Source organism: Erythranthe guttata, chromosome 5, assembly GCF_056151865.1.
Source record: "Erythranthe guttata isolate IM_541 chromosome 5, IM_541, whole genome shotgun sequence".
Lineage (NCBI taxonomy): Eukaryota > Viridiplantae > Streptophyta > Magnoliopsida > Lamiales > Phrymaceae > Erythranthe > Erythranthe guttata.
The window spans coordinates 595,767-733,629 of NC_142537.1; the positions used below are offsets into that span (position 1 = coordinate 595,767).

The following is a 137,863-nucleotide window of genomic DNA, read 5'->3' on the forward strand; positions in this document are numbered from 1 at the left end:
TAATAAACAAATCAATCAAGCTAGCTAAATAAAAGAATTTTGCGTAAAACTAACATTTTTTTATGTTGGAAAAAAAATAAGATTCTGCTCTTTTCTCAAATTAATTAAAATAATAAAATCAACTTTTAATAATTATTTATTTGCTTGAACTTTTCTTACTTCGCTTTTTTTTTTGTTTGGATAAAAATAAATTGTAAGAAGTTATTATGTTTATAATTAGAAAATTGTTACTCATTTAAGCTGACTTTATTAATTGGTAGAATTAGTTAGCTAAAACCCTAATCTTGATATTATATACTATTTATACAGCAAAATAACAAATACTTTATTGAATTCTTGTTGTAGCTGTCACAGTTATTATAACTAAATTCACCAACTGAACAATTAATAAAAAAACTAAAAAAAAAATGAAAAAAAATTAAATAAAAAATCCTAATAATATTAATTTCTACGTACTCTCCATCATCACTTTGCTCTGAAGATTTTCTTTAATATAATTCATCTTCAATTTTCTCTCTCTAAAAAACTTGCTCCGATCTTTGAAAATGGCATATCCCGTAAACACCTGCAACAAATCATTGATCATGCTTATGCGCGAGACAAAAACAATCCCACGCGCCGCCACCTCCTCGCCGCCGTCGTCCCCCCATGTTTTCACCGTCAACATCAGACTCACATTCGAATGCGTTCGCAGCGATTGGATTGCACGCCCCAATACCTCCGTGCAAGAGTTTGTCCAGCAAGTCGAGAGTGAACTGAAGCGTTACTCAATCTCCTTCGATTACCTCCAATTCTTGAGGCCAGAAAGATTACGTCACACCATCGCCGGCGGAATCGCAGATTGGCCACTGAGTCCCCCGGAGATTCACGAGTTGGTCGGAATCGCTGTTTCTAGAGCAGCGGTTGTCGTCGGATCCATCTCCCCACGCGATACTGACCGCGTTTGCGTCAACTTCCGTGTGGTCGAGAACCACATGCACTCTTCCGGCGAAGCCCCGCCGCCGGAGAATTTTCCTTGTCCCCGCTCTGCTGTTAGGTTCTACGATGTCAGTCAATATTGACCGGTGTCGGCGAGTTTGATTTCTTGTCTTCCAAGATTCATTCTCGATTTACTTTGATTTTCTCTCTCTTAAGTTTTTTTTTTTCTTTAATGATTTTTTGATTAGATATATTTGATTCCAAATTAGTTCTTAATGAATTTTCTTGGATTTCATTGGAACCAATTATTAGGTATTGTGATTGATCAATTGAATTTCAATATATATACATGCAAGTTTATGGTGATGTTTATTAATTTCTTCAATTTGCGTTCATGCATGTATAAATTTGATCACGTTAAATTAATACGAACTTGTCCGTTACTAAATCGTTATTGTTGAAATTGTATTGACAAATCGTTTTAATTTGATCGAGCCAATTTCGTCGATTTAAGGAGTTTAATTTACAACTCAATTAAAAAAAATACATATTCCTATGTTCATCAACTTCATCTTCTTCTTGAAATCTTTCGACATGAAATACTATGTTTCATGTGACGAATAATCGTAATTAGTTAGTTATGGACGGTCCCGACAAAAACCCACACACGTTCGTGATGAGAAACCTCGGCTGCCGCCACCTCAGCTCGCAGCCTAGCTCCTCACCATCGTAAATCCTCGCCGTCAACTTGTAATAATTCTAGGGTACTTCGTATGCACAGTACTTTCTCCGAAATTAACAGCAATAAGAATCTAACATCCCTTATATTCCACAGAATATTCCTCGTGGCTCCATTGATGACCGGGAGGCCGCCGATTTGTTTGTCTTTCATTTTCGCGAATGCATGCTTCTAGAATCAATCTCCCCAAATTAATTAAAAATAAGATCCTGCTCTTTTCTCAAATTAATTAAAATTAAAATCAACTTTTAATAATTATTTGCTTGAACTTGTCTTTTAACTTCACTTCTTTTTTTTGGATAAAAATAAATTGTAAGAAATTGTTATACTAACTATTTATAATTAGAAAATTGTTATACTCATTTAAGTTGACTTTATTAATTGGTTGAATTAGTTAGCTAAAACCCTAATCTTGATATATACTATACACTATACAGCAAAATCACTAATACATTCTTGAATTGTTGTTGCAGCTTTATCAGTTATTATAACTAAATTCACCAACTGAACAATTAATAAAACAATTAAAAAAATAAAAAGTTAAAAAAAAAAAATTAAAAAAAAAATATATATATATATATATATATATATATATATATATATATATATATATATATATATATATATATATATATATATATATATATATATATATATATATTAATTTCTACGTACTCTCCTATATCATCACTTTGCTCTGAAAATTTTCTTTAATTCATCTCCAATTCTCTCTCTCTAAAAATTCCTCCAATCTTTGAAAATGGCATATCCCTTTACTACCTGCAGCAAATCATTGATCTTAGTTATGGGGGAGACCCATAAAACCCCACGCGCCGCCTCCTTCTGGCCGCCGTGGTCCAATGCTCTCACCGTCAACATCAAACTCACTTTCAAAGCCGTTTACTGCGACTGGGTTTTGTACCCCCCTTACCCCGACCCCCAGTTTGTCGGGCGATTCGACGGTGAACTGAAGCAGAACTCAATCTCCTTCGATCACCTCCAATTCGTGAGCCCAGAAAGAATACGCGACACCATCACCGGCGAAATCGCAGATTGGCCACTGAGTCCCGAGGAGCGTCACGAGTTGGCCGGAATCGCAGTTTCTAAAGCAGCGGTTGTCGTCGGACCCATCTCCTCAACCGATACTGAGCATGTTTACGTCAGCTTCCGTGTGGTCGAGAAACACAGGCACTCTTCCGGCAATGTACCGCCGCCGGCGACGGTGCTGGTGGGTGCCGCTGAGACTCGTATTATTTCCCAGAATGTTCCTTGTCCCCGCTCTTCAGTTACGGTCTTAGATATCGATGTTTGACCGGCGCCGGCGCCGGCGAGTTTGATTTCTTGTATTACAAGATTCTTGCAGATTTCTGATATGATCGATATAAAGTAGTCTAATTGTTTTTTACTTTTTTTTCGATGTTCTATTGTACATGCAAGTTTATGGTGATGTTTATAATTTCTTCAACTTGGGTTCATGCACGTACAAATCCGTTTTCCACGCGCTAGGGTACTTCGTTTCCACAGTTTCTCCGAAAGATCGACCATCCCCCGAAAGAGAAGTCTATCTCCGTCGATTGCCGGCAATTATTCTGCCCCGAAAAGGCGTAATATGAAGAAAAAAAAATAGTAAACATAATAGTTAGGAATAAGTCTCATTCAGATTTTCTAAATTAAAATTTTCCAAAAAATAATTTCATTAACATAATAATAAATAATTTATTTAAAATTTAGATATTTTCCAAAATATATACAGTTAAACCTTTATAAATTAATACAGTTGGGACTAGGGAAATTTCATTAATTTAGTCGAGTTAATAATTTAACATGTTTTATCAAGGTTATTAATTTATTGAGTATTAATAAATCAAGGTTCTACTATATGTATTTATAATGTAAAAATTATTATACATCTATGTAATTTTTGTTGTATTAAAAATTATTAAAAGTTTTCCTAGATGACACGAGGTGAACTAGTTAAGAAAAGGAAGAATTAAATAAAACCCTAAATTAATTAATAAATTAATCCTCCTAGTCCTAGATGAAGAAGGATTAATTAATTAATCTTATAAATACTACTCTCCCCTACCTTCGTCTCTTCATCCTACTACTTTCAGTTTCTCTCTCTCTAAATCTTTGGACATGGAGGAATATTCCAGTTCTTGTTCCTGTAGCAAATCATTGTACGTATTAGACGTGGACCGCTTGTACGAGACAAACCCAAGGCGGAGCAGCAGCTTCTCCTCCTCCTCGCCGCCGCCGTCACAAATCGGCCAGCTGGCCGTCAACTTCAAATTCACTCTCGAATCTTCTTTCCACGATTGGATTTTCCGACCCCCTTGCATATTTCAGAAGTTTCTCCGTCACGTCGGTCTTCCTAAGGAGAAGAAATCCATCTCCGTCGACTGCCGCCAATTATTCAACGACCCTGGAAAGGTGCGTGACGTCATCGCCGGCGAGTTCAAAGACTGGCCCCTGACCAGCAACGAGCGCCGACACTTGGCCGAAATCGTGCTTTCTATAGCGTGGGAAACCGTTGAGCCCATGTACCCGAGCTGTATTAACGGCGTTGACTTTAACTTCCGTGTCGTGGAGATTCACAGGCGCGCTTACGGCGAACCGCCGGAGAAGACGTCGGCGTTACTGGAGTCCGGCGACTACAGCCCTGTTCGCCCGGTGTTATTGCCTTGTTGGCTTCGTGCCTAGCTATTATCCGCGTACAACGTCGTTCCTTATTACTATTTTTAGCTTGTGTTTGAAAAAAGAAAAACAATAAATATTGTTTTATTTTATTGATCTATATTGGATTAGATTGGATTAATTCCCTCTTGGCTAATTAATTATTTAGTTAGTACTTAGTAGCATGTTCGGTTTTTCAAATTAGATCTTCTATTAAATTTATTAAATTTAGTTATTATATACGAATTGTCTATAAAAGCACTTAGTTTAAAATAATATGATATGATTTTAAGGATAAAATTGTCTTTTTCCTTTTTAATCATCCCTTATTAAATTAATCTCTAGGGGATGGTTGCTACTAATTTAATGCAATAATAGCATTTAATAGCGGATTTGATTTTAGCAGCGGGTTTGAAAAAATGTAGATCTTGTCAACCGGACATGTTATTAGCCCCTATTATTTAGTCAGTAGCACCTTATAGCAGTGATCGAACTAGCCTCTAATCTAATATTATTTTATTTTAGCATAAATTACAATCACCCTGAAGTATGTTAAATGACAAAAAAACATAATATTACAATTACCCATCAACTATGAATCTTTTTACACGTCCATTATGCTGTCAAATTTCAATATAATCTTCAAATTTCCATGAAATGTTCTATAAATTTGTACTTGTGTTGTGGAAAAATCACAGTTTCTAATGCGCTACAATTTGATATATACAAGCAAAAAAACATCCACACAAAAAAATCACAATTTGAATCTAGTTATTAGAAGTCAACTTCAAAACGAGAAAATAGAACATATTCGAATATGACTACTGTCGTATTCAACAATAGTTATATTCGAATATGACTACAATCATATTCAAACAATACATAAATATGACTATAGTCATATTCGAATATGACAATAGTCATGTTACTGCTACTGTTCAGATCTGAAAATACAATTTTCAGATCTAAAAAAAAAGAAAAAATAAGGAGAAATCGAAAAATACATAAATATGATATAGTCATATTCGAATATGACAATATTAATGTTACTACTGCTGTTCAGATCTGGGAAAAAAAATCGAAAAATACATAAATAAAGATAGAAAAATAACGAGAGAGGGGGATGGGAGTTGACGAGGTCTTCATACACAAAATCACCCTGGCATATCTTCACCCCAAACGACCCTCCATACTTCAACAGAATCATCAAGGTTGACGACATGATGTGCAGCACTACAAAAAAACATGAGAATGTGACTACTATGTGAATAATTCTGCTGAATGAATCTGCACTATTCTTTAAATGCAATTCATATAATATTATGTGTATTCAATTCAGCCACAACAAACACATTGAAACTTACACTAACATATCAATAACGCAAAAAAAAAATTACAATGCAATAAGATCACAATTTGAATCATGTTATTACAAGTCAACATGAAACGATAAAATGAAACATATTCGAATATGACTACAATCATATTCAACAATAGTCATATTCGAATATGACTATAGTCATATTACTGCTGCTGTTCAAATATGAAACTGTAATACATATCTGAAAAATAAAAATAAAAAAATACATAAATAAAACACACACACACAAAACAATATTTCACACATACACATATACAAAACACACACATACATATATATTTCACACACACACTGAGACCCACATACAAAGTTAAGAAGAAACAGTTTCACACATCACTACAACAAAATAGTGATATTAGGACACTTTGTTTGGGACATTTTAGTAAAAACGTCTGAAAAACAACATAATAGGACATTATCTAATTTATATCCCAATAGCAAAACTTATTGGGACATTTAAAACAAACAATATTATTTATTAATTAATAAAAATAAAAAGTTGAAATTTTGCCTCTTGACGTTCGACTTTCTTCCTAATTTTCATTTTGCCCACTCCCAATACTTCACTCTCCATCTTTTCCCCATATTTCTCCCGATTCTTCTTCCCTCGCGTACTCTTCTCTTTCGTTTTAGAATCAACATCTTTCTCCCCATCAATATCAAAGGTATGAATTTTTTCCCCCATTTTGCCTCTTTTATTCTTTCACTTTTCCAATTTTTTATTTTATTTTCGAAGCCCTAATTTGTGTTTCCGGTTCATTGGCCTGAAAAGGGTCACATTTAATCATATGCGCTATTAGCGAGCGTCGGTCTTCGGCTCATGGACGGGCGTTTTCGAGTCCGGATGGTGCCATCACTTGCTCGGACGCCAACACACTTTCTCGAATCAGGTATTTAGGATTGTAAAAAAATTGATAAACGGAAATATTATCTGGTATTTCAGAGTGTTCCTGATTTCAGGGAATTGAAGTTTGGGAATGGGAATGAAAATTAGAAACAGAGGGCTTGAATAAGAATCTTATAAATTTTTGAGTCGCTTGTGCTCACAAGTTATCTGGATTTACTATTAACTTTGTCTTCTGCTATTTTGAATTGTGCATTGATTGTTTAATTTGTATGAGAAATTATTGTAATGTTCACTACATGATGACGATGTTGGAAACTCCCTGAAGGAAGTTTTCGTATCGTTTGGTACAAGGAGTGATTTGTTACAGGTCCCCTGTTATTGTATGAAATATCCTCTAGAGATGAATCCCCTTATGGTTCTCTATGTTTCCTTTCTCTTTATCTTCTCTAGGAAATCGTATATATGAATGCTACATGTGCGTTGTCGCATGTGAAATTGGAGTCCTTTACTTGCGCACTAAACTAAGCCAGAGCTTCCTAGTTTGATATAAGCCTTCCTCGAGCTACATTCAACAACTTTGATCTTTTTTTTTTCGTCTCATAAATCACAGTACTGATATAAGAATCGGAATCTTGAACGTGGAGAATTAACCTTCCATAAGCTTTCAGTGAAAAATCTTAAGAGAGGTGAAATCCTTTTATTGTGTTTAGAATAGTTCTTCTTTAATCCTTTTTCTTATGATAATATTATTGTGTTTAGGATATTCATAAGGGAGAATTACCAGCAGAACATTGGAACATAACACAGCAAATAGATGCCTTTCTAATACTTGCAACTAGTATGTAATAATAAGTACTTGCAAATTTAGCATTTAAGAATTTGGTTAAATAGTTTAAAATTTAGTTTTTACATCGTAATATCATTCTTTTTCAGCTTTCAGTGAAGAGTGTACTTAATTGAAGGAGTCAAATGAAGGGAAGAAACAAAGAGTGTTGATTCATTTGTCTGGGAAAAAGACAGAAACTGTGGTATTGTTCTTTTCTCTTCAAATGTTTTTCTGCATTGTTTTTTTAATCATAGTGTATATTTTATTCTCTATATATTGTGTGTATGGTTGTATGCAGGTACTGGAATTAACTATCGTATAAACAATCTACAAATGTCTTTTTACTGAGTTTCCTTATTTCCCATCTTTTATGCATTGAATTATTCTTCCTATATGTAGAGATCAAATCTTTTCCTGCTCCTGAAGATTTTTAATTAGTGTTGGCATCATATTATGGACATGATTGAGAAATATGATATTGAAGGCATGTCATACTCATAACAAGAAAAATATTGTCGGGCGGCAAAATATGCAAGGTAATTAATCACATGTTCTATTAAGTCAATTTCTTTCGAAATATTTCAGTCTTTTAGGTTTTTTAGTACAGTTTTATGCTCTAGTTAAAGATTTGTGTGATGTTCTAACATGTGTTCAAAGATGGATATGGAGAAAAGCTAAACTCACAGGGGAAAGAGCAAAACCTCAAAGAATGAAACAAGTTATCCTAGGACTCTTGTATAAGTTGTGGGTTACATAGCTCAGGTATGTGTTTGCCATTGAAATCTAGCTTACGTATTGTTTTACGTTATTTACTTTGTTGGTTAAGTTTTCATTTCAAATATTGTTTATTGTACACAGAGAAAGCAGGTGAGTATCAAGTCATGAAGCCATGAGAATGAAACCAACTGATTCAGGAAAATACGAAGTCATAAAGCAAGTTACAGATTGGTTGGGCACATATTGGTTCATTATTCCAATTGCTAGAAAAGGACATTGTGTTAGTAGTATCCAAATACTATGGATATTAGATGACATTTCTTTTTTAAATCGCATGGAACTACCGTTGTTGGCTTAATTTGTTCAATTAAATTTGGATTTTACTTGATTTATTCAAGAATTTTTTGTAATTTATTTATTTTATTAAATTGTATGCCTTGTCATTGTATGATTATTTTGATATCAATACTTACTAATATTTATCTACAAGAGCTTAAAACAATTTAATTGTCGTAATTTTCAATTTTTTGGAATACTATTAACTGCATTGGATAAAATTTGTGATACATATAAGTGTCTCTAAAATGTTTATATTACTATTTTCAAGTCTCCTACAGTAATTTAATTTTCCTGTTTGGTTTAAAGGTAAAATACTGTGTAAAGTAATTGGGAGTAAAAGAGGAAAACTTTTTTAGCTAAAAATCAGGAAAAACCATTTTCCCCCAAAAAAATGAGGAAAGCTGGGGAAAAGAAACAATCGGACCTCATCTTATTTTCTACATTACTTTTTGTTCAACTCTTCGCCATCGTTTACGCGCCGCCACTTCTACCACCATCACCACCACCGTCGATTTTCCAACATCGTCAACAGCTCAGCCTTCCACCACCTCCTCGCCGGAGATCCGGCGACCATCTCCAACACCACACATCCCAGCACCCAAATATCTACCAGAAGACCATGTTTGCTGCCGCCTCCACCACCATCAATCTTCCGCCGCCGACCTCCGTTGCCACTCCGAATTCCGCCGCCGCCGCCTCTCCACGCTGACCTTCACCGCCGACTCAACAGCACTGACCTCCACCGCCGACTCAACTCCGACCTTCGCCGCCACAACACCTGCAATCACTACAGCCGACTCAACGCCGACCTCCGCCGACACAACACCTGCAGTCACTGCCGCCGGCGACCTCTCCACCACCGCCAACCAACCTCTTTTCATCGCTTGAGCATTTCCGATCGGCCATGTTTATTGAGCTCTCTTCTCTCCCTTTTCTCCCCTCTCTCCTCCCTCTCTTCTCCTTCCTTCTCTCTCCTCTCTCTCTCTCTGAAGTCTTCTCTCTCCCCCCTCTCTCTCTGAAGTCTTCTCTCTCCCCCCTCTCTCTCTCTCCTTCCTAATGTCTTCTCTCTCTCCTCCTGTCAAATCTTCTCTCTCTACCCTCTCTTCTCTCTCCAATTTGATAGAAGATAATTTGATTAGGTGGTAGGGTGGTGTGAGGTGATCTGCATATTGGAGATTATTTTCATTTTTTATTATTTAATTTAGTTTTGAATAATAATTTAATGTCATTTTAAAGCTTACTCATTCTTTTTCTGGAAACAAACAAAACAAAGGAAAGTAATTTTCTACATATTCATTTTCATCGCTATTTTTCTTAGGAACCAATCATAATAAGAATTTCAAAAGTTCTTGATTTCATTTTCCTTTGCATTTTCATTTTCTTTATTTTGAAATCCATGAACCAATCAGAACCTTAGTTTTGTCCCAATTTATGTAGTGATAGTTCTAGATGTCCCAATATTTTCTTTACAGGACACTTAGTTGTGTCCAAAATCCTATATTGATACTTCTAAATGTCCCAATATATTCTTTATAGGACACTTATAATTGTCTTCAAATCATGTCACGACGTTTTTCAGTGTCCCGATAAACCACTATATCGAGACACTTTAAGTGTCCCAAACTTTATGCGACACACATACATGCGACACTTGAAGTAAGTGTCTCTTTAATTCCAAATGTCCCAATATGTACGTTCTTGGGACACTTAACCGTGTCCTAATAGGGACTTTTTATTGTAGTGCATACACATACAAAACACACACACACAGATACAAAACACACACAGACACAGATACATTTCACACACACATAGAGACCCACATAGGGGTGAGCAAGTCGGACCCATCAACCCGCTACACCCGTCAAACCCGTGAAAAACCGCCCCGTTGGGACTGGACGGATAGATCCATCCATAGGATTGGGTCCTAAAATGGTGAAGAACCGTGGGTTCGGGTCTTAGACGGGTTCCATTTTTTTTAATACCCGTGAAACCCGTCCCGCCCCGCCATACAAAACGACGTCGTTTTGTTTACATTATATAGTATAATAAATTAATAATATTAATGAATAAATAAAGTATCTCTAGTGTATCAAATACATAAATCAACTAAACTATAATTGTGGAAGTAATAGCTATAAATATTATGAAAATCTCTAAGAAAATGTAGGAAAAAAAGCATATATATACAACGGTCAACACACGGCAAAAAAAAAAGGGAAGAAAATGGTGTTGAATGGAGCTGAATAGCGTTGGTTATGCTTGAAAAAACTATATTTATTTTATTTAAATTTTGTCTTTTAAGTTATGAATTAGTTATTTTTAGTTTTATATTAATTTTTATTTACTCTTGACATTTACATTATTTATGTTTGGTTTCAATTTAAAATTTTAGGTTATTCATTTTAGTTTCTAATTATTCTCCCGTAAAACTTATAAATTATATATAAAAAAAAATAGTTTAGACGATAACGGGTTTCGACCCGTAAAGGTTGGGTCCTACTACAAACCCGCCATGGACCCGTCTATCGTAAACCCGTTAAAAACCCACAAGTTTGGTTCTTCAAAATCAAGAACCGTTGTTTGACGGGACGAGGGCGGGTTTTGATAGAACCCGCGGGTTTATGGCCCGCGCACACCCCTAGACCCACATACAAAGTTAAGAAGAAACAGTTTCACACATACACATATACAAAACACACACACACACACACAAATACAAAACACACACACAGATACAAAACACACACACAGAGATACATTTCACACATACTCTTTAGTCGCAATATTTCACACACACATACAAAACACACCCACAGACCCACATATCCATACATATACGACAACATGAGTTTTTGGGGAGGTTTGACGGCAGAACCCTAGGCGGCGGCTGTGATCGGTGGTTGGGTGAGTGGATAATGGCGATGGTATGAAAAGAAGGGAGGAGGGCGACGATGCTGGTGGAAATCTCAAAGGAGAACGACGACACTGGTATAAATCTCGATGGATAGAGGCGGCGGTTGTGCTCTGCAAAGAAAAAAAAAAGAAGAAGAAGAAAGAGAACAGAGAGAGTAAACGTGAGAGAGAGTGTGTGTGAACGTGAGAGTGATACATACAAAGAATGAGGAATAAAATTAAAACCCTAACACATATGGGTATTTTAGTCTTATCATATCTGATAAGGAGAGTCTCACTAATTTAAATTGAGATTTGGGTTATGAAAAAAGTTTTTAAAGTCAATTAGGTTTAAATCAAAATATTTTCCAAATGAGGGGTATTGCATACTTCCCCATAATATTAATTTCTACGTACTCTCCATCATCACTTTGCTCTGAAGATTTTCTTTAATATAATTCATCTTCAATTTTCTCTCTCTAAAAAACTTGCTCCGATCTTTGAAAATGGCATATCCCGTAAACACCTGCAACAAATCATTGATCATGCTTATGCGCGAGACAAAAACAACCCTACGCGCCGCCACCTCCTCGCCGCCATCGTCCCCCCATGTTCTCACCGTCAACATCAGACTCACTTTCGAATGCGTTCGCAGCGATTGGATTGCACGCCCCAATACCTCCGTGCAAGAGTTTGTCCAGCAAGTCGAGAGTGAACTGAAGCGTTACTCAATCTCCTTCGATTACCTCCAATTCTTGAGGCCAGAAAGATTACGTCACACCATCGCCGGCGGAATCGCAGATTGGCCACTGAGTCCCCCGGAGATTCACGAGTTGGTCGGAATCGCTGTTTCTAGAGCAGCGGTTGTCGTCGGATCCATCTCCCCACGCGATACTGACCGCGTTTGCGTCAACTTCCGTGTGGTCGAGAACCACATGCACTCTTCCGGCGAAGCCCCGCCGCCGGAGAATTTTCCTTGTCCCCGCTCTGCTGTTAGGTTCTACGATGTCAGTCAATATTGACCGGTGTCGGCGAGTTTGATTTCTTGTCTTCCAAGATTCATTCTCGATTTACTTTGATTTTCTCTCTCTTAAGTTTTTTTTTTCTTTAATGATTTTTTGATTAGATATATTTGATTCCAAATTAGTTCTTAATGAATTTTCTTGGATTTCATTGGAACCAATTATTAGGTATTGTGATTGATCAATTGAATTTCAATATATATACATGCAAGTTTATGGTGATGTTTATTAATTTCTTCAATTTGCGTTCATGCATGTATAAATTTGATCACGTTAAATTAATACGAACTTGTCCATTACTAAATCGTTATTGTTGAAATTGTATTGACAAATCGTTTTAATTTGATCGAGCCAATTTCGTCGAATTAAGAAGTTCAATTTACAACTCAATTAAAAAAAATTACGTATTCCTATGTTCATCAACTTCATCTTCTTCTTGAAATCTTTCGATTTGAAATACTATGTTTCATGCGACAAATCATCGTACTTAGTTAGTTATGGACGGTCCCGACAAAAACCCACACACGTTCACGATGAGAAACCTCGGCTGCCGCCACCTCAGCTCGCCTCCTCATCGTCGCAAATCCTCGCAGCCAACTTGTAATTCTCTTTCAAATCCATTTTTCACGACTCCATTACGCGCTAGCTAGGGTACTTCGTATATATGCACAGTTTCTCCGAAACAATAACAGCAATAAGAATCTAACATCCCTTATGCTTATATTCCCCAGAATATATTCCTCGTCGCTCCATCGATATAACCGAGAGGCCACCGATTTGTTTGTCTTTCATTTTCGCGAATGCACGCTTCTAGAATCAATCTTCCCAAATTAATTAAAAATAAGATCCTACTCTTTTCTCAAATTAATTAAAATTAAAATCAACTTTTAATAATTATTTGCTTGAACTTGTCTTTTTACTTCACTTCTTTTTTATTTTTTTGGATAAAATAAATAAATTGTAAGAAATTATTATATTAACTATTTATAATTAGAAATTTGTTACTCATTTAAATTGAGTTAAAAAAATTGTAAGTAAATATTCTATTAACTATTTATGATTAGAAATTTGTTATGCTCATTTAAGTTGACTTTATTAACTGGTAGAAAAACCTTAATCTTGATATTATATACTATACAGCAAAATCACAAATACTTTCTTGAATTCTTGTTGCAGCTTTATCAGTTATTATAACTAAATTCACCAACTGAACAATTAATAAAAAAAAAATAATAATAAAAAAAAATCGTATATATATATATATATATATATATATATATATATATATATATTAATTTCTACGTATAAAAAAAAAAAAAAAAATTTCTACGTACTCTCCTATATCATCACTTTGCTCTGAAAATTTTCTTTAATTCATTTCTCTTTCTCTCTCTAGAACTTCCTCCAACCTTTGAAAATGGCATATCCCTCCTGCAGCAAATCATTGATCTTAGTTATGGTGGAGACCCATAAAACCCCACGCGCCGCCTCCTTCTCAATCTCGCGGCCGTGGTCCCATGTTCTCACCGTCAACATCAAACTCACTTTCAAAGCCATTTACTGCGACTGGGTTATGTACCCCGACCCCCAGTTTGTCCGGCGATTCGACGGTGAACCGAAGCAGAACTCAATCTCCTTCGATCACCGCCAATTCTTGACTACAGAAAGACTACGCGACACCATCGCCGGCGAAATCGCAGATTGGCCACTGAGTCCCGAGGAGCGGCACGAGTTGGCCGGAATCGCAGTTTCCAAAGCAGCAGTTGTCGTCCGACCCATCTCCCCAATCGATACTGAGCATGTTTACGTCAGCTTCCGTGTGATCGAGAAACACAGGCACTCTTCCGGCAATGTACCGCCGCCGGCGACGGTGCTGCTGGGTGCCGCTGAGACCCAGAATGTTCCTTGTCCCCGCTCTTCAGTTAAGTTCTTAGATATCAATGTTTGACCGGCGCCGGCGAGTTTGATCGATATATAGTAGTCTAATTGTTTTTTAATTTTTTTTTTCTTCTTCTCAAACATTAAAATGTAGATTGTCGTATTCCTGGAAATTAATATACAAATTTCAGCTTTTTTCCATTTTGTTTTCTTTCTTTAATGATTTTTGGATTAGATATATTCGACTCCAAATTAATTGTTACTATAATATTTTAAATATTTAGGATTTCATTGGAACTAATTATTTAGGTATTGTGATCAATTAAATTTCAATATTTACGCAAGTTTATATTCCACGCGCTAGGGTACTTCGTTTCCACAGTTTCTCCGTCGATTGCCGGCAATTATTCTGTCCGGAAAAGGCATCATATGAAGCAAAAAAATAATATACATAATAATAGTTAGGAACAATTTTTTTCTCATTCAGATTTTCTAAATTCGGATTCAAAAAGATCAATTAATACACATATACAATTTGCAATTTTTTTTTAACATAATAATGTATTTCAAATTTGATTTTCCAAAATATGTATTTATATTATTATATATATATATATATCAATTTAGTTTTTGTTGTATTAAAAGTTAGGGTAAATTACAACCATCCCTGAGGTACGGTCAATTTACGAAAAAAATTATCTTGTTTGGATAATTACATCTATCCCCTCAACTATGATTTTTTTTCTTACACCTCCTCCTTTATGGTGTCAAATTCAACATAATCATCTAGATTTCGTGGAATGTGCTCTAGTTTGTACCCATTTTGTGTAAAAATACAGTTTCTGATGTATCACAATCTGATATATATACAAGCCAAAAAACACATATTATGATCATCTTGCTTCAAAATGTGGAGTTCGAATAGGATAAAACGGGTACAAAAGTGATAATATTTCATATAATCTAGAAGATTCCACTAAATTTTATAGCTGAGGGGTGATTGTAATTACCAAAACAAGAGGTAGATTTTCGTAATTTAACCATACCTTAGGGGTTGGTTGTAATTTACCCCAAAAATTATTATACATTTTCCTAAATTACACGCGGTGAACTAGTTAAAAAAAAAAAAGGAAGAATTGAATAAAACCCTAAATTAATTAATAAATTAATCCTCCTAGTCCTAGATGAAGAAGTATTATGATTCTACTAAACTAAGGATTAATTAATTAATTAACAAGTAACCACAATCTTATAAATAGTTAAATACTACTCTCCCCTACCTTCCTCTCTTCACTACTTTCTCTCTCTTGATCTCTCTCTCTCTCTATAAATCTTTGGACATGGAGGAATATTCCAGTTCTTGTTCCTGCAGCAAATCATTGTACTTATTAGACGTGGACCGCTTGTACGAGAAAAAGCCAAGGCGGAGCAGCAGCTTCTCCTCCTCCTCCTACTCCTCGCCGCCGTCGTCACAAATCGGCCAGCTGGCCGTCAACTTCAAATTCACTCTCGAATCTTCTTTCCACGATTGGATTTTCCGACCGCCTTGCATATTTCAGAAGTTTCTCCGTCACGTCGGTCTTCCTAAGGAGAAGAAATCCATCTCCGTCGACTGCCGCCAATTATTCAACGACCCTGGAAAGGCGCGTGACGTCATCGCCGGCGAATTCAAAGACTGGCCCCTGACCAGCAACGAGCGCCGCCACTTGGCCGAAATCGTGCTTTCTATAGCGTGGGAAACCGTTGAGCCCATGTACCCGAGCTGTATTAACGGCGTTGAATTTAACTTCCGTGTCGTGGAGATTCACAGCCGCGCTTACGGCGAACCGCCGGAGAAGACGTCGGCGTTACTGGAGTCCGGCGACTACAGCCCTGTTCGCCCGGAGTTATTGCCTTGTTGGCTTCGTACCTAGCTATTATGGTCGTGCGACGTCGTTCCTGATTACTATTTTTATTTTATTGATCTATATTAGATTATATTAGATTAGATGAGACTGAATTAATTCTCTATTGGCTAATTAATTATTTAGTTAGTAGCATATTCGGTTTTTTAATTAGATCTTCTATTAAATTTATTAAATTTAGTTATTATATATAAATTTTCTATAAAAGCACTTAGTTTAAAATAATATGATATAATTTTAAGGATAAAATTGTTTTTTTCCTTTTTAATCAATCCTATTAAATTAACCTCTAACGGGTGGGTGCTACTAATTTAATACAATAGTAGCATTTAATAGCGAAATAATCTTCAAAATCCCATGAAATGTTCTTTAATTTTGTACTTATTTTATAAAAGAAAATGCAGTTTCTGATGGACTACAATCTGATATATGCAAGCAAAAAAATACATCTAATGATCATTTTACTTCAAAATGTGAAGCTCGAATAGAATAAAATGGATACAAATTAAAAAATATTATATATAATCTAGAAGATTCCACTAAATTTAACATCACAGGGATAGATGTATAAAAAAAATTATAATTGAGGAAGATAAATATTGTAACTATCCAAACAAAAAAGAATTCCATGGTTGTACCTTTTATTTTATTCCGTATATATTTCTACTCCCATGGCTTTTATTGCAACACAATTTATTACAGGCAAAATCCTAATCACTTAAAAGAGGAAAAATATACTACAATAAAAATTCAAAACCTTATTTATAATACATAAATCACTGATTTAATAGTTCTTGAGCAGCAAACCCAAAGTAATTATCGAAGAACTTCGGCGGCTCGTGTATAAAACACGAGATCACATCCCTAAGCGTAATCACACCAATCACAGCCTTGCTATTCTCACCCGAAGAAACAACGTAGATCCTGTGCACCGATCTCGAAGCCAGTGTGTCTATAATGCTGCCAAGTGTCGCATCTTGTTTGCACGTTATTGGTGCCACGGTCCTCCAAATGTCGTTCGTCTCTGCAGAAACCGTCGCGATAAAATCCTTCACTGTGAGCTCCCTGCATTCCAACATTCGATATGAACCTTCTAGAACCTTCTAAAATGCATGCAAGTCACAATGCACTAGAGTATATATTTAGAAATTTATTTATATATATATACCTGAAATTTGAGAAGAGTTCAGGCTTGAGCAATAAGAATCTAACATCCCTTATACTTATATTCCCAAGAATATTCCTCGTCGCTCCATCGATAACCGGGAGGCCACCGATTTGTTTGTCTTTCATTTTCGCAAATGCTTCTAGAATCAATTCATTGTCTTGAACACATACAACCTAATTAATTCGGACAAACTTAATTCAAAAAAAAAAAAAGGCAAAAACCTTAAATTTGAAAAATACGGTAAATTACAACCACCTCCCGGAGATAAAATCAATTTACTAAAAAACCCTTACATTTTGAGAAATTACATTGAGCCCCCTGAAGTTATGAATAATTACCTGATCCGAAGACATGAAAGGAAGTCCAAGATCGGTTAAAGGATGGGCGGAGATAGTGTCGAACCAGTCCCTTCCTTTGCATCTTTGAAGACCTTGTATGACCGCCGACTGCGTTATGAAGTTTTTCATTGACGGATTTCCGGTTTCGATTACCGGAACATTCCGGAGCCTGTACTTTGATAGTAGTAGCATCACACTAAGCATTGAACTATCCGGAGCCACCGGTACAAATGGGGCCCACCGGTATGACTTCACTATCGACCCCACCTTTTAGTCAAACAAAAAATACGAATTAAAGCTCAAACATACAACTTAATTCCCACCAATCGAGAAAAAAAATCATGAGCTATCTAGGGGTGGAAATTGGAACGGAATTTTTAGATTCGGCTGATTTTGGTATACCCGGATTATCATTTTCACTCCAATTTCCTAAATTCCTAACCAATTTTCCGATTTTTTTTTTGGACGGAAGCGAAATTAGCTTTTCACCTCCAAAAAAAATTGGATTTTTTTCGAGTGCTAATTAATTCCAAACATGTCCGTCCGATTTCCACCCCTAAGTTGCCAGTGTCACGAGTTGTTGAACAAACGAAAAATAGTCGAATTTACCGTGGTTGACTTAAAAGGCTCCTCGTGAAGGATAACCTTGTAAAAGTCTTCGCCTAGCTTATCCGCCGCAGTCGGGGCATCTTTCCCCATTCCCCTATCAATAACCACACCACCGGCCACCGCCGCCCCAACGGCGGCGGCAGCGAGTCCGGCAACCGCAAGTGGGCCCGTGGCACCGAGCGCTAGTGCACCGAGCGCACCAGCGGCACCCGTGGTAACCCCGGCAGCAGCTGCTGACGTGGCGGATAAAGCAGCTGCCGCCATTTCTGCATTCTGCAGCACCCAAAGTATAATAGCGGAATAATCTAAGATTCCTAGGTATCTTTTTCGCCAGTCCAATGTATCTTTGGAATCCGGGTTGATCACCGGAGCAGACAGAATATTCGATTCTGATAAGATTCTCACTGCATCACCCACCGGCGTACTTGCCAGAATCTCGATAACTGCATATATATTTTATTTTATATATTATTATTATTATTTATATTACGATGAGAGAGAGAGAGAGAGAGAGAGAGAGAGAGAGAGAGAGAGAGAGAGAGAGAGAGAGAGAGAGAGAGAGAGAGAGAGAGATTACCTTTGCCACCGGGGACTTGTGGGAAGGAAGAAACCTGGATTTTTGCAAAAGAAGAAGTAAGAGAATCCTGTAATGAAGGAGGTAGCTTCTTTCTTGATTGAACCATCTCAAAATATGAATCAAAGCTTTCGTTTTTTTCCATTCTCGATTCTTGCGCCGTCGCCATTTTCTTCTGCAATTACTACTGTAAATTAAACGCGACCAGAAAAAAAAAAAGGTAATTAATTACTTTTTTTTGTTAGGTCTTGAGATTGAAGATCTGAATTTGAGGGTTCCTTCTTCTTCTGCAGCTGTGGTGGATCTGGTGGTGATCAGTTTTTTTTTTTTTTGTTAGGTCTTGAGATTGAAGATCTGAATTTGAGGGTTCCTCTTTTTTCGGGTTGAATCTGCATGAAGAAATATGGGATTGCCATTTGTAAGAAATATCTACACGTGTCAGGTTGTCATTACCTCGTACCTCATGCCTTCTCTCTATAGTTGGTATGTAGAAATCAAAATTGAATTTTTGCACTTTTCATAAAATTTTGACTTTTTCTAGAAATCGATAACCTAATTTTAATTTTGTTCCAACAAATTTCATAAAATCGAGAATAATTGTAATAAAAATTGGAAATTGGAATATTTAACCGTAATAAGTGGATCCAATTTTCTTTTTTATTTTATATTCATATATAATATAAAATTCATGATAATATTGATAGTATTAAAATTATTTTAATTAAAATTTGGCCAGGATTCGAAATTTCATATATATTCTAATTTTAATTAAAAAAGGGAAAATTCGAATTCAGAATGAAAATATTATTTTCAAAAAAGAGAATTGATCGAAGTCAGCAAAAATCATAAATTTCATTAATTTCTACCTAATATAATTTTGAATTAAATATTATTAGTTAGCTCATGCAGATATTCGTAGTGTAGTTTTAAGTTCTACTGAGTAAATAATAAGTACATAGCATGAGCTACTAAAATGTTCGTGTGACAAACTTTGTACTTAACGAACCCCAGCAAAATAAATTGAAGTCCACAATTAAATGTGATTATATATTAGACCCTCTCCCTAAATAAAAATACAAAGAAAATAATTGCAATTTATAAATAGTTTGAGTGTAATTTTATATAATAATTAACTTTTTTTTAAGCTTGATTAATTTAATTATGGGAATATTTGTGGCCCGATAAATAAATAAGGAAATTGTCGGACAAATTAAATAAGAAACAGTAATTAATAAGAACAAGAAGCATAGTTGAATTCAGAATTATTTTAATTTAATGAATACTAAAAGAACTCTCTCAAACAAAACAATTTACAGCTTACATGAATTAAGAAACAAAAATTGGCTTCTTATTATAAAAAAATAAAATATAAATAATTAATTTCGTAGGAGGATCCTTTCTTCATTCTTTACACTTTCTTCTCTTCATATTCCCCTCCATATTAATTTAATGAAACCAAATGGTTTAAAAAGAATTTATTCAAGTTACGAAAAAGCAAAAAAAAAAAAAACAATTTTCTAGAATTTAAAAAAGAAAAAAGAAAAATGGATTAAATTAACAGAGTTTGCCAGGACGGCACTTGATGGCACCAGCAGAGCGCGTGAGCCTACCGACGAATGAACCATGCTTGAACTTGATCATATTCCGGCCGTTCAACGGACTTCTGACGTGTTTGATCGCCGGCCCCGATTCCGTAAAGAATGCTCCGTTCATGAACAAATCTCCTTCCGATCTCCATTGCCACTTCATCCACTCGTCTTTTGTCGCGTAATCCCTCTTCGTCACCTATATATATATAAACGATAGTTGAAGGAATTCGGAAACTATTTTTTTAAGAAAATTGAAATCGGATCGGAAATCAGAATCTAATATTACCTCCTTGGTGTATTGGTAATCGGCGGCCCTGAAACGGTTGCCCTGGCTGATGATGGTGGGGTGGGCGCTTCCTCCGATGGCGTACAATTCCCAATGTTGGTAATCGTTGTTGACGACGTGAAAGAAACCCCATCGGCACCTCGGCATTCTCTGGATCAACCCGATCCCGAACCTATTGAATGCGACCGTCACTTGCATGATCGCGTCTCTTGATTGTGCGTCGTGCGCACCCAAGAGCATAACCTGCGCCGTTACGTCGTCATGCATGAACGAAAATAAAAATAGTAGAATAAATAAAATGATGTAATGAAAATAAGTAATTTACGTCGTTGTGGTGGTTCAATTTGCAGTTGGAGATGGTGATGGCGGTGGACCCCTCGATGATGTCAATGAGCCCGTCGGTGGCACGCGACAGCGACACGTGGTCGATCCAAATCCTGTTCGAGCTGTAGATACTGATTGCATCACCGTCGCTCTGCGTGCGGAACCCGAGGTGGTTGATTGCGTCCCTAATCAAACCGCCGTTTCTTGGTATGATGTTGTGGATCCATATGTTGTGGATGATGACATTGTGGACGAATTGTAGCGTGAGGCCGGCTCCGTAGGCGATGTGGACTTGCACTCCTCTTCCGTCGACGGTCTTGTCGCTTGTGAAGATGAGCTCTTGCTTGAGCCTAATGACCATGCTATGGGCGAAGATGATCCACAACGGCTCGGTTTGGATGACAGCGTGGCGGAGGGTTCCGGGCTTGGGGTGGTCCATGTCGTTGTCTGACGGGTCGGTGACTAGGTAGTATCTACCCTTCTTGCCTCCGGTGGTTTGGTGGCCGAAGCCGCGGGCGCAGTCGGCCAGCTTCTTGCGGTTCTTGGCCCAATTGCGGTCGCACCTCCAGCACCGGTCGATGGGGTTGGTCGCCATGCATTCGCCGGTTTGTTTGAGTTGCCTCCTTGTGGCGTTCTGGCCTATCAGGGTCCTGCATTTTTTGTTACATCAGGTGAAATATATCAGATACAGTGTATATCTGTCTGACTGCAGATCAACATGTAATCACACACGCATACATATGGATGTGTGCTGCAACCAAGAAAAGGATATATAGTGTAAATTGACTTACTCGCCAACGAGTTCGTTGAATTCCTCGGTCAATTCCTCGGGGTGGGGATTGTATGCCTGAAGGGACTCCTGGTACGCTTCCTCGGCCTTTTTCTGCAAATACTCGTCCATTGTAGCGTTTTGTGCATGCGCTCTAGGCAGTGTCACCGCGAGTGCTAGCGCGATGCAGAAGAAGAGCAACGATAGCTTGTTATTAGTGAGCGCCATATCGAACTCACTAAGTCGAAATTTTTCGATTTTTATTTTTTTTTATAATTTTTTTTCTCCTTTTTTATTTCGTTGTGTGCAGCGAATCACTGGAAAGCGCAGACCAGTGATTCGCCTCTTATTTGTATTTGTTTTTATTTAGGTTGTGAGGAGAAAGCACAATGTTTTAATGAGAGATTGGTGAAAGGTATTTATAATAAAATGGGGGAGTTAAAAATAGTAGGTTTAGAACACTTGAAAAAGTTTGTGTTGCGAAATATATGGCGGGAAGGATGTTGAACCATAAACACATTCAAATAGCATATACCTGGCCTTTAGCATTTTGCTTACAAATAGCAATTGGCTTATGGCCACTAATTTTCATTTGAGGCTAATTAACAAAAAATTAAATTAAATAAAATACTTTTATTCTTTTATTTTTTCTCAAGTGTTTTGCCGGTGATCCAAGTCTGCCAATGATTAAGGTGATGTGGCTAATGATTTGTTCATATTTAATTATTTTAAGAAATATATATATATATATATTTATTTTAAAAAAATATTATAAGATAATGTGTAATTTGATTTACAAAATAATTTCATAAATATATTTACGAAATATTTGTCGGTGCTACATCCACGTGGTCGTCTAGTTCGACTCTCCTGTATTGATTTTTTTCACCAAATTCTTTAATGTGGTAGCTAAATGATACTCAAAAATTTCGATTATTTTTTCAAGAATATACAAAATGAATAATTTTCGACTTATTTGGATCATCGAGAGTTTGGAATTTAACAAATTTAACCTTTAGACATTAAATTTATATGATTTTCTAGAGTTCAGAGAGGGAACCGAGTTTATGAGATGCTATGCTCCGTAAATATTCATAATTCACTACATCTCACGCAGTCACGCATACTCAGTGGCGGATCCAGGAATTTAGCCAAGGGTGTGCGAAAATTTACGGGGGTTTGGGGGCAGCGCCCCCAATTTTATTTTAATAATAACAATACCAACATAAAATAATATTAATATGTAGGAAAATCGAAATTTTAAGATTGCGGCTGGAACCTATGACATTTCATACAAAATTGAAGCTACTTACCAGGTGAACTACCAATTACTTTTGTTTAATTATCACATATAATATAATATAAGATATATATATTTGGAATATTTTTTTTTTTTTAATTTCAAGGGTGTGCAGCTGCACACCCTAGATCTATAGTAGATCCGCCCATGCCGCCATGCGCATACTTATATACTATGTATTTTGTTATATCCTTGTCGAATCTACAGTGAAATCTCGTTTTTTTAGAGAATCTACGGTGAAATGTTATTCAATGTATATATATTTTATATAGTACGATGATTCAATGTGTTATTTTGTTTGAAATTATGTAACTGCATCTTAATCCTTAAACATAATACGAAATTCGTGTCCTGGTATTACGTACTAAATCGACATTGATCAACAATTAGCATCAAAGCTAGTTTATTTTCATGACATTTCTCATAAAATATTACTTAAACATCTGAAAAAATATACAGGAGTCTGGTTCTTGAAGGTACATTTAGCAGCTTATACAGCACTTATTACAACTCTCACTTACAAAATGATACATACAAGTTGCTTACAGGCTAATCCCATCCAGTGATTACAACTCTCGTAGATTGGGATAAATATGTAGGAGCCTGAGGATAGATAACGAAGCAACAAAATCGAGGATCGGACATCCAATAAATTTGCGAGAAATGATTTTTTCGTCTCTCGATGGAGTAATTCTTCGATAAAATGTCTATTTTTGTGTTAACTCCCAGACCTTATAATCTCTGCCTTCAACCGCTACAGACCAATTTTCCGCACCCGTTGTGGGCTCATAGTGACCGGGTCCAATTTTCATAATCAATTTTTCGTCAACAATTGCTGCATACACATCTCTCTCCGCCTTGATTATCGTAACCTATATCAAAAAATAAAATATATATAACTGATTTCTATAACTATTATGCAAAAAAAACAAAACAAAAAAAAATCAAATCTTACTCTGCTGCGGCAGTTGATTGTGTTCCGTTTTCTGACAGAGATGAGTGCTGATATTTCGTTTTGATAATCGGAAAAGATGTGATCGTAAAAAACTGATGGTGTTCCAGGGTGAGTTAGAATATAGGCATAGCCTTGCATTTCTTTTCCAGATGGGAATCTCCAATGACCCTTCAAATCAGAAGGAAAATGGAAAAAATAAATTAAAATAAAAAAATACAAGAATGGTATACCGTATATGTACTCGAATCAGTTTCGTAGTGTAAACCAGCTCAGAGAAAATTCAATTATTTCAAAACAGACGAGGTCCGTACCTGAGTCGAACCAGTATCGTGATTCTCGATAAAAGTAACAGCTCTCGAAGGCCACCATCCCATTACACCCGGAGGTTTTCCTTCCCCATCCGATAATCGCCAATATTCGCATCTTTCGAGTGTCTATACATTAGGCAAGAACATTATTTATTTTTTATTTTATTTTATTTTTGTTCAAAAAAGAAAAAAAATCGGCCTTGAAAACGAGAGAAAGGAATGATGCTTACAGAGTGAAGAATTCCTTTGGTGGTGACATCAAATGCACCTGCAGTTCCATTGGTAGCATTAATCCAATCGACAATTCTCTGCCTGTGTGCATCTTGGTTGTGATCCATTTCACCGTATGTGTAGCTTAGAGAATCCCAATACTCGCCCACAGCAAAGTAAGGCTCGGTTGATTCCATGTAGTCTTTTACGTATCCACCCCAAAACCCTCGTACAAAATCGAGCCTCCATCCATCATAACCAATCTCTTCCCTAGTAGTAAAGCACATAATATAATAATTATATGCAAATTAAATAAAGTGAAAAAAATAATTGGCTGTGAAATACCAAGATGCAGCTTTCGCTATTAATAAAATGCGAATTTCAACACTACTCGACTAACCTCAGCCAGTTCATCCATTCTCTGATATCCTTTCTCACGAATTCTTGAGAGTGATCAATATTTGGAGCTGCATGGAAGTTATCTCCGCTGCTCTTATTTCCCCTTCCCTGTAAGTAAACTATCAGAAATAGCTTCCAATGGTTGCAGCATAATTAAGTCGATAGACTTCATTTAAAAAAAAAAATTAAAAAAAAAAATTAACAAAATTTGGCATCTGCAACTGAAGAGATCACACTTCAAACAACTTTCGAAGAGTTCAAGGAGATTCCCTATCTATATATGGTCAGAAATTGAATTTAAAAAGTGTCGCCTTTTGATGATATTTAATACAATATTTTGAAATTTTTTATCTAAGATGACTTTCAAGTGAAGGATTTTCCGAACCTGGAAATGCGGATCGTCTGCAACAATTGCACGGTCATCCCAGTTCAAACGACCACCGAAGATGTTCCACACACCATTTTGATTCTGAAACTGCGCGCATCGGTGATTTAAGACAGCATCTCCAAGAACCATTATACCTACTTCATGCAGTTTCTTCACAAGCACCTTTAACTGATCAATGCTTCCATACCTAACCAGCATTCATGAACAGAAACAACTCAAGCTTTATCGATGAATTACCCATTACACAGAATTAAGATAACTTATAGATAGAATACCTTGAGTTTAAGTTATACAAATCGCTCGGCATGTAACCTTCGGGCGACACGGAGTCAGTTGGTGGAGGTAACCAGATCACAGTGAAACCGAGTTCAGATAATTTTGATGCTTTCTCTTGGAGCTCTATATACCAATTTCCCGATTTATGAGACTCCCAATTAAACCCCTGACATACGATTTCATTTCCTGAACCAGTTCCTGAACATACTTTTACAGGGGGTTCCAAAACCTCATCTTCCGCTAGATCAATTTTCGGAACTGTTGGTATAGAACTTCTAAAAATACTGTATGCTTCTGCTGCGAGCTTCTCGATTTCTTGGAGAATGCTCTCACGTACTTTTTTGTTTTTTGTCTGTCGAGTCTTTTCGGAGGAAATATCAGTCACTAAACTCCTTATCTCGCTTATGATTCCGTCTGTGTATGTGGAAGATGTTTGATTTGATTCGGGAGCATTTTCGGAAATCAATGGGGAGACAGAAAGCTTGTCTGGGACCACTGTTCTTGGTAAGGGTATGTAAAAATCGCTTCCTTTGCAGTTTAACCATGCATTCTCGTTCAGCTTCAGCACAAAAACAAATCCCAAAAGCCCTTCACCCAACGTAAATGACCCACCAGATCCATCTCCGTCATTTTTTCGCTGCAAATAAATCATCGAGATTTACAAAAAAAAAAAAAAAAAAAAAAAAAAAAAGAACTTTTAATATGCATACCTGTAGCAGAGTCCTCAATGCCTTGTTCTTGAACACGATTGTTCCAGGTGGATAAGGTTCGACCGGGATTTCCCATTTTTTACTTTCATCTCTGCAAACACCCCAGTGAACAACTACATCTCCTGGTAAATCAGTTTCTATATACAAAACACATTTGTCTTTCTCCTCAGTGTGCTTAACAGACACAGATATTGAGTTAGAGTTAACAGTTTCTTTAACAACCGAGAATTCTTCATAAAAACTTTGAAGAGGTCCCCTTTGCAAACGAACCCCCCCAATATCATCCCCTTTAGATTCAGCTGCTTCGGGCTTAACAAGTACGGTGGTTAGCTGTGCCACATCACCTGCCATAAGAGACAAGTTACTCAACTGTCGAGCAAAAAAAAATCAAGATTCGAAATATATTAGGCGTGGTATCTAAAAAAGAGAGAACTCTTTTAACATTTACATAATAATCAAGCCGTTTTTACCTTCTCCGGCTTTGACATCGATTTGGGGGTGTTCAATAAGAGGCACTTTGAAATCTCTTCCTCTGTGCTGATACCAACGCCCGGTTTCCTCGTCCTAAACAGTTAAGAAAGAAAGCATGTAAGAAACAAGGATGAACTAAAATGAACGAAGAAACTTAATCATCAATAGCCACACAACAGAAAATACCTTTAATACAAAATTTATAGATGCAATTGAACTCTTTGTATCGAATACGATCGCAACTTCAGAAAATGCTTCCCCTTCTGGCAATTCAGATTTGCTTTCTAAGGGAGTCTCAATTGCATAATCCTGTAAGGTAATCAATACCAACCATATGTAAGAATATTGGATGGATAGAAAAACGACAATAACAAATTCACACGCATCAATCATGAGAATCAATATTTTCGATTATTTACCTTAACGGGAATAGAACCTGGAGGCCTCATATCCAGAGGAGGTTGATCCCATTCACTACAATAATTAGATTACAAAAAATTATTTACGAAGGCTTCGTGAACTATCTCAGGGAAATTATTGTAAATAACAACGCAATCAACAAACAATGGCGTCTAAGAAAATTCATCTCTGGATACAAAATCTTGAAATTGTGAATTAATGCCACAAAGATAAAAAAAGTTACCTGCCGACATCGGTAACGTAATTAACTCCCCAGTGAAGAATCCACTTTCCAGGTATACTACATCCCACAATTAGCTGCCAACACTCTTCAGTTTCCCCCTTGTCCAATTTGATTGTTATTTTTCCTTCCACCTGTCATTCCAAAAACCAACGGAATTCATACTAGTAATATTCACTCGAAGCATACATATACTTTGTTAGATGCCTAAATCAACGAATAGCAGGAATAAGAAATAATCATCACAGTAATCAAGTTAAGTACTTGAAATTACGAAAGTGATTTAACTCAGCAGTACTCAACAGGTTGAGCCATTGGGGTTTTTTTACTCACATTGCGACGGTATTTTAGTTTCGACATGCTTCAGAAGACCGCGAGTAACATAAAAAATTAAAAATTAAAAATTATTTTTTTCTTTTACAAATACTCAATTTCACCATTTCACATTTACTTCCCAATTGATCTCATCAAGGAACACGCTTAGGCATATAAGTTTTACCAAACACATTACAGAATGCACAAAATGCAGATACAATCAGCAGATAAATCCACAAACTTACAAATACACCATGCGTGTATCAACAAAAAAAGATAAAAATGCACCTTCTCCACTCGTTCCAATTGGAAAGTTTCGCTGAATGTGATGGTCGAAGACTCCGATGTTTCAAGCACGGCAGCGCCGGCGGAGCTGACAGCCTTGACAGGCTTATAGTAGCGGGAGCAGAGGCCAGCGCCGACGAAGCGGCGGTCGGTGGTGGTGGTATCGCAGATAAGGTTAAACGTCGGAGACTTTCTCGAAATCAAGTGGAATTTGGGGATTAATTTGGGAGAAATCCGGTGGACGCGGTGGTGGAAGAGTAGCTCCGTAGCAACTGCAGACATTTTTCTTCAACACCTTGTCAGAGGCTTTCCGGTGGCCGGTGGTGGTGGTGGTGGTAGGTATATAATTATCATAAAATTCCCCAATTTCTTCTTCCCCTATATATATATAATACATAAATAAATAAATAAATAAAAAATGAAGGAATTTTTTGTGATCAATAATTAAGGAGAGAATAAACAGGAGAAATATCTGGAGGGTGATTCCCGAAAATATCAAGCAAAGTAAAAAGGCGATAAATTCATTTCGCGGCAAAGTGATTTAATATTATTTTAACTTCTACGTTCGTCAAAAGGGATCCAGCTTTCACAATCCGTACATGTCACTGTCATTCTGAAAAAACTTTTTCCCCTTTCTCTTGCTCATCTTTTCAAGATCTACTATTGTGTAGTCATCAATTCAGGCTTTTTTTTTTTTCTTTTTATCTCTTGCATGTACGAATTACAAATTTAACCGTAGTAATATTCATGTAAGAAATGATATATGGTAATTAAATATATATATTTATTTTAATCATTCTTATTTAATACTTATGGTTGGAACAAATTAAGTATTAAATAAACTTCATTTTTAGCTTGTTTTTGTCTAAACACTTTAAAATTATCCTAATAATTGAAATTTGGACAGCGCAAATAATGGTGAAACTGTCACCGACCTCATACTATAAATTAATTTGATTTCTTTGTCAATACGATTAATTTAAACGAAGACACTTGGAGAATTAACTTGATTCGGATTGAGAAGCAACCCTACATTATTGATCAGATTACAAGTTAACACACTCACATTAAAAATCTACATAAAAAGCTTCAAACCTTTAATAATGGCAGTTAGAACTTCTCTTTTTCTCGTTACTCTCTCTAAGTTTTCGGTTACAGACTAGTGTACGTATCTCTTTGTTTTTATAAAAAGATGTCTTTTATACTCTCTTCCATCAGCCAACTTGCACGTACGAATGAGTCAATAATCCACTGTCGTTACCTAATATATTATAGCGCCTTAACAAATTTGCCGGCCAGCTTAACGAGATTCTCTCGTGCATGGCGTTATGCAAGCTTTCCTCTCGATTCATCTCCAACACGAACTAATCCGTTGGATCAACTATTCCGATTATCTTTCATTAATGGCTACAAATTAAGAAAAAAAATGAAGATACTAATTAAAATATTTATTGGTGAAAGTGAGACTTCGAAAATGAAAAACAAAAAACAAAAAAATGGTCCAATTTTTTGATAGGAACACTTGTCCCACGAGGCGACTACTAGGTTAGGTTAGGTATAGCTGCCTAGGTTCCATTGTAGCAGCATAACGTGGCATTTTCTAAATGGTCTTATCCGAGTTTTTACTTTTCTTCTATTTTAAGCATTTGCTTTTTATTAAATTATCAGTCTTTATATAGTAACAACAATATGGGCCAAGCTATTATAAAAGAAAAACAAAAACTTGGGCCATTTTATTGTATTTGTGACTGACTGTGTTGTGAGAATATGACCCATCCTATGACAAGCCCAATTATCTAAATTATAATTATAATAATAATAATAATAATAATAATAATAATAATAATAATAATAATAATAATAATAATAATAATAATAATAATAATAATAATAATAATAATAATAATTATTATTATTATTATTATTATTATTATTATTTGATGATGCTAGAAATTAGATCATTAAGTAATTGAAGTATGATGAGTTGGGAGAGAAAAGTGGATCACTGGCTCACGAGCTAGATGGTCATGAGATACCTGCGAACAGATAACACGTGAACTAGACCAGACTTGATCCGGCAGAAACCCCTCCGACGCTCAAGTCAGACGTGCGGATAGTAGAAGTAATTGAGAGAATACAAATTGTAGCTTGCTCAGATAATAGGAAGTCCCTTTAATAAACAAATTAAATCGTTATTTATACCTTGTCGATTGGGCTGAGGTTAATTTGTTGGGCTCAAACCTTATTTGAAGGTAATTAGGCTTTCGTAGTAATGGTCTTCTAAATCGGGTTCATGGCCCAATAAGTAGATAAATTGTAGGATTATTGAGCTGACCCAATTAGACATATTATTATTATTATTATTATTATTATTATTATTATTATTATTGTTTTTTTTTTTTTTTACAATTTCCAAATCCAATTTTTTTACTTTTTAAAGTTTTTTTTCGTAGTGTAATTATAGTTAGTTTTTTCAACTCGATCGGTTCGATTTTCGACCCGAAAATAAAAATTTACAGACAGCCTTAGAAAGTTCAAATTGTTTAAAAACAAAATTAGAAAAATAATTTCAGCTGTTTTATATAATACTTATAAGAAACAATTATAGAGAAAGTTCAACGCAATAAATTAGGATCAGAAGAGTAAAAGGCCCTAGCTGACAAAAGCCAACACCACCATCTCCTTCTTCTCTCTCTCTCTCTAGAAAATTTTCACTTTCTCTCTCTAGTTTCTTCTCCAAGGAAGAAATGGTTTTCGTGAAAGGTCCAGGCTTATACCCTGACATTGGCAAGCGAGCCAGAGGCAAGTTTTCTTAATTTCTTCATTATTTTTTTTTTAAATTAAAAAAATTGTGTTGATTCGTGTGATTTGATCGGAATAACATTGATCCGTTTCCGCGTTTCCAGATCTTCTCTACAAGGATTATCAGGGCGACCACAAATTCACTCTCACTACTTACAGTTCAAATGGATTGGTTAGTATTAAATTACTCTGTTATTTTATTTTATTTTATTTTATTTTTTAGAAATTGTTTTCGTGGTAATCATTAGAATGTTGGATCGGCCATTGTTTTATTTTATGCAAGATAAATTTTCAGGGTCTCGATTTAATTTGATTGATGAAACAAATGTTACTGAGTGAGTTGTGCTTGTGACGAATCATTAGTAGATAGTCCCTCCATTTAGTTATAATTGATAAATAGCCTTGATTAAGTCGTTGTTTGACAAAATAACCCATTTGTGACTTTCAATTTTCGCTTTCTCACTTTGTTAATCTGTCGTTACACTAATTTAGAAGGTTTTTTTTTTAGTTTAATTCAGTATTTTAGTGGAAAGAGATCAGATATGTGTGTTTATCCAAGATATATTGAAATTTTATTCATGTGATCTTTCGATTCAGACAAAAAAAAACGTCCAGCTTTCGTAAAGAAATGTAAAAGGAAAATGTGGTCTCGGATGAGGCAATGTTTATGTATGCAGTTGCAGAAATGATCGATTTTCAGTGTAGTTAGTTCGTCACTCGTATTTTTGTTAAATACCTAATCTTCTTGTTCTCGGTTTTCGACTATTTAGAACGGTATGAAAGTGTGCTGTTCTTTTAAGATACTGGATTTTATTACAGACTTTAATGAACAGATTCATTGTCGTTTAGATCGTTGTTGCGGTCATAACATAATCTATTCGTGTAAATTGTAATATGAAGATATCTGATTAGTCTATCGGTTTTGAATATACAGGCTATTACATCCACGGGGACTAAGAAAGGCGAATTAATTTTAGGCGATGTCAATACACAGCTCAAGAACAAAAACATCACAACTGATTTGAAAGTGGATACTAACTCCAATGTGAGTCCTTTTTTTTTTTCCTCAATCGTGCTTCTTACTTTTATTTTGAACCATTTTGTAGTTTTTCCATAAGTAATTAATAACTCATTCATTAAAAAGTTGTTTCGCTATATTTTTAACAACTCGAGCAAAATGACGAAAAATTGTATACTATAGCACACTTTTTTGCTAAAAATCGTTGAAATTTGAAAATATTTTTTTAGCCGTTATTAACACTCAAATACATAGTATAAAAGCTGTTTATCCATAAGTAATCAAGAAATTGTTCATCTAAAAATTGTTTCACTAATTTTCTAACATTCGAGCAAAAACCACAAAAAATTGTAGCACACTTTTTTGCTTAAAATCGTTGAAATTTGAATTTCTTTTAGCCGTTATTAACACTCAAATACATAGTATAAAAGACGTTTATCCATAAGTAATCAAGAAATTGTTCATCTAAAAGTTGTTTCACTAGTTTTCTAACATTAAAGCAAAAATCACAAAAAATCGTATACTATATAGCACACGTTTTTTGCTTAAAATCGTTGAAATTTGAAAATATTATTTTAGCCGTTATTAACACTTAAATACATAGTATAAGACGTTTATCCATAAGTAATCAAGAAATTGTTCATCTAAAAATTGTTTCACTAATTTTCTAGCATTCGAGCAAAAATCACAAAAAATCGTATACGCACACGTTTTTTGCTTAAAATCGTTGAAATTTGAAAATATTTTTTTAGTTGTTATTAACACTCAAATACATAGTATAAAAGATGTTTATCCATAAGTAATCTAGAAATTGTTCATCTAAAAATTGTTTCACTAATTTTCTAGCATTCGAGCAAAAATCACAAAAAATCGTATACTATGCACACGTTTTTTGCTTAAAATCGTTGAAATTTGAAAATATTTTTTTAGTTGTTATTAACACTCAAATACATAGTATAAAAGACGTTTATCCATAAGTAATCAATAAATTGTTCATCTAAAAATTGTTTCACTAATTTTCTAACATTCGAGCAAAAATCACAAAAAATCGTATACTTGCACACGTTTTTTGCTTAAAATCGTTGAAATTTGAAAATATTTTTTTAGTTGTTATTAACACTCAAATACATAGTATAAAAGACGTTTATCCATAAGTAATCAATAAATTGTTCATCTAAAAATTGTTTCACTAATTTTCTAACATTCGAGCAAAAATCACAAAAAATCGTATACTATGCACACGTTTTTTGCTTAAAATCGTTGAAATTTGAAAATATTTTTTTAGTTGTTATTAACACTCAAATACATAGTATAAAAGACGTTTATCCATAAGTAATCAATAAATTGTTCATCTAAAAATTGTTTCACTAATTTTCTAACATTCGAGCAAAAATCACAAAAAATCGTGTACTATATAGCTCACGCTTTTTGCTTAAATTCTTTGAAATTTGAAAATATTTTTTTTAACTGTTATTAACACTCAAATACATAGTATAAAAGATTGTTTATCCATAAGTAATCAAGAAATTGTTCATCTAAAATTGTTTCACTAATTTTTTAACATTCGAGCAAAAATCACAAAAAATCGTATACTATATAGCACACACTTTTTTGTAAAATTTGGCTGAAATGTAGAAATATTTTTAAGATTTTTTTAACACTCAAATGTATAGTAGAAGATGTTTTATCCATAATTAGTCAAAAAATAGTTCATCTAGGAATTGTTTCCCTAATTTTTTAACATCACAAAAAAAAAAATCGTAATATGTATACTTTAATTTTAATTTTTTTTTCAGTAATTATTTTATGCTTCTCTTAATTTTTGTTAATGTACGAAAGTTAGCTAGTTCTTTTGTAATTAGTCCAATCTTCGCTATTAATTATTTTATTTTATTTTTCTTGATTTTTTACAAATTTATGTAGATCGGTTAATTACATGGCCATTTAACAATCAGTTGTATGGTAATATAGGTTTGCACAACCATCACTGTGGACGAGCCTGCTCCCGGAGTGAAGGCTATCATTAGCTTTGCTGCTCCCGACCAGAAATCTGGCAAGGTTATTCGTTTTTAATATTTCGTGAATTTATAGCCTTTTTCTATGATTATTTTGCATTATGCCGAATGAATTATTGTATTACTGTAGTCGGTGTACTTTACGGTATTTAGTTTTGCTTACAGGTGGAACTTCAATATTTTCACGAATACGCTGCAATTAGTACTAGCCTTGGGTTGACTGCAAAACCAATAGTCAACTTCTCCGGTGTAGCTGGGAGTCACAAGGTTGCGTTTGGGACCGATGTTTCGTTCGACACTGCTACTGGAAATTTTACTAAATACAATGCCGGAGTTAGTTTTACCACTACCGACCTAATTGCTTCCTTCATTCTGTAAGTAACTTCCATTTTATAACTTCGAAAATCCTAGAAAACGAGGCTTTTTTTTTTTTGATAAGAAAACGAGGCTTAATTGCTAGCTGAAAGGGAGAAATAGCGTGAATTTTCATATTCTTGATGATTGCCCTTTTATTTATTTATTTGTTTTTTTTACAGGAACGATAAAGGTCAAAGCTTGACAGCATCATACTTCCACACAGTCAGCCCGTTGACCAATACTGCAGTAGGAGCAGAGTTGACCCACAGTTTTACGAGCAACGAAAACACACTCACAATTGGAACACAGCACTCGCTCGATCATCTGACATCCGTCAAAGCTCGTCTAAACAACTACGGAAAGGCGAGCGCTCTAATACAGCATCAATGGCGTCCAAAATCTCTCGTCACTATTTCAGGTGAAGTTGACACCAGAGCTATAGACAAGACCGCTAAAATCGGACTTGCTGTTGCTCTCAAGCCGTGAAAAAACCCGAAATTTTTTCTTGGTAAAAAAATGTTGTCAGCAATAAACGTAGATTCGTATCAATGCGATTGGTTTCGTTTTTACCAAATTTTGAGCCCTTAATGCGACGAGGCCTTTGTTTTTTTTTAACGAAAAATAATGCTGTGAATTGCTAATTCAGCATGTAACGAGAGTCGAAAACTCCTTTTTGAAAATGATTTGTGAGATCAACACTTGAACCACATCGGTATTGTTTGGTTCAGCTAAGAATTCAATAAAGATTTATCGTTTATTTACGATGGGTGTGTGTAATTTCCGTGTGAATATATATATATATATATATATATATATATATATATATATATATATATATATATATATATATATATATATAACATGGAATAAATCGAAAGTTGTTCGTGTCAATCAAGATTTGACCGTTGTATTATTCTCGATTATACTAACCTTTCTCCTGATTCGGAAGGTATATGCCGACAAATCTATTACACACATTTCACACATGTCATCTAAAAACTCGAAAACACCCTATTTTCATCAAAAGACTAAAAACTTTAAAACCACGCTTCTAAAATCGTAAAAATCGTGTCATGTTTATCTTACAACAAAAACAGCGGTAAGAAAGAGAACAACACGGGACCCACCCGAATCCTCTACGGTTTACCTTTCGTTTTCGGCGAATCACGAGCCGCCACCTCATGATGATACGGTGACGCGGCGTGGGACCCACCTCCGTTGGGTATAGATAGGCTCCTCGGATGATGATGGTTTCTCGAAAACGACCCGTTTGTTCGGATCCCGTTTTTCCCATTCGGGCCGGACCCGGCCCGGTCCGTTTGCAAGGTTTGGAAATAGTAAGACGAGCTAGCCATGTCCTTGAGGTTCGGTAGAGGCTTCAAAGTTTCGACGACCTGGCTCATGAGAGGCCTAACTTTTGGGTCCCGACTAAGGCACCGGGCCGCCAGCTGGGCGGCCTTTTGGGCACCTTTGATGGAGAAATGGCCCTCTAGGCGAGGGTCTATGATACGGTAGAAACGCCTCCTCTCCCCGAGCTGGGGCCGGGCCCACTCTACGAGGTTGTGCTCTCCCTGGGCCCGGTTCTTGTCCATCGATCTTCGGCCCGTGAGCATTTCGAGGAGTACGACTCCGAAGCTATATACGTCGCTTTTGGATGTCAGATGTCCTGTGAAGAAACAAATACACCAAAAAAAAAAATCGAATCAGAGATTTTGGGTTAATTGCATTCCACATCCCGTGTTTACTCTAACTGTTAAAAAACTTCCCATGTTATAAATATTAGCAAATTACCCCACAAAAATGCTTCACTTAGGGGGTTGTGTGCTAAAAAAATGCATGATGGGGAATTTTTGCTAATAATTGTAATACAGTGGTGCTGAATGCAATAAATTCAAAATATTTTCTTGTGAAATTTGGAGTCACTAATCTTTAGTTAGAGATAATTTTGAGAACATTTTTAAAATCAAGAAGGTGAAATTGGATTTTTTTAAAAATTGGAAATATTTTTTTTTTTACCTGTCATAACATACTCTGGGGCCGCATAACCGTAAGTCCCCATCACGCGCGTAGATACATGAGTTTTGCCTTCATCGGGTGCGTCTTTAGCAAGTCCAAAATCGGAAAGTTTGGCATTGTATTCCTAGAAATTAGGCAGCCAAATTTGAAAAAAAAAAAAACATTACATATAATCCAATAAAATAAATAAATACATACGTAGGGACAAAGTGTTTGAGTATACTTACCGCATCTAACAAGATGTTCGATGTCTTAAAATCACGATATATAACCGGTCTTTCCGCTTCCTCGTGTAGAAAAGCGAGCCCCTTTGCAGCACCTAGTGCTATTTTCATCCTTATCGACCACGGAAGTGGCAACGATCCTACAATTTATTAATAATAATAATTAAAAAAAATTATATATATAAAAAAAAGAGTCGAATATATTTCATATTTACGTACTTCTGAAAAGATGGTTCTCCAAGCTTCCTCTAGGCATGAATTCGTAGACGAGCAATCTCTGATCGTCTTCAATACAGTAGCCGACTAATTTAACCAAATTAGGATGAACCAGGTCACCCAAAAAATTCACTTCAGCCTGTCAATTTTAAATATAATAATTCAAGAATTATTAAAAAAAATCAAAATACTAAAAAAAATAAAAAATCGAACCAGCCATTCTTTGTGACCCTGAAGACCATCGTGATTGAGGGTTTTGACGGCAACTGTAAGACCAGTACCAGGTTTAACGGGTGCTGTCCCGTTTTCTTCGATCCATCCTTTAAAGACACAACCGAATCCACCTTCGCCTAAAAGAGATTCCGGTCTGAAATTTCTTGTTGCCAATTTAAGATCGTTGAACGTAAACTTCCTAAGACGAGAAGATACTTTGAGTTCTTCTTCGAATTTCGAGCTCGAAGAATTGCTCTCTGCATTGCTTGTGGTGGTGGAGGGTATTACGGGTACAATCGGTTGATCTTTGCTCGTATCGTTCGTAAGTTTACTTTCTGTAAAATAAAAAATAAAAATGCAATAATAGAAAGTGGGCTCAAACATTATCATAGTATACCTGAAAAATCGAGACAAATATCTTAACATAACGCAGCAAATAAACTAGGGTACATTTTCGAACCAACGAGCTCGTTTTATGCATTGTTTTTCAAATAAATTAGAAACCAACATAAAAAAATATAAGCCATAAAGCCTCGTTTATTTCTTAGTCTTTGTTCGTAAGTCGTCACACGCAATTTTTTCTACTAACGGAACGAAGAAGATAGTGATATAAATCTAAATTGACACAAAAAATGTATTTAATTTTTTTTGTCTATACATTATATAACTTAGCTACACTTCAACAAATACTTTAAAAGCCAAAAGAAACTCAATGCCTCCACCTACATTGCTGCTAATAGAATCCCAACTCTCAAAATATATATTTTTTTTACGACGAAATTAATTTCTACCTATTAAAATTTCCATATTGATTCGATAAACAAAACGGCATACAAAAGCAAATAACTTCGATCGAACACACCATACCATTAACAAAAGCGGGGAAAAGATTAATTACCATGATTAGTGATGCCACTAATAGAGTTATCCACTTTAGATCTTGATGAAATACAGCTCCCAATAAACCTTAATTTAATCCAACAACCTGTTGTTTCTTCCTCCACAGCATCTTTTTTCTTGCTCATCATCCCCTTTGGGTTTTTTTGTACACCAAAAGAATCTTCTACTTTTAATCCATCATCATCAACAACTAATCCCATATTTATTAGTAATTTCTCAGACAACAAATCATCCAAAGCCTAATTTTCCTCGTACCTTAAAAAAAAAAAAAAAAAAACTAGGGTCCTAATTTCACTCAAATTAAAATCCCAACAGAATCACCTGAAATAACCCAAACCCATTTCAGAAAATAAGTCAAATACAACTATAAAAATCGTTTCTTTCCCTTCAAGAACCGATTTTTATTTTTGAAAAATCAAGAAAGAAGAAGAAATTGGGGGTAGAATTCTTGAAAGATCACCACAACCCAGATAGCAGAAATGATTGCAGAATATTTCTTCAACTCCAAGAACAAATTTTTATTATTTTTTTTTTTAAATCTTAAAAATCAGAAATAAAAATATGATAATATGAAAACCTAGTTGAAAAAGATGAGCTGAGAATTACAGTGAGAGATGATTTATGAAGGAGGAGCAGATCACATGCTTGACCTTCAAAGAAGAAAACTTTGCCCCTTGCCACTGTGCGCAACAAGCAAAGGTGGGAAACCAAATAATAATTATTATTATTATTTTATTATATATGTAAATTAAATAAATAAATAAATTAATAATGCTGATAAAAGAAAATCCCAGTTCAAAACTTATGTATACATCAGCAGAAGACACAAATTATGCTGACCAGTTCAATGCTCAAGAAAAAAAAGAATTCGCACATTATTTATTGAATCATCCACAATTTATATATATATATATATATATATATATATATATATATATATATATATATTGTGTGTCTCTGTGTAATTTATATATATGTAGAAGAAAAAGTATTTTTAAAATGTATGAATTATCAGTTCTTACTTTTTTTTTTATATATATAGAATCTAAGACTAATAAAGCAAATGAGGGTCTGCCCGAAGAACACGGGCAGGAAGATTTGATTTCCCAAAAATAACCTTCAGCTGTAACCCACATGCAAAAGGGAAAAGGGGGCCCTGACCCCCACAAAACAAAAGGAAAAATGTTTTTTTACTTGAAGCAAGTTTTAGATTTTTTTTATTTTTTTTCATATTTATCTTTATTACTCATAAATTATATCAAATATTAATTTCTCACAAGTGGAAAAAAATAATTAAAGAATTAGTTGGAATATGCTCCTAAAAAAATTGGCATTTATTAAGAAAATTTAATACCAGTGCCGCAATGTTAAACGACAGTTATTTTGAAAACGAAAGTATCAATGAGGAGTTGATGAATTTTGTGGTTTAAGATTTTACTAATTTAAAATAAGATGTAAATAAAAAATGAAACTAGATAAAAATAATTTCGCCACAAATATTCAATGACACACTGCTTCAAAAGTTTTTTTTTTATTTTTAGATTGTCAAGTTTCAAAATAATAGTTTTAAGAGAAATAAGTAAAAATTATTTATTTACAAATTATAAGAAAATAAAAATTTATGGCATATTTTCTAAAGCTTTTTTGCACGACTACCTAATATATCCTCTATAAAAAAAACAATTGGGACCAAAACGAGATCCGGAAAAAGAAGAGGGACCAACGTGGAAAGAGTTATACTTCTGAGGGAGGATAGCGTCAATTTTCAAGGAGTGGGAAAGTGGAAAATGTGGGCAGCTCGGGCAAGAGAGAGAATAAGAGGCGGGACCAATCAGTGAAATGACGTGTCATATCTTTGGTGTATTGATCCCCACACGCGCGTGAGTGCGTCTGGATATTTTTATTGGCCTTTGTTCATGCATCTTCATCTTTGTTTTCTTTTTTCTTTTTCTTATTTTTATGTGTGTAGAAAATAAATACATATTCTTTAATACGATTAAATTCTTTTTTTATATACCAATTATTATAGTTTGATACGTTCCAACATTTTTTTAAATTGTTTGATATCAACTATAAAGATATCTATATATTTATAATAATATTAAGATTATTAATGCTAATTAATTATTGTAAGCCAATAAAAAACTAGTAGAATATGATTGCATATACATGCATCTTGTAATTAATAAATGGTTAATGATTGTCTGGCTGATGCGTTACGAGTTGAATTTTGTAATTTATTTTATTTAAAAATAAATTAAGACAATTATATCATCTAATATTTAATCGATTAATAAAAAAATCAATATTTAAGCTAAAAATGTGAAAAGAAAAACAAAGACCCTTTTAACTTTTAAGTTTATAATGTTTAAATTATATATCCTCCTCATTAATTTGATTTCTCAATTATTATTATTATTAATATTGTCATTTTTGTCTTATTAACAATTTTGAATAATATGTTTTGTTTTGTGCAAAATATATAAAAGAAGATAAAAAGAATGGGTAAAGTGCACGTGTAACGTAGCTCATTGGTTGAAAACATAGTGAAAAGGGACAATGATGATTCATAAATAACACATAAGTATACCATATTTAGATGTTTATTATGTTTTGTGAGTAACATTGCCATATATAGCAAGTAGTTATCACATTTATTCTTTTCCACGTTCATTTCATGGATTGATTAATAAATTACTAATTTAACTTATTACCTGAAAAACTCACTAAAGGCGTTTATTTTTCAAGATATTCAGTAAAAACTACATTTAAAAAAAAAAATTACAATCGATGAAATATATCCGTGAGAGGTCAGTTCGGCAAGTTTAGACCGAACCGGTAGATCTCGAATTGAACTCTTAGATTTAGACTTCAGATTAACGAAAGTAAGTCTGATGAGCAGAAGCGTTGGGCTCAGAGACCCAAGAAATATTAAATATGGGCTTAGAGGTTGTCTCAATGTGTACATATACATTATCGAGAGGTATGGTAGGTGGCGAACTGATGATCACAAGCGACAATCATACAATCAAGATTAAATCTCCGACAAATTAGAGAATTGTACGTACGATAGAAAATGTCCATGTAAATATGTAAACAAATGTAATCACACAATTGAAAAACATTTTAAGATTGAATATAGACCAACTACACATTTTATACTATGGTTCCAAATCGTTTTTATTCTCTCTTTATTCATATTATAATTAATTCAATCATCGTTGTCGGTCAAAAACTCCGACATAGAGTCATCTTTTCGACGTTCGAAGGAGACACATTTGGGTGGAGGTCTAGTTGCTCATTTACCAAACGAAATTAGGTTGGAGTGAGAAAGAAGCAAGGTGTCCCTTCCCATATGGCTCCGAATTAATTAATATTCTAAACCTAGTTAGCATCTTTCGAAAGTGATTCCAGTTATATTTAATTAAGACATGTCACAAAATTAATATCTAATTAAAATCAAGTCTTCCTAAATGTTTAGGTGCAATGAATAATTGCATGACGTGAGAAAAATGTGTGGCCCAAGTATTAATAATTGGACTACCAACTTACATGGGCTTTAATTTATATATAACAAACTTCGTGGGCCAAAATTAGAGGTGAAAACCGTAGGGATCAAATCTTAATTGACATTTTAATAAATAAAAAAACAATTTTTGTAAGTAGTGAAATACTAATTTCAATTATGTTACCCAAAAAAAATTACAAATAACGAAACTTTGGAAATCCAAATAATTTTTTTTGTATCAAAAATTGAAAATAAAATTTTAGAAATAGTTTCGAAAATTAAAATCCGATTGGAAAATCAGAATCTCGTGTACATTTCAATTTCAATCATCAAAATATTGGCAAAATCATAACTTTCACAACCGGAGTAACAAATATTGTTCGAAAATGGGAAAACAATTAGATCAAAATGCGCAAAAATTGAAAATTTTATTTCCAATTTTAACCCCATCCATAATTCATAATTACACATATTTTTTTTAGTAAGCACAATGAAATGGTTGAAACTTGCAACCTCATATTACAACACAGGCAATGCTGGAAGAGTGCATTAATCTTCGCTCAATCAGTGCCTCAACTTTCTGTTTTGGATTAATTAATTAATTAATTAGTGGTGCCATTCTTTTTTAATTTCTTCCTTATTAATCTTTCTTCTTCATCATCACTTTGGTAAATTTAAATTTAATATAAAAAATGTATATATATAATTTTGTATATATATTAGGTAATAGTTATATTTTTGGCGGTTTGATCTGAATTGATCCCAACTTTTCAAAATATAAAAACTCTCCCTGAAAAATATTATTTTCTGTAAGAAATTAAAATTAATTTCAAGAAACCCTACCTTCTTCAATGGCGTTGATCAAGAAACAATCTTTCCTCTTCTTTCTGGTAATCACCTTCTCTCTCTTCTCCACTCCGAACTCAGAGCCCGGCCGGCACAACCAGCACCACCCACACTACAGCCACGCGCCGCCGCCGGATCGATCAATAATTATCAAACCGAAATTCTCGTCGGAGCTCCTCCTCTCATCAACAATCTCCCTACCGACAACCCCACGGTACTCCGCCGCCACACCCGGAGTCGGAGAGTGGTCCCTCCTCCAGGAATCCGTCGGCGTCTCCGCCATGCACATGCAGCTCCTCCACAACAACAAGATCGTAATATTCGACCGCGCCGATTTCGGATCCTCGAACCTATCCCTACCCGCCGGAAAATGCCGGTTCGACCCGAGAGCCGCCAAGCACGACTGCACGGCGCACTCCCTCCTGTACGACGTCGATTCAAACACCTACCGCCCGCTCATGGTCCAGACCGACGTCTGGTGCTCCTCCGGCGCCGTCAACTCCCTCGGAACCCTAGTCCAAACCGGCGGATACCACGACGGGTACAAGAAGATCCGAACCTTCACGCCGTGTAACGACGACACCTGCGATTGGGTCGAGCTGCCGTTAAATCTAACGGTGCAGAGATGGTACGGCTCCGACCACATCCTCCCCGACGACCGAGTCATCGTCGTCGGCGGAAGAAGGGCTTACAGCTACGAATTCTTCCCCAACAACGACAACCGCGTTTTTCCATTCCCTCTGTTGAAAGAAACAACCGACCCGAAAGAAGAAAACAATCTCTACCCGTTCTTGCATTTATTACCCGACGGAAACCTATTCGTCTTCGCCAACCGCCGCTCTCTCTTACTAGATTACAAGAACGACAGGATCGTTAGAGAATATCCCGAGATTCCCGGCGAGAAGAGAAACTACCCGGCGACGGGATCCTCCGTCATGCTCCCGTTGAAGCTGGGGAATTCTTCCTACCCCACCGTGGAGATCCTGATATGCGGCGGCGCTCGCGGCGGCGCGTACCTGAAAGCTCTGAGGGGTAGGTTCATGGCAGCTTCGAAATCATGCGGGAGAATCCGGGTCACGGATCCGGAGCCGGTTTGGGTTATGGAAGACATGCCGCTTCGTCGGGTCATGCCCGATATGCTGCTCCTACCCACGGGTGACGTCATCATAGTCAACGGGGCGGCGAGAGGGTCAGCCGGGTGGGAATGCGGGGACGAACCGGTACTGAGTCCGGTTATGTACTACCCGGACGAACCGGACCCGGCTAAAAGATTCAGCGCGCTGAGCCCCTCAACAAAGCCGAGGATGTACCACTCAGCCGCCATACTATTGCCAGATGGCAGGATATTAGTGGGCGGGAGCAACCCGCACGTGAAGTACAACTTCACAGCGGAGAAGTACCCCACGGACCTGAGCCTCGAGGCGTACTCGCCCCCCTACCTGGGGACGGAGTACGCCCATCTCCGGCCGTCGATCCTGTCGATCGACGGGACGGAGGACAACGCGGTGGCGTACGGGCAGCAATTCACAATCAGTTTCAGCTTGGGTGGGTTCCAGCTTGTTCCAGGGGAGTACCTCGTGACGATGGTGGCGCCGTCTTTTACGACGCACTCGTTCGCGATGAACCAGAGGCTATTGGTGTTGTACGTTAGTGCGGAGCAGCAGATTGCTCCCTTTGCGTATAAGGTTACGGTTAATGCGCCGCCGACGGCTAATATTGCGCCGCCGGGTTATTATATGCTGTTCGTGGTGCACCAGGGTGTACCGTGTCATTCCGTTTGGATAAAGCTGCATATATAGTAATTTAGTATTAGTAGGGAAATTGTGAATAGAATGTGATTGATTATGTATATCATTTTCTACAAAAAAGAAAAGCATAGAGTAATTAGTGATTCTTTTGTTTGCTCTTTTTAATACTTTCATATTTAGTATATTCCCTTTTTTTTTTTGAAAATATTAATTAATATTTTTCTCAATTTTGTATCTGTATATTACACGACTGAATTATTTAAAAAAACATAACGTTTTGCTTTAAAAAAACATAACGTTTTGCTATTACATTTTTTGCTACAAGATGATTAAGTGGAGTGTGTAGAAAAGAAAAACGCTTTTACATTTTTATGAACTGTTGTAAAATTCATACAGATAATCTCGCGTTTCTGGGCATAAGTCGTGATTGAAAATCGCAAAAAAATGGAGATGCGGGGTATCGATCCCCGTACCTCTCGCATGCTAAGCGAGCGCTCTACCATCTGAGCTACATCCCCTTGTTGAAAATTCATTGATTAAATAATTAATTCACGTACACTCAAGTGAAATGTTTGCTCTAGCCTCTTAACCAAGAATATTTGTTAATTTAATAGATTGTTCATCTACGTGCAATCACAAAACAAAAATAAAATCTCAACAGTACTAACCAGATTATAACTCGTATATCAGAACTTAAATCATGAAACACGATCTTACAAAACAAGAACCCTAATCTTAAAAAAACTAGCATCATTAACTAATTAAGCCGAAAAAAAGAAAAGAAAAGAAAAACACTACTAATTAATTAGTCGCCGTGGATCTGTACTTGTACTTTCTAGCCCAGAAAAGATAATGCAAGAAGTTCAATCCACTCAACAAGCACATCAGCCAATAGAATCTCTCCAAGTGGTAATCATTCAAGTTGCTTCCCGAAAGCCACGCCTTGTGCTTCGAAACACCCGTAACACCGTTAACCACCGACACGATAACCGTGCTCAAATAGTACCCCATAGCCAACGAGGCCCACGATAGCGAAGTAGCCAACGACCTCATGCTAAACGGAGCCTCCGTGAAGAAAAACTCTAGCAAACCGGCTAGGCTAAAAAGATCCGCCGACCCGAGAAACAAGTATTGAAACCCGATCCACAAAAACGAAATGGGCAACGGGCCCTCCGACCCGACCCGGCCCGTTTCGGTCGCCACCCTCTTCCGCTTGATTTCGACCAATGCAGCTACCGCCATTGCTAATATGGACAAAACCAACCCTACTCCGATTCTTTGGAGATGAGTCACTCCCGTTTCGGATTTCGTTGCCCTACGGGCAAACGGGATTATCACGTGGTCGTACAACGGGGCGATGATCATGATGAAAACGACCGGGAAAACGGGGAGTGAAGCTGGCGGGACTTTTAGGGCTCCGAGTTTAGTGTCCATTGTGGCGGCTTGTTGGACCGAGAAAGTCGAGAGTTGAGCTAGACAAGCGTTGAGGATTATGGTGCACGCAAAAATTGGGAGGATTTTTATGACGATTTTCACTTCCTCCAATTGTTGGACCGAGCATTTGAGTACGTCGAATGCGGGCTTGTTTATCACCGATCGGTTGAGAAATTTAAGGCTTTGCGATGGCGATTCGGATGATATTGTCGTATCTTGTAATTCTTGATTTTCTGATGTCGATGGTGTGTTGTTTTTGGGTGTGTTTCGCGTAGTGATTTCGTCTTCGTTTGGTGTAGGGCTCGTCGACATGCTTGCAATTGCGTTGCTCGAGCTCCTTGCCATGCATGTGTTTAGTAATGAAGCTATCAAAACCTATGCGTTCATCAACACAGATTAGTATACACAAAAAATAGTAAGAGTTTATTGCATTCAGTACCCCTGTGTTATATGAAATTGCTAATCAAAACTTCTTCGTGTTTTTATTTGCAAAAACACCCTTATAATACATATTTTTAACACAAAACCCCCTAAACAGTGAGTTTTTGCTAAAAAAAATTGAATCATAGGGACATTTTTAAGAATTAGAAAAAACAGGGGTGCTGAATGCAATAAACCCAATCTTTCATCTTAATTAACTTACTTAAAAAAAGAACATAAATTATACCTTAGATATGGTTGTAAGTGGACTTCCAAGAGGAATCTTGTTCTTGTAAAATCTAGAACCTCCTAGAAAGATCGGAATCGACAACAATATCGTCAATGTGGAGATTCCGAAACCCCATTGCCAACCCTTGTTGTCTTCAACCCAAACGACGAATGTGACGGCAATTAGGGCGCCGCACGCAAGGGAAAAGACGAAATAGTTGAAGAAAGTCGAACGTTGCTTTCTTCCTTGAGGGGTATTTCCGTCAAATTGCTCGGCTCCGTGCGTCGGTAAAGATCCCTTAATCCCTCCAACTCCTAGGGCAACTAGATAAAGGCCAATGAACAACATTGCAGCTTGTCCACCATGTACTTGATGACATGGCATATTTTGGTCACACTTGGGTGGTTTTAGTGAACCTGATTGTGCTTGCACTGTGAGTATTACTAATCCCTGTTGTAATAAAGAGTAATTAGAAGATAATTATAAATTTAATTGCGTATTAATTATGTGCATTCTTCTAGAAACATTTTGAAGTTACGTGGCAGAAAGGGAAGGCAAAGTTTTTTTAGCAACTAGTGGTGATAAGCTATTGGTTGAAACATGAGGTTCTACTGCATATCATAATAATGAGACCAAAAAAAAACAAAAGCCAAAATAAATAAATAAAAACATTAATTATGGGAAAACAAAAATATTTTCGAGGAAATGAAGTTTGCTTTTATTTTAGTGTGACACGTCACACCCAAGAAAAATAATTAAATTAGATTAAATATGGGTCCCAAATAAAATCTTAATGTACCTAGATGCGTTGCATGTGTTTAATGCTAATGACAAAGTATGATTCATCCACTAATTAAATACATGTTATTTTCATTCATGTTCAAATTAAATTTCATTTAGATGTACTCGGAAAATAATCGAATATTTAAAGAAACGAAATATAATTCGACAAATTAGGCGTACGACAAAGCGTAAAAATCGATAAGCGACGTCAACAACGGATAACTTACGATCGAACAAAATTCGAATATTTAGATGACGGAAAGAAAAATCAACAAATTACGTTTACGACAAAACGCAGATATCGATCGACTACGTCAATAACGGATACTTTCCACGTTTTTTGTATGAGTGTAAATGTTATAAAATAAAATTAAAGAAAAATATTACCTATAATTAAGTAATTCACAATATTTACAATTATTATTATTATTATTATTATTATTATTATTATTATTATTATTATTATTTAAAAAATAATATAGTTGATGAGGATGCAATTAATGTTTCCAACAGTATTACTTGTCGACATGCGTATATATATAGTAAATCACAAACTTTGTTGTTTTCTTCACTTTGAATATATATATATATATAATAAAATAAATAAATATATAAATAAAATTGAAAGGGACAAAAGAAAATAAAAGATAGAAACAAAGGAATTCTCGTGCACCTAAATTGTGGCGAACCAGCAAAACCAACTTGTAAGAAAAGGAAAACTAGCAAGTGGGCTTAGTGGTGTCAGAATATAATAATTTTAATTCAAAATATAAATATTAGTTTCACACATCACAAGAAATAAATAAATTTCATAAAAGAATACTCGCCCACACTAAATTAAGTAAAAATATAACAATTATCACTAGTTAAATGTCTATATATAATATATATTTTATATACTAATTTCATCACGTTTCCCAATAATTTCTGTTTTGCCCTTATTTGTTTTCTCTTTTCTTTTCACATAACAGATAAGCCAAAAATAATATACAAATAAATAAATATATATATAGGTAATTGTAAAAAAGAAGGCCAAATTAAAGCCGACCCCTCATTTATGGTCAAATTACGAAAACCTCCTTCTTATTTGAATAATGATAGTCACCCTCACCCCTCAACTATGTATTATCTTACGGAAAAACTCTTCCAGGGGTAATTTAAGGATGTTAAATCGGTAAAATCGAACCGAATTTTCAGTACGCCAATATTTTATATTGTTTACTGGACTGAATATACGATATTTTTTGAGACCGAATTACATAAATTTTATGTAGATATATTTAAAAAGAAGGGGAGGTTGTAATTATTTAAATAAAAGGGATTTTTTTCGTAATTTACTCATACTTCAGGGTGGCCGTAATTTGGAAAAAAAAAAAAAAGAGGGAGAAAAATTACCAGGAATTGAATAACGGCGCTACTAAGGTAGATTTGATAAGTGGTGAAGAAGGCGTCGGATAAGAAGCCACCGAGGAGGGCCAGAAGGAAGGCGGTGCCCATAAAATTAGTGACGGCGTTAGCAGATTCCGACGGCGTGAAGTGCATGTACTCCGTTAGGTACAACACCAAGTTGCTTGCATTTGCCAGATACGCCAGATTCTCAAATATCTCCACAACTATTTTCCGTTATTCCCAAAATAAATTTAAAAAATCATTAAATAAATAAATAACATCAGATAGAGAGATTCTAGAGAGAGAGAGAGAAATTCTAGAGAGAGAGAGAATACCCAAAACGAAGGAGGCAGCGAGCATGCCGCCATGTTTGGCTCTGAGAGAAGGTTTACCCCTCCAATCAACATAACCCTCCCATGTACTACTCAACTGCTTCTCCATTTCCTGAATCACAAAAAAAAAAAAAAAAAAGTGTATATAATATGTATCTATATATCAGATGTTTATATATAAAAAAATAAAAAAATCGAAGAAAATGCAAGAAATAACATAGATACCATTTTTAATTATTAATTATTTCTCCGATCCCTCTTGTTCAAAATTATATCAATTCACTCTGAAATAGTTTGACCGAGAATCTCTCTGTGACAGAGTATAATTATTATATATATATTATATATATTATATAAGAGGGAGAGATGAAGAAGAAGTGATCACAGGTGATTGAGTAATATGATATATGAGGAGAAAGAAGGGACCAAGAATATATATCTATATGGATTTATATACTCGGCTATAGGCCCCTTTTGACAATATATATTGCTAGTTAGTCCCTTTTTTTAATAATATATAAAAAGAAGGGTTAAATACAAAAACACCCATGTACTATGGGTTTTGTATCATATACCTCCCTGTACTACACATAAATACAAAAAAACCCCTGCTGTTATATTTTTTCCTAAATCTGACGAAAATATCCCTGATAAGCCTATAAATATAAGGGTTTGTTTGAGCCATTTTCCACTATATTTTTTAACATTTTCGATTAATTTTTGTTGGAATTTTTTTATATTTTTCTTCAAAACATTTAATTACTTAGATTTTTTTTTAAAATTTTCTGAATAAAACCTTTTATTTTTGTCTTTTTGAATTTCTTCATTTTTTTCTTAAATGTCTTCCGGTATTTCAAATCCTCAACAATAATAATCTTAGGATATTTGAATACTGGAAGACATTTAAGAAAAAAAAAATTAAGAAACTCAAAATGACAAAAATAAAAAGTTTTATTTAGAAAATTAAAAAAATCCAAACAATTAGATGTTTTGGAGAAAAAAATATAAATACTAAAATTTCTCACGTAAAATTGACTGAAAATGGTAAAAGAATATATAGTGGGAAATGGCTCAAAAAAAATATAATATATATATATATATATGCTTGAGTAGGGGTATTTTTGTCATATTTTGGCAAAAATGTAAGGTGAGGGGGGTTTTTGTATTTATGTGTAGTAAGGGGGGTATATGATACAAAGTCCATAGTAAAGGGTTGTTTTTGTATTTAACCCTAAAAAGAAAGCACAGATTCTTTAATGTAATTATTCAATACCCCTTTAATGTGTATATATATTTTTAATGAGTTCTTTTGCATTTACTATAATGTGTTATTGTTGGATATTTTGTGAAAATATGTGAACAAGATTAATAAGAAAATATTTTAGAGCTACGTATTTAACTTTTAGTAAAACTTGCACCAACTTTTAGTAAAACTTGTAGTATATATGCATGCATCATAGTAAATAATATTCGTCGGTATCTAATTATTCATGTATTTGCCGGTTTATTTATCTTTATACATTGTACAATATATGCATATCTAGAAAGTGCATTAATATTTTCAATAATTATACCGTTAGTTAATAGCTACCAGAAAATAATTATGCATATCTAATTTTGCACACAATCTTTTAAATATTTCCTTCCATATTATTTGTCTTTTTAGACTGTTTTTTTCGTCTTAAATTATTTATCATTTCAGAATTCCTATGAAGTATTAACTGCATTTTATCAATTTTATTCCTTGTCACTTAATTAATTTGTTGAAAACAATGGATGATAAGTGTATTTTAGTATTTATTATATTTTTTTAGTATAATCTATACATATTATTTGAATTTCTTACAAATATTTAATGGAGCAAATAGTAAATTTTTAGACATTAACTACTAAATAATTGAATAAAAAAGAGATCACTACAAATAGATAACATTAAATGTTACTTTTACCTTGAAAAATGTTGAAATTAAATATCATTCTGGAACAGAGGATCTTGTTTAATGTTTTATTTAATTAATTTTTTTCTTCTAATATTTCTTTATTTCAACCAGAAAATTAATCGATCTAGAAGTTACATTATAGAATTAGACTATAGAGTGTATACAACTTTTATCTTTTCCAAAGAGAGAAAAACATGCATGAGATGCTTTTACAAAAGTGTTGTAATTAATAAGTATGTTTCAAATTTATTCTTCGAGTAGGGAGACCATAATTTGGTAGCAATGTATTCTTGTCTGAAATTCCATTTTATTTTTTTTGGATTTTGGCTAAACATAGAAATGAAAGCTTTTATTCATGTTAGCATCTTTTTTATGATAAAAATATAAAGATAAAAAAAATTCTATCTAGCAAATTATATTACAACTTTGGTTCGACAAAATTATATTATAGTTAAACAGTTTATAAATTAAAGCAGTCAGAACTAGCAAAATTCTATTAATTTAACGAAATATTAAATTGTCGAACTAATATTTAGTATACTTTTATCAAATCGAGACCAGAATAAATTGTTATTTAAGGAAGATTATTAACTTAAAAAGAGAGTGTATGGATCAAATCCATTGAACCAACTAATACTAGCAAAAATAAAAAAGTGATTACAATACCTTAGTGTTGTTTGACCAAATTACTAAAAGAAGATCAATCAGTGTGAAAGCTCAAATTCTTTCGGTCAATTTTATTTATTTATGTTTTCTTTATTTTTAGGTGACATTTAATTTGACAATGCAAAAAAAATATATGTATAATTAAAAAAAAAACCCTATATTTAAGGAATTGGTTCTTTAAATTATGTGCCACACATGATCCTTTGGATTGAATTGCGACTTGTAACAGAGGAATCTATATGAAGATAATTAATAGCAATTTGCTTTTTATTTATCCAAACAATTTGTGTATATTCTTATGGAAATTTTTTTTAAAAAATGAAGATAAAATTAAATTGAGAATATATGTATGTTTATATTCACTTGTCATTGTTGTAGGGCATTAGTGAAAAGATTACATGATTGGAATCTGATTTTATTAAAGTGGACTCTTTTAAAATCAAGTTGGCTTGAAAATAAAGACTTTTTAGGCTTTGATAAAGGAATGGTGATGGATAGGTCAAGCAACTATGAAATCTAATCCATCTTTAAACGACAAAATAAACCGCCCGTCACTTGCAAAAAAGAAAGTACGAGGACGATCGATGTCTAACGAACTGAGTTCGATTCTTTTTACTGATATTTTTTTCGCTCTTTTTGATTAAACTAAATAACTATTTCTTAGATTTTTTTAGTAAAGGTTTTCTTTTTCCTTCCAAATATTGAATTGCTTTCATGTAGATAGGCAATCAAGTGATGATAGTGTTTATATATAGTTTCACGGGTTGAACAATATTCATGATTGAAAAAAAGGTAAATTACAACAACCCCCTGACGTTTACTATAATAATTTTAAGGTCCTTCAAGGTATTGATAATTACAACACCCTCCTAAAACTATAATGTCAACGGGTGGTTGTGATTACGATATTACGAGGACTTTAAAATTGCTGTTATCATACCTCAAGTTGGCCGATTGGTACACGTTATTAATTCCAAATACTATTTAATTCGACATTTTTATTTTTTTCGTAATTATTGCATGAAACACGTTGAAACTTAAACCAACCAATAGATTTTAAGGGGTACGATTATAAGTACATCAAACAGTAAATTGTTTAGTACTCCATCGGTTCCTAATTTTTTAATAAATGATGCTCGATTTTATTAAAACAATACATAAAAATGACTAAAATAACCTTCATCTTTTAATGATGTAATAAAAGAGAATTGATATTTTAAAATTAAATTGCCACATTATCCTCTCCCACATGATATATAGTTGCAGCCTTCAATTTTAAGTAGGGAAGAAATTTGCTGAATTGATGTCCAATGATTTATTTATTTAAATAATTAATAAATTAAATATTTTAATAATTTCCATGCCCTTAGAAATATGCCACGCTATAGTATTGGAAAGTCAGAGTATTTCGAAAATGACAATTAAACAGCTGAATTGAATAATCATATTGAATGAGTCCCAACATGCAACAACAAGATTTAAATCAGACAGTAACCCAGCACACTGTTTTCTTAATTCATTAATAAAATAATATACATAAGACATTAAATAATTAAATTGATTTTAAATTGCTACTAAATAAATAGGTTAGACGTTAGTGTGACTGATTAATTATTATTTTTTAAACCCAAAAGTTGACTGGCTCACTAATCCTAACTTGTTTTTAATTAGGTTGGCCACCTAGGATCCTATTTTAAAAATTAAATAAATGGTAAATTATGGGTCAACCCTTCAGGTAAGCTCAAATTATGAAAAAACTCCCTCATGTTTAGGTTATTACAATTACCTCCCCCAAACTATGAATCCTATTACACATCCAACCTTGCGGTGTCAAATTTAGTAGAACCTTCAAGATTATGTAGAATATTCTCAAATTTGTACCCGTTTTACCCATTCGAGCTCTACATTTTGAAACAAGATGATCATAAGATGTGTCTCTTGGCTTGTAAATATCGGATTGTGGTGAATCAAAAATTGCATTTTTGCACAAAAAGAGTATAAACTAAAGAATATTCCACGAAATCTAGAAGATTGTGTTGAATTTGGCACCATAATGGTGGACATGTAAGAAAATTCATAATTAATGGGTGATTGTAATTACCTGAATATAAGGGATTTTTTTTTTGTAATTTGACCTTATCTTAGGGGCATACCGTAAATTACCATTAAATAAATAGGTTAGTGTTTTTTTTTTATTTTTAATTCTCTTACAATATGGTTGTTTTAAGTTATGAATTCAAAATAGTCTATGCAACCGATACATTTGTTTATCCCAATTTCTTGGACAAATAAACTAAGTACAATATAAAGTTGGACGACCATACACATCAAAGGTTCTTCTTGCCCATAATAGTCTAACAAGAAGTATTATTGGATAAAATTGAAAATACAATTAGTTAATTGATTTTTCTTTTTTATTTATTATTATTTGCATATCATAAATTTTGTAACAGTATATTGTTGGATCCAGCCAATAACAGTCGTTTATTAAGTGTCTAATGGGTCCCACATCCTCTCGCTTTCTGTTATTTGTTTGAAATTGAGGAAATTATTTTTCTTTTTACCAAAAACATACAAAAATAAAAAAATAATAATAATAAATCGAAATATAAAACCAACCACGTTAGTGTTTCCATGGACGCCGCCGCGTTACAGGCAACAAGCCCTTCAAAGGGTATATTCTTTTTTTCCCTTTTTTCGTAGATTATTTACGACTAGAAGTTCGTTTGACTGAACTTATTTTAAATATTTCATAAGCTCTTACGTTAAATAAGTTGTTTTAACTGTTGATAAGCTGTTATTTCTTATTTTTAGAATTATTTTTTGAAGTGATTTGATAATGAGCTTATAAGTTATTTTTATTCATTATAAGATTTTAAATAAAAAAATTGAGTAGATATTTGACGATTTTTGTTTTTTATTTGAGTAACAAGAAAATTCTAATTTGACTTACAATTTTCATTGGATTATAATTAAAAGGATGTGATAAATGTCGTTTCAGTTTTAATAGTGTTGTTTTGACTTCAAATGTGATTTTGACCATTTTTTAGTTTAAACTGGGCAAAATTCAGAACATGGAATTTGTAGTTCTTTGAGTTAGATTTCTAATCTAACTAGAATCGCCAAGATTGGATGTCGGTTGAGAAAGTTACGCATGAATCAATGAATTGCTCACAACTTTGATGCTTTAAATTATGTAAAATTTAAAATGTAACTCATTCGTGTGTAACTTTATCACCCGACATCCAATCTAGCTGATTCAAGTTGGATTAGAAAGCTAACTCAAAGTAATACAATTTCCGTCTTTTGAATTTTGCCAAATTCAAAGTAGAAAATGATCAAAATCACGTCTAGGTCAAAATGGTATTAGTAGAATTGAAACGACATTTAATATTTCAGATAATTAAATGCTTGTTTTGATAATTTTACTATGTTAGGCCAATTCTTTAATTAATTTCTTTAAGTAAAGCAATTAAATACATCAATGAATATAACAATAGTGTATGTAAACGTAGTAGTTGTTCCATCAATTTAGGAGTCTTAATTTGATATTTTTTAATTGATTTATCATATTAATTCTTTTAAACTTTGAAAGATGACCAAGTTATTTCTTATTCATTGCAAATAGTTTTCTTTTTTCTTTTTTTTTTCTTTTTTTTTTTTTTTTTTTATTGTTTCATGTAATTATTTTATTTATAGTAAAGAAATTAGAAACTGTGTGCAAATGAAGTCAATAAAGTTTCCGTCGCTTGAAGGAAGCTAGTCCATTTCTTACCCACATACGTCACTTTTGACGAGTGTCCTATAAGTGATGACCAAACGATTGAAGCAAGTGAATTTGTGTCAACTGATTCAAATTCGAATCCTCGACACATATTAAAATATTATTCCGATGCTTATCCTAAGTTTCATAAGCAATAACTAAACGTTGCGTCACTAATTAGAAAAAAAATAAAATTGTAGCCATGTTTATCAGAAACTACATATATTTTTGTGGCAGTGGAATTGTTTTTCTATATTAAAAGTATGAACGTGTTGACCATAATGTAATGAATTTCAATCTAAGACTCTAATATTTTATATAAATAATATTGCGTGATGTAAGAAATCATGGGCATTAATTTAGATTTAATTTCTTCTTTCCTAATTAAAAATTTAGGTAAGATATACCTAGCGTATTTCATACAAAATTAATTGAAATCCGGTTGTCTACCTAACTTTTCAAGACTGAATTTCACTTCATTTTTCAATATTTAGAGAAAGAGTGATCATTTAAAAACTTCACAAAATATTTATGACCAACAAGTCATGTTTGAATAGAATTTGCCATGGTTGGTTTTGATATATGTTTATCTTTATGCTCCAAAATCCTACCAGTAATTCATGGATTTAAATCCACTAATATATTTAATATTTAATTTAATTTTAGTTTTTTTTTTTAATTTAATAACTTCGATCACAATCTATATTACAAACAGTTGTTAGTGCATAGGGTTAACTAATAATTGGGAATTAATATTTTTAACTTAATTATAAATATACAGTAGCTCCACTTAAAAAATATATATATAAAAAAAATGAAAAGATAATTGTTGGACCAATGTATGATTATTAGGCTACAAATCAAATTAATATTTATAGTGGATCATACATTAGAATAAAATATATTCACATAAATTTGTAAGTAAGAATAGGCTTCTGCTAAATGGGCCTTCATTAAGGAAAAGTCCACAAGCAATAGTTCAACAACGTTAAATAAATCAGCAGGCCGAAGCCCTACTTCTGAAATAAAGATTAAAAACTAATAAAATAATAATTTAGGCAAAGTACAGTTTGAACCCCTGAACTATAAGGGTCGTACCAGTTTGCCCCCTGAACTACAAAACATCCCAAATACCCCCCTCGAGTTTATGGTCAACCATTAAATTATTAACACCTTTAATTTAAATATGCAATTACTTCTCTGCCCTTGGGGGTTGTTATAAGAAACTTAATAATTATATAATTAATATGGGTCATATTTGTCGATTTTGTTATGAATTTGTGATTGAAGTGAATTTATAGTTTACATGATTTTCTTAATTGTGTTTAATATTTGGATTCAATATGTTTGTTGATTGTCTTTTTTTTTTCAATTTTGTGCATTTTTTTGTTTAAGCCCTCAATTAAATGCATAACTTTTGGGGTGATTTTCGTGCATTATAAGATGTCTTGTACCACGAAATACTAGAATTTTGTATATTTGAGTTATTACTCGACATTTTAATAAATTTTAGAAGAAAAAAACAGTGGCCTTTTAGTGGTTAAATAAGGAGAAGAAAAACGGAAATACGAGAAAAGAAACCAAAAAATATGGAGCAAAAAATACTTTGACAAAATAAGCAAAAAAAAATTAGTGAAAAAAGTTGTAATATATATATATATATATATATATATATATATATATATATATATATATATATATATATATATATATATATATATATATATATATATATATATATATATATATAATTGAATAGAGGGGCAAAGTAGTTAAAAAATGTCCAAAGGTGGAAAAAATAGCTAGAAATCATAAAGTCAAAGTGCCACGTCAACTTTTACAAACAAAATTTAAATAGAGGGGGGTATTTGAGACGTTTTATAGAACAATGGGGCAAACTGGTACAACCCCATAGTTCAGGGACGTAAACTGTACTTTGCCCTAATAATTTTAACGAATCAGGAGCAATTGCCTAGTTGGTTGAGCAAAAAAGTACAGTGTCATCGATCCGAGTCCGAATCACTTTGACGATGTTTATATGCGTTTTCGAGTGATTGTAAGTAATTTATGAGATGATTCAAGACTCGTGTTTTTTTTTTTTTTGCTAAACTATATAAGCATGAATGTATTTCATAAACCCATAATTTGATAATCATTTAAGACCACCATTTGTTATGGAGAAGCTCAAATGCACATCACAAATCGCAACTTTCACTAATTTGATAGTCAACAATTAATTGTCCCAAAAGGAAAAGTTCTACTTTCCAAACTTATTTTTGCTCGATTTAGCTTACAACCTTTTTGTAACTAATGTAGTTCATTTAATTTGTTCTCATTAAGGTCTTTTAAAATCAAATTGAATGGGGCTATGTTTTCCCCCCTAAATCTTGTTAATTTGTTTTCATAATTGTTCTTTAACACCTAATCATATTTAAAATCAAAATGACAATTAACTATTATGTCATGTACAATCTAACAGAGCCGGCCCTAGGGTTTTCAGGGCCTTAGGCGAGATTAAAATTCGAGGCCCCGATCTTATAAATTTTTGTTTGCAATATTCTTTTCTATTAAAAAAAAATTATCTAAATATATATTAGGCTTTCTTTTATTTAATTTTGGGGGCCCAAATTAAAATGGGGCCCTAAGCGATGGCATTTCTGGCTTCCCCTCAGTACAGGCTCTGCAATCTAAGTCGATTGTCATGTTCAGTCTAATTCCACTTTTGGTCCTCATTGTTCCAAACTAAACATATTTCACGTCAAAAGTTCAATTCAGAAAAAAAAAAAATCATCAACTCCGTGCCCGTCAGCAAGTAACTGAGGAATGTAAAACGACTTTGGGTCCAATTGATTGGACGATTTGATTTGGGGAAAAATATGGAGAAGGATTTAACATGTCTCGTCATTTGAAATCCACCACAATTGTTTCAAAAAACAACGAAACCTCAAACCAAACAAGTACAAGTGATTTGTTATTAAGATTTAAAATCCGTAATCCAAATCCTTCCATCCAAACAGACCCTATTACACTGCATAAATTGATTTAACACGAGTTTTAGAGTATTTTGATCTTACAAATTACACTCATGGATGCCGAATAAATCTTTATATTGTTATTTCATTTCTCATTTGAGAAGAAGAGGGGTAAATCTGTAATGCCATTTCATTTCTATATAAGTTTCCCAGCCCAACAAGAAACCTGCAACTTATAATAATCTCCATTTCTCCCCCATCAAGTTTCCAAAACACCCTTCATATATGCAGCCATCTTCTCCCCATAGCTTTTCTTCTTCTCTCAAATTCACCACTCTCTCTCTTTCTCTCTCTAGCTATTTATCTCTCTCTATCTCTGGTGAGTGATGGGTTTTAGCCCTAGTTCTTCTTACACTTCCCACATTATGCTTCAAACAACTTTCTTTCGACACAAGCCCCTCACCCTTTCTTCTCACTAAAAATTGTCCGAAAATATTTCCCTTTTGTTTTTCTCCCATTAAAATAAAAATCCAATCTTTTTTCAGAATTATTTTTTTTTTAAAAAAATCAATGGAGGGTTCTATCTGGGCTTCAAATTCTTCCCCTTCCTTTCATGGTAATTCCATTTTTACCCTCGAACAAGAAACAATTTTGACCTAATTTGTAACATTTTTAATTCTCTTCTGTCTACTCTGTTTTTTTTTTTTGCAGGCTCTGCATCCATGGTTAACTTCGAAGAATTCCGAGATAATAATAACAATAATAATAATAGTAACGAAGAATTGGACGGAAGCTTCCACCAATCGGAGAAGAAGAGACGGCTTAAACCGGATCAAGTCCGGTTTCTTGAAAAAAGTTTCGATCTTGAAAACAAACTCGAACCGGACAGAAAAATTCAGCTAGCTAAAGAAGTTGGCTTGCAGCCGAGGCAAGTTGCAATCTGGTTCCAAAATCGACGCGCCCGTTACAAAACCAAGATACTCGAGAAAGAACACTCCTCCTTAAAAGCTAATTACGACAAACTCAAACAGGAATACGACGCCGTTTTTGCCCAGAACCAAAAATTAAAAGATGAGGTAATTCAAATTGAAAATAATCATTTTTGTTAAGAAGAAAATCATTTTTTTTAAGGAAAGACTCCATTTTTGTAGGTGAATTTGCTGAGGGAGAAGGTGGTTGTGAAAGAAGAGTGTGATAATTTTGAAGAAAAGACTCCATTTTTATGTGGAGATATCGAAGCTGCTGCTGCAACTTCGGATGTTTTTGATTCGGACAATTATTCTTCGGATGTTTTTGAGACAGATAATTTGTCTGTGTCTGAATTTTCACAGAAGGATGAAAGCTTAAGAATGGCGGGTCTTCTTCTTCTTCAGCCTGCTACTTCTTGCTTGCCTAAACTTGAAGTGGAAGAATTTTTTGATGATTTGCAGCCAAATTCTTGTAATTTGGGATTTCCTATTCAAGATCAATTAGGCACGTGGTTGTGGCAATTTTGAGCTCGAATTTGGTAGAAAAATGGTGGGATTTAATCTTGTGTCACGTGTTTTAATTAGTGCTTAATTTGTTTTATGGCATTAATATTTTTTTTTTTTTTTTTTTTTTTTTTTTTGTATATAAGGTTCTTAGGAAGAATAATGGAGACATGCTTAAGTTTTCTTACAAGAACACATTTTATCTGTTTTTTTTTTTGCATCATGCTGATTAAATTAAGAACTATCAAGAAAATTGGATGCTAATCAAAGAGATTACAACACTAGTAGCTTAGGGGGTGAATAGTTGGAACGGAATATTCGATTTCTGTATATTATGATTTGAAAACATTCGACCCGTTTATATATGAATCGTATAAAATTACCGGTCCGACTATATGAGTCGGTTGATTATCGACTATCAGCCAAAAAAAGTGGGACGAACGTGCGGTCGATTGACCGATAAAACCGACACATTTCCGGGCAATAGGAATAAGATAAAAGTCAAAATACTTGTTAGAAGGGTGTTAATTACTCCACCATGCAATGACTTTTGAGCCTAAAATTGGGACACAAAATCGATGTTGACATTTTTGTCCTTAAAAAAGATTAACTGTTCACCAAATACTGTATTTTACTTCTTGGATACAGCATAAACTTCAGACAAAGATATATTCTTTCTGATGACAACTACTGTGTTTACATGTGTTCACTTCTCTGTGGTTTCACACTTGATCATATAATTACATGCGTTGGATTAAGGAGCTGATTAATAATTAATTAGCGTAAAATACGTGGAGTATATAATATTAGTATATATTAATATTAAACAATTAAAGATTTGCATGCTAGAGGCGTGGCAGGTTTACTTAATAAACTCTATTATTATTATCAACAATTCAAGATTAATGTTGATTTTAACCTTTTGTCATTGTCATAAAATCAACTTTAAAATTATAATATTAAATGCAATTTCTAAATTACATTCCTTAAATTATTTAATCTTATCTTGACATCTAAACAAGGGCTTAGCTTATACGATTCAGTACATATTAAAAGATGGATGAATCAGTGAGTAGTAAATAGTCCTATTACAAATATTTGCAAGTATAGGACACATAATTTTAATCAAGAAAACTCTCTCTCTCTCTCTCTCTCTCTCTCTCTCTCTATATATATATATATATATATATATATATATATATATATATATTTTCTATTTTTGGGGTTTAGTGATGTGACAATAGATTAAGCATGAACAATTAAAATTGAGACGCACTATTTGGTATTGGAGTTGTGTAATAAAAGGTTGCCCCAGTCCACATTGAGTAGTTTGGCTATAAATGCTGATATGTGCAGTACTTATGGCTCAACCAATTTCTTCCCACATAAATAAATTAAAATAAAAATAAAATAATAAATATATATATTGGAAAGGTTTTTGTCAATTTTCATTGGCCATACTGCTGAATATGACTATTCATTACTGAATACGAGTTTATAGAGTGTTACACCGAGTAAAATACATCAGGTAGAACATCCATAAAAATCATGAAAAAATAACTAATTACGATCCTCCCGACAATCAGAAAATTCAATCAATTAAATCATTAACAAATCAATTTTATTAAATTAGGAAAAATGTGTGCGCAATTAATTAATTAATTAAATCTGAAACAAAAGGATATCCACCCACTTGGGGTTGGGTACTAGAACCTTCAGTCAAAGCAGAAGTCACACGTCCGAAAGCCCACCAGCAGAGGCGTACAACACGGGCCAGTGGGCCCCCACGGGCCCCGGGCGTTTGATAGGGATTGGGCCTGACACGTGGCGAGCATAGATTGGGTATGGGCCACGTGGCCTAACCAATCGCTCTCAAGAGGTTTGTACTCGATGGATACAGATAAGAAGGTTTGCTTGCACTCATTAAATATCACGGTGGCCCAATTGTTTTTTTAATATGGATTCAGTCACTATAATACCACACTACAAAAAATAATTCATTTAATTTATAAGAAATTGTAAAAATAAAAAATAATTTTTTTATTTTTATTTGAGAATAAATAGAAAATGAATTGATTTTTAATGGAAGTTGAGATGAATGGAGGAGAAGTATTTGGATCTGCACTAAAACCCATGCATGTAAGAAACTGGGAATAGGGGCAGTGTGGGTGAGGGGAGACAGCAGTCCCACGTGCGGACCACCACGAAGCGTGTCAGAAGTGAGACAGAGAGATGTAAGTTTTGCCGTTTCAAGTTTCGTGCATGAATGAGTTCAGAGATCCGTATCTATCACCCATCTGTTTTCAGTTAATACTTGCTCACTACTTTCATTTGCTCCCTAATATATGCATTTCCATTTCTTAATCCCCTTTTAATCTATTAATCTACTCGTATTATAAGTAGTATAAGGTAAAACACAAAATCAAAATTAAGATCCATTAATTGATAACTATCCACTCTCTAAAGACTTTTATGTGTATGATTTAGAGGACGTTTGGCTGAGCTTATAAGATGTTTTAGAACGTATGAGCTCTTCTAGAGTGTTTGGTAAATTTAAAAAAAAATCTTAATTATTTTTAAATAAGTTGTTGGAGATAAAATAAGATTTTTTTTTTTGAATTACCTGTATCATACCTGTTTTATTTAAGATCTTATAATGAGTAAAAATAGAAAATACGTTTATTATCCAAAAATTAATTCTAAAAATAAGATGTAAAGCTCTTAAAACATCTTATCAGACGTACGAGCTTATCAGTTGTTTAACATAAGTTTAGTCAAACACCCACTAAAAGTAGATCTATATTTACAATATTGATATTTAATTACCAAAACAGTGAGGGTAACATCCTATGAGATTTTAGTAGTGGATAATAATTGGGCTTTTAATATTAATTGGGTTGATTTGAGCCTTTAAGGGCCAAAAACCCAATTAGGCACATCATGGATATTTATTAGACATCAAATTGTAAATAAATGTATAAATACACAATATAATATGTATGGTATGGTTATTTATATATTCAACTGATCAATTTTATTTTTAATTGGAAAATGAAAAAATGAAGCATGAAAAATGGAAGTCGCATTCTAAGGCACTGCTACTGATCATGCGTGACAACCTAGAAAGTATATATGCAGAGAATTGTACAAAGTTAATTGTTTTTTACCCGAAAAAAAAATAAATCAATTTCAGAGAGTTGATTTTGATGGTCAAACTGTCCGAAGACCAAAAACTTTATTTCGATCTACGAGATATTACACCGGGTGAAATTCATCAGGTGATTTTAAACCGTATAGATCTATACAATTAATCATCCACTAAGCACATATACACGTGAGTTTGAATTATTATGTAAATATCTATGGTTCAAAATCACCCGATGAAATTCACCGAGCATCTACAAAATCCATCGATACATAACAATTCAATGCACTTCAATAGCATGGCTAGCGTCGACTCCACCCTTGGGCAACCATGGACCAAACCCCCCTCAATTTATAATTTTAACCCTATTTTACACCTATATATCTATTCAGCCCACCCAACTTTTATTAATTAGCTCACCCAAAATCCAAATTTATGTAAGAAAAGCCCCAATTTTTTTATTAATTACCCACCCAACCAAAGATTCAAATTAATGTAAAAAAACCCCATTTTTTTTTATTAATTAGCCCACCCAATATTCAAATTAATCCAAAAAAAGCTCCTTTTTTTTTTCCTCCTTTTTTTTCTTCTCCTATTTTCAAATTTTGTCAAAAAAAAATCCTAAAACATTTGAGCCCACCCTGTAACAAATTTCTGAACTCGCCACTGAGCATGGCCATGAAAATCACCCGCATAAATTTCAATTGGAAAACTTTTTACTGATAAGAGGGTATTATAGGCATTACATTTTTTCATGCACTAATTTTCACCGAAAAAAAAAAACATGTAAAAACGGTACTAATTGCCGATTTCAAGTACTCGGGCTACGTATAGAAGTTGCATAAAAAACCACAATTTGCTCCTCCGGAGGAAGACAAGACACGAATTAATCCTATAGAACAAAAGAAAACATCCGAAAGCCTCCAGAAAAAGAGGAAAATAATCTCCAAAATATATATTAAATCCCAAAATTGCGAAACCCTTACTATTACAGATCTACTTATAATGCTGAAAAATAATGAAGTCTTCATAAAACTCAAAAACCTAATTAAACTAGAAAAATACGAAAATTTACCAAATACGGGAAAAAATTAGTTATAGACTGATTCTAATATATCTAGTAATCTTGCGAGTATCCCAATTTACGGAACCCTAATCTGATTTTTCTATGATTCGATATTAATTTCATATTGTTCGTTGAGCCGTTTTTCTCGAGATATATATAGTTCCTAATCAAATAGGAATTCATGCAATTCTAAATCAATTTGGCGTGTCCCGCAACGAAGGCCACGATCTCAACACAAACCACATATATGATTATGTTAAAACACGATTTACATGCCTCGAGAATCAAGGTCACACGATCTTAACGTTTTTCTATTCGAATTTCAAACTAGCTATATTTTTCAAATTTAATGTGTCCTAATAAGATCAACTAACATAATATTTTCCCCCAATTATTACATCAATTATGATGCACTCAACGACTTTTTCAGACCGCGGAGTATACTCCACATAAAAGTGGAGACAACAAATAGAATCAAACCAGTAAAAATAGCATATTTAAGTCCGAGATTTACCAACAAATTTACCAGAAGTCCAGCTAATACGACGCCGACGAAATTTGCCGTGACAGCTGGCCAAAACGGCATATCCAATACAGATGCTACGATGGCTCCAGTCCAAGCTCCGGTTCCAGGAAATGGCACGGCCACAAATAGCATTAGACCAAGCCACCGAAATTCTTCTACGGGGCCCGCTTTCTCTTTAGCTCTCTCGAATAGAATATTAAGAAATCGAGAAGCAGTTTTGTTTTTTCCAGCGAGAAATTTCGCAAATCGTTTTAGGTATAGTATGATGAATGGCACTGGAACCATGTTCCTGCCCATTTCAGCATCAAGTATTAGTCAGCAAAAACCGATTAGGGTTTTACGTGGCAGATATTATTGTTACAGATATCGACTATAGACGAAGTTTTAGTTACGTATAAATGGGGAGTGTATGGTCATCCAGGTCAAATTAATGCCATCATATTAAATACTAACATTTAAAACTCGAATTTAGAATATAAAGAAGCGTGAGAAAGGCAAAACGATAGCAAAAAAAAAAAATCGTCGCATTTTCTTATCGGGCGAGATAACTGTCTATCTACAAACATGCCAATGTAGGCAAGTAATTTTGAAATTGAAAACAAATTAGATTCACGAATTAACAAAAGTCCGTCATAATCGTATTTTTAAAAAGCATCAAACCCCGTGAAGAATGTCTGTTTTGTAATTTAATAGAGGACTCATAGTCCAAAACACTACGTAACTAGATACTTTAATGAAGTGATCAGAAAAGCAAAACCCGTTCGTTAAAACGAGCAACAAAAATACATATAATATCAGCTAACACATAAATTTGAGGCCTCACTGAGAATAAGAAATAGGACCCGATAGCCAATGTAATCAAGATGTATCAAATGTTTGAGGTTTAGGATTAAAACCCGTGATTAAAAGACGGGCCCGGAATTCAATCAACCATATGAGTGATTTTAAGTCCAATCCCACACCTATTATTGCCGAATACTACGAAGGATATTACCCTAGACAAGGATTGTACAATCATAAATCCCAAACATCAGATAATCACATGGTACGTTATCACATTATCGTGGACAATGTAATCCTATCGAATTCAATTAATCTTATCAATCCCGTCAACATTCCCAAACGGACGACCAAGTAACTGAACGGCCAACTAACTACAATTCGATACCCTAATAAGACGATAGAAAAAAAAAACACCACTTCACAAACAGAAAGCAAAGATAATATCCAGCCTAACATTTTTGAATTGTTTACATTAACACCCACAATAAAAATGCAGGAGAGAGAATTCGAGACTAACCCAAGAACAGACAACAGAGTTAACGTTAATGGCTTCAGTTGTAACCAATAACCGACGGGAATAGCACCGCGCAGCTCAATCACCGGAAGTGTAGCCAACGAAAAGACAACCGCCTCATCGGGCCAGCCCGAACGCCGCAGAGCATTAGCAACCCTAACCCCAAAGCCCGAAGCCCTAATTGAATCGGCGGCAGCAACGGCCGCTGCTGCTGCTTCAGCCTCGCCGGAAAATGCATACCAAAAAATGGACACAGATGCACACAACAGTACCCAAAGGAGGTATTTCGCTGGCTTTTCGTCGGAGACCAGTAAGGACTCGTCGTTGTCGGTTGATTCTAGAAATTCGTCGGCGGAGAATTGTGTTGCAGTGATTTGGTGACGGCGGAGGTGAGAGAGAGTTTGAAATGGGAGCAGAGATTTTGAATTTGTGGTGGGAATTGGTCTGTATTGAAGAGAAACGAGATGGGTTTTACGGGATGGGGGTTTAAAATTGAACTTCGCCGGAGAGTGTGCTGAAATGGTGGATGGGTACGAGATAACGGCGGCCATTGATGGAAACCAGGTCTTCTAGAAGGGAGAAATGTACTTGAGCTCCATTTCCATGGTTTTTCTTCGACAAAAGAAATTGAATTTTTTCAAATTTATTTTCAAATTTTATTATTTAATATTTTTTTCAATAAACAAAGTGTTTGCTTATTGTTTGGGCTTAGATTCAAACGGGCTTGCAAAATGTGCAGCCCGTTATCATTTGGGCCACTTTTGGGCTTTATTGGCTATAATGCGTGGATTTTGTTCCAAATAATTTTATATTCGATACTAAAATCGGATTGGAAATCAGAAATTTCGATAATTATATATACCATTCCAATTCGATTACAAATAAATTTGGGAAAAAACAAAAATTGGGACGACAAATACGGTTCCAAATTTGGGTATTTTCAGATCGAAATCGTCGGAATTCGAAAATTTTATTCTGATTTCCACCCCTAATCGTACCAAAACGAAAACCAAAAGGTGTAATATATAAAAAAAAAAAAATCAAAACAAAAAGAACTAAATTATATTTACTATTATTTTAATTTTGATCTAATTATTTAAATAATTTTTGAAGTAAATTTGTAAATTTTTAAACGTACTTATAAATTGATTAAATTCACCTTTAATACGTTATTAATTAATATTAATTTAGCAAAAAAAATTTCTGGTGAAGGCGAACCGTGTAGTGTGTACTTCCCCTCCACAACAGCCTGAAACCTAAAAAAATCTTACACCATTAAAAAGTGATGAACAGCAGGAAGAGAGAGAAGCCCTACTTCTCCCGCCACGCCCCTTACTCTCTCAACAAACGCCGCCGTCCCCTCCCCCTCGACGCCGCAGCTGGCGAAGATGACGTCGACGTCTCTTCTACCTCCGCCGCCGCGAAGGCGCCGACGGCGGTGATGGTGATTGGCATTCCGGCGGAGTGCTCCGTCCTGGACCTTAAATCCAGATTTGAGATCTATGGACCCATTTCCCGTACCCGAATGGAGCCCAGCGGTGTTGCTTATATCAATTTCAGATCCAACGACGCCGCACAATCCGCCGTCGATGCTGCCCGAGATTCCAGCTTTCCTCTTACCCTGCACTCCATTCCAGTATACTCTCTCTCTCTCTCTCTAATTTGTTTGCGAGCTACTCGTTGAATTTGAATCGGGCCGATTTTGAGGGTTTCGGCCCGGCCCGGCCCGGATGATGTGTCTGTTTTAGGCTTTTAGCTACTGAGATTTAGCCTTAAGTAGAGAATAGTCAGAATTATATTTTTCTAGGGTTTTAGGACTTATCCTTGAGAATTAAATACTGATGTTGCTCGGAAATCGATCAATTAGCTCACTATAAAAGAGTAGAAATTCATTTGCTGACCTAAATCGATGTAGAGTTGATGAAAGCTGCACATACGAAATGGCAAATAAAAATCTCATATTTATAGTTAAGAAATGAAATCTTTCTCCGATGCGCCTTTAAACGAAGCCTCCAAATTAGGGCATTCATAAGAAGAAACTAATTTAAGCCCGATTATGTTCTTCAAATATCCTTAAACATCTCAAATTGGAGGCATTTACGAATTTCTTAAGCCGAACTGAACTATATTTGATTATTTTCTCGTTTGTTGTGTGTATGAAGGTACAGGTAATGTGGGCAAGCGATCAAGTTTCACAATGGAAGGGAGGAGTTGGTCGGAAAGACGGGCTATTATCGAAGCTTGTAAGAGCAGAAGTGCCGTTAAGCAGACATGGCAGAGGTAAAAAGCTCGGTTCAGCTATTGTAAACCCTAGAGATGAAAACGATGGCAATATCAAGAATAAAAATGGTGATTCGAATGATGAAGATAAGCATCTTATTAATGTTGCTGCTGGTGCCGTTGGTAATTCGGGCTCGGAGGGTTCTTTTAATGGCAGGTCAATTGTTGCTTACGACGATATCTTATAATTTTTTAAGGGTTTTTTCTTGTTGTAACATTACTTTTAAGTTGAGGTTTTTCCGTAATAGTACTTACGAGTTACGACGAATGTAAGATGTAATTAGCTATTATTTATTGTCGCCTTTTTCTCGAGATGTTTAGATTTTGATTTTACGAGTTTGTATTTGATTGCTTTCGATCTCGACTTGTTTATATATTGGCATTTTCTTTTTTCTATGTAGTTTTTTATCTACTAATTGACATTTATTTGCACGAAAAGACAAAATTCCTCGTCTTCATGGCCTACTATGGCTGTCAGTATTCGATTATTTATAAATTGATGATTATAGTAAAAAAAAAAGATACTGTATTGAACTAGGAAAGTGATCTAGTCCAAATAATATGATAATAATTAGGGTAAATTACAAACACCCCTGAGATATGGTCAAATTATGAAAACACCCCTCTTGTTTAGATAATTACATCTACCTCCCTCAACTATAATTTTTTCTTACACCTCCACCCTTATGGTGTCAAATTCAACATAATCATCTATATTTCGTGTAAAAATACAGTTTCTGCAACACCACAATCTAATATGTACAAGCCAAAAAACACATATTACGATCATCTTGCTTCAAAACGTATAGTTCGAATGAGATAAAACGGGTACAAAAGTGAAAATATTTCATATAATCTCGAAGATTCCACTAAATTTGAGAAGTTGAGGGGTGGTTGGAATTATCCAAACAAGAGGGAGGTTTTCGTAATTTGACTATACCTCAGGGGTGTTTGTAATTTACCCTAATAATATATGATTCTATTTTCTAGAAAAATAAAATTACAAGGTAAGACATAGGTACTATACATTATATTCAAATTAAATATTTGCTACAAAAACCGAAATCTCAATAAATAATTGACTCTTAAATTGACCTTACTACCCTTGAACAACTCTTAATAATAAAACCACTCACTAAATAGTAAAAATCCACACACTCTCTCTCTTTCTCTCTCTCTCTCTCTCTCTCTCTCTCTCTCTATCACTTCTGTGCGCACCCTTAAGCCCGCCGCTTCATCTGTTCCACAAAAACCCTTCGCAAACCCCACCCTTCCTCCTCAGCCGCCACGGCGGCCTAAACCCTAATCCTTCACATTTTCATCTCTACCTGTACCACCGCAACCACCAGAAATGGCGGCGGCATCAGCATCGCTATCCTCCGAGATCGCAAACGAGGGACCAGTCCTCAATCTAATCAACAAACGCCTCCGCGCCCTGCGCAAGAAGCTCAACCGCATAAGCCAAATGGAAGAGTCGCTTTCTCAGGGGAAAATTCTCAACAAAGAACAGGAGGAAACCTACCGCTCCAAATCCGCCGTTCTCGCCGGAATCGACGAGCTGGAAAAAATCCGCCAGCCGATCTTACAAGCCGTGGATCAGGAAATTGAAGCCGCTTTAGAGAAAAAGAAGCAGGATCCAGAAATCCTCACCGCAGAAACGCCCAACGAGGAAGAGTATGTGGAGACTGTAGAGAAGGCTGGAAACGACGACGTTTCGTCTGTTTCCGATCTGCTCAATTTGCTGTATTTCGGCGCTGTTTTTGATGTGAAGACTCTAATGAGCGCGCACGATAACATGCTGACGAGGACGCATGAGAGGAATTGCTGCCTGACGTACGATTACGTTACGGACGATGATGCTGCAGGAGCTCCTCTGAAAGAGTGGGACTTGGATTTGATTGCCATTCTCGGTGGCTCGTTGATTTCTCGGCCGGTTCATTCGAGCTTGTCGCATAAGGACTCGTTGCAGAAATGCGTGGAGCATGCGAAGCTGTGGCTTGCGAATTCGGAGCAGCCTATCGAGCCCAATTCGGATATCACATGTACGAAAACTTTGCCCTTACTCTGTAAACGTGCACTTCTCATTTACTTGAATGTGTATATTCTCGTTTTATTGTGATTTACTTGTTTCTAGTAGTTAATTTCTGGCTTAAAGAGTATAGTGGTCATTCGAAGTAACTAGACTGTTAAATTGTATAATACATTTATCCGTGTAATATAACAATGTGTATGTATGTACTTTTGTCTGTGTACATATGAACTGAGATGCGCGATTCTCGCGTTTTTAGTGATGATGGGATGGTTATCGCACTAGCTTTATCGGGAGTTGTTTGCTTTACTGATTTGTATAGGAAGGTGCCAGCTCAGCTGCAAACTGGATTATTTCAACTATTTTTTTTACTTGTTTATTTATCTATGTTATTTAGATTCTGTACGGATACCCTTTTCTATGTTGGTTCTTTTGTATGGATTAGTAATATTTCTGATAAAAGTCTGTGTTAGGAAATTTGAAGACGTACCTTGTAAAGTCTATGAAGATTGCTTTTGCCTTTATACATTGACATGCTAGTTGTCGGTTATGGCTGTATCAAAGATTTATATTTTTACTTGTCAGTTTTATGGGAAGTGCAACTTCATTTAGTTTAACTTTGGCTTTCTGATAGATATATGTGCTAAGTTGTGGTAAGTGGTTTTGTGATCAACTATATAAGTATTTTAATTGGCAGTGATTAGGTGGATCTCGTCAATGGAATGTGATTTTGTTGGTGATTTTCTTAATCGAATATTTTGAAATATGAAAATGGTTTTTTTGGTTCTGAAGTTTACAAGTTTTATTGTTTTCTTGGTTATATTAGATGCCGGCTTGAGGGAAAAGTTGAATAAAATTATGGCATCGGACTACTTTACAACTACTCCAGAAATAAAGGCTCCAGTTGAAGTGGCAGCTGCTGGCGGCAATTATACCTCTTTTCAGGTGCCTGTGCATTCAGTCGGCGTGGAAGACTCGTCTGTGGAGTATCGCCAAGAGGTAATATTAGATTATTTGTTCAAAATAAATTGCACGGAAATTAATCCTTTTGTCATTTTTAAAATGCAAGACGGTGGTTATAACTTATAACTCGTACTTTTTAATGTCTTTATTCATTGCATTATCTCTACGAGTAAATGTTGAAGCACTCTACCTATTCTAGTAAGGAAGAGTTTGAAGAATCATTTGTCTCAAATAAGATGTTGTTAGATAATTCTAGCTAATGTACGCAAATATAAAACGAACATGGTACTTTATTTAGAAACCTATGTTACGACTGCAATATGTTACAAACAAGTCCATCTTTGAATCACTTATAAATTTTTCTTCATGTCAGTTCACTCTCTCGTTTTCAAACTATTGTGCTATATTTTTGTGATTGTGGATTTATTATTAAAAACGCTTTATCATTCCACTTCTTGCTTAAAATATTATGTTTGATTTCGCAATGGCAGGTAGCCAGTTAGTTAAAACCACATCTCTTGATTTTGTTCTTCAAAAAAGTTATTATTATCTATCACGACTCGTATTCTCCATCTAGCACTAGAAAAGAAATGTATAGATTCGATGCTGAATTTTGACTTTTGTAAATTCCTTGAAGTAATCTTTCCTTCAATGTCACAATTATTGAACTTCAGACCTTGCAGGAAGAACAATCACCCAATTCCCACAACAATGAAATTTACGGTGACGAAATCAGCCATGTCGAAAAACTCCATCAGGTAAGTACATTTGTTTTTCTTAACAAAAAATGTGATTAATCAAGATTTTGGACTCTTATATATATATATTTTTTATTTTATTTTTAATTTCGGGTAATTTGGATATAGGGAGTGAAAAATGGATCAGAAGTTCAGGCACAAACAGAGCAAGGTATACCCGATTCAGAAGTTGACCAAAACTCGAAGGAGCAGCAAACCGCTCGAAAGCCTCACCAGAACTACGGTGGGCCACGTGGTGGTGGCTCCCGCAGAGGTTACAGTAACGGCCGTGGGGGACGAGGCGGCAGAGGGGGCTATCAAAATGGCCGCGGGGGTCAATTTTACGATCAGGAGGGGGGTTATTACCCCCGTAACAATTATTACAGAGGCAGAGGTGGCAGGGGTGGAAACTACAACCACCGTGCTGCTTCTTCTGCTGAAGAACATGATGGCGTGTATTAGGGTGGCGATTTGGTAATTTTTAAGTTATTTTCTTTTTTGGTTCTTGTTGATCTGATTCGAGGACAGTGTAATGGTGGTCTCACGTAAAACCTTTTGCACCCGCACCCGTTTTTGGATGAATGTGAAAGTACAATTAGGATGAAAAAATGAAATCTTTGTTTGGACTGCTTCTTCGTTGTGATCTTTGTTTATTCAGCTTCACTATCTCCATTTTTTATTTTATTTTTTGAGTTGCATATGAGCATGAAGTTTGATGTCCATATATTTCTGCATGCTTTATTGATTGTTACTGCATTGGACTATCTATCTTCAAAAATTGTTTTCTTTTCCTCTCTTCCTCGCCGAATGTTCATATTGCATTTATTTTTTATTTGAGTAAATTACGGCCACCTCCCTAATGTAAGATCAAATTACAAAAACCCTCTTCTTGTTTGGGTAGTTACAATCCAAATTGTAACTATGAATTTTTTTTACACGTTCACCTTTATGAAATCAAATTTAACATAATCTTCTAGTTTCGTGTAATATTCTCTAGTTTGTAGTCATTTTGTGCAAAAATGTAATTACTGATGCACCACAATTTGATATTTATAAGCTAATAGATACATCTTATGGTAAAATGTGGAGCTCAAATGGGATAAAATGGGTACAAATTATAGAATATTCCACGTAATCTAGAAAATTTCACTAAATTTGACACCTCAATGTATCAGAATTTTAGTGTTACACATCTACTTAACCTATAGTAATTAACAACAAATTAACAGATAGGAAAGCCACTACTTCAAAAACATTCACTAAGAAAAAAAAAAAAAGGCCAACTCCATATCTTCAACTACAAGAATACATATGATCCCCATGAACCATAACATTTTACACATTTCACATCACACACACACAAAGCTTAGTTTATAGCAGCTGAAAAATATTTCCCAATATCCCAAAAAAAAAAAAAAATCAACAATATATTTTCTCCTACAATGCACATTCTAATCTGAAAAATAAAGATTATCTACACTACAACATTAGTACATTACATACAACAAAACTCACATTGACTTGCCCAGCACCCTCCTCAAATCCGACTTCTGCTCCGCACTAAGCCTCGACGGAAACTTCACGTCAAACTTAATCCTCAAATCCCCGTTTTTCCCAGGCTCTTTCGAGATCGGCATACCTTCGTTTTCCACTACAATCTCCTGTCCAGGTTTCACAATCTCGGAAACCGAAACAGCTATATCTCTCCCATCCAACGTCGTCACGCTGAGATTCTTGCCTGTGAGAGCATCTAAAAGGGATATTCTCTGATTCATTATTAAATCATTACAATCCCTTTTAAATGTAGGATGTGGTTTTTCATCCACAATAAAAATCAGGTCCCCTGCTGCTGAACCCGGTTCGTGGTTCCCTTTCTCTGGGAATGTAATTCTTGTCCCCTTTTTCCAACCGGGTTTAATGTGTATGGACAATACCTCTTCAACTGTAATAGGCTTTCTGTAATAATATTTTAATATATAATCGAAATTAATTAGGTTGAGTAATACATGTAAAACCTCAATAAATTAATATAATTGGGACTAGTAGCGTTCTATTAATTTAGAAAAATATTAAATTATCGAACTAATAATTTATGTTTAACTCTCTATAAATTAATACAACCAAGATTACCAAGATTCTATTAATTAGCAGAATATTAAATTATCGAACTTATTAATTTATAGTTAAATCTCTGTAAATTAATACAATCGAGACTAGCAGAATTTTATTAAATTAGCAAAATATTAAATTATCGAACAAATAATTTAGTAGATTTTCACGGAGAGCCCGAAAAAACTACTCCCTCCATTCCTAAATAATTGTCACTTTTCACTTTTCACAAAGATTAAGAAACTCAATAAATATATCTTGATTTTACAAAAATCATATAAAAATGACTACAACAACCTTTATTATTAAATGATTTATAAGAGAAAATTAATGAATAGAGTTTCATTAATAAGATTAAAAAAGGAAAAATGCAGTATTAGAAATCTAAAATAATAGATAATATGGAACAAAAATATTTTAAAAAAGAGACCGTTATTGTTGAACAAATGGAGTATTATTTAAGCAATGTAATTAATTTATTGAGAATTAATTTACCTGTATTTAATCGAAATTAAAATCAAGACAATATTTTTAATTTATCATACATACCCTGAAACATCAAGATCGATTCTTGATATCTGCATCTTCCTCTTCGACCCCTTATACAGCTCCTCCAAAGTGCACGGCAACTTAGTCTCCACAACCGCCGCCTTCCTTCCGGCGGCGGCGGCGGCGGAGTTTCTAACTCTGCCGCCGTCTAAGACGCCGAAAAATTCCTCGAAAATGTCCTCGGCGTCTCTGGGGCTGAACTTGAAAGCTCCGCCGTAGGTAGAATCTTTGTCTTTGGGACTCGGCGGTGGGTAGAGGCCGGATTTGAGGCCTTCCTCGCCGTACAAATCGTAGATCTGCCTCTTGTCGGGATCGCTCAGTACATCGTACGATTCGCTAATCTGTTTGAATTTGGCCTCTGCTTCTTTGGTGTTGACCGCGTTCTTGTCGGGGTGCCACTTCATCGCTAGCCTCTTGTATGATTTCTTCACATCTTCCTCGGTTGCGTTTCTCGAGAGCTTCAGTATGTTGTAGTAATCGACTCCCATTTTCACACACACACACAGTGGTGACACAGAGCTCCTTTTTTTTCTTTTTTCCTTTCTCTGTATAAATCGTACTTGAATTTTGAGGAGGAGTTTTCTAATGGGTTTGTGGTGGTGGTGGTGGTCGTCGGCGCCGGGGCATGCGCACGCTAGTAGAAAGGCGCACGATAGCAGAAAGGCGCACGTTACGCTGAGTAGGCTTGAGGAGGTTGTTTAAATGACGGGAGTTTCTGAGATTCTCTCATATACACTTTTTTCAGAAAAAGAGAATAGTGGTCGCGAAGTCCCTAAGGGCGTGTTTGGGGATGTACCACTACTAACAAAAAAAATGAAAATTACAAAAAAAAAATTAAAAAAAATAAATTATTTGTTTGTTTTGTATTATTATGAATGATTGCTACTTATTGCTATATTTGAATAACAATTATTAAGGACTCGTTTTTATTACTTGTTACCAAATTTGTCATTCATAAAAATAAAATATTAAACACGGTATCGAAGAAATTATTTAGACCATACATTTGTGTGGACCAGCAATTTGAGTCGGATGTAACTGAAGTCTGATAGTTTAGTCCGATTATATTTGATCTAATTTTATTGAGTTGGGCATAATTTGAGCTATATTTTTTAACCCAAATTCAATTATGAGTCGAGTTTGAGTGTACTATGGCCCAACCCGAATAAAGTTTGTTTAATGGGATTATTTTGTAGACCCCCCTCATTTCCAAATTATATATAACTACCTACCAAGTGGATTACACTCTAGGTGAAACCCCCCTTATTTCGAAAATATATTGACATACCCCCCTGGGCTACCCTGAAGTACCTATAATACCCTTCTAAAATCAGTTTTAACCCTAGTCACTCACGGTCTCTCTCTTCTTCTCCCAGATTCAAAATCCCGCCTCTACAAACCTCTCACCGGCGAAATTGCTTCCCGGAGCCATAACTCTCTCTCCGGTGGTCGGAATTCGATGGTTTAACTACCGTTGGATTCCTCTCGTCGAGCTCTTTCTTTTGGTGGTGATTTCATTCAGTTTCGAGCGCGGATCTGTTTCTGCAATTTTTTTTCATTCGAAGACGGTGGTGGTCTTGCCGGAGCTTTATTTTGTGTTCCACCCGTCGAAATTTGACGGGTCATCCACCGTTGGATTCCTCTCGTCGGGATCTATATTTTGATGGTAATTTCGTTTATTTTTATCTTTTCAGATTTATTTCTATATTTTTTTGCATTTCTCAGCAATAACCTCTCTCTCTATCTCTCGATCTCTTAACAATGTTTGGTGATTTTTGAGTGTTTTGATGTTTTTATTCAAATTTGTTGATTTGCACTAAAGTAATTTATTTTTGTTTTGATTTTGGAATTGCAGCTTAATGAAGGTCATTGATCCTTTCCTTGAAGGTGTCAAATTTTTGTTTTTTTAAGTTACATCAGATCTGTTCAACAGATTGTATACATTACTATACATTACTATAGTAACATGTAGTTACATGTAGTTATATATGCGTATATTTATGTATTTCCGTTTTGTATTTTATTGGTTCTGATGTGATTTATAATAAAAATATTTAAATTTGTAAATTTTTGTTGGGGTTTTATGAATTTATTTTGAACAAGTCAGTATTCGTTTGTGTATACAATTGATCGACTAAAAATATGGGGAAAAAACGAACATAACTATGAATTACTATAGGTAGTTACATGTAGTTATTTTCAGTACTGTAAACATATTGTTTTGAAAATTAAAAAAAAATTAAAAAAAAATTAAAAAAAAATAAAAAATAAAAAATTTTTATTTAAAAAAAATTATATATATATATATATATATATATATATATATATATATATATATATATATATATATATATATATATATATATATATATATATATATATATATATTTAACAAACAGATTTATAAAAAAATAATAATAATAATAATAAATAAATCAGCGAAAATGATAAATGCAGGACAATAAATGCTGAATGCAGTTTGGCCGAAAATTGCACATAAGGGTAGTATAGTACTTTCACATCTCCAGAGGGGGTATGTCAAAGGATGATTTGGGCTTGGGTTTATCACTAGTTTATTTGGTGGCTAAGGGGTATGTAAAATAACCCCTTGTTTAATTAAGTTAATAATTATATATATAATATATTCATTTTTTTAATAATAGGCCTCAACAAGTTACAAGTTACAACCGTACTACATTTTATTTTAAAATAACAATAAGTAAGTGGACTCTGATGCATTTTTGTTATTTAATTATGTAAGGATTAAAAGTTGCAATGTTGGAACAAATTATGGTTTTTATCTTATTTTGCTTTTCGTAGATATTCTATATTCGGCGCTCTTCAGTTGGGAAGGTTTTCATTTTTTTGAACACGTTCGACTGCATAGTTTGTAAGTCATATATTGTTTAATATAAACCCGATAGTAACCCAAAACATGCAAAAAAAACAAGAGCCAAATTTAACATATAATAATGAGGTCCGGCGTAAATAAACTTAAGTCAACCCAAGCTCGGTTCACATGACTCTCGACGCCCAGCCCTAACCATACATGGATTGAAAAATGATTAAAAGTCAATTTGTGTAACAAAGCATCGAAAATAATTGATGTGACAGCCATGTTTTAGGGTTAATGGGAATTTAAAAAAAAAATGCGAGGGGGAAGGAAGAGAACGTGCAGGCGCGTAAAGAATGTGGGCCGACAGAGTATCTATTGTGTGCGTTGGGAACAGCGCGTGAGAGAATCTCCTTTTGGCGACTGTCACCGCAGCGTTACGACGTCGTATCGTAAGCGTTTGGGCTTCCTAAACCACGAGGAGAGTGGGCCTAAAAACCAAGGAAACTATTGGGCCGACAGATATTTATATAATAATAATGTTAATATCATGTGGGTCTACTTTCTTTGTGGCCCGATAATAGAAACGTGGCTTTGATTCTAACCAATATTTCATGTTAGCTAAAGATATCTCCCAAGAGTTAATTGCATAATCCCCCCTTATGTTATTTTTCAATTGCTAAAAGGTCCTCCTCTATTATAGTATTTGAATAAACTCAATTGATGAGATTTTCCGGGTGTGTTTGTTTTGTCTTGTATTTTTCAATCGTTAAATGGAGTTTGTTAATAAACATAATATAGGGGGTAAAATTCATTTTCGTCCCTGACCTTTGCATTCAAAAGCAAAATCGTCCCTGTGGTTTTAATTTCCTTCAATTTCGTCCCTGCAGATCAATTTATCCGCCAAAATTCTCATTTTTTCATAAAATTCCCACACTACCCTTGTAAATAAGCGGGGTTTTGTTAGGGTTTTATTCCTCTCTTCACAGCCTGTGTTTATCCCAAATCATGAGAGCAAATCCCCAAATACTTTGAAAAAAAAAAATCCGTCAAAAATTTCAGAATAAAATATTGTAGCTTCATAGCAATTTGTCTACACCCCTCCACTTCGACACTTCAGAGGTAAGATTTGCTTTGATTTTCAGGTTCTATCCTCTTATGTCAGTTGGTTCATAAGTGATTTAAGTGAGATTTTTTTTGCATATTATTACTATTTTCTTGTTCTATATGAATGGGATATGATAAATACATAATCTTAAATCTATTTACTGCAGAAAATGCGATTTAGTTTGGGTATTAGTTTTTTGGGAAAAAACTATTCTCTGCGGAATTTGGAAAGCAACGGCTATGACTACTTATCTTTGTTGAGTGATGTTTGTGGGACTGCAACAGGGCATAGAAAAAAATGGTTGAGTGAATTGGTAGTAGTAGAAGGTGTTTTGCCTGATACAGGAGATAAATTTGCAATCCACAGTGATGAAGACATAAGCAATTTAATTGGAGTATATATTGCTTTAGGATTGGAGGATGTTGCTGTTTGTTTAAGTGTAAGCAAAAATCGATGTGCCACAGATTTGGTTGATGCTGAAAATATTGGTGGTAGCTCTAGTGCCACACAAATTGAAGAGTCTGGCCTTATTCTAGCAAACATCGTGGAGACTAATGAGTCAGATGAAGAGGGGAGCATTGACATTGAAGAAATTGCTGAATGGAGTGATTCTGAATTCGAGAAAGATGATGGGCATGCTCATGCAGGTGATGAGAGAGCTCCTATTCATTATGAATCTGATTCAGAGAGTGATGATTTGAGTGACTACAACTCAGATAGGGACCAATCAGTTTACCATAATGATGAAGATTTGCAACTTATGGTTCCAGTAGCACCTTTGAGTGATGCCATGGAAGGTGAATACTTTGAACTAAATAAAGATTTAAATGGAAATCAGATTGTGGTGCTAAAGGAAGGGCAAATATTTGACAATGTTCAACATTTTAAGGAGATTCTTGCCAAATACACAATACAAGAAGGTATTGTTTTGAAAAAACTCAAGAATGATAAGGTGAGAGTCACTGTAACTTGCATTACTGACAAGGACTGTGATTGGAGACTACATGCATCTACCTATGGTGATGGAGTAACATTCAAGATCAAAAATATAAAAGGAATTCATACTTGTGTCAGAAAATTGAAGTGTAGTGGAGCAACAGCTAAATGGATTGCAGCTGAGTTCAAAGAAGAATACAAGAGTAATCCAAACAAATCAGTAGAGGAACTTGACAATGCTTTAAGGTCAAAGTTTGGAGTCCATGCTAATACAAGCAAATTGTTTAGGGCAAGAAATATTGCAATGCAAGCAGCCTTAGGAGATCATGAAACTAGCTATGCTAATATTCCAAGATACATTGCTGCACTCAAGGAATCAAATAATGGAGCTTTTGTGAAACTGAAGTGCCAAGGTTTGGACATTACCAATCCACATTGTAGCCCACAGTTTGAGAGACTTTTTATAAGTTTTGAAGCACAGTATAAGGGTTATATCCAAGGTTGTAGACCTTTTATTGGAGTTGATGGATGTTTTCTAAAAGGGCCATTCAAAGGTGAATTATTTACTGCAGTAACCTTAGATGCCAATTCTGGAATTTTTCCTATAGCAGGTATTAGTTTTAATATACTTAATTTATGTATTATTTTAATTTACTTTACATTGACTTTAATTATGTGTTTATTTATTTTTGTTCAATTCCAGTCATGATTTGTGAAGGAGAAAGTGAAGACAGTTGGAATTACTTCTTTGATTGCCTGAGTACTTACTTGCAAGATCAGAGGGTTATCACTTTCATGAGTGATAGACAAAAGGGATTGAAGAAAGCAGTGAAGTCCATTTTTCCAGTCTTAAGACAGAGATATTGTGCAAGGCATTTATATGCAAATTTCAGAGCCAAATTTCCAGGCCCGAAATTGAGAAAACTCTTTTGGATTGCTGTGAATGCTTGTACAGAAGAAGACTTTCAAGATGCAATGAACTCAATCAAAGCAGCTGATTTTGGAGCACACAAGTGGTTGATAGAAACTTGTAAAGAAGATCCAAGTACTTGGTCAAAACATGGATTTGATAGAATTACAAAGGTTGATCATGTTACAAATAACATGACAGAATCATTCAACGCTTGGATGGGGAAAATGAGACAAAAACCAGTGATATCTATGTTGGAATGGTATAGGACAAAGGTCATGAAGAGGTTTTTTACTAGGCAACAAAAGGCACTGAGTTGGCAGACTAGGTTACCCCCTAATGTGAATGCAAAGGTTGAAAAAAATCAAAGACAAGGAAGAAAATTTTTGGCAATTCCTGCTTCTGAGTACTTGTTTGAAGTCTATGATGACAAGAAATATATTATCAATCTCAGAGAGAAGACTTGTCAATGCAATGAGTGGCAAGTGTGTGGAGTGCCATGTAAACATGCAATGAGTTGCATTTTGTACATGAGATATGATCCAGTAGACTATGTCAGCCCTTATTTGACTACAGAAGCTTATTTGAGAACCTACAGTGGTATGATCAATGCTATTCCTGATGAGTCTAAATGGCCAACCAACACTCAAATTCCTCCATTGAAGCCTCCAGTTCACAAGAGAAAAAATAGAGCATTTAAACAAGGAAGATTGCAAGTAAATAGAAGAAGAGAACTTAATGAGGCTCCTAAGGTACACAAAAGATCAGTTCATGTCACTTGCAAGGTTTGCAAAGAAGTTGGACATAACAAGAGGACTTGTAGAAGGAAGGATACAAATATTGTACCAATACAAGTGTCAAGGCAGTCCACTACAGTACAGGTATTATTTATTTCATTTTACATATTTCAGTCATTTTGATCATTCTAATTCTTTTTTTCTTTTATTAATTTGCAGGATCTTGGTTCTCAAATTTCAAGTGTAGATAATGGCAGAGGCTCTCAATCAAGGATTTAACTCATTTTGTCTTTAAGGTATCTGAACAAAGTATTTTTGAATTAGTGGTTTATCTTTATGGATCTCAGTTAGCTCACTTTGTCTTTAACTGAATTTGGCATATTTTGTTGTTAGTTTGATTTTTGTGGTCAAATGATTTTTGCTGGATATGATTAGCCTATTTTTGTGTTAGCTTGATTTTTGTAATCACATGGTTTTTATTGGATATGATTGAAATTGGACATGGCTCATTCTTTTGCTTTAATTTTGAAACCATTGCTTCGAAACATTACATTGGATTTATTGCTTCCAATATTTCATTGATGATTGCATTTACTACAATAATCAAAGAGTACTTGGACATTAATATTTGAACAATACAACAGAGGCTACAAGAGCAAAAATTGAGCATGTAAACAGACACATGTTAAATATGGTAATCATCTTAAGAACTTCCAAACTCATATAGCTAAATGTGGACTGTGTAGTGTTAGTTTCCATTGTGGCTAAAGGTGTTTTAGCAGTTGCTTGGTTGTTGTTGCTACTCATAGATATTTCTTCAGCACATGCTTGCAATGCTTCTTTCTTTACTTCATCTTCATCTGGCTCCCAAAATGTGTAGAAATTACACTTCTTGGTGTAACAATGAAAATAGAGTTTGTGGGGATTAAGTGTGGATTCTGATATTTTAACTGCAGCCTTCCTTCCACAGAAACAAATTCGATTTTTGAACTTGATAGCTTCTCCATTAATGCTGCTGTTGTCAGTTGAATTTGAAGAAGGCATTTTTTATTCCCAGAGATTTGGTATAGAAATGGATTTTTTTTGGTTTTTTTTCCCCTGTTTTTTAGTGTAATTCATGGATTTTATACAGCTTTTTTTTTTTGTCCTATACCTAACGGTCGAATTTCAAACGGTCATTTAAAAAAGGTGGGTTGTTGGCTGTAATTCATTTTAGTCCCTCAAGTTTTGTAAGGGTAGTGTGGGGATTTTATGAAAAAATGAGAATTTTGGCGGATAAATTGATCTGCAGGGACGAAATTGAAGGAAATTAAAACCACAGGGACGATTTTGCTTTTGAATGCAAAGGTCAGGGACGAAAATGAATTTTACCCTAATATAGGGTGTCCTATGTTTAATTCGTGAGAGCGATAATTATGGCAAATTACGGTCAGCTTCCTGAGGTAAGATTAAATTACGAAAAATCTCTTCATGTTTGAGTAATTACAACTACCCCCTTCAACTATGACTTTTCTTACGAAAAAACACCAGTAAATTTGACACTGCAAGAGAGGTTGTGTAAGACAATTCATAGTTGAAAGGGACAGTTGTAATTATTCAAACAAGTAGGATTTTTTCGTAGGGCATTACCTTAGGGGGTGGCCGTAATTTGCCAGTGATAATTTAGATAATGCGAAATACACAACCAATTTACGTAAACGAAGAACTCTAGAACAAACCCTAAACTATGAATGCTTTCGATCGAAGAAACGATCTACATTCATTTTGAGTAGCCACTGGATATTATTAGGTGATTAAAGGGTCGTAATCCCACTTTACACCCTTGAAAATATAGTATTTTGGCACTTTGCACCCATAAAAAATATTAATAACACTTTACACCCTCGAAACACAATAAATCACTCAAAATGCAACCTGCATTGAATATTTTCAAATCGGGCTTATTAGGCTCTATATATGGGCCTACTAATTGGATGTAGCTACAATAATCAGACTGCCAAATAAAAAGAGTATATTACATTTATTGTCTGTGTGTGGGGGGTGGGGGGGCACGTGCAATTAATTATTACAATTGTGTATATACAATACAACTCTCACATCATGTACAAATAGGTTAAGGCATATTTTATATGTTGTGTTTAGGGGTTATTACAAACTCACTCTATAATCAAAACATGCAATAAGGTTGAATCTGTCACTCGAGCAAAAATGTCTGAATTTCAAGCTACTCCTCTTCTTCTTCAGATTCATCCCTCACTGACACGCAAAATAAAATAATATATTAATTAATATAGTTATATATGAGAATAAAATTTCATTCATATAAACACATTGTCCAGAGATGCTGTTAAGAAAAGAGAACATATAACAAAGTTCTAACAATATATTTTCAGACAATAAATCACCAATCTTGGATTTGAACATCTTGAATTAGCACTTTCGAAACAAAAATATGGAAATAATTTTCGGAAACTAAATTTGGATCAGAAATCAAAATCTCATATATATTCCGATTCCAATCCAAAAAAAAAACGGAAATTGGAATTTTCAAATTCCGGATGAAAATGTTAGTTCGAAAATTGGAAAATTTGATTGGATTCGGCGGAAATCAGAAATCATGTTCCAATTTTCATCCCCAATCTGATCAATAACACAAAACAGGATTGATTAGCGCAAACGTTTTTCGACCAAGCTCACCTCGAGTTCATGCACCATATTTCACTAACCCAGTTTTTTCTTGATACATAAAGTGATAAAATCTTCCATACCCGAAAAAACCCAGAAAAAAATGCATTAAATCAAAATCGAAAACCAAAGTTTTTAAAGAATCAAAATGTTCAAACATGAACAAAAATTTACGCATATCCAAACCACAATCAACAACAACATAGTATCAGAAATAACAAAAAACATCGACACAACGATTGTAGACTTGTAGTGTAAAAATGAAACGAGAGCGTAAAAAAAAGAATCACCTTTCGATGATGGTGGGACCACAATAACGTGCATGGTTGTATTATTTGGCGGAAGTTGGAGACGAAGTGGATAAAGATTCCCATTCAACGGACTTTTCGAACACACGGTTATACCCTCGATTGATAACTCCTCTTCGAGCCTCTTTGTCAATTCTTTCATATCGTTGCCTTTGAATGAAATACATAGCTCCTCAAAACCCTCCTCGATTTCTCCATTTTCATCGGCTACATGAAAATAAATTAACCTCCCGTCGTTTGCCTTTGGAGGCGAAAAGATTAAAGAATCATCGGACTGCACAAAATCACCCCAAATTAGCGTCCGTAAACTAGAGATTAAGTGCTAAATGCTAAAGCTAATTAAGATATTATAGGCTAAGTTTTTAATCTAAGTAGCCGAATATCTACAGTTAAACCTCTATAAATTAATACTGTCGGGCTAGGGAAATTAATTTAGCGAATTATTAAATTATCGAGTTAATAATTTAACATGTTTTCATTGAGTCAGGAGCCAAAAAAACTATTATTTAATCGAGGTTACCTATTTATCGAGTATTAATTTATCGAGGTTCATGTACTTCGTTTATCGATAGAGAATCAATTCAATCGCATCACCAAATTAATCCGATATAGCTAATCGAACGAGGCTCAGAGATTTATAACATATGCTTTTGATATATATTCGAATAACTTTTTATCCAAATCTAATAATTGCTAATCATCAAAAAAAAAAAAAAAACAGATTAATGAAATTAAAATGAATAAATAAATAAAAAGCATAATTAAAAATTACCTCCTGTCTAGAAAAGCTAGCAGAAACAGAGGAATGGCTGGTGGTCGGAGAACTCGATCCGGAAGCAAAAGATTCGTCCTTTACCGCCGCCGCCGCCGGCGGATGCGCCACCGTAATCTCCACCACATGGATCTCCCAGAAAATCCACTCCTGAGTCGCCGTACGGTGCGGGATATCGTGGGTCACCGAGTTCCTCCACGGCGGCACGCCGCCGTTCGCCCTGAGAAACCGGCCGTACCTGGTCTTGAGCTTGACGGCGCCGTTCTCCTTGATGGGCTCCCACTCGACGGAGCTGTCGGGCCGGTCCGGCATCGTCTGGAGAACTTTCCGGCCGGTCATGCCGAGGAGGAACGGCAGGTTCGTCGCCGTCAGGTACTTGCCGTAGCAGCTCTTGAGGCGGATGATTGTGTCGGAATTCTCGACGAACTCGACGGCCCATTTAGCGGATTTGGAGGATCCGTTTCGATCTTGGGTCACGGATTCCTCGTCTTCCTCCGCGATTAGGTATTTGTCGTGCGAGCTTTTCAGGCGGACGGCTTTTGCGTTCTTGAATAAATCCATCGCCGGCGTTCTTGCGATAATTGAGATCAATGGTCTTCTCTGCAGTAGTTGAATACAACAATGGTGGGTTTCTTTTTAGGTAATCAATTTGACAAATTTTGGACTGGATTTTTTACATAGTCGTTGCCATGATTTTAGGTAAGAGAATTAGTACAGACAGAATGGAGAAGACAAAGGAAATGTTTTTTGGTGACGTGTTAAATTAATTATTTGGTTTATTTAAAGTTTTGTCCAATTAAATTTTATTATATAATTTGTGGGTTTTATTATTGTATTGTATAACTTACTCAATACTAATGGGTCCAAAACCCAAATTATGGACCCAAATAGTCCGACAAGTTTAAGATCCAATTGCTCTATAAAGTTGATTGAGGCCCAAAATTATAAATAATTCACCGTCTATACTATCAAGATAATGTTTTACAAGAAAAAAATAGGCTAAAACCACATCCAAATGATATTTTAAATTGGCTAAGAGTCCATTAGAGTTCATAGACTAAAAATAGACAATTTAGGTGTGAGAGTTTAGACTGAGAATAGACGATTTATACAGAAAACGAACCACTTAACTGGATAATTTAGAGTGACAATAGAAGTTTTTAATACGAATCACATTTTTCCAATGATGTTATGGCGGAAATTAGACGGTTGGCGGCACGGGACTAGTAGGAATATGCAGAGTAGTGATGTAAAACGATTGTTTTCTGTCTAAACTCTCTAACTAAGATGCCCGAGTATATTTTAGCAAAACACGAAAATATGGCAGTTTTGAAAGAGTACTCGGCCTTAAGAATACTAAGCAAATTGCCACTTTATTTAAATTTCAACATGCAATAAAATAGATAAATAAATAAGATATATATATATATATATATATATATATATATATATATATATATAAGTAGAGGTGATATTTCTAAGTTCTAACCTACCTTGAATAACAATTGAGACAAAATCAATAGTCTTTTATATTGTAGGAAAATAAAATGTGAGCAAAATAAATGGCCACTAGGCCAATTAACCAGAACTTTCTAAAGCAACACACTTAAGGCTAGGGGTGGGCATTCGGGTCGGGTTATTCGGGTATAACCCGACCCGGTCGGGTATTACCCGACCGGATCGGGTAATTTTTTACGTAACCGGGTTTTTCCCGGGTTCGGGTACCCGGTGCTCCCAAACCGGGTCGGGTCCGGGTATTAGAAATCCTACCCGGGTACCCGATCGGGTACCCGGTTGAATTTTTTTTTTTTTTTTTTTTTATATATATATATATATATATATATATATATATATATATATATATATATATATATATATATATATATATATATATGTCTATGTTTGTATGTATATATATGTATATCAGTGTATATGTATATCAGTACATAGACATATATATATATATATATATATATATATATATATATATATATATATGTCTATGTTTGTATGTATATATATGTATATCAGTGTATATGTATATCAGTACGATATGTATCTTAAATAAAATTAGTTACTGTTTATTAGTTACTGTTTATTTTTCTAAATAAAAAAAAAAGAGGAAAATAGCAAAACCCGAACCCGACCCGAGATAACCGGGTACCCGGCAACCGGGTACCCGGTTATTTCGGGTCGGGTTCGGGTAATTTTTTTTTTGCAAAAAACCCGAATAACCCGACCCGAATAACCCGAATAACCCGACCCGACCCGAATGTCCACCCCTACTTAAGGCCACTATAGACACTATTAATATTAATTTATGCGTGTCCCTGTCATATATAAATCAATTATTATTTTTCACCTTTTGTTTATGTAAAGATTCTTACATTATTACCAACAATATAAATGAATTTGTGTCGTTTCAAATGAAAATTATCAATCCAAGATTTCATTGACCAAAACGGTCAACGAGGAAGAAGAAAACAGTGTGATGAACTCTTCTAAATGCTCGGGCCGGGCCAGCCCGATTTGGACCAATTCGGCTTCATATGCTATATAGTCTAAATTGAATTTCATACACATTTAAATGTATAAATTTTAATTAAAAATGAAAATTTTAGTCCATATATTCTTCTAGGTATAGGCTCTAGGAAACCCGACTAATTAATGTAGTTAATGAAAAAATATACTCTAAAGTTAACTTTAATAAATTGGAATTTAAAGTAATTAAAACTCCCTAGTGTATTTTCTAGGCTGATATTAATTATTATAATAACAAGATTTTATTAATTTATGTATTTAAAATTTACCATCAAACAATAATTTAATTAAGGAAAAATAAATGTAAAATCTCAGTTTAGTGCTTTGTGCGAAAAGAAAAAAAGTATTATTTTTATCACGGATTACTATCTTAATTTATCATTAATCAATAATTAAATAAATAAATAAAATATTAATTTTATCAAATTGGATGAAGAAAAATCAAAAATCCACAATTGACTAGACTTTTAACAAACGTACCTTCTTGAAAGACAGCCACCTGGGCGACGGCGAGGCTGAACCGGATAAACCGGACCGGACAGAAACCGGCGAGCAGACGGAAACCGGGGACTCGAACCCGAATTCCGCACCGGATATCTCATCGGAAACAGACGAAAAGCTCGACACCATCGACCAATAATCCGTCACGGCTTCATCCTCCGGCACCTCCACCGCCTCCACATCCCAAACAATCCAGTTATGCGTGGCGGCGGCGAGCGGGCTGTCGTGGGTGACGGAGTTCCTCCACGGCGGCGTTCCGCCGTTAGCCCTCAAAAAAGTCCCACCGGAGGCTTTCATCTTCACCTGAAACCCATCCCTAATCGGCTGCCACTCGATCGTCAAATCCTTGCCGCCGTGGTGGTTCTCCGGCGAGACTTGGAGTACTTTGTGGCCGGTCATGCCGAGGAGGAAGTGGTCGCCGGAGGCGCTGAGGTAGCGGTTGTGGCAGCTCTTGAGGCGGACGACGTGGGGGTTGGTGTCCACGCGCTCTACCAGCCACCGCGCCTTCCTGGCGGCGCCGTTCTTGCTCTGCCGTGTGGAGATTTGATCTTCGCCGGCGACCAAGTATTTGTTTAAGTGGCTCTTCAGTCTCACCGCCTTGGTTTTCTCGAAGAACTCCATTTTACTAAAAAAAAGAAAAATTCACAGAGGCAAATGGCAAATTAAAAAAAAAAATTATATAGTTTGCAATTTGCAAAATAGAAATAATTAAATTATTAGGGTGTGAAAAAGAGTGTGATTGTCTTTTGGTTCTTGGATTTTTACTAACTTCATAATAATATTATAAATAACCATATATATTTTGATTTTTATAAATATAAAGATATTGAAATTACGGCGAAGGGGGAAGAGTTGACGTATTATTTATTTTTATTTATTAAGGGTAAATTACAAACACCCCCTGAGGTATGGTCAATTTATAAAAAAAACCCTCTTGTTTGGAAAACTACATATACCCCCCTCAACTATGATTTTTTTCTTACACCAACATAATCATCTAGATTTCGTGGAATGTGCTCTATTTTGTACTCGTTTTGTGTTAAAATACAGTTTCTGAAGCACCACAATCTGATATATACATGCCAAAAAACACATGTTATGATCATCTTGCTTCAAAATGTAGAGTTCGAATAGGATAAAACGGGTACAAAAGTGATAATATTACATATATATAATCTCGAAGATTCCACTAAACTTGAGGAGTTGAGGGGGTGATTGTAATTTTCCAAACAAGATGGGGGGTTTCGTAATTTGACCACACCTAAGGGGCTGGTTGTAATTTACCCATTTATTAATTAATTAATTAATTAAATTTTGATAGGTTAAGAGTTGACGTATAGGAAACAATGTTATTCCAAGAATATGAGAGCGTGAATTGAATGGTATTAATATATTTTAGGTGAATATACGTTTAATTGTGTGTGACAATGGCAAGAATTATTACATTATAGAAAGTATTGACAAAAAAATAATGATGAATGGACTTAACTAATAACTTGATGATTTTATTTCTGGTTATTGTTGGATACACGCCAAATACAAGGTATGTAACAAATAGGTTTCTCCTTTTAATATTAATGAAACGATTGAGGGTTTCTTTTTCTTTCTGATTTTACACCATTTTAAGTTTCAAGAAAATAAGATAGTTATATATATATATATATATATATATGTAAAAATAAAAATAAAAGAAACACTAATTTGATGTGGTTACATATGAGATACGTATTATTTATTATTATAATAAATATGCTTGCAATCACATATAAATGGAAGCAATCATTTGTGCATGGAAAGATGCAAAGAGCCATTTGTTACATTTTTTTTTTTAATTTTTATATGTTTTTTTCTTAAGGAACGAATCATCAGCCAATCATATAGATGCATTGAGTAAAATAATAATTTCGTATAATAATCTTCAAACCATACAAGATACGTATATTACACTAGACTAATCATGTGTGGCAAGTTCGATCTAACGACCATTGACAAGGTTTGAATTGATACAGACTTACTTGCTCCAACTGTTAGGTCATCACTTAACCCAACTCTATATATTTTCTTCAATTATATACAATTTATGTGATATTATGTGATTTTTTCTTATACTTTTTCTAATTTACTTTACAAAGTTGCTTAATTACACCACAGCCAAAAAAAAAAAAAAAAAAAATCAAACCTAGTTTGTTCCTTCTCATATATGAATATTTAAATGAATAAAGAAATAAAAAATGTAAAGAAACATTTGTGTTAATTTGCAAATTAATGGGGAAGTGGATCACTAAGTTAGGTCAAAATGTAAATAGTGGCAGGCACGCGAGTGTGTTCACCACTACTGACTCGGCGCGTGAGTCATAGGACTTTTACGTGGACTTTTACGTTTTCAGTTACACGCGTTTTTGCACATCAATCAACTTTTCACAAGTTAGATGGTTACGTATTTGCACACGCGTTTTCCGTTTGATGTTTTTCCATTTTTATTTCGCATTTTCGAAAGTTCCATCAACTCATTCTTTTTTATATTTATCAGAAGAAAAAAAATTATATTATTCCAAATTGATTTTAATTGATTTGATCAATTGACAACAGAGTTTAATTCTACAGCCCAACTTAAAAAATAAAGAGAGAATTTCCTTAATTTTGTGGGCTTTTTTAACTGTATTGTTTTCCAAATTTGTTTTGGCCCAGCCCGTCAAAATACTATAGCCCATTGGTTTAATTTTTTTCAACTTTTTGGGTAAATTACGAGAAACCTCCTAGTATCTACCAAAATCCCCCAAATGTTTGTGTCCTTCTTACACGGACCCCCGTATGGTGTTATTTTTCTCTAAATCTTTTTTATTTTACGGAATATTTTCTGTACAATGGAATTGAAGGGATGAGGGATTTTTATTTAGAAAAGACTAAAAAGCCCTTCAAAATCGCGTGTGCATATATGTGTGTTTAATTCCGGGCATTTTGGCTTGAAAATGAGGAGAAAAAGGGCACCGTGGTACAACTTATTAAATTTGAGTGATATCGATTTTTTTTTTATTTTTTTTAGGTGGTAATTCACAAAAGGGGACAAATTTTAGGCGGTTTAATGCAATTTACCCTTTCAATTATTTACTTAAACAACAATTATCTTGTTGGGGAATCACAACTTTTTTAAACCTTGATCAAATGTCATCAGTCATCACCAAGTTTCTTGAAATTAAATGATAATTTACTCTTCCGGCAAAATTAATACAAGCCCTCATTTTTTGAGACCTTAAAAATTAATACAAGGTTATCTACAAAGGTATAGATAGAGACAGATGGAGAGAGAGAGAGAGAAAGAGATACAGAGAGATTCCATGAAAAAAATTATTTATTTTGTCATTGATTTTGAATTGTTACATATTTAAGTCCTACGATTCAAGGTTCTTCTTCGGAAATCCCAAGTTGTTGGTAATTAACATAATCGATTTCGTTTAAACGTATACAACACAAAATCTGCTCCGGCAACTCCTCCGCTTTGTTACCCTGTCGAAAAAAAATTAGTACAAATATATTAATATTAACAACTCCAAACCAGAAAATCGGAATCTATTAATCACTCGGGGGAAAGAAAAAAAAACTATACTTGCCTGAATTGTTAATCCAAAATCCAATATACACAGCTTTAACCGATCAAGAAACGTCTCAAATCCCTTTCTTGAAATGTAGCTGAATCTATGCATATCCAAATCAATCTCGAAATAATTTTCACCCTGGCAAAAAAAATAAAAAAACACCCTCTTGAGAATCAAATATTATTAATCTTTAAAACATAGATCAAATTCGAAAGCGGCTAAAAATATTACTGAGTAGAATTGATGTTGAGGGCGAGAAAGAACGGGTTTTTCATTGTAGGCATGCATTAGTTTCCTCTCTGCAGAACTCATAGGAAGGTCATCTACATTTGCCACACGACCGAGTATTTTTAATCTTTCTCTAAAGGGTACGACCGTTTCTGCACGAAAACCCCCTTTCATTTTTTCGACTTCGTCGTCAATTAGCTTCTGTAGTTGTAAAAATATATATATATGTTACATATATCACATAAAAAATGAAAATAATAAAAAAAAGTAGGGGTGCGGTGAACTCGATTAACTCACTCTAATACTTTCTTGAAAATGAGGTGGAAGGTCCCTTGCAAAGCTTTCGGAAAGTTTAAAATACAAAACGAAACTTATTCCTTCTCCGTCTGTTTCGCCCTGAAAAATTGCTGCAGGGTATAACGGTATCTGCAATAACAGAAAAAATTAAATAAATATATAAAATTATTTTATAAAGGTCAATAAATAATTTGCAACAAACGTGAAACATAGCAATTGTTCATTACCTGAACATTTACAACGAGAATAGGCGGTAATTTCCCTGATAAATTAACCGGAGGAAGCTCGACAAATCGAGCAATGTGATTAATTTTTCTCTGAGATAAAAACACATCAAGCCCAAACGGGTAATACGCAGCACAATTCGGAGCAAGCTCCTTCTTTTTATCCCTGCCAAAAAAAACGAAAACAACCAAATTACAAAATAGAAATTAGAAAATATTTATTTCTAAATATTCGAGTGATGATAAATATATACCTCAAATAACTAACTCCCCGAACCCTAAAAGTCCCGGGCTCAACATCCGACCAACTATCCGGAACCCTCTTCCCCAAGGGGCAAAACGGTACTTGCGAACCCGCTATTGGTCTTTGCAGCAAATCCTTCGAAGAAACTGCAACAAAATCAAGATTAGTTACATAATTAGTAATAATTAATAATCATCGAAGATTATTATTTTATTTAATCGGCTACTCACACAAAGCGGCTGTGGGGTGACCTTCTTTCCACTTAAACGAAAGTTTTAGGGCAGCCTTTTTTCTCGCACTAGTAGGGCTCGAAATTAAGGTTCGTCTCTTTTCGACATTATTAACAGTTGAAGCTAAACAAGGCAAACAATTACTCGGAATAATCCCACAATTATCCAATAAACCTTCGTCACCGCCACTAGTTTCTCCAGCTGAGCTGGATACTTTATCCACTAATACAGGCTTTAATCCAATAACCGGTTCATCGGTTTTAGCTGCTCCGCTTATCGAATTCCGCGCAGAATTCGCAACGCACGAGTCATCGGAATGTTCTAAAGAGAGCAATTCTGTGTGAATCAACTTATTTTTCAGCAAGATTTGATTTTTATTTACAATCATCAAAAATAAAAATTGAAACTTTAGTTAAAGATTGAATTTTTAATGTGCATATATATATTACCGTCGGGAATACTTTGGAAATCTTCGTCGCTCCAGTCGGAATCTAATACGGCTGCAGAATCGAACCATGCTTCGTCGGCACTACCTGCTGTTGCAAGAAGATAGATTCAATAACCAAATAACCGAAAAAAATCGAGATTTGTTCCGAATTATTCGTCTGGGTTGATTTAAAATGGGATATGCAACTAATCATCTATCACAAATTAAATCTTTAAATTAGTTCTTCATTAACTAATTATACAGCTAATGAATGCAAAAAAAATAAAAAATAAAAATTAAAAATAAATCAACACTTGGTACATTCAACACTATCACAGAAGTAGATCAAGATTCAATTACACCACCATTATTCAACACATGAGAGAGAGAGAGAGAGAGAGAGAGAGAGAGAGAGAGAGAGAGAGAGAGAGAGAGAGAGAGAGAGAGAGAGAGAGAGAGAGAGAGAGAGAGAGAGAGGTGAACCGTGAAAAGCGGGATTATGGAAGGAGCGATCGCCGGGCAAAGACGGCAGCTTTTCGACGAAATCCGATGATCGATCCGACAAAGAAGAAGGGTCCCTCTTCCTCCAACCCCTCCTTCGTCTTCTTCCACCGCCATTCTTCTTCCTCCTTGAACCCTTACCTCCGACGCAATTCTCCGGCCGGGAAACGCAACCCCCCATTTCAAATCCGAGCCAGAATTACAATAATTACAATATTTGGGGGAAATGAAAAAAATAAAAACAAAGGCTAGCGTAGCGTGTGTATTCAGATTGGAGACATCCAAAATAAATAAATTAAATTAAAAAGGATCGCCTAATAATCATTGTATAATATTATGTATATATCTGTCTCGTATAATATGAACCACAATAGAAGTCTAGAGAGAGAAGGAACTCCATTCTAGATAGAGAAAGCGTGAAAAGTAGGAGAACCCCATCAGCATCAAATAACCCCCCACCCCTCTACTTTTCTCTCTCTCTCTCTCTCTGTAATAAATGATTTTTAATTTTTATTTTTTCTTGCTGTAATTAATCACCTCCCACTGTATAGAGATTCACAAAAACAAAAACTGCGTGTATTATGTGTGTGTGTTTTTGCGTGTGGAAATAGTAAAATACGTGATTTTCAGAGCTCCAGCCAAAAAGAAAAGTCAAATTCGAGGAATTCTTTATTTATTTTAATTTTATTTTTGAACACGGAATAGAATAGAATAGAAGAGGATTTGGGAAGATGGAAATATCAGTGGCGGCAGTTGGGTGCGTGGGCCCTACTTGGACACGTGGCGAAAATCCGAATGGTCAAACGTGTGGGGAGTGGGGGTTTTTCAATTTTCAGCGCGTGTGTGCGTTTCTTTTTTTAACGTTTTGCTGACTTCGCTCGTTCGTCACCAATATCCAACACTACTTTTCGATAAGTTTTTTTTACAGCTTATTACTGTCACAAGATTAAATCTTGGATAAAATTAAGGTCAGCCCCTTAAGTAAAGTTAATTTATGAAAAAGTCTTACATGTTTGTTTTATTATATTCACCTCCCCAATTGTTAATCTTCTTACACGTTTGTTTAGCTTTACATTTTGAAACAAGATGATCATAAGATGTTTCTCTTCATTTGTAAACATCATTAGATTGTGGTTCATTAGAAACTGTATTTTTGCTCAAAACGAATACAAAGTAGAGAACATTCCACTTAACCCAGAAAATTCTGTTGAATTCGACACTATAAGAATGTCAAATTCATAGTTGAGGAAGGTGGTTATAATTACCTAAAAAAAAATGAATTTTTTTCATAATTTGACATTACATCAGGAGGTGGCTGTAATTTACCCGTAAATTTCTTAAATGTAAAGGGAATTTATATTTCTTCTCTTAAAATCAAATTATATAATGTGTTATCAAATTTATTTATTTTTACTTTGAAAAGCTTTTACAAAAACCAAATTAATAGAATATATTATTGCAAATAATTACTTAAATATTTAGTGTGTTTTTCCCTTACATTTACAACTTATTTAGTTATTTATATAATTTCGGGTCTTGAGTAACCATGATTTACATTTATCCATTAAATATTTATCGGGGCTTGTTCTGAATTCAGGGATTTCGAATTTTGATACAGATTATTTAAATTTGTTTTGTGTGTGCACATAATGTTGGTAATGATTAAGGAATGGTAAAAAGTGGGCCGGCCCATCTGCTGCTTCTTTAATTGCGGCTGTTTTTACACTGTTTTAGCAGCACAGCATAATCATGCACCCCCAGACCACCTTCAATTTTCTTCATCTTCTGTTTCACTGAAATAAAAAACATAAAAAATAATAGGGTAAATTACAAACACCCCTAAGGTATGATCAAATTACAAAACTCCTATCTTGCTTGGATAATTACATATACCCCCCTCAACTATAATTTTTTCTTACACCTCCACCCTTATGGTGTGTCAAATTCAACATAATCATCTAGATTCCGTGGAATGTAATCTAGTTTGTACTCGTTTTGTGTAAAAATACAGTTTCCGATGCACCACAAACTGATATATACAAGCTAAAAATCACATATTATGATCATCTTGCTTCATAATGTAGAGTTTGAATGGTATAAAACGGGTACAAAAGTGATAATATTTCATATAATCTCGAAGATTCCACTAAATTTGAGGAGGTGAGGCGGTGGCTGTAATTATCCAAACAAGAGGGGTATTTTTGTAATTTGACCATACCTCATGGGTGTTTGTAATATATTATTATGATTATTATTATTATATTTCTGTTGACTTTCATCCATGAAGAGTAAAATTGTAGAAGTACCATAGTAAAAAAGTTATAAAAGTCATAACAAACCTCAACCACCAAGACACATGTGTTCTCAATGTACTGTCTCCACTTAAGCATCTTGAACCTATTTTTACTGTCTCCAAAAATAAAATTACCACCTACAAATTTAATGAACCCCAGTAAAAAGTAGATGCAGGATTGATTTGAATTTAAATTTCTTGGATAGCATAATTATGAAAAATAATTGTCACAGGGTGAGTTGTTTCAGCTTTCAATACTGTTTGTGAGCCACATATTTATGTAGACAGCAATATATATATATTTAAGAATTAAATATTGTCCAACATTTTATTGAGTACATGTATTTATCCAGCAGGTAATAGAGACTTCCCTCTAAATTTAAGCCAATTATTTAACTTCAATGATTGGGCAACTCAGGTGTACCTTGTGGAAAACAACTATTTGTGTTCTGTGGGCCCCACTTGTTGTTTTCACTTTTCTTTTATATTATAAAAATGTAAATATAACAATAATTATTTAGAAATTAAAATAAATAAATAAACTTATACTTTGTCGTCACGAATGTCTTATTCAGAAATTATTTTTTATTTAAATGCAATGAGATTTTTTGCCAATTCAGAGTGATTGCATGGTGGAGAAATTGATACCACATATAAATGGCTTCTAAATTTAAGCAATAAGAATCTTCTAAGATATTATTATTGTGATTCTTATGTTCAAGTGTCATTTTCTTGAACTAATATAAAAATAATTAATAATAAAAAACTCGTGAGTCCCGCAAGCTCAATAGCAACTAAAAATGAGTTTGGGCTCAACTCGTCAGAAAGCTCGATCTCGAAAAATTCAAGTTTGAGTTCGAGTTTTTGTCGAGCAGACTCGGCTCATTTACACCCCCTGGTTATATGTGACTGCACTTTTTTCTTTTTCCTTTTTTTTTCAAAGAAATAATGTTTAAAAATATTAATATTTGTATATTAACGCACACTCTATTTGAATATTGGTTTCCTCATAAAGACTAAAAAGGATACTAGTAAAATAAATTCAGATCTGCATTGGAAAACTCACTTGTTATAGAAAAATTAAATATAGAGTTAGTGGATTACAATAAATGTAATAACTTTATTGAGTTGGAATTTATTTATTTTATTTAGAAGAAAAAATGTATAGTCAGGCATTGATTACTTGGACCTGATTCAAATCCCACGCCATACATTATACATACAGTAATTACTGGGAAATCAAATCAATACATACAGTACTTATATACAGTACTGCCCATTGGAATGAAATGAAATTTCAATTATATATTGTATAATATATTGTCTCAAATCTTTAAATTTAAAACAAACTGGACTTGAAATATTAATGTGTTGAGTAATGGACTTAAAATTAAACTTTGTGATTGGGCCCACTCAAGGAAATGGGCCGCTTTATTTTAAGCCCGAATCAGCTTAAACCAAAACCAGAACTCGACCGTTCAAATCGAATGAGTTAATCATTGGTTTACCCTCACTTACGTATATACACTTCTCTCTCAATCCTAATTTAGCTATACATTCGTTCAACCTTGTCTTTTTTCCGACAACCTCTTAATGGAATCATCGGCCTACTCGGTTGACTTTGACACTGGAGCATATCCTACACTTCGGACTGTTGCTGCTTTGGCTAAGAGAGAGAGAGAGAGAGAGAGTGAGAGAGAAGGGGACACGTATTCATATATATCCACCATTTTTCTAAGTTTAACATTCTTATGCGAGTGATTAAACACTGTTGGGAAATAAATTAAGGGTTTGGTAGAGTGGCTGAGTATTCTTCTTTACTGATTGACTGTGCATGAGTTGTTGAGTCAAATCAGTTGTGAGGATTGAATCAGAGTGGAGTTGTTGTGCTTAAATATCAATTTCCGGAATTAACAAGTCAATGATTTATTTTTATTTTTTTGAAAAAACAAGTCAATGATTTATAATATGTAAATTTCAACAAACAACTAACATAAAAATTAATACCAATCTACACTTACGGTAAAATAGCCCATTTAGTCAGGTCGGGCCCAGGCCCGGGCCCAGAACAAGCCCACTATTAAAGAAAATAGTAGTTGAGACCATTTTAATGTTTGTGATTTGGGCCAACTTTAATAATTAAGACCAATAATTGTGCAATAAAATACATCTACCATGGTCAAGAACAAATAATTATAAGTTGAAAAGTTTGACCAATATTCTCGAGTACGGTTGGATTATTGATTACGGTTATTAAAATGTTACATCCGGTGAAATACACCGGATGATTGTTACAGTTGATACGGTGAAATAACCTTCCACTAATCACATATACACCCGTGTCTGTGTGATTATATGCAAATTAACAGCAAATAATCACCGCGTATTTCTTCATTTCTTACAATAAAATTGAATGGTTTTAATTTAAGTTTGAAAGAAAAAGGTTTGTAATTAGGGAAGTAGGAAGAGCTCTTTATAGTGATGGTAGATGTCTAACTAAATAAGTTAAGTTTTGGGGAAAGTTGGGTAGGATTACAGCTTATTGCTGGAGCTTTCACTTCTTCATTGCTTTCATGACTTTAAACAATTTATTATTTATTTATTTAAATTTTATATTAAAATTTAATGATTGTATTAAAAATAAAAATAAAATTGTGCTTAGTTAGGTATAAAAGAATAGGATCAAATCATCAATCTAAAAACGTGGGCCAATAAATGATGGTACAGTCACTATCACTCCAGATTTTAGATTATTCATAAAAAGCTGTTTTGCTAACATAAAAGCTATCATCATCACTAACTTTTCCACAAATAATTCCATAATCTTAATTAGCATAATTAATTTGTGAATTAGCCACGTATTTAATAAAGTAATTTATTTAGTTCACGAATTCAATTAATTAAAGGGTGTTACTATTTGCAGCGGGACTTTTACTGAAATTGGCTTATTTGCAGCGGTACCTTTTTCATTTTTTTTTGTTTTTTTTGAATTTCTCTCTCCTATTCCCAAACTCTCTCTAGAAATTTGAATTTCGTAAATTTTTTCGACTTTGAAACCGTAGCAAACGAGGCTCGATTCCGGTAAATTTTCAATATCCTACTACTTTTAATAAGTTTTATTTCCAATTTTGATAAAAACACATGTTAGGATTAGATCTAGCAAAATTCGAAAAAAAAATAAAAAATTTTGAAGCTCCCGTTTTCTGGAGCACGGAAACTCGAAGAAAATTCAAGTTTCCGTGCTCTGCAGAACGGGAGATTCAAACGGCTTGAATCCTCCGTTCTGCAGAGCACGGGAACTTGAATTTTCTTCGAGTTTCCGTGCTCCAGAGAACGGGAGCTTCAAAGTTTTTTTTTTTTTTTTTCGATTTTTTTTCATGGTTCCCGTCCTCTAGGGCACGGGAAACTCATATTTCCGTCTTCCAGGGCACGGGAACTTAGTGTTCCCGTTCCCCACAGCACGATTGTTCTTAGTTTTTTTTTTTTTTTTTTTTTTTTTTTTTTTTTTTTTTTGAATTTCCCGTTCTGTGTAGCACGGGAAACCCAAAAAAATTGGGTTCTCGTGCTGCACAACACGAAAATACCGCAAAAAAATAGAAATTTCACTAATTTTTTCGATTTTATCTCGTAGAAGTCAACTGAATCGGCTATTATGTTATTTGGTGTCGTCGGTAAGTCGATTTATCAAACAAACACGAAATTCTTTTTTTTTCGACTTTTTTTAGTTGAGAGCGTTTCGAGGTTTTTAGAAAGTTGAAAAAAGTTGAAATGAAAGTACCGCTGCAAATAAGCCAATTTCAGTAAAAGTCCCGCTACAATTAGCAATTTAGTTAATTGAAGGTGGACCAGGTGTAGGTGAGCCAGCTGTAGAGGAGCATATTATGGAAGCCTTAAAATAGGAAGAAAACCTCACTCCAAAGTCACTTCTGTTCAACTCTCTTTCTCTCTCTACTCTCTCTCTAGAGTGAAGTAGCAGTACCGGTAGTAGCTCTTGTACGCCACCGATTACTGTACGCGCTGAACGAAGCTACTGTACGCCGCCGATTACCGTACGCGCTGTATCTAAAACACGAATGCGCGTGGCCGTTTGAAGAAATTGGGTCGGGTCGGGTCGGAGTAAGGATTCGCAAGGGGCGGCGGCGATGATGAACGACGGCGGCGGAGGAGGAGGAGGAGGAGGAGTTTATAACTTCGCGGAGATCTGGCCGGGGTTTCAGATGAATGCCAATGCGACGCCGTACGATTTGGGATTGGATCCGATTTTGACGGATCATGGATCGAATCGTAACCCGAGGAAGCGGCGGGATGAAGATGAGCACTGCGCTAAGGGAGGAGCTTCCACTAGCAACAGCAATAATGGCTGCAGCAGCAACAACAACAGCAACAATGTTTTGGTACTGTCTCAAACCTAATCAATTCAAAAAAAATCATTCATAAATTTTCTTAATTGAGTTTTTTTTAATTAATGTTTCGTGTATGTGAGAACTGAAGTTAATCAATTGGCAAGTGAAGGAAGCATGTATTGAACAAAACTGAGTTAATTTTTTTTTTTTTTTTATAGTATTTACATGAAATCAGACCAGTGTTTTCTCTTTTACTCAATTTTGTTCATAGCTCTTGTATGGTAAATATTGTCTTGCTTTGAGCAGAATGAAGGTGGTGTTAAAAGGCTGAAGGCAGTAGGGTCAAATAATGATTTTGAAAATAAAATACAAGCGGAGGAAAATTCGGACAAGGCATCAAAACAACAGGCGAAACCAGCTGAGCCGCCGAAGCTAGACTATATCCATGTTCGAGCAAGAAGGGGTCAAGCTACCGATAGTCACAGTTTAGCTGAAAGAGTAATGATTAACTTCAATTCTCCGATTATCTATGTTAAAATGTTTTTTTGGGAACGTTTCATGGTATATATCAATTGCTAGATGAATATAAACTCTATAAGCTTAAATATATCCTAGTTGATGAATATCCATTTTGAGTGGTATTTTGATGTGTTTTTTTTTCTGATTGTTAACTCTTGGTGTAGGCTAGGAGAGAGAAGATAAGCGAGAGGATGAAAATGCTCCAAGATTTAGTACCAGGTTGTAATAAAGTGAGTATCGAAGTCATTTCGACATATTGTTATCTGTTTTTCTTCTTTTCTCTTGTTCGATTAAATGTTGAAATATATGTTATATCATCCACTTCTGATACTGGTCGGCGTGACATCAGGATTAGGCTTGCGCTTTTCATCTTTTCGTTTGTAGGATTTTTGTTTTTTAGACAAGTGGTAAATTTAGGATAGTGTTCATAAAAATCAAGGCAACGGCTCCCCATGTTATGGACTTATTACACAGAGGAAAGGCTATCCCAATTGATGTATATTCCACGAGACTCTAAATTCTTGTAAGGACATAGACATGCTTCCTTAAACTGGAATCCGAGTTTTCCGTTCATGTTGTTAATGATCTTTAACGGATAATCTTATTCAATTTTCATTATAATGGTTATATGTGCAGAGATACACTTTATTTAGTTTAAGGAAATTTGTCTCTGACCTGCATCCTGCTAGATACTACTGAAATTTGGTCGGCGTTTATCCAAAATTACAAACTTATAGACCCCCGTTTTTTTTTTTATTCTAGGTTACCGGCAAAGCTCTAGTGCTCGATGAGATTATAAATTATATTCAATCATTGCAACGTCAGGTTGAGGTACATCTCTCCCGTCTCTCTCTTGGTGTGTGTGTGTGTGAGAGAGAGAGAGAGAGAGAGAGAGAGAGAGAGAGAGAGAGAGAGAGAGAGAGAGAGAGAGAGAGAGAGAGAGAGAGAGAGAGAGAGAGAGAGAGAGAGAGAGAGAGAGAGAGAGAGAGAGAGTTATATGTCTCTCCATATGTTATGATCAATCCAGTTGAATTAAGCACTAATCACAGTATGACACGTGGCACAGTTTCTCTCGATGAAGCTTGAAGCAGTAAATCCAAGCGATGGCATTGATGGATATTCTTCCAAAGAGGTAGGTTCTTAATACATGATTAACAAACTGTCCGAATTTGCTTAAATTTAACGAACGACTCCAAATTCACACACACCTACCTCGTATTTTTTGCAGTTTGCTGAGCAAACTTTCGAACCTCCTGGCATTGCATTCGGTTCTCAAAGTACGCGCGATCAATACGATAGAGCCTCGTCACCAGAATGGCTACACATGCAGATCGGTGGCGGCTTTGATCGAACATCATAAGAATAAAAATATATATACATACACAATAATAACTTCTAATTTTATTGTATCTTTGTCATTACTATTTGCAAATTGGGGATGTAATAACAAAAGATTTCCTTGCACATTTTCCATGATCTTCGTCAAAAAATCTCTAGAGAACAGCTAGCGGGCCCGCCTGAGAGCACGGTCTCGTCAACGAACTGCATCTCGATCCAACCACACACGACGTAAATGTGGGACCGCTCTTCATGCCAAGCGTCCAAACCCTCTCTCAGCATTCCATCGTACTTCAATTTGAATCGAAGGGGTTTATGTAATTCTTGACTTTCTAAAAGTGCTGTAGGAACAAACGAAGCCGGAACGGAAACCGTTGTTGTGTTCATGCTCACGTTGAAGGTGATCTGGTCTCCGACCTCTAGGAAGAAGCCACTTGTCCTTGTCACCCACAGCAGCTCGTGGTCCATGAAGATTGAGAGAACGGAGTTCTCGTGGTAGAGGCTCCGGTCGCCGAGGTTGCTTACGTTGAGGGTGACGTGGCACTTTCCGGTGACCTGAGCTGGCGAGGCTTGGAATTCGGAGATGGTTAATTGGTCGAGGACGAATTTGTGGCTGAATTGTTGGTCGGCTGTTGCGTCGGAGCTGAGGAAGGGGAAGAATGAGGCTGTTAGGATGAGGAGGAGGGATATCGTGACGAAGGCGGACATGAACATGCGGTCCCAATCGATTGCCGCCACCTGGCGGGCGGAAGATTCCATTTGGTGGTGGATGTCGAAGCAATATTGGATGACGGATTCTGTTCCGGCAGCGCCGGCAGCCGGAGCAGCGGGGTGGTTGTTTTCCGTTTCGAGGGTTGTCAGCCTGTCATACCCGTTTTGCCCCCGGACGGGTCGAGGGGATCCGTTTTCATCCATTGTTTTTTTTTTCTTTTTTTTTTTTGAGGAGAAAAATCTTTTGTGTTGGAGGGTGACAATTTTTTTTTTTTGTTTTTTCTTGATGATAAACGGCTGGAGAAAATATAGTTTTTGTGTGGTGGTAAAATTTGTACAGCCAAGTATTTAGACAACCTTAGAATCAAGAATTAGATTTCAAAGGCTAACCATCTTTGCACTAATTATTATTTAATATTTACAAAATAAAATCCACCATTGAAACCTTTAACACAGACAAAAAAAAAAAACACTACGAAAATTCAACCATATATAACAACATTACATTAATACATGATTGAAATAAATAAATTTGATTTATTGATAATTTAGCTTTAGGCATGTTATCTGCCAGTCTAACCACGTTGACTTACCATTATTCATGGGTTGACCAAGATGTGAAGAATCTTTATTAGGTCATAATTAATTACTAATAATATACTTATTTCATATATTATACAAATCAATTTAATTTAATTAATGCATGTAAAGCTCTGAATTGGTCGCAACTGACGTCTCAAAACTGCTGATGAACTTTCCAATTCTCAACTGTCTAATTATTTAAACCTTCCAGAACGACGCCGTTTCTCTCCTCGGTGATCCACCTCCCCTCCGCCACTCACCCCACTCCCCCACTCTCCTTCTTCCGCGCGTGTCCCTCAAAGAGCCAACACTAGCTATTACTTTATTTTGAGCTAGTTCGCCACGCGCGAATCCACGCGTGGCGAAAACTTCCACGCGGATTTATATATACAAATTGACGTATTAAATTTGGGCCCCAAATGGGGATGAACTGAACCACCCTCCCTCCCCAATACAATTCAACCATTTACAGCAAAATTTCAGCATTTATTAATTTTTAGTTTTTTTCTTGGTCTTCATCTTCTCCGTTTGTTTATTTATTTAATTTTATTTTCTTATTTGTCTATTTGAATCAAGCGAGCAGTCGTGGCGATTGCCTGAAAAAATAATCTAGGGTTTTCCTACATCTGGTTCCCGGTGGGCGATCGGAGGAATTTTGGGTGGAAAAATGGCCGGATGGAGGGGATCTAGAGGTGGCGGCGACGGCGGGGCACAGTCGGTGGAGCGTGTGTCGTCGTCTCGAACGGTTCGCCTCGGAAAGGTTCAGCCACAGGCGCCAGGTCACCGGACCGTGTTTTGTAATGACCGCGATGCCAACGCCCTCGCTAAATTCAAGGTCTCCTTTCATACTGATGTTTAGTTGTTGTTTTTTTTATTGCATTTCTTTTCTGGTATGATCTTCATTTGCGAACCTGGGTTTATGATATTGCGTAATGGAATTTGGAGCATTTCCTTTGTCGGGTCGGGTAAATTTTCTTCCCGAGGTTTATTGTGGTCTATAGTTTAGGACAATGTGAAGTGGTTTGGTATCCTTAATATAAATATACAGGGGAATATATTATCTGGCTTTTAGAATCTTGTTGTTTTTGTTGATTTGAGATTCTTGCCCAACATTATAGGGGTTGTAAACTTTAGTGATGAATGTTTGCCCAGAAGTGGAGAAGTGCCTTGTACATAGTAGCCATGAAAACATAAGTCTTGTACTGAATCATTTATCTTTGCCGTTGCTCATATTTACCAACTAGCCCGATTTATGGTTGTGATATCTCATTGTGTTTGGATGTTCCCTTCGATATGTCAAACTATTACTCCTTTTTTTTGTTTTTTTTGTTTTTTTTTTTTCTCGTGATACCTCCAATGGTCAATGCTAGTTGATTCTGAAATGTAGAAGCTAGCAATTGGAGAAAATAAAGGAATATTCAACAGAATTTTTTGCACATTACTGTGAAAATTAACAGATCAGGATGATCTCATTAGCCACTGATAGGGATTGCTTTGGTTGCTTGGTTTTATAATGGATGGAAATGCCATTGTCGTAACCGGAGATCCTGCATAGTCCCTATCTATTTTTATTTGAAATTCGTTATTCAATTTTGGAAATTGAGTCCTATAATTTTGTGACAAATAACTTCTATAGCTGGTATCTTATTGGTTCTGCCAATTTTGCAGGGCAATTCTGTGTCAACAACAAAGTATGATGTCTTTACCTTTTTACCCAAGGGGCTATTTGAGCAGGTAAGGTTTGGTTGGTCTAATTTATTGGGCCACTTTCACATCAATACTTTAACTCATCATTTTGTTCTTTCCCACTAAAAAAGAATTATACTTGTTTATTTCTACTGATATATTGTTACGCGGGTTAAGTGGGACTTTATATAGTACGTCTAATTCATATTAAGTGTTTAAGATCCTTTACTTCAGCTTCTGGACGACAGTAGGACAAAAATTGTATATTATGCTGGTTGTTGTGTCCTCTTAATTAAGTTAGGTTCTCACTTTTTTATATACATAATACAGTTTAACCTGATTTCTTCCTGTTTACTTTATCCTGACAGTTTAGGCGGGTGGCTAACCTCTACTTTCTCATGATCTCAATCATATCATGCACCCCTGTGAGGTATGTCTCTATAATTTAGTTTAACCCGCTAAGGGTGTAATGCAGGACCCTTAAACACTACAAGAGATTTCTTGTAAAATAATGCACAGTTGAAATAATGTGAAGGAAGACAATTAGAAGTTGAAAATATTGAGGATTGAGCTTTAGAGTCCTTCAATATGTAAACCTTCAAATATCTTTAAGGCCTTCTAGAGGAAGTTAATGCCATCTCTCCATCCAAGAATTGCAGAAATTGCAAATGTTACGAATTAAGTGAGATTATGAAGTTCCTTATACACTTAAAATGTCCAAATCCTGTTGTGGAAATAACTAAGATACTACTAAGGAGATACTTATTCGTCGTAATTTATAGTGTAGCCAGAGTTTAGCAATTTGTAGTAAGCTTTAAAAGTGACGTGGGAGTTTATTGACTTGTCTGCTTCCCTGGAGTTTGTTACTTTAGTTGATGAAGTTTTGTTTTAATGCAGTCCTGTAAGTCCAATTACAAATGTGCTTCCGTTGTCAATGGTGCTTCTTGTGTCTCTTGTGAAGGAAGCATGGGAGGACTGGGTGAGTATCATATCATTTTGTTTCTACATTCATCTGCAAGAGAACAATCTAAATGTAAACACTTCTCATATTTTTTCTCTTGTTATTCCTTTTTATCTTCTGAATGTTAGAAACGTTTTCAAAATGACATGGCAATCAACAATTCCTCCATAGAAGTGTTGCAAGATCAGAAGTGGGTATTTACTCCTTGGAAGAAGCTGCAGGTTGGAGATATTATCAAAGTAAGTCAGCTGCTCTTATATTTCTCTTCCGTGAAATACCTTATTTTCACTTGTTTAAGTTATATCAAGAAATTTTGGATGTTCATTTTTTTTTTATTTGCTGCTATCTTGGTCGCAAGTTATCAGCCCTATGCTGGATAAGAAATTCGTATTAGCATGGCAGAATTCAATGCAATGTGAATGTTCAGTTTAGTAGTTGAAGCTTGTGATGATGTGGAACTTACCAGTGTTGTGGATTATAGTTAGACTGGCTGAATACTCGGGTTAACTTTCTTTTAGCACGATTCTCTTGGTGGAGCTATTAGGTATGCCATTGTTGGCAATGCATGTACAAACCTGCCCGACTTTCTTAACTTGTGTCGATTGTGAAGGAAAAAAATACCTCATGGTAGTTGAGCTAACATTTAAGCCCGGAACAAAACTGCCACCCATAGCCCTGATTAATGTGTTTTTGGATCTCACATTATGTCAATGGGGGAACTAGGATATTGTTGATGGCTTAGAAACTGACAGGAGAGCGGTGGTTTGTATTTCTCAACCAGTTCGATTCTGGAAAAATCAGTAGATCTTATATGAGGCACTATCTGTGCATTTGTTGGAGAATGCCAAAAACATTAAGTTATTTTAAGTTTTTGGAATAAAATTATGAAGTACTTGTCATTTGTTTCGGCTTGCGGTGAATTTTCTTTTGAATTTCCCTTCAAACTTTGACAATGGCTAGTTTGCTCGCAGGTGAAGCAGGATGGATTCTTTCCAGCTGATTTGTTATTTCTTGCTAGCACAAATGCTGATGGAGTCTGCTACATCGAGGTTAGTATTCTTTGCTTCAAAACAACATATCCCTAACAACATATCCATAATGACATATGCCTTCTTATCTACTTGAACGTGGTAATGAACCTCGTACCAAAAAATATAATTCCTGTTTATGTATGCCATGAGATGATAAGATCTAATCATCTTGGGTTAATTATTTGTTTCTTTACGTTGTTTCCATTTTTTCAATATCATTTAAACTTTGGTGTATGATTTTTTTACAGACTGCAAATCTGGATGGTGAGACTAACTTGAAGATACGGAAAGCATTGGAAAAGACATGGGATTATGTGAACCCAGAGAAAATTTCTGAATTCAAAGGTTTCTGTTACTTTATGTTGCTTGGCTCAGTATTAACTCGTGCTTCATATTTGTCCCTGCTGTCTATAATTGTTCAAATAAGCGTAAACTATTTGCTGGTTGAAGTTGCGTGCAGTTTATCACCATATTCTAAAGGCTCTGTGCCATATCAGAACTGAAGTTGGTTAGTGGACCAAATCTTAAGGGCACTATCACGCGAGAGTGCTGAACTTGCAGAATTTATCAGTCTTAGTTGCGAACTTGCTAATATGTAATGTTTCTGGTTGTGGTTAAAACTGTATTTGGAGTACTTCCCTGACGAGGATCAAATTATCAAACCAAAATAAGAACATGAAGTCATAACCGAATTATTGGTGGAATTAGTTGCTGAAAGATTTCTACAATCTCACATTCTCCTATTGGACATGTGATGGTTCATGACCAGAAGTCCCCATTATTGTATTGATTTACTTAATGATATAGGAAGCTCACCAGCTATAATCACTACTGGCTCCATATTATATTTGATATAAACTTATTTATCTCAATGCAGGTGAGATACAATGCGAGCAACCAAATAATTCACTGTACACTTATACTGGGAATTTGATAGTTGATAAACAATCGTTACCTCTCAGTCCAAATCAGCTTCTATTAAGGGTATGGAATCGAGTCTCTGTCCGACTCTCTTCAATATCCGTGTTACATATTGTTTTATTAGTTGTGTTTCACTAACTACGGTTGTGCCACCTTTTTATTGTTTAGTTTCTGTCTTTTGTCATCTGCCTAACAGTCTGAGTTGCTTGCTGCATAAACATAGTTCATAAATTTCTGCTAGAATATTGATACAAACAGATGTATGCCATCTATTGCTTAGTTTCTGTTTTTGTTGATGACTCACGGTGCTTCTCATATAATGTACTTTCAGGGTTGTAGTCTAAGAAATACCGAGTACATAGTTGGGGCTGTCGTTTTTACTGGGCATGAGACAAAGGTACCTACTATATTCACAGTGTTCGAGTTGTTTCATATCTTATTCTCATTTGCTTGTTGACTTGGTTGGAAGCTTCCCCAGTTAACGTTTATAGATTATCTCTTTTATCAAGGGCATTTTTGGGAATTCTACATTAGTGGCTTATACCCGCCTAATTGTCTGTGCATGTTTTGTTTGTTTTCCTACTTTTTATATTCTGTATATCACTGGTTGTTGTGCTATATTTGCAGGTTATGATGAACTCCATGAAAATTCCATCCAAGCGAAGCACCTTAGAAAAGAAACTTGACAAGCTGATTCTTGCATTATTTAGTGTTCTTTTCTCCATGTGTGTTTTGGGTGCCATTGGAAGGTTTGATCTATTATAACCTATCATATTATGGTTGTTGAACTTTCAATATATTTCGTATATATTTGAAGACAACTGATACCACTTTTATCATGATATTTGCAGTGGTATATTCATAAATCCCAAGTACTACTATTTGCGTTTTGAGAATACTGGCAGAACAGAGAAACAGTTTAATCCTGACAACAGATTTGTGGTGAAGAGTCTACTTCTTTAGTGTGTTGTGTGGTGTTGATTTCCACTTTTTTTTTTGTTTTCCAATTGTCTCCTTCTATGTTCTGTAGGTTGCTATCTTGACATTTTTTACTCTTATCACTCTCTATTCACCAATCATTCCAATCTCTCTGTATGTCTCCGTCGAGGTAGATTTAACAATGGTTTTGTTCAGTTTTTTTGTATATTTTTTTTCGTGAGGTTATGTGCCAGTATTGATCATTGACTTTCCTCTGTTTATTTCAGATGATTAAATTTATTCAATCTACCCAATTCATCAACAATGACTTACACATGTACCATGCTGAGAGCAATACCCCTGCATCAGCTCGGACGTCTAACTTAAATGAGGAACTTGGGCAGGTAAAAAGTTTTCTTTGTTGACCTTTTACTTGTGAGGTTTAAATTATGTGGCTACAGGAATTTTTCAGTGTTTGCCTGATTTTAACTGCTTGATGACAACATATTGTGGATATATGGTTTGCTTAATTTCAGTTTATCCTTTTGATAGGTGGAATATATTTTCTCTGACAAAACTGGGACCCTTACGAGAAACTTGATGGAATTTTTCAAATGCTCGATTGGTGGAGAGGTTTATGGTACTGGTGTGAGTGAAATAGAGATCAAAATAGCTCAGAGGACTGGAGCCAAAGTTGAGGTACGTTCGCTTGCCATTGGAGGTTTGAAAGTACTCGTAAGTCCTAAGTGTGCCATGTCTTGATTTAATGCCTTTGATTATCAGTCTCAGAAGCAGCCACATGCAGCACGTGAAAAGGGTTTCAACTTTGACGATGGACGGCTTATGCAAGGTGCTTGGAGGAATGAACCTAATCCTGAGTCCTGCAAAGTAGGTTATTTAATTCTAAGTACGAATGGACAAATTATGAATGTATCCTAGAATTTGCTCATGCTCTTGTGTAGCATCCGTTCATGTTCCACATAAAACTGCCTTGAATTGTTGACTCGCTGAGATTAACATACTGTAGTTATATCCTATATTTTCATTTCTCTTTCATGATTGGATTTGGTAATCGAGCCTTCGAAATTTCCTTCATCCTTCTATTTGCTCGCCCCTGGCAGATGAAAATTCATCCTTGAAAGATTTTTTATTTTGTGTAGGAATTCTTCAGGTGCCTTGCAATATGTCATACTGTGCTTCCTGAAGGCGAAGAGTCCCCTGAGAAGATTCGATATCAAGCTGCATCACCTGACGAGTCTGCTTTGGTTATTGCAGCAAAGAATTTTGGCTTCTTTTTCTACAAGTATGTAATATCTTATGTTTTTGTTTCCTGCTTTCGAGATATTATTGCTTGAAGTGAGATTGTATTGTCTTAACTGCAGACGTTCACCTACGACAATTTACGTTCGCGAGTCACATGTTGAAAAGATGGGAAAGGTTCAGGATATTGCATATGAAATTTTGAATGTCCTTGAGTTTAACAGGTATTTATGTTTTTTGATCTGCTTGATTTTTTCAGTACTGAAGGGCAATTAAAACCTTTTCATATGCTTGAGGTTTTAGAACCCTATCAATACAACTCCAGACTAACTTTTTATTGGTATGGTGTAGTACGAGGAAGCGCCAGTCTGTTGTATGTCGTTATCCAGATGGTAGACTCGTACTTTACTGCAAGGTACTCACAAGGCTGCATATATGTGTTCGCTGAGAGTTATTTGCAAGGAATAAATTTACAGATTTCTTTATAATGAATTTTGTAGGGTGCGGATACAGTGATATATGAAAGATTGGCGGATGGAGACGGTGATTTGAGAAGAATATCTAGGGAGCACTTGGAGCAATTTGGAGCTTCTGGATTGCGTACACTTTGCCTTGCTTATCGAAATTTGAGTCCTGATGAATATGAAAATTGGAACGAGAAATACGTTCAGGCAAAATCTTCTCTGCGAGATAGGGAGAAGAAATTGGACGAGGTGCGCCAGCCCTTTTTCCATTAATTTGTTTGGTATAATGCAGTTTTATTGCACCTTTCTGATGGCAATTTGTTGGAAAAGTAGCACTATGGCTGCAATTAATGGATAAAAATGTCATTTTCATTTGAAGTATCATGAAATGTCGGTGTTCAGGCTTTATTTGAAGTTCAACGAGCTCCTGCTTAACTTTCCCATTATTCAGTACACTAAAATTTTATCCCAATTTCTATTGGGCTCTAATATTTTCTAAGTTGCATAATCATCATATAGTTCCATTTTGTTCAAATCTATACTCCCCGTCAACTTGTTTTTACTGTAATTGATTTTTATAATAGCCAACCTGTAAAACTGTTTCAGGTTGCAGAACTAATTGAGAAGAATCTTATTTTGATCGGATGCACTGCTATTGAAGACAAGCTTCAGGAGGGAGTACCTCAATGTATAGAGACCCTCTCTCGAGCTGGAATTAAAATTTGGGTGCTAACTGGAGACAAGATGGAAACAGCAATAAATATTGCTTATGGTATGATGAAGTTGGTGATTCATTTTTTTTGTCTGAACTGGTATCATACCTGCTGCACTAATTTCATTCCTTTCTGTGTTTTCTGTGCATTGCAGCATGCAAGTTAATCAGTAACAGCATGAAGCAATTTATAATCAGCTCAGAAACTGATGATATTAGAGAAATTGAAGAGAGGGTAAGTAACATTTTGCACTAATACTTTCCCGTCTAAATGAGGTATACGTAAGCCTAAATTTTTTTCCTCCCCTTAACCGATTGTTGCCTGAATATTAGGGTGATCAAGTAGAGCTTGCTCGCTTTATGAAAGAGTTAGTGAAAAATGAGCTCAAAAGATGTAATGAGGAAGCTCAACAGTATCTTCTTTCTGAATCCAGACCAAAGTTGGCGCTTGTAATTGATGGGAAGTGTTTAATGTATGCACTGGACCCCAGTCTACGAGTAGTACTCCTGAATCTGAGCTTGAATTGCAGTGCAGTAGTTTGCTGCCGAGTTTCTCCACTACAGAAGGCGCAGGTAAGGTTCCGAATATATGCATCATTATGTTTTACATTTTTTGTAGTCTTTAATAGATGATGCTGGAAATTAGTTTACACGTATAAAACACTTACTTAAAGAAAGTTAGGTATTACCCAATCTTTGTGAAAGTCTATGCAGTAGACAACTGCAGAGAGATCTGGATGCGAGAAAACTATCTAATTGAACCACACTCATTATCTACATGGCTATTTTACTTTTTATGACTCTGCTGAAATGATAGAATAAATTATATTGAAACAATCACCTAGGATTATTACCCCGATCAACTTTGTGATCATAATCACTGTCCTTATTGATCTGTCTTGTGGATTTCTTTTGAGCCGCCTTCATCATTTTTATGATTTCAGGTTACAAGCCTAGTTAAGAAGGGTGCTAACAGGATTACCCTTAGTATTGGCGATGGTGCAAATGACGTCAGCATGATTCAGGCAGCTCATGTTGGTGTTGGGATAAGTGGGCAGGAAGGTATGCAAGCTGTGATGGCTAGTGATTTCGCCATTGCACAATTCCGCTTTCTGACGGAGTTACTCCTTGTGCATGGGAGATGGTCATATCATAGAATATGCAAGGTTTGTTATTCTACAGTAGTTTTTTATGCCTTTTAAGCTTACAGTATTTTCAGCTTCTATATTTTGCGCAGGTTGTGACATACTTCTTCTACAAGAACTTGATGTTCACCCTTACTCAGTTTTGGTTCACCTTCGAAACCGGATTTTCTGGCCAAAGATTCTACGACGATTGGTTTCAGTCTCTCTATAATGTTATCTTTACAGCCCTTCCTGTGATCATTATTGGGCTTTTTGACAAGGTATCCTTATCCTTTTGGGTTATTAAAACTGCAATCTTGAAATCATCTTAGTTTTCTTTTTTATATAATTTCTTTTTTTGTATAGGATGTCAATGCTACCCTTTCCAAGAAATACCCCGAGTTGTACAAGGAAGGAATAAGGAATGCATTCTTCAAATGGAGGGTTGTGGCAACATGGGCTTTTTTTGCCGTATATCAATCACTAGTTTTGTATTACTTCGTCGTTGCTTCAAGTAACAGAGCCATGAATTCAGCTGGCAAAATGTTTGGCCTGTGGGATGTCAGTACAATGGCCTTCACTAGTGTTGTTGTGACTGTCAATATACGGCTCCTTATGATGTGTAACACAATTACTAGGTGGCATCATATTAGTGTCGGAGGAAGCATATTAGCATGGTTTACATTTGTCTTCATTTACTCGGGCTTCGTTTTACCTAAAGAGCAGGTATAAATTTCTGGCTCTGTTATTATCAACTCATATTTTCGAACTTGTTAAGAATTAAGATAGATGCTGACTCTGTAATAATATGATTTTCTGCAGGAGAATATCTATTTTGTCATTTATGTCCTGATGAGTACCTTTTATTTCTACTTCACCCTTCTTCTTGTCCCTGTTGCTGCACTATTTGTTGACTTCATTTACCTGGGGTAAGTTCTTACAAGTCGATCCTTTCACCATTTTACTATTTGGGCACATCTTATCGTTTATTTACGCAGCCATCACATAACATGTTATTAATTCAGTTATGTTGTGCTTGAAATATTGTCTCAGGGTTCAACGATGGTTCTTTCCCTACGATTATCAGATAGTTCAGGAAATTCACAGGCATGAAGTCGATAACAACAGAATCGGATTACTCGAAATCGGAAACAATGATGTAAGCCCAGACGATGCCCGAAGATATGCAATAATGCAGCTTCCAGGACAGAAATCAAAGCATACGGGCTTTGCTTTTGACTCACCTGGTTACGAGTCATTTTTTGCATCACAGGCTGGCGTTTATGTACCACAAAAAGCATGGGATGTGGCTCGTAGAGCAAGCATGAGGAATCGCCCCAAACCACCACGAAAGAATTGAAATTATCATATACTATACAATTTTGTACATCCTTTTTTTTTTTTTAAATACTTATGTAGCATTTGTAGAATCAATGTATCATATTATCCCACAATGTAGCAATGATTCTTACTAGGAATTTTTTGTTGTTCTCATAGTGGCTTACAGCTTTTACGTCGTCCCGCCATTTTCAGATTATTTTTGTAATTTTCGAAAACTTAAAACTGAATTTCTTGTTGATAAATCAAATTTCAGAAATGATATATGTTTGTAATTTATTTTATTTTATCTATTTGTTATTATTTAAAGTGAATGATTGATTGAACTTGCAGTGGTGAAGGTTAAAAAAGTTGAATATATTGAAAATAGGAAGATACCTTACTATACGGCAGGTTCGATTCTTTTAAGAAATGTGTACTTGACAAAGCCTATCCAAATAATAATATACCATAAACAAAAAAATTTAACTAAGTTGCCTTGGAATCATACAAAATGTTGCTCTTCTTTTTTTGCCTAATTAAATAAATAAAATATATATTCAGTATAATGCTTTAATTATAACAACAGCAGAGACCAATATCCAACAGAGGGAACAAATCAATGACAAAGTTGTAATGTGCGAATCCGTAAAGACGACAAGATTTTGGTAATATAACGAACCTTACTCGAAACAAAAACAGCTTCCGATCCTAATAAAAAGCATCTGATTCTCTCTTTCATGTTTTATATATAGTGTGTCTCTCTCTAATCAAAATATTCAGCATTCCATCGAATTTATAAGATCACATCATTGTGCAAATAAAGTACTTGCTGATTTACTAATTATGCCAACTAAAGAGTGGTTCAAGTAACTCAGAATATATGTACATATATATATGAAATGCGAAGGCGTACGTGTTAATCATCAATTCGAACACTCTTATTTTAAGACCGTATTGATTCACTGTGTTTATGTGTGAGAATCCAGTTTACAGTTTGCTGTACGTAAGGTATAAATACATAAATACATATATTATATGTATATATATATATAGTACGTGCATGGAAATACACAAAACGAAAGCAAAAGAACATTGTCGTATTAGGGCCTCACAGCAGTAGTATAAAGCAAAATGTTATCCCCCCACTCTCATGCATTCCATAAACTAAACCACCTACTCTCTCTCTCTCTCTCTCTCTCTCTCTCTCTCTCTCTCTCTCTCTCTCTCTCTCTCTCTCTCTCTCTCTCTCTCTCTCTCTCTAATAAAGAAATGAAGCAGTAACTTACTTAGCCATGCAGTAAAGCTATAACCACTTCTCTCTTCTTTCCTTACTACAAAAGCCAAATTCTTTCTCACTTAAACGCACCAATCTCTCATCTATTCTTTGTTTTTCTACCACAACTCAAAAATATACAAGGCATTAATTTCTTTGTATTATATATTTGAGAAACTATTTATACAAATAGGGTTTTGTTTTTTGGCTTAATTAGAGAGATGTACAAGAACCTATGGAAATTTCTTTTGCATCTACTTGTGTTTCTCGGAGCTATTTTGATAATCGTCGCAGCTGCAGAAAACAATAGAGGTACAAGAATCAAGAACATTGGAAATACAAACCGCCACCACCACCACCATCACCACCACCGCCGCCACGTGGAAGAGCGGAATTATAATACGGGAAGAAATCATGAAAACACGAAGCATGTAATTAGTAGAGCTGCTGTTTCAAAGTTTGATCTCAACTACACGAGCAAAAGAAAGATACCTAATGGACCTGATCCTATTCACAACAGGTCTGTCATTTTATTTATTTTTATTTTTTAAATATGTATATCTATATATATTTTTATTCATAAATTCAAAACTTAAAAAACCATGCTATATGTATATTGCATCCAAATAAAGCAATAAAGAGAGCCACTCACCACTTTATCCTTTTGTTGAACACATTTAATAAAGTTCAATTTTAAAATATTTAATTTTTGTTTTCTACCCTTTTGAGGGTTTGATTTTCAGAAGCACCTTTATAAGTACAATGGCTTTAGTACGTAGCCTACCACTATTCATTCTATAATAATAATAATTTCATTTTCTGTTTTATTGAAAAAAATAAATATATCTTAGTAAATTATGGAATTTTATTATAATAATATAGTAAATTAATTATATCGGCGTTTTTCAGACGACAAACACCTGGCCGGCAAGCTTAGGCAGAGGACTACGCATGATCACAATTGTTGCAGCCATGCAAGAGTTTTCCATCTCGTATTTTCTGGAATACTTCGATCGATTTTTTTTTAATTTAATTAAATGTCAGAAATATTTTGGCTTGTTCATTTTTTTTCTTTTCTTTTCACTAAAAAAATATGCAATTTGGTACAGAAATTTCATGAGAAAAATCATTAGGCGAAATTAATTGTGGTACAAATATTAAATCCACACCATCCCAAACTACAGTTTCTTGTGTAATAGATTAATTTATTTTAAATCATCTTGCTTTACCTTTTTTAGTAGTTATGGTTCATTTTTTAATGAGCTGTGGAGTTGGCATGTGTTCCAATAAATAAAATTAATAAATTAATAAAAAAAAAAAAAAAAAGCGAATCCACCATTTAAAGGTGGAAAAAAGAAGAAAAAAGAAAGTTGGTATTTAGCATCTTTGGAGTGGTGTTAGTCTTTTTCAGTAGATTCTTTAATTAGTAGTGTGGGGAAGTGAGTGACACTGTTTTGGTCTTTGGTCCAATATTCAAACTTCCAAAGCTTATTTCAGATTCTCTATTCCTCGTGCTAACCAAAAAAGCCTTTTATTTCTCCTTTTTTTTTTTTTTTTCTTTTTTTGCATAAAATTTCAAGAAATATATATATTTGTTGAATTAACTTGAGGTAATAAAGTGATAATTATTATTATTATATTATCAATAAAATCTGATACACTTTCATTTATATATATATATAAAAAAAAAAAAAAAAAAAAAAAACTATCACTTGTGACCAAACATTAATTTATGTAGTAGTGGCCCAATACGTTATCAAAAAATCTCTAATGGGCCGGGCCATAACTTCTGGACCAAAGAATTTCAAATCCAAATTCGATTGGATCATTGCACCATTACTTTTAATTTCAAAAGTAAACTGTATAGTCCTATTAGCTCGTAAATCTCTTTCGGCTGGTTTCAGCACTCCCGCTTCGTCACCGGCCACTCCGAGCGGGCACCCTACCTTACCGGAGACACTCAACCGGCGACTACTATATATAGAAGTGTGTTTTTCTTTTATTCGAAAAAACCATGAAAACACAATCCAAATCCATCTCAATTCGTCCAGAAAATAAAATTAACGAATACAAATAGATCATTGTGTAGCTTGAATATGTAAAGAATTTCCACAAATTTAAAATTGAAATGGTAGAGACGATTTTCGTGTGTGATTTTGTGAAAAATGAGGAAAAAAGAAGACATACGGAGAGGAAAAAAAGATTTTAGAGAGATGAAGTCTTTTATTTGTGTGCATATTAGGTAAATTTGGTGCAGGATTTAACATTTCGGATACATAAAATGAATAAGTTACAGAAAATTTAAAATCATTAAGTGAAGGGCATTTCAGACATTTGAATGGATGAGGAGCTAACTGTGAACGAAACTTACAGTTACTAAAACTATGTCGTTTTGAGATATAAATCCAGTTGGAATTTCAAACCACTTACTAAAATTTGAACCATACCAACAAGAAGCCCAGGCCCATCAATTTCACAGGAGCATCTAACTAGCCGCCAGCTCGCCACGTGTCCCGCACCAAGTTTGACTTGACCTGGCGGGCGAAAATTTCTAATTTATAATCAATATTAGTATTAATTATATAATATATTGTTTGTATCTATATGTTGTATGTATACAAACCCAAAAAGTTCATTTGCATTCCGTTTTGGGTTCATTTGAGTTTCATTTCGCATTCCACCATTTCTTCTCTGTTCTTCACGCACACCGCAATTAAACCTATGCATACACACAGATATGTATAGATCTCTCTCGATTGTACATGTATGTATCGCTACTCGAATCGATACGTAAACAAAAAAAAATCTCAGTAATTTATGAAATTTCCTCTCTTTCTGTACATTAAATTTGCAAATCGAAGACCAAAAATTTTTCAGATCGGAGATTTAAACAGCTGAAAAGGTGAAGGCGTTTGATTTTTTTCTAGAAGTGAAGCAGCGAAAATGCCGGGGCACGTGGATCTGGATAGGCAGATAGAGCAATTGATGGAGTGCAAGCCGCTATCGGAGGCGGATGTGAAGATTTTGTGCGAACAGGCGCGTGCGATTCTGGTGGAGGAATGGAATGTGCAGCCGGTGAAATGCCCCGTCACTGTGTGCGGCGATATCCATGGCCAGTTTTACGATCTCATCGAGCTTTTTCGGATAGGGGGAAATGCTCCAGATACGAATTATCTCTTCATGGGAGATTATGTCGGTGAGTATTTATCTTCTTTTTTTTTCCTTGGGGTTTGTTTGTTGAATTTATTGAAGCAGCTGTTTGCTGATCTGGTGTTTGCGTGGATGAATTTAAGGATTTCTCAAGTAATTTATTGGAACTTGGATTTGTTCTTGATTTGGCTTTCGTGGTTGTATTTGCTTGTTTTTGTTTTAGCTGATAAGGATACATTTAATATTCTCATACCTGACTGTATTAGATTTTGAAGATGGTTGTTTGTTTATTTCGGAAATAAAAACCAGCTAATGTAAATGGGAGCTGATTTTTTAGCATATTTTTTCGAATTTGATTCATACCAAATATGCAAAGAAGCTGATTCTGTAGCTAATTATTTAGGTTTTCTTAGCATTGGATATCGGAGCTCACTTATTGAACTTTCTGATGTGCCGGTGAGCTGGATATGTCTTGGTGATTGACTATAAGAATCTAATTAGGCTTACGTATTTTTTTTGGCACTCTATAAGTTGGAGTAACGTGTTCCGGAAATTCCGGGCATTGTTTTTTGCTAGCCAATTACATTATCTGATGTTCGTATATTGATGACGTCGAGATTCTGATACTACATTTCGATGTTTGCATGGGTTAGCCTTTATTGCAAGCAAATAGTTGGAAAGTTGATTTTTGACGTGGAACTTTAGCTTGTGTTACTTCACGTTTGAAATGATATCATCGCTTTCATCTATTTATTCCTTGATAGTATTATTTGGCTTTGTCCGACTTTATTTGTCTATGTGGGAACTAATTTTTCCACGCGCCTTGGTTAAGACAGTATAGTTGTTTGTGCATGCACATGAGGGCATAATTAGTCTCGCATGAGTAAAATGTTTTGCCTCATTATTGCATTAGGCCTTGTGTTTGATTGTAAATTATAATCATTTATTAAGCTGATTTTTTAATATTTTTTGCTTTACGTAAGCTTCCACGTTCATCAATAGCTTCTACTAACTGTTGTGTCATTTTAAGATCTTTTAACAAAATATTTACTTAATGCAGACCGTGGTTACTACTCAGTGGAGACGGTTTCACTCTTAGTGGCTCTTAAAGTTCGTCATAGAGATAGAATCACAATCCTTAGAGGAAATCACGAAAGCCGACAAATCACTCAAGTGTATGACCTTCTTTACTGATCTTGTAGTGCATAATGTTCTCGATCGATTCAAAGACCAAATCAAATTGATGCATAAACCTTCTGATTAATTCTATGCAATATACTGCTCATAATAGTATTATGCTACTATTTGTGCCCAGGGTTTTAAACCCGACTTTGTAGATGAAAGGTTTGTAATTGATCGTTTGAATGTAAACATGGAAAAGGAATTTTGTTTCAGATAGCATGTATTACGTCCTGGTGAAAAATGTTTATTCAAATAGGTTGAGATAATCTTGCTTCCATAGTTTGTTATTTGAAGGAAAAATAAATATCCTGAATATCATACTCGATCCATTAATGTTTAATCTTCTTTTCAATTGTGTATATAGATGTGAAAACCCTTCAAAATCAGCAAAAAATGCTTGCCCTTTTTTGTAATATTTGATGTCTTTATTCATGTACCTTTTATTGCACCAGGTATGGGTTCTATGATGAATGCTTGAGGAAATACGGCAACGCCAACGTATGGAAGTATTTCACTGACCTTTTCGATTATTTGCCCTTGACAGCACTTATCGAGAGTCAGGTTTGATCAATAAACACAGACCCCTTTTATATTAATGACAAAAATGGTAATTTTCTCCGACGCTTTACACTGTTTTCTTGTAGATCTTCTGTCTGCACGGAGGTCTTTCTCCTTCACTTGACACCTTGGATAATATTCGAGCTTTAGACCGTATACAGGAGGTATACACAATTTTTTTTTTGCCTGATTATTTTACATCTATTATATATACACTTCTTGATTTGAGAATTTCTTTCATTAGGTTCCACACGAAGGACCAATGTGTGATCTTTTGTGGTCCGACCCGGATGATCGATGCGGGTGGGGCATATCGCCCCGTGGAGCTGGGTACACCTTCGGACAGGATATAGCTTCTCAGTTCAACCACACAAATGGCCTCTCTCTAATCTCGAGAGCTCACCAGCTTGTCATGGAGGGTTTCAATTGGTGCCAGGTTAGGAGGTGTTTGCAAAAGCTTTTGTATGTAGAAGTTGGTGATTGTGAGTATAGTTGTCAAAAGTTAGAGTGCTTGCAAATCCTTTTAAGAAATCAACTTTAAGCCGTCAATTTAGAAATTGTAGGTGTTTGCAAATCAACTCTTAACTTTTTAGCTTATTTGGTGAAACATCTAAAATATCCATATTAAAAGAATTTAGATAAAACCAGTAAGCTGGTCCACACATGCTTTTGAGATTATAGCTTAAAACTATATTTTTAGAGAAACAAAAGCAAAAGTTGGTTTTGCATACACTCAAAAACTGATTATGAGCCCAAAAAAGCTCATAATCAGCTTTCAAAAGCTTTTGCGAACACCACATTAGTCTTATTTTTCATGAAATTTTTTTCGAGTGCAGCAACATATTGTTCTTCAATTGGTTAATTTATTGCTCTTCTTACATGGATTTGTTAGGACAAGAATGTGGTGACGGTTTTTAGTGCACCAAACTATTGCTACCGATGTGGGAACATGGCTGCTATACTTGAAATCGGGGAGCACATGGACCAGAATTTCCTTCAATTCGACCCTGCCCCTCGTCAGATCGAGCCTGACACAACACGGAAGACTCCGGATTATTTTTTGTGATTTTTTTCTTTTCTCGATCTTCTCGTGAATTTCGGTTATGTGGCAAATATATTTGCCAAAGAACTAATGAAGGTGGCTGGCGTCCGAGTTCTTTTGTATATTTCCGAAAAACAGAAAGTGACAATGAACAGTTTATATTGTGTTCTGTAATTTACAGGGTTTCTTTATTTATTAGGGTATAGTTTTCTTCTGATAAGCAGAGTGACAATTTGGGATTTAGCTTCTGCAAAATTGGAATGTTTTGGGGATGGAGAGAGAAGTTAATGAACTGATAATACCGGTTAGAAAAATTGTAGCTTTGCTGCGTTGAATTTAGTACTTCGATTTATAGCTTTAATTTCATTTTTCCTAGCTGTTGTCGAATGTTTAAATGTTCATTCATTTTGCCATGTTTAATACGATGACGTTTCGATAACAGTGCATGGAGAGTCCCCCACCTTCTGCATGATCGCGTTGCACCTGAGCGCTTTTTTTTTTTTTGTTAATAATAATCTGCTGATATGGATCACAATGGATATATTGATTCCTGAAAGCGACGAGCATTTTTCGTATGTGAAATTACACATCAATAAATCGACAATCATTCCTCGAAAGCTGGCGATGATGAATAGACGAATATGGATATGTTTTAGATAATATTAGCTTCTCTTTTTGGAGGGATTGATTCTCTCATTTCTCTCCTTTTCACATTAACTCCTGAATAAATCAAAAGAAAAACCACTCTTCAGCAATATTTTACTAATGGCACACAAGAATCGGATTGAAGATCGATCTTTCTGTGAGAAATCGATGGAGGTTATGGTGAATATAATCAAACTCTCGTCTTTGTCTCTGGCGAATCTGAGTTTGGGCGAAGAGCACAACAAGAGTGGGCCCGCATCGCCTATAATAAGGACCTTCTCCAACTCATCAAACTCTCAGCTGAGCAAGAGCAAGAAATCACAAGCCCCATCAAGTGAATCCAAGATGCAGACTTATGTGATGGAGCGAGACGCAGGGAATCCCACCCTTTCATCTTCCAAAATCATCGATCATCGAAATCAAGAAAATCATACCAAAAATGATGATGGCAGTTTTGACGATTACATCGAGAGGTTCCACAAAAGGAATAATCAAGAATGACGAAAGGTGAATCGTAGTCTATAATCTTTGTTGCAGTTGATTTAATTTGTTTTCGAGATTGTGTATACTTTGTTTGGATGAAGAAACCAGAGATAGTTTGTGAATTGTATTAATCAATAAATGAATAACTATTCGTGTGATTTTTTTTTTCCTCCTTTACAACGAGCAATATTAATCAGAACGCTTCTCCCACGGCAGCGAATTAGTCGAAAAATCGACGAAATTCGCCAAAACAAAGTCTCTAAGCCCAGTATCCCACACCTCACAAAACTTCTTCGACCAATCAGAAGGCTCGATCGCCTTAGTACCCAATCCGGGCGCTCTATCTCTCGACCCTTCATTTTGATTCTCTCTCCAATCCGCCACGTAAGTAGCCACTCTCCTATAAAACTTGGCTCTAAAAACCTCCCACACTTGGTATTTATAGTGATTTATCACAGCAGCACTCTGCGGCAAATTCAAGTACTCGAACCCTTCCCGAAGTCGAAAATGGTGCACCACATTCAGAAGGGTGGAATCCAGCGCGTCGGGCCTCACGATCGATTTGTGCCTCTCGGGACTTTGCAGCCTACATGTGTACCCCACCGTAACCCCCTGTGGTGGCGGTGCATCGAGCCCTGATGGTCCGAAACTGTGGCACGAAGTTCTGATTTCTCCGATGTTTGTTCTTGAAAAATTGGCCACTAAATCGCGTAGCGAATTTTGTGGAGCGTGGCCTAATGATCGGAATTGTTGGTGCTTAGGAGTCGAATATGGGAAGTAGAAATATTCGTCTACATCCATAAACGAAATCCAATTGCATTGACTTTTCGCTTTGAGGGCGCAGTGGGAAAATCCAGCTTCTTGAGTTTTGATCCACGGCCATAAAAACCGAGTCACGTTGTGGTTTTCTTGATTGAGTTCTTGAATGACTTCTTCGATTCCGTCTTCGCTGTTATTATCGTAAATAAACCACTTCTCTACACCGAGCCACGAATGGTACTTAATCCACTCGCGTATAGCCGAAGCTTGATTCCACACCATCGTACACACGCAAAGATCGTGTTTTTCCGCACTCGAAAAAGCGGGGCCCGCCGGTCGGAAAATCTTGGCCACGGAAGGCGCAAGAACGGGCTTGTGGGCCCGATTGAATCCAACGGTCACACGGATTCCATTCTCGAGACTCCGTCCGATGCTCTCCGGAAATGGACACCTCACGACTTCTTGTGCAACGGCTAGAGCTTTTGTCGACAGCGTAAAGATCGGATTTTTATGCCCGAACCCGAAATGGCAACTGAATTGACTCGGGTCGGATTCTCTGCCGGGCCTTAAATTGAGTCCCTTCACAAAGACAACAGCTGTGTCAGTTTCATCATCAAGTGCAGCCTCGTACGCAATGTTTTCCCATGATTTAACTGTCTGATTTCTCCTCAAAAACCCATTATTTTTTTCAGCCAAGACTCGATTTTTATCCACCCTCTGCAACTTGACAACGTTTGAATAGTTCAGAGATGGAAGTGGGCACCTCACAATTGACCTGAATTCATCGTATTCGTCGAAAGAAACCACCTTTTTCTTACCAAAACCACCATTTTTAACATGATTGTAAACACACTCGAACTCATTATTCAAGAACCTGTTTTTGCTCCCACCGCCCACAAGCAGCAGAACATGGTCGGGGAACAAAACCCGGCTCTCGATTTTCAACGGCGGTGATTTTAAAGAATCGGAATCTTGAACAGATTTAACCGTTGCTGAAATGGAAGTTGACAGCAGAGATAAACTGGAAACCACCAAAACAGGGCGAAAAACAGGGATGGAAGAAAAGGGGTTCGTGTAGGAAAAAAGATAGAGAAAAATTAAGAAGCTGAAACATATTAGCAGAGATCTTACAGACAATAACAATTGTAGATTAGGGTATTGTCTGAAGCTGCGCTTTCTCTTGCGCCGTTGATCTAAAGAATCCATTTTTTTTTTTTTCTGTTTTAATTTTCTGTTAATAAGATGATGATTAAGGTTAAAGAAGTTTAGAAGAAGGAATGTAACGGAAAATTCTTCGGGAAGATTTATATGTAATGTATGTATATACCGACAGAAAACAGAGGTGTGGTGTACTTGTGATATTTTAACTTTATTGTTTTATTCGGAAAAATAATAATAATAAACAAATAAATAAATTAAAAATAAAAAATAAAAAAAGGAAAAAGACGATTTTTTGGGCAGTGGGACGCGTTTGGTGAGTTGCAATTGGGTTTAACGGCTGTCTTTCTCTAACTAGTCGTATTTTTCTAAAATCGACAAAATTAGATTTTTATTTAATTTATTCAATTAAAATAAATAAAATAAACGAATATTCTTTTTAATAATTAAAAGGGAGTATTATTTATTTTTTATTTTTAATTGTGTGTAAACCGGTCCTAGTTGGCACCTGGAGCCGTTCAAGCTGAATGCTGACTATTAGCTGAACAAGTCAGAATAGCCGCCTGTTTTGTTATGGGCTACTAGATATTTAAAACTAATTTTTGATATTTTTTTTTTAATGGTAGTGGAATAATTATTAAATACTCCTGTTGGAAAAAAGATACTCTTATTTTGTACACAAAACATATTTATAATTTCAGAAAAAAAAATAATGAACAAAATTGAAGAAGGTTTCACATAATTGACTTCTTTAAATTATGTCGATTATTTGGCCCAAATAAAAAAAATAATATATGGTTCAGAAAATGATTGCATCATGTGTATTTCTTAAGCCTTGCTTTTTGATTGCATTCAAATCACTAAAATAATCAATCACCCTATTAAAAATAATTATCGTAATTCAACAATATTGAAAAAAGAAAAAAAAAAAAAAAAAAAGCCTCGTTCGGTTATCACTGTTAAGAGGGTGTTTGGCTAACTTTATAAGCGGTTAATTTTTTTTTTTTATAAAATGTTTAAGAGTTTCTAAGTTTTTTCAGAGTGTTTGATAAACATTTAATTATTAATTCTAAAATCAAGACGTAACGGCTTATTACCGGAGCTTAGACAAACGGGTGTTTTTTCGTGTTGACTAAATGGTAGGTGTTAGTAATATATTCGGTCGATGGATATTGAACTTAATTTACAACTATATGTAACTATTCAATAACACTTGCTAGTTACTTAACTCTTAATCTAAATTAAATTAATTAATCCGACCCATCCTAAATGTGATTAAGGTTGCTGTCTGACAAGAATTCTGACAGGCGTGGTTTTTGCATCTAGTGCAGATTTAATTGACTGCCAGGTGGCAGACGAGGCGCGTCACTTTCACTTGCTATTTTAATTTCATTTATGTCATGGTTTATTTAAAAAAAAATATGTTATTAACTTATTGCTTATTTCAATTTCGATTTATTAATAGTGACTGATTATCCAATAATAGTTGTTTGCTTATGGTCTAACTAATTCTTTCATTTACACCGATAAATAAATAAATTAATTAAAAAGGAACAAGAGGAACAGAACAAAAGGTTATGGTCCAGCTATATATAAAATATTAACAGCCTGTTTATAAGATAATTAGTTAGATAAGCTTTCAATTATTTATAACTACTTGTGTAGGGTATAAAATTGAAAATATAAGCATCTTTTGGAACTTTTTTCTTATTTAATATATATATTTTCCTTTACAGTTACTATTAATTAATTTACTTTTTTGCTTTCAATAAATAATATGATAATGAAATAAGTATACTTGGATAAGTACATTTTGTAGAAGGATTAGCAACATAATAACTTCCATTAAGGAAATTCGCATCAAATCAAATTTCATTTATTTTATTTTAGTTTTTTTTTTCCTTGTAATTTTTTTTTTGACCGTTAATTAATTATAGGATGATATTATCATATTATGTAATAAAATATAGGGGAATTTTGTGCCATTTTTTTTCTACATGAAGGGATTTATACAAGTTTAATCTATTCATTTAAAAATCTAGATTCTTCTTAAAAACTAATTCTAGTCACATTATTGTGTGGAATATACCTTTGATAATTTATTAATAAAAAGAATAATAATATAAATTCATAGGAAACTTCTCATGCACATGCACTATCAAATTATAGGTCCCATAATATTACATTAATTTTAATTCTTTAACACATTTTATCACAAACATGTGACTTTGGGAAATAAAGATTAGTGGTCTAAAGCGAATTAAGAGCTGTCATTAGGCGGCTAAAGCGAATTAGTCTTATGCGGTCGAACACATAAAAAGCGTTGTTTGTATATTTCGTTTTTTATAACTAAAAAACGTGTTTGCGATTCTTCAAACGCCGCTAAATCCGCCTCATAATTAAGCGGAATAATATATATTCTCCCTAATCATCCAATATTCATTTCATGATTCTGTCTTTGACCTATTAATAATTAGGTTTTTTTTTTAATTATTATTATTTACACTAGTAAATTGTATATAACAACACTCTAATAATGATATTTATCAAAAATGTAATCTGCTTACAGATGAATTTATAAAATATTTGAATGATTTTATAATTAAATGAATCAAAGAAATTTATTTAATTCAATTTATTACACATGTATGCAGATTACACAATCAATTAATTAAAATGCAGCATTTAATTACAAGCTTATCTTTTAGGGCTGGGTGCAATGTGCTCGGTTAGTAACTTTCAATTTTGGGCCCAATTCATAAACCCTAAGTCCATTATTTTATAATTAGTTTTAATTTTTAACCGTATTTTTTGTTTCTATTGGGCCTGCTTGAATCAAGATTGCTGCACTGAATAATGGGCCAATTTTTTTTGCTACTGCCAGATTTTGTTTACTTACCGCAGCTTTTCAGAATCCAGATATTGACCTAGTTGGAAACATGTACTAAATTTTGACCCGATTCCACTAAATATGAAATATTAGGCAGAATCATAATTTTCGTCCCTAAACTTTGGCCCGGTTCCACTTTCAGTCCCTTATGTTCCAAACTTTGGCCCGGTACCACTTTACCACTTTTCGACATACGGAGTCGTGCCGCCGTCGTCAGCAGCTAACCGATTTTCGGACGTTCATATCAACATGACCCTCAATCTGGCATAATTAGGGTTAAGATTGTGGTATCTCGTTGGCAGCCTCATTCATTCTTCCCCATTCACGATGCTAATGTAGTGATATATGAGATTTTTGGGGGGATTTTGGCAAAGGGGCCGGAGAAATTATGGTTGCGTCGTGAATGGGGAAGAATGAATGAGGTTGCCAACGAAATACCCCAATCTTAACCCTAATTATGCCAAATTAAGGATCACGTGATATGCACGTGCGAAAATCTATTAGTTGCTGACGGATGGCAAAGAGAGTCGACTCAATGTGTTAAAGAATTAATGAAGTTAATGTTTATTTTGTTCAACTTGGAACATGGGGACTGGAAGTGGAATCAAACTAAAGTTTATGTTATGGTATTCTAATCGAAAATAATTGGTAAAAAAGTTAAAAAAATCAAGTTAATTGTTATCATCAGCATGTGGTACAATAACCGTACCACGAATATTTGCGATGACAAAATTCGGAATAATTGAAAATCAGATTTTTGAAAAACGGAATGTTAGTGCATCAAAATTTGTTAGCAATACAAAATGGGAAAAAAATTCCAAAATTAGAAATTCCGAGATCGAAACCAACGGTACTCGAAAATTCCGTTCTAATTCTCGCAACTAGTCTTATTAAACCCTTCGCATAAATCAGTTTCCATCATTCTCTTTTGCCCTAACCCTAATTTTTCAACAATACCAAATTGAGTAATTAACTACTACGTCCGCTTTCCTTATTTCACCAACTAGACCACACTTCGTACGACGTGAAATTACAAACATACCCTTCAAAAAAACCCATGTTGCAATTCCGAGCCCGGTGACTTTCTCCACACCCTCATAAATATAACTATCTCCACGCTCCGGCTTCCCTCTCTCCCAATTTATATACATATATACAGAGCAGTACACGCAGCATGGTAAAAACTCTCTATTTTCCGTCAAATATTTATATATATATGTGTTTGTACACGAGTGTATATATATATATATATATATATATATATAATAAATATATATATACAGATATATACATGTGTAGATATTGCACTCATAAAACTCTCTCCTGCGCTCATGTTAATTAAGATTTAAGAGAGGGTCGAAAGATCTCCTTGCGGCAAAAAAAAAATCTTTTCAATTACTTGTGTTGTTGGATTGCGATTTATCCCTTCCGTATAATTCAAGTAATGTGATTGACTCTTTGAAGCTTTTGTTTTTCAATTCTGTAGGATTTATCGATACGAATACGATAAATTTGGAGGTGATCTGCGTGAGGTATGGAATTGAATTCAGATGAATAATCATCGTTCGCCCTTGTTGATGTTGATCTAATTGCTATTTGATTTCAATTTAATTGAGTTTAGTGGTTTTGGAATTACTCTTTTGCAGACAAATTTGATCACGATTTTTTTCCAATTGGAGTGAATGAACAGTGGTTTTTTTGAAGATTATTGAAATTGTTAATTCAACGATAGATATACGAGGATTAGATGGTGAAGAGGGCAAGAGATGATCTGGTTTTGAGTCCTCAATCGAAGGAGCTCGCAATTCGTCCGCCACCCGAGCGGTAAGTTTTTTTTTATCTTTCGATTTTATTGGTAATTTTTCGATTTTTGCAGTTTTTTTTGTGACTGGGTGGTTTTTGTTCTTTGATCTGTAGTAATAAGATTGGTATTGATTTCATCATTCACTAATTGTATGAAGTCCGGGGCTTTTCGGTTTGGTTTTGTTATATGATTTCGTTTGCCTCGTGTTTTCATAATCATGTTATTCTGGGATGGGGTTGGTGAAGGTGAAATTATGCACATTTGATTTTATTATGTGAAAAGGGAAAAAAAAGTCTCGTTTTCCGTTTTGGGTTTCACGTAGATTATTATGGGTGCGAAATTTGTTTGTTGATTATTTTTTTTTCTTATGGATGTGAAACGAAGGTCCGGAAAAGCACAGATGTCAACTGCAAGCACGGCGCAAGTGGTGACAGACAATGATGCATTGACGTATCTGAGAACTGTGAAGGAAAAATTGAAGGACCGAGGAGATAAATACAATGAATTTCTTCAAGTCATGAAAGCGTTCAAGGCTACAAGGTACAACTCTGGCTTTGGTTTTTTCATTGTAAATTATAGTTTGTTTGCTCACTTATTTTCAGATTTTGTAATTGTAATTTATTATTTACTTTTGTTTGGTTGGTTTTGCTTGTAGAATTGATACAAACGGGATTATACGAAAAGTGAAGGAATTATTTGAAGGGGATCGAGAGCTAGTTTTGGGTTTCAATGCCTTTTTACCAGAAGGGTATAAAATTACCCTCCCATCGGATGATCAACCAGTTCCGAAAAAGAAGAGAGTTTGCTTTGACCAAGCAATCAATTATGTGAACAAAATCAAGGTGCAATTTTCTCCTTCTTCGCTACTACTCCTTTAGATTTTATTATCTTAACAACTTCTAAAACTAATTGCAGGCTAGATTTCAAGGCGATCACAGTGTATATAGTAGTTTCCTCAGCATCTTGGATATTCACTTTAAAGATAAAAAGCCAATAGCAGAGGTTTATCAGAAGGTATTCTGCTATGATTTTTTTTTTCAATTCTTAAAATTATATAGAAGATAAAAGGAAACTGTTGTGGAGTTGTGATTGGTTTTTAATTTTTTTTTCTAGATATCCGTTCTTTTTAAGGACCATCCTGACCTACAATTAGAATTCACTAATTTCCTACCTGATGATTCGAGTGCTGCCCCTCTCCATTATGATGAGCTTGGTTATGTAAGCGGCTCTCCTCTGACTATGATGAGGCCCCGTGATATTAAAAAGGTCATTTATCTTTCGTGATTTTGATTTTGATTTAGTTGTTTTTTTCCGGTTAGTGGTAGTAAAAGTTTCTGCTTGTTTGTTCTAGAAGCCTGCTGCTTTATGTGATGTTCGTGAGCAGAAAATCGATCACCCTGATCCAGAGCAGTTTGTTGAAAAAGGACAGAAGAAAAGAGTAGGCAGAGACAAAAATGAACGGGAAGATGAAGATATTTCAGGTCACAAAAGAACATCTCTTCGTAGAGATGATTCTGCGAATGGCTTGTTTGATCAAGGTACGTGGGAAAGACAAGTCTATTTGTGTTCCTTAATCGTGGCATGTCAAGTGTGAATAGATAAAAGTATTATCCAGTTCTTGATTTTCATTGTAGATTTGATTTTTTGGCTTTGACTAATTTACCTGAGATAAATCATGCTAGAATACGCATATGCTATATTACTACTGAAAAATCGATTTTGAGATTCTCTTGGAGAACACTTTAGATGTTTACCTAAATTCACTTTGGGTCGTCCATTTATTATAGCTATAAATGATAGTGTTATATGTATTCGTGTACTTTCACACAATATATTTGTGCTAAATGTTTTTTTCTCTACTGTTTTTTGTCATGCTGAGATTTATTTGTTATGCATAATGACCTGTTGGATTTGTAACCAATTTAGCACATTTCAGATTGCTTGCATGACAAGAAACAAATATTCCAGCCTTTAAAGGTAGAAGAATGCGAGGGAGAAGATCCTAATATGGAAGATGAAGATACAGATAACGATGACATTAAAGATGTCATTAAAGAGAAGCAATCTGCTAATAAAGAGAAGTTCATGGCAAAACCCATTCAAGAACTTGATCTCTCTAACTGTGACCGCTGCACTCCAAGTTATCGACTTCTTCCCGATAATGTACGTTTTACCTTTTTTTTTTTGGAGGAAACATTTTACTTCATTAATTTCATATATTGTGATTCTGAATTCTTTGCTCATCCCATTTGGCATATTCCTCGAGACAGTATCCGACTCCATCAGCGTTCGGCAGAAACAAAATTGGTAATGAAGTGCTGAATGATCGATGGGTATCTGTCACTTCAGGAAGTGAAGATTACTCATTCAATCACATGCGCAGAAACCAATATGAAGAAAGTTTGTTCCGCTGTGAGGATGATAGGTAACAACTCTTGTTAACGATGATTAAATTATGATTACACGTGTATTAATCGTAATTAGTGAAACTGATTATGATTTACAGGTTTGAGCTGGACGTGTTGTTGGAATCTGTGAAGGCAACAGCAAAGAGAGTCGAAGAACTTCTAGACAGTATGAATGATCATACAAATAAGACAAACAGTTCAGTTAACATCGAAGATCATTTGACAGGTTTGTGACAATTCTCTAAAACATATTTACGCTGTCAAGATAAATATTTATTTATTTGTTTGATTTCAGTTCTTAACCTACGGTGCATTGAGCGTTTATACGGTGAACATGGGCTTGAAGTAATGGACATGTTAAGAAAAAACGCACCTGTTGCTCTGCCAGTTATTTTAACACGGTTGAAGCAGAAACAGCTGGAATGGGAAAGTTGCAGATCTGATTTTAATAAAGTTTGGGTGGAAACGTACGCTAAGAACTACCGAAGATCACTTGACCACATGAGCTTCCATTTTAAGCAGGAGGACAAAAAAAGAATGAATACTAAAGGTAATTTAGGTTTATATATTATTGACTAAGCTTTGTATAACAATGCATGAGCCTATTTTATTGTTAATTTACTTGTTTTTTCGGTTTATGATTCTTGACATTCAGCTTTGTTAGCTGAAATTAAAGAAATGAGTGAAAAGGATCAAAACGAAGAAGAAATGATTATGTCAATTAGTGCTGGATATAGACAGCCAATCAGAGCTCATATGAAATTTGAATATCCCGATCCAGACATCCAACGAGATCTATATGAGCTCATTAAATACTCGTGTGGAGAAGTTTGTATGTCTGAGCAGCGTGGCAGAGTCGTAAATATTTGGACAAACTTCCTCGAACCGTTGTTTGGTGTTCCTTCACATCCTTTGGAGCAAGTTATTACAAGTGATACTGTAGGAATAAGCATTAACGAGGAAAATAACGCAGATCTATTAAATGGTTGGTATTTCTTTTTATATTTTTTTTAACTTGAAATTTTAGATAATATCTTGTTTATCGGGGCCATTTGTTTCTCCTCCAGTTGCATGTGAAGAAATTGAAAGCAGCACCAAGAGTGAGCTAGAAGAAGGTGAAATATCTCCAAGTAGAAATCTTGACGAGAAAAATGCCATGAACGAAGTAGCACAAAGTGAAAGCCCTGATGAAAATCGGGACCATGATAATTATACTTTACAGAGTGCAAAGCCTATTACGAAGAAAACTCATTCGGGTTTACATTTCGAAAAGAAGAATTCTGAGGTCTTCTATGGGAATGATTCCTTCTATTTGCTTTTCAGATTTCACCAGGTAATTTTATATCTCTTTTTGATATATATATATATACACATATATATAAGGATTAAATGTTTGCTCTTTTAACTGATTGTCCTCATTCAACAGATTTTATATGAAAGAATGCACACTGCCAAGGTGCTCACTTCGTCTCCTGAAAATAAACCTAGGATATCGAATGATGCAGAACGAACAGATTCGTATACGAGGTAATTTATGTGGGGGGTTTTTTCTTCTTTAATGGGGGTGGAGTGAAGCTTCGTAATTTACCGATAAACGTGAACTTTTTAATTGGAACAGATTTAAGGATGCACTGCATACTTTGCTGAATCGAACATCTGAAAATGCGAAGTTTGAAGATGAGTGCCGAGCTATTATTGGTGCTAAAGCTTACATCTTTTTTTCGTTGGACAAGCTGATACATAAACTTGTGAAGCAGGTGAACAAAAAAAGGATTTTATTTATTAAATTTGTAGTGCTTTTTGATTTCTATTTGTGTCGCCTGAAGCTTTTGTCCATGGTATTTCCTCAGCTACAAAAAATTGAAAGCGAGGAAATGGACAACAAACTCCTTGAATTGTACGAGTACGAAAGATCAAGAAATCCTGAAAATTTTTCCGATGCAGTTTATCACGAAAATGCCCGTTTTCTTCTTCCCGGTGACGAACTGTATCGAATAGAATGCGTAAGTCTTTTTTTTTTTCCTCGCTCTTCTATTTTTTTAGTTCTAAACAATAATTATTTTAGGAAAAGACATGTGAACATGCAATTGTACTTGCAGGTACCTTCTTCTCCAAGGTGTTTGACCATACAACTAATGAAAAACGAGCATGATAAACCGAAAGGGGTTATGGACCCCGATTTTGCAGCTTACTTGAATAATGAACTTCTCTCAACTGTTCCCGAAAGAAGCGGAAATCCTAGAATATTCTTAAAGAGGTAGATTTACTTTTACCAAACAAAGGTAAAACTGTTTTAAATCATGATTGTTTACTTATACATTAATTCATTCCGGCTCGTTTTTCTTTTTTATTATAGAAACAAAAGAAGATATTCGACTGGTGACGAAGTTTCTGATGCATGCAAAGCCATGGAAGGACTTTCGATATATAATGGTCTGGAAATTGTGATCAACTGCAATACATCGAAGGTTAGTTTTTTTGAGAAATTTCCGGAGTTATTTTTGCAACCAAAATAAACATTTAGCTAATTTTTTTTAATTTTTTTTTAATTTTTTTATATGTTGTAGGCCAGTTATGTTTTAGACACAGAGGATATCTTGTACCGCAGAAGAAAAGGGAAGAGGAAGCCTTTGTCTAAAGGTAGATGCAAAATATTGTCTCTCTATGATTGATTCTGCAATTTTATTTTTAATTTTAATTTATAGAAAAATATAGTTAAAGATAGTCTTTAATTGTAGCATTGGAAGTGTATATTTTGTTCATTTTGATTTATTTCTTGATTCTTGAAAGTTTAGTATTTATAGTTATTCAGGTAACATAGTTGGTCAATAATTCAATTGTAATTTTGTATAGTTGGTCAATATATTACTACTCTTGATTTGGACACCAATCATTTACTTCCTACAAAAGGACTATGATATTATTGCACATTCTTTATTCGAATCTATGTTATATTTGGTGAAATATATTTGATAATTTATTACCTCTATTTTGCATAGGTTAATAAAAAAAGATTATTTCACAAACACCCTTCGTTAGTCTACCTCAATTACAATGAGTCCAAAAAAAATTCTCTTTTTTTAAGTTAAATCTAAAATATTTTTAATTAATAAAAATTAATACAACTTTACTATTATACCCTTTTTCTATGATAGTTTACGATTTTTAGGGTTTTAAGTAATAATAAATGAATTTTCTTGCACGGATAATATGTGTAGTATTTATAGGGGACAATTTGGCTTCAAACTCCCTCTTCAATTCAGTTTAACATGTCCCATCAAAATATCTTCGAATTCAAAATTACTTTTCAATTGCATTTAGGTGGTGTTTGCAAAAGCTTTTAAAAATAGATTATGAGCTTTTTTTCTAACATAATCTGTTTTTAGGTGTTTTCAAAACTGACTTTTGCTTTTGCTTCTCTTAAAATAAGTTACTTTAAGCTATAATTTTAAAAGCACCCATGTACCTGCTTTTTCTATTTTAGTTATTTTTCCAGATTTTTTGCAAACACCCCCTAACTTTTAGAATTAAGCATTTAATATCAACTTAACTCACAATCACCTACTTATGCTTTTAAATAAGCTTTTGCAAACACCACCTTACTATATTACTTCGAGTAAATAGTGAAATAATTGCATGTGCAAAGTCAACAGACATTCTCCGAACCGTACAGTTGATTGGACGTGCATTAAATATTGTCAGTGATCGTGTGCAATATCACTTTCCTTTATAGTCTTTCTTGGCCGAACTTGCTTAGTGGACCATAATAATTGAAACTAATCCTAATTAATATCATTTTATAAATATAATAATCTTCTAACTTAAAATACAACAACTTAAATTAAAGTAAATAAATTATTATTCCAAACCATAATAAACCAACAAACATTTTAATGATAAAATATTCATTTTATTTCAATAGCTACTTGGTAAATCTAAGGTGATAAAGTGCACAAAATAACTAAAACAATTTAGTTATATATAATTTATATATATTAATATAAATATAAAATTATAAATAATAAATAGTTTTCTTCTCTAGTCTTTTTCTTTACCTAACCTTCACATTTGGGGCACTCCACCGTGAATCCGATTCAAATCAATGGCTCAGTTAACTCGCCGTTCGGCCAAGCTCCTAGAGCCCATATCCGCCGCCGTGTCCGCCACGCGCCACCTCACAACATCCTCCACATCACCAATCACCGTTGAGACCTCCCTCCCGTTCACCGGCCACAAGATCGACCCCCCCTCTCGCTCCGTCGAGACCACACCACAGGAGCTCCTGACCTTCTTCCGCGACATGGCTCTGATGCGCCGCATGGAAATCGCCGCCGATTCGCTCTACAAGGCGAAACTGATCCGCGGATTCTGCCACCTGTACGACGGCCAGGAAGCCGTCTCCGTCGGGATGGAGGCCGCGATTACGAAGAAGGACTGCATAATCACCGCGTACAGGGATCACTGCATTTTCCTAGGGCGCGGGGGAACGCTCTTCGAAACGTTCGCCGAGCTTATGGGGAGGAAGGACGGGTGTTCTAAAGGAAAGGGGGGTTCGATGCATTTCTACAAAAAGGATAGCGGGTTTTACGGCGGCCATGGAATTGTTGGGGCACAGGTTCCATTAGGTATTGGGTTGTCTTTCGCCCAAAAGTATAATAAGGATGACAACGTTACTTTCGCCATGTACGGAGACGGTGCTGCAAATCAGGGCCAGCTGTTTGAAGCTTTGAACATGGCCGCTCTTTGGGATCTGCCCTCAATTTTGGTTTGCGAAAACAATCACTGTAAGATTTTTCTTGAATTGATTAATTGATATGATAATGAATGATGAATTGATACAATATGGTGATAATGAATGATGAATTGATGCTGCATTTTAGAAATTTACAATGTAAAGAAGCATTGCTGCAGTTGTTTTGCTACTGAGTTTGCACACAAGTTCGATTATCTTGAATGTTGATATGTTGAAGAAACGAAATGTCGGTGTTGTGTTGACTTTTTCCGTGCGATTTACGGAGATTTCTGATTTATGTGGTGGTGTAGAAGTAGCAATAGTTGGAAATCTCGTACATCTCAATTATGATTCGTTTCTTTTTATGGATAATCAAACGAAAATAGTAGACTTAGGCGCCTCGTTTGGTTGGGAAGATTAGCCATGATCAACTTAATAATTGGACTTTGTTTGATGTTTGGTATCCCCAATAACTTGTCGGGTCGACCCGCAAATACTATGTTGTCATGGCTTATCTTGCCTTTTAGGCATGTTTTTTGTTGGATCTTCCAATGTCCAACAATATAATTGGATTTCATTAGATTATTTAATCTTATCTTGGCAACCAAACGAGGCCTACTATTTGATACTCTATGGCTGTTTAAATGACAAAAATCAACCAGACTTTAATTGAAGCATATTTAATAAACGTCTTGTTTGGACTTTGGTTTGTCATTTGTGCCTTTCGTTGCAAGTTTCTTTATAAGTATGTGGTTGGACTGATATTTGTTTGTTCAATGGGATTGGGTACACACAGATGGAATGGGCACAGCAGAGTGGAGGTCAGCAAAGAGTCCCTCTTATTTCAAGAGAGGAGATTATGCTCCGGGTTTGAAGGTCAGTCGTTTATGTTTTTTTTCCTTTTCGTTGTCATGGACTATATAAATGTTGGGAAACCCTTTGTTTCAAATTGCCGGCATGCAAAATATTTTTTTCGGATTGTGATTTTTACTCTTTCAGCAGTGTAGGTTGACAACAGTGTAGTGATATTCTTGTTATCGGTCACATAGATAACATAAATTAAATTAATATGATTGAATTATGTGAAATCTGCATTGTTACATCGTAATCATTTGCTTTTTAAACCCCACTTCTGAATTTGATGAGATTTGTTACCCAATCTTGTTTCCTGGAGACAGTGTTGATATTAGAGTTATCTTAGTTCCTCAAACTCGATATCTTTTGATATTTCAATTTCGAAGTTGATCGATTGATTTAGAAACAAACAAATCCCATTGCAGCTAGAATACTATGGGTATTTGTTACAAGAAGTTTCATATTTAGCAGATACGTAAATCCTTATCTTCGTAAACAGCTTTCTGACGTTAATTTGTTTGTTCGATGTCAAAACAGGTTGATGGAATGGATGCCCTTGCTGTGAAACAAGCATGCAAGTTCGCAAAGGAGCATGCCTTAAGGAATGGCCCTATTGTAAGTGCTCAATATAAATTTTCCCATCAAGTGTTTGTATATATATATATATGTATATATATTTCTATACATGTATATTTCTGTTGCTATTTGTTTCACACTGAAAACTCAGAAATGGATTGTTGTTTAGCTACGTCTCGACTACTGGCAGCAATAGAAACCTAGTAGATAGTAAATTTCAACCCCCCCATCATCATGGAATTTTTAAAATATTCAGAGGAAATCATCATAATTTGGGCTATTTGTGTATGTGTGCACATATATACATACATATAAATGACAGGCTGTAGTGTAAACGTGTAATAGATGAGAGAGTTCTGAATGTGTTTTGAAGCATGAAGAGATCATTTAAGTGTTTTATTATATTTATGCATGGCAAAACACTTTGTCTAAATATTTTGAGACAATAACTCGTGCATTCGTTTTATGTTCAGATCCTAGAAATGGATACATACAGGTACCACGGGCACTCTATGTCCGATCCTGGAAGCACATACCGTACACGTGACGAGATTAGTGGTGTTAGACAGGTTAAATATATTTTTGGAATATTTTCTATTAACGACTAAAACACTTCATTGTGTACTCAATTCAAATACCTTCCGTTCAGGAGCGTGATCCTATTGAAAGAATCAGAAAGCTTATAATATCTCACGATCTAGCCACCGAAAAGGAATTGAAGGTAATATATAATATATATATATATATATATATTATACACACACACACATATGATATTATTATATGTGTTTACGTTTCCTAAATCAGGACACTGAGAAAGAAGTGAGGAAAGAGGTCGATGAAGCCATTGCAAAAGCTAAGGTTAGATTATATAACATTTTTGTCTAGACGATGTTTTCTTTCAGACGAATGTAGAGAACGAACACATTGGACTTTGTGTAATGACATTGTACATCTCTTTTTTTTTTCTTTTTTTTTTTGCAGGAGAGCCCGTTGCCTGATGCGTCCGAGCTTTTCACCAATGTACACGTTAAAGGCTTTGGAGTTGAGGTAAATTTTTTACTTTTTAA

At 34.9% G+C, this 137,863-nt stretch overlaps 21 protein-coding genes, 2 long non-coding RNA genes and 1 other non-coding gene across 34 annotated transcripts in view; 13 read left to right on the forward strand and 11 right to left on the reverse strand.

The window, feature by feature from the left end:
* Positions 1-6,225: 6,225 nt before the first annotated feature.
* Positions 6,226-8,527, forward strand: LOC148770359 (uncharacterized). The gene is made up of 6 exons (XR_016031219.1): positions 6,226-6,379; positions 6,487-6,604; positions 7,495-7,589; positions 7,787-7,923; positions 8,045-8,149; positions 8,246-8,527. It is a non-coding gene; the product is annotated as an uncharacterized LOC148770359 (long non-coding RNA).
* Positions 8,528-16,637: 8,110 nt separating this feature from the next.
* LOC105974648 (Cystathionine beta-synthase (CBS) protein) lies at positions 16,638-19,163 on the reverse strand. Its single transcript, XM_088818372.1, has 6 exons — positions 19,064-19,163; positions 18,835-19,006; positions 18,258-18,700; positions 17,649-17,915; positions 17,311-17,483; positions 16,638-17,207 (listed from the first exon to the last, which is right to left on the reverse strand). Exons 2-6 carry the CDS (start codon positions 18,998-19,000, stop codon positions 16,919-16,921), a joined length of 1,338 nt encoding a protein of 445 aa, XP_088674498.1. The 5' UTR covers positions 19,001-19,006; positions 19,064-19,163; the 3' UTR covers positions 16,638-16,918.
* A 918-nt stretch (positions 19,164-20,081) lies between these two features.
* On the reverse strand, positions 20,082-22,225 carry LOC105974816 (pectate lyase). Its single transcript, XM_012999977.2, has 4 exons — positions 21,822-22,225; positions 21,032-21,680; positions 20,707-20,949; positions 20,082-20,616 (listed from the first exon to the last, which is right to left on the reverse strand). The coding sequence occupies exons 1-4, from the start codon at positions 22,025-22,027 to the stop codon at positions 20,386-20,388; spliced, it is 1,329 nt and encodes a 442-aa protein (XP_012855431.1). The 5' UTR covers positions 22,028-22,225; the 3' UTR covers positions 20,082-20,385.
* A 1,260-nt stretch (positions 22,226-23,485) lies between these two features.
* AMY3 (alpha-amylase-like 3) lies at positions 23,486-28,696 on the reverse strand. Its single transcript, XM_012999818.2, has 13 exons — positions 28,060-28,696; positions 27,460-27,590; positions 27,236-27,290; positions 27,003-27,125; positions 26,816-26,909; positions 26,346-26,689; positions 25,635-26,272; positions 25,357-25,546; positions 24,973-25,079; positions 24,593-24,842; positions 24,366-24,488; positions 24,055-24,222; positions 23,486-23,971 (listed from the first exon to the last, which is right to left on the reverse strand). The coding sequence occupies exons 1-13, from the start codon at positions 28,336-28,338 to the stop codon at positions 23,807-23,809; spliced, it is 2,667 nt and encodes an 888-aa protein (XP_012855272.2). The 5' UTR covers positions 28,339-28,696; the 3' UTR covers positions 23,486-23,806.
* A 1,849-nt stretch (positions 28,697-30,545) lies between these two features.
* LOC105974702 (mitochondrial outer membrane protein porin of 36 kDa) lies at positions 30,546-35,010 on the forward strand. Its single transcript, XM_012999837.2, has 6 exons — positions 30,546-30,858; positions 30,963-31,030; positions 31,793-31,903; positions 33,848-33,934; positions 34,057-34,265; positions 34,428-35,010. Exons 1-6 carry the CDS (start codon positions 30,804-30,806, stop codon positions 34,732-34,734), a joined length of 837 nt encoding a protein of 278 aa, XP_012855291.2. The 5' UTR covers positions 30,546-30,803; the 3' UTR covers positions 34,735-35,010.
* A 116-nt stretch (positions 35,011-35,126) lies between these two features.
* Positions 35,127-38,556, reverse strand: LOC105974701 (serine/threonine-protein kinase PBL34). The gene is made up of 6 exons (XM_012999836.2): positions 37,816-38,556; positions 36,918-37,252; positions 36,708-36,843; positions 36,492-36,628; positions 36,265-36,388; positions 35,127-35,914 (listed from the first exon to the last, which is right to left on the reverse strand). Exons 1-6 carry the CDS (start codon positions 38,015-38,017, stop codon positions 35,385-35,387), a joined length of 1,464 nt encoding a protein of 487 aa, XP_012855290.2. The 5' UTR covers positions 38,018-38,556; the 3' UTR covers positions 35,127-35,384.
* A 3,406-nt stretch (positions 38,557-41,962) lies between these two features.
* Positions 41,963-44,146, forward strand: LOC105974645 (glyoxal oxidase-related protein). Its single transcript, XM_012999760.2, has one exon. The coding sequence runs from the start codon at positions 42,177-42,179 to the stop codon at positions 43,968-43,970; it is 1,794 nt and encodes a 597-aa protein (XP_012855214.2). The 5' UTR covers positions 41,963-42,176; the 3' UTR covers positions 43,971-44,146.
* Positions 44,147-44,364: 218 nt separating this feature from the next.
* TRNAA-AGC (transfer RNA alanine (anticodon AGC)) lies at positions 44,365-44,437 on the reverse strand. The gene has a single exon. It is a non-coding gene; the product is annotated as a tRNA-Ala (tRNA).
* Positions 44,438-44,583: 146 nt separating this feature from the next.
* On the reverse strand, positions 44,584-48,913 carry LOC105974776 (protein NRT1/ PTR FAMILY 4.6). 2 transcript variants are annotated; one of them, XM_012999927.2, is made up of 5 exons: positions 48,732-48,913; positions 48,510-48,618; positions 48,181-48,398; positions 46,021-46,452; positions 44,584-45,728 (listed from the first exon to the last, which is right to left on the reverse strand). In XM_012999927.2, the coding sequence occupies exons 1-5, from the start codon at positions 48,732-48,734 to the stop codon at positions 44,721-44,723; spliced, it is 1,770 nt and encodes a 589-aa protein (XP_012855381.2). In that variant the 5' UTR covers positions 48,735-48,913; the 3' UTR covers positions 44,584-44,720. The 2 variants fall into 2 exon arrangements, with proteins under 2 accessions (XP_012855381.2, XP_012855380.2); XM_012999926.2 differs by having other exon boundaries at positions 48,510-48,619; positions 48,740-48,836.
* Positions 48,914-57,954: 9,041 nt separating this feature from the next.
* On the forward strand, positions 57,955-59,514 carry LOC105974817 (homeobox-leucine zipper protein ATHB-54). The gene is made up of 3 exons (XM_012999978.2): positions 57,955-58,463; positions 58,559-58,923; positions 58,999-59,514. The coding sequence occupies exons 1-3, from the start codon at positions 58,418-58,420 to the stop codon at positions 59,341-59,343; spliced, it is 756 nt and encodes a 251-aa protein (XP_012855432.2). The 5' UTR covers positions 57,955-58,417; the 3' UTR covers positions 59,344-59,514.
* Positions 59,515-61,337: 1,823 nt separating this feature from the next.
* On the forward strand, positions 61,338-66,189 carry LOC148770361 (uncharacterized). The gene is made up of 2 exons (XR_016031309.1): positions 61,338-61,553; positions 65,336-66,189. It is a non-coding gene; the product is annotated as an uncharacterized LOC148770361 (long non-coding RNA).
* Positions 63,760-65,904, reverse strand: LOC105974630 (uncharacterized). The gene is made up of 2 exons (XM_012999746.2): positions 65,357-65,904; positions 63,760-64,345 (listed from the first exon to the last, which is right to left on the reverse strand). The coding sequence occupies exons 1-2, from the start codon at positions 65,902-65,904 to the stop codon at positions 63,934-63,936; spliced, it is 960 nt and encodes a 319-aa protein (XP_012855200.1). The 3' UTR covers positions 63,760-63,933.
* A 346-nt stretch (positions 66,190-66,535) lies between the features above and the next one.
* Positions 66,536-68,029, forward strand: LOC105974822 (homeobox leucine zipper protein). Its single transcript, XM_012999983.2, has 2 exons — positions 66,536-66,989; positions 67,516-68,029. The coding sequence occupies exons 1-2, from the start codon at positions 66,639-66,641 to the stop codon at positions 67,819-67,821; spliced, it is 657 nt and encodes a 218-aa protein (XP_012855437.1). The 5' UTR covers positions 66,536-66,638; the 3' UTR covers positions 67,822-68,029.
* Positions 68,030-68,705: 676 nt separating this feature from the next.
* On the forward strand, positions 68,706-71,995 carry LOC105974748 (uncharacterized). 2 transcript variants are annotated; one of them, XM_012999894.2, is made up of 4 exons: positions 68,706-69,675; positions 70,489-70,661; positions 71,309-71,383; positions 71,492-71,995. In XM_012999894.2, exons 1-4 carry the CDS (start codon positions 68,985-68,987, stop codon positions 71,822-71,824), a joined length of 1,272 nt encoding a protein of 423 aa, XP_012855348.1. In that variant the 5' UTR covers positions 68,706-68,984; the 3' UTR covers positions 71,825-71,995. The 2 variants fall into 2 exon arrangements, with proteins under 2 accessions (XP_012855348.1, XP_088674500.1); XM_088818374.1 differs by having other exon boundaries at positions 68,735-69,675; positions 71,300-71,383.
* A 631-nt stretch (positions 71,996-72,626) lies between these two features.
* On the reverse strand, positions 72,627-74,854 carry LOC105974819 (uncharacterized). The gene is made up of 2 exons (XM_012999980.2): positions 74,021-74,854; positions 72,627-73,318 (listed from the first exon to the last, which is right to left on the reverse strand). The coding sequence occupies exons 1-2, from the start codon at positions 74,506-74,508 to the stop codon at positions 72,874-72,876; spliced, it is 933 nt and encodes a 310-aa protein (XP_012855434.2). The 5' UTR covers positions 74,509-74,854; the 3' UTR covers positions 72,627-72,873.
* A 2,955-nt stretch (positions 74,855-77,809) lies between these two features.
* Positions 77,810-81,919, forward strand: LOC148770362 (uncharacterized). The gene is made up of 5 exons (XM_088818224.1): positions 77,810-77,975; positions 78,128-79,508; positions 79,601-80,219; positions 80,262-80,840; positions 81,836-81,919. Exons 2-4 carry the CDS (start codon positions 78,131-78,133, stop codon positions 80,725-80,727), a joined length of 2,463 nt encoding a protein of 820 aa, XP_088674350.1. The 5' UTR covers positions 77,810-77,975; positions 78,128-78,130; the 3' UTR covers positions 80,728-80,840; positions 81,836-81,919.
* A 523-nt stretch (positions 81,920-82,442) lies between these two features.
* Positions 82,443-88,190, reverse strand: LOC105974781 (Actin cross-linking protein). The gene is made up of 4 exons (XM_012999933.2): positions 87,331-88,190; positions 84,310-84,909; positions 83,520-83,811; positions 82,443-82,800 (listed from the first exon to the last, which is right to left on the reverse strand). Exons 1-4 carry the CDS (start codon positions 87,970-87,972, stop codon positions 82,769-82,771), a joined length of 1,566 nt encoding a protein of 521 aa, XP_012855387.2. The 5' UTR covers positions 87,973-88,190; the 3' UTR covers positions 82,443-82,768.
* Positions 88,191-90,685: 2,495 nt separating this feature from the next.
* LOC105974799 (hypothetical protein) lies at positions 90,686-93,803 on the reverse strand. 4 transcript variants are annotated; one of them, XM_088818383.1, is made up of 9 exons: positions 93,078-93,803; positions 92,617-92,703; positions 92,168-92,488; positions 91,948-92,083; positions 91,697-91,859; positions 91,470-91,598; positions 91,176-91,373; positions 90,960-91,082; positions 90,686-90,855 (listed from the first exon to the last, which is right to left on the reverse strand). In XM_088818383.1, exons 1-9 carry the CDS (start codon positions 93,274-93,276, stop codon positions 90,748-90,750), a joined length of 1,464 nt encoding a protein of 487 aa, XP_088674509.1. In that variant the 5' UTR covers positions 93,277-93,803; the 3' UTR covers positions 90,686-90,747. The 4 variants fall into 4 exon arrangements, with proteins under 4 accessions (XP_088674509.1, XP_012855411.2, XP_012855412.2 ...); XM_012999957.2 differs by having other exon boundaries at positions 92,168-92,503; positions 93,078-93,798; XM_012999958.2 differs by having other exon boundaries at positions 92,168-92,503; positions 92,617-92,700; positions 93,078-93,781.
* Positions 93,804-99,228: 5,425 nt separating this feature from the next.
* On the forward strand, positions 99,229-102,630 carry LOC105974777 (transcription factor BHLH089). Its single transcript, XM_012999928.2, has 6 exons — positions 99,229-99,782; positions 100,038-100,229; positions 100,415-100,480; positions 101,013-101,081; positions 101,317-101,382; positions 101,479-102,630. The coding sequence occupies exons 1-6, from the start codon at positions 99,531-99,533 to the stop codon at positions 101,608-101,610; spliced, it is 777 nt and encodes a 258-aa protein (XP_012855382.2). The 5' UTR covers positions 99,229-99,530; the 3' UTR covers positions 101,611-102,630.
* A 367-nt stretch (positions 102,631-102,997) lies between these two features.
* ALA3 (aminophospholipid ATPase 3) lies at positions 102,998-113,558 on the forward strand. Its single transcript, XM_012999817.2, has 27 exons — positions 102,998-103,716; positions 104,550-104,615; positions 104,936-104,997; positions 105,465-105,546; positions 105,657-105,767; positions 106,500-106,577; positions 106,808-106,904; positions 107,437-107,543; positions 107,812-107,877; positions 108,108-108,229; positions 108,332-108,422; positions 108,511-108,588; positions 108,686-108,802; positions 108,951-109,097; positions 109,182-109,286; positions 109,559-109,701; positions 109,781-109,882; positions 110,010-110,073; positions 110,159-110,371; positions 110,729-110,894; positions 110,990-111,069; positions 111,168-111,407; positions 111,779-112,000; positions 112,072-112,239; positions 112,325-112,684; positions 112,781-112,887; positions 113,012-113,558. Exons 1-27 carry the CDS (start codon positions 103,549-103,551, stop codon positions 113,316-113,318), a joined length of 3,669 nt encoding a protein of 1,222 aa, XP_012855271.2. The 5' UTR covers positions 102,998-103,548; the 3' UTR covers positions 113,319-113,558.
* A 3,589-nt stretch (positions 113,559-117,147) lies between these two features.
* On the forward strand, positions 117,148-120,822 carry LOC105974695 (serine/threonine-protein phosphatase PP2A-2 catalytic subunit). 3 transcript variants are annotated; one of them, XM_088818388.1, is made up of 7 exons: positions 117,169-117,309; positions 117,479-117,747; positions 118,762-118,876; positions 119,336-119,444; positions 119,528-119,605; positions 119,686-119,877; positions 120,334-120,822. In XM_088818388.1, exons 2-7 carry the CDS (start codon positions 117,495-117,497, stop codon positions 120,505-120,507), a joined length of 921 nt encoding a protein of 306 aa, XP_088674514.1. In that variant the 5' UTR covers positions 117,169-117,309; positions 117,479-117,494; the 3' UTR covers positions 120,508-120,822. The 3 variants fall into 3 exon arrangements, with proteins under 3 accessions (XP_012855283.1, XP_088674514.1, XP_088674513.1); XM_088818387.1 differs by having other exon boundaries at positions 117,188-117,315; XM_012999829.2 differs by having other exon boundaries at positions 117,148-117,747.
* A 903-nt stretch (positions 120,823-121,725) lies between these two features.
* LOC105974694 (glycosyltransferase family 92 protein RCOM_0530710) lies at positions 121,726-123,715 on the reverse strand. Its single transcript, XM_012999828.2, has one exon. The coding sequence runs from the start codon at positions 123,574-123,576 to the stop codon at positions 121,801-121,803; it is 1,776 nt and encodes a 591-aa protein (XP_012855282.2). The 5' UTR covers positions 123,577-123,715; the 3' UTR covers positions 121,726-121,800.
* A 3,735-nt stretch (positions 123,716-127,450) lies between these two features.
* On the forward strand, positions 127,451-133,520 carry LOC105974671 (paired amphipathic helix protein Sin3-like 4). Of its 2 annotated transcripts, none has more exons than XM_088818385.1 (20): positions 127,451-127,595; positions 127,905-127,950; positions 128,065-128,242; positions 128,607-128,762; positions 128,878-129,064; positions 129,138-129,236; positions 129,336-129,488; positions 129,574-129,760; positions 130,159-130,385; positions 130,493-130,647; positions 130,729-130,856; positions 130,926-131,180; positions 131,286-131,615; positions 131,698-131,963; positions 132,057-132,157; positions 132,249-132,387; positions 132,481-132,633; positions 132,730-132,887; positions 132,987-133,098; positions 133,198-133,520. In XM_088818385.1, the coding sequence occupies exons 3-20, from the start codon at positions 128,166-128,168 to the stop codon at positions 133,300-133,302; spliced, it is 2,988 nt and encodes a 995-aa protein (XP_088674511.1). In that variant the 5' UTR covers positions 127,451-127,595; positions 127,905-127,950; positions 128,065-128,165; the 3' UTR covers positions 133,303-133,520. The 2 variants fall into 2 exon arrangements, with proteins under 2 accessions (XP_088674511.1, XP_088674512.1); XM_088818386.1 differs by having other exon boundaries at positions 127,492-127,595; positions 129,577-129,760.
* A 1,123-nt stretch (positions 133,521-134,643) lies between these two features.
* LOC105974673 (pyruvate dehydrogenase E1 component subunit alpha, mitochondrial) overlaps positions 134,644-137,863 on the forward strand; it is a 4,481-nt gene continuing 1,261 nt past the window's right edge. Inside the window, exons 1-7 of one of the 3 annotated variants that reach the window (XM_012999794.2) lie at positions 134,644-135,414; positions 136,159-136,238; positions 136,755-136,832; positions 137,267-137,362; positions 137,443-137,514; positions 137,601-137,654; positions 137,778-137,843. In XM_012999794.2, the coding sequence (XP_012855248.2) occupies positions 134,733-135,414; positions 136,159-136,238; positions 136,755-136,832; positions 137,267-137,362; positions 137,443-137,514; positions 137,601-137,654; positions 137,778-137,843 (1,128 nt within the window). In that variant the 5' untranslated portion in view covers positions 134,644-134,732. Of the gene's footprint in view, positions 135,415-136,158; positions 136,239-136,754; positions 136,833-137,266; positions 137,363-137,442; positions 137,515-137,600; positions 137,655-137,777 lie in introns of all 3 variants that reach the window. The other 2 variants (XR_016031311.1, XR_016031312.1) reach the window with 2 other exon arrangements.

Coding starts and splice junctions, on each gene's coding strand:
- LOC105974648 (XM_088818372.1), bottom strand. CDS start 19,000: ATGGCGACGGCGCAAGAATCGAGAATGGAAAAAAACGAAAGCTTTGAT. Junction 18,701..18,834: donor ACAAGTCCCCGGTGGCAAAG/GTAATCTCTCTC, acceptor ATATATATGCAG/TTATCGAGATTCTGGCAAGT. Junction 17,916..18,257: donor AGCCTTTTAAGTCAACCACG/GTAAATTCGACT, acceptor TTTGACTAAAAG/GTGGGGTCGATAGTGAAGTC.
- LOC105974816 (XM_012999977.2), bottom strand. CDS start 22,027: ATGGCGCTCACTAATAACAAGCTATCGTTGCTCTTCTTCTGCATCGCG. Junction 21,681..21,821: donor TTCAACGAACTCGTTGGCGA/GTAAGTCAATTT, acceptor CAAAAAATGCAG/GACCCTGATAGGCCAGAACG. Junction 20,950..21,031: donor AATTGAACCACCACAACGAC/GTAAATTACTTA, acceptor GTAACGGCGCAG/GTTATGCTCTTGGGTGCGCA.
- AMY3 (XM_012999818.2), bottom strand. CDS start 28,338: ATGTCTGCAGTTGCTACGGAGCTACTCTTCCACCACCGCGTCCACCGG. Junction 27,291..27,459: donor TACGTTACCGATGTCGGCAG/GTAACTTTTTTT, acceptor TAATTATTGTAG/TGAATGGGATCAACCTCCTC. Junction 25,547..25,634: donor TTGTATAACTTAAACTCAAG/GTATTCTATCTA, acceptor AATGCTGGTTAG/GTATGGAAGCATTGATCAGT.
- LOC105974702 (XM_012999837.2), top strand. CDS start 30,804: ATGGTTTTCGTGAAAGGTCCAGGCTTATACCCTGACATTGGCAAGCGA. Junction 31,904..33,847: donor AAGTGGATACTAACTCCAAT/GTGAGTCCTTTT, acceptor ATGGTAATATAG/GTTTGCACAACCATCACTGT. Junction 34,266..34,427: donor CTAATTGCTTCCTTCATTCT/GTAAGTAACTTC, acceptor TTTTTTTTACAG/GAACGATAAAGGTCAAAGCT.
- LOC105974701 (XM_012999836.2), bottom strand. CDS start 38,017: ATGGGATTAGTTGTTGATGATGATGGATTAAAAGTAGAAGATTCTTTT. Junction 36,389..36,491: donor CGAACATCTTGTTAGATGCG/GTAAGTATACTC, acceptor CCTAATTTCTAG/GAATACAATGCCAAACTTTC. Junction 35,915..36,264: donor CCCAGAGTATGTTATGACAG/GTAAAAAAAAAA, acceptor GTTTCTTCACAG/GACATCTGACATCCAAAAGC.
- LOC105974645 (XM_012999760.2), top strand. CDS start 42,177: ATGGCGTTGATCAAGAAACAATCTTTCCTCTTCTTTCTGGTAATCACC.
- LOC105974776 (XM_012999927.2), bottom strand. Junction 48,399..48,509: donor CGCTGCCTCCTTCGTTTTGG/GTATTCTCTCTC, acceptor AACGGAAAATAG/TTGTGGAGATATTTGAGAAT. Junction 45,729..46,020: donor CACTTACAACCATATCTAAG/GTATAATTTATG, acceptor ATGAACGCATAG/GTTTTGATAGCTTCATTACT.
- LOC105974817 (XM_012999978.2), top strand. CDS start 58,418: ATGGAGGGTTCTATCTGGGCTTCAAATTCTTCCCCTTCCTTTCATG. Junction 58,464..58,558: donor TTCTTCCCCTTCCTTTCATG/GTAATTCCATTT, acceptor TTTTTTTTGCAG/GCTCTGCATCCATGGTTAAC. Junction 58,924..58,998: donor ACCAAAAATTAAAAGATGAG/GTAATTCAAATT, acceptor CCATTTTTGTAG/GTGAATTTGCTGAGGGAGAA.
- LOC105974630 (XM_012999746.2), bottom strand. CDS start 65,904: ATGGCCGCCGTTATCTCGTACCCATCCACCATTTCAGCACACTCTCCG. Junction 64,346..65,356: donor ACTCTGTTGTCTGTTCTTGG/GTTAGTCTCGAA, acceptor TGAAATGGGCAG/GAACATGGTTCCAGTGCCAT.
- LOC105974822 (XM_012999983.2), top strand. CDS start 66,639: ATGAACAGCAGGAAGAGAGAGAAGCCCTACTTCTCCCGCCACGCCCCT. Junction 66,990..67,515: donor TTACCCTGCACTCCATTCCA/GTATACTCTCTC, acceptor GTGTGTATGAAG/GTACAGGTAATGTGGGCAAG.
- LOC105974748 (XM_088818374.1), top strand. CDS start 68,985: ATGGCGGCGGCATCAGCATCGCTATCCTCCGAGATCGCAAACGAGGGA. Junction 70,662..71,299: donor CTGTGGAGTATCGCCAAGAG/GTAATATTAGAT, acceptor ATTGAACTTCAG/ACCTTGCAGGAAGAACAATC. Junction 71,384..71,491: donor ATGTCGAAAAACTCCATCAG/GTAAGTACATTT, acceptor ATTTGGATATAG/GGAGTGAAAAATGGATCAGA.
- LOC105974819 (XM_012999980.2), bottom strand. CDS start 74,508: ATGGGAGTCGATTACTACAACATACTGAAGCTCTCGAGAAACGCAACC. Junction 73,319..74,020: donor ATCGATCTTGATGTTTCAGG/GTATGTATGATA, acceptor ATATTATTACAG/AAAGCCTATTACAGTTGAAG.
- LOC148770362 (XM_088818224.1), top strand. CDS start 78,131: ATGCGATTTAGTTTGGGTATTAGTTTTTTGGGAAAAAACTATTCTCTG. Junction 79,509..79,600: donor TGGAATTTTTCCTATAGCAG/GTATTAGTTTTA, acceptor GTTCAATTCCAG/TCATGATTTGTGAAGGAGAA. Junction 80,220..80,261: donor ATTCCTGCTTCTGAGTACTT/GTTTGAAGTCTA, acceptor TATCAATCTCAG/AGAGAAGACTTGTCAATGCA.
- LOC105974781 (XM_012999933.2), bottom strand. CDS start 87,972: ATGGAGTTCTTCGAGAAAACCAAGGCGGTGAGACTGAAGAGCCACTTA. Junction 84,910..87,330: donor GGTGGCTGTCTTTCAAGAAG/GTACGTTTGTTA, acceptor CAACTACTGCAG/AGAAGACCATTGATCTCAAT. Junction 83,812..84,309: donor CTAGCTTTTCTAGACAGGAG/GTAATTTTTAAT, acceptor GATTTTGTGCAG/TCCGATGATTCTTTAATCTT.
- LOC105974799 (XM_012999957.2), bottom strand. CDS start 93,276: ATGGGGGGTTGCGTTTCCCGGCCGGAGAATTGCGTCGGAGGTAAGGGT. Junction 92,084..92,167: donor TCACCCCACAGCCGCTTTGT/GTGAGTAGCCGA, acceptor ATTTTGTTGCAG/TTTCTTCGAAGGATTTGCTG. Junction 91,599..91,696: donor TTCTCGTTGTAAATGTTCAG/GTAATGAACAAT, acceptor CTGTTATTGCAG/ATACCGTTATACCCTGCAGC.
- LOC105974777 (XM_012999928.2), top strand. CDS start 99,531: ATGATGAACGACGGCGGCGGAGGAGGAGGAGGAGGAGGAGTTTATAAC. Junction 99,783..100,037: donor ACAACAGCAACAATGTTTTG/GTACTGTCTCAA, acceptor TGCTTTGAGCAG/AATGAAGGTGGTGTTAAAAG. Junction 100,481..101,012: donor TAGTACCAGGTTGTAATAAA/GTGAGTATCGAA, acceptor TTTTTATTCTAG/GTTACCGGCAAAGCTCTAGT.
- ALA3 (XM_012999817.2), top strand. CDS start 103,549: ATGGCCGGATGGAGGGGATCTAGAGGTGGCGGCGACGGCGGGGCACAG. Junction 107,878..108,107: donor TTACTGGGCATGAGACAAAG/GTACCTACTATA, acceptor CTATATTTGCAG/GTTATGATGAACTCCATGAA. Junction 109,883..110,009: donor AATGTCCTTGAGTTTAACAG/GTATTTATGTTT, acceptor GGTATGGTGTAG/TACGAGGAAGCGCCAGTCTG.
- LOC105974695 (XM_012999829.2), top strand. CDS start 117,495: ATGCCGGGGCACGTGGATCTGGATAGGCAGATAGAGCAATTGATGGAG. Junction 119,445..119,527: donor CAGCACTTATCGAGAGTCAG/GTTTGATCAATA, acceptor GTTTTCTTGTAG/ATCTTCTGTCTGCACGGAGG. Junction 119,878..120,333: donor AGGGTTTCAATTGGTGCCAG/GTTAGGAGGTGT, acceptor TGGATTTGTTAG/GACAAGAATGTGGTGACGGT.
- LOC105974694 (XM_012999828.2), bottom strand. CDS start 123,576: ATGGATTCTTTAGATCAACGGCGCAAGAGAAAGCGCAGCTTCAGACAA.
- LOC105974671 (XM_088818385.1), top strand. CDS start 128,166: ATGGTGAAGAGGGCAAGAGATGATCTGGTTTTGAGTCCTCAATCGAAG. Junction 130,386..130,492: donor ATCGACTTCTTCCCGATAAT/GTACGTTTTACC, acceptor TCCTCGAGACAG/TATCCGACTCCATCAGCGTT. Junction 131,964..132,056: donor TGCTTTTCAGATTTCACCAG/GTAATTTTATAT, acceptor CTCATTCAACAG/ATTTTATATGAAAGAATGCA.